A 144,179-nucleotide genomic window follows, 5' to 3' on the forward strand; every position below is an offset into this window, starting at 1 on the left:
ATTTTTTTTTTTTATTATTATTTCTTACCGTACGCGTACGGTAAGCGTAATCGGCGAAATTTTCGAAAAAATTAAAATTGCCTTTTTTCACTTGGGGGATCGTTGGGGACTCCCTCGACATGGCTAGGTGCTTGGGAGCTGTGTAAACAGCCCCTTTACATGATTTGCACTTTGTTTTTCAACCCCCTGTCAGAGTGCGAGAGAGAAAATGGCGGCCGCCGCTTCCTGGTTTCGACCGATTCGAATGTTTACTAAGATCTAAGGGCCAATCAGAATCGCGCTCGCGCACGCCACCGTACGCGTACGGTAAGCGCACCGTAAGCGCACCGTAAGCTGGCTCAGATATATATATTGATTTAAAGGCTATTTTCTCAGAATCTACTGAACAGATTTACACCAAACCTACAAAAGGCACTTCCTTGACCTGAGGACTACCTCTCTGCCAAATTTCAAGTAATTCTGTTCAGCCGTTCGGGCTGTAGCTGTGTCTAAAGGTCCTATGGAAAAATGCATGGGAAAAACGCGTTTTGGGACCCCCCTTTTATCTCAGCCCCCGCTTGACGAATCCCCCCGAGACTTTCAGGGTAGGAGCGGAGCGTAGCGCCCCACCTATTTTGAAAAATTTGCGAGGATTCGTCAACCGGCGCCAAAGTTATTCAAAATAGAATGTTGCGGATTTCCTATGGAAACGTGGTCCTAACTATAACTACCTACTGGCGACCGCCAGTAGGTAATATATATATATATATATATATATATATATATATATATATATATATATATATATATATATATATATATGCGTAGATTTTTATATAATTTTAAAATTATAAAATAAATTTAAATTAATTGTTTATTAATTGTTTTAAAGTAAATATGTACATATATATAGATATTTATTGTTATGTATGTGTGTTTAATTTATTTTAATTAAGTTTGTTATATTTGTTATAATGTATATTAAATGTACTTTATTTTTTTAATTAATTTTTGTTATTTAATATATTTAATATTTAATATATTTAATATTTCTTATTTTATTATATATGTAAAAATCAATATTTTGTACAATTATATTTTTAATAGATTTTTTTCTCTCGATATTTTTGTACTTAACTATTTAAGTATAGGGAGCCGATATTTTTGCATTCTATATTTATTTTAATTAAGTTTGTTATATTTGTTATAATGTATATTAAATGTACTTTATTTTTTTAATTAATTTTTGTTATTTAATATATTTAATATTTAATATATTTAATATTTCTTATTTTATTATATATGTAAAAATCAATATTTTGTACAACTATATTTTTAATTGATTTTTTTCTCTCGATATTTTTGTACTTAACTGTTTAAGTATAGGGAGCCGATATTTTTGCATTCTATATTTTTTCATTGATATTTTTTACTTAAATCGATATTCTGTCAGTGAACCCTAAAAATTATTCTGGATAAAAAACAACTTTTCTTCTCCGAGAGGCATGGGTCTGATTCAATAGATGGACATTGAAGCACAGTAAAAAGATGTCTGAACCTTTGCCTCAAAGACCGCGGAGGCCGAAGAGGAAGAAAAATGACAGGCCAACAAAATGTCCTTTAGGCCAGCAAAATGTCCTTTAGGCCAGCAATTGAGAGAATGCTGCTATGCAAAAAGAAGCACTAGACATTGCCAGTCAGTGGAACGAGGTGTAGTCCTTGACCTTGGATTTCAAGTCATATTCTAATTCTAAACACCCAGAGTTGGTGGAATAGGAAGCTGAGATGGCCAATTTAGCCATGCCTGCACTGACTCCGATTTCAGCCAACAAGATCATATCCTGAGAACTTTGGTATAAATATATATACATATTACTTACTGGCAGTCACCAGTAGGTAGTTATAGTTAGGACATAATTAACACAGGGAAAGCATTTTTGACTTGCCTATATCTTTGATGCCATTTGATGAATCTTCACAAAATTTTCCAAAAGAGTGCACCGGTGATTCTAGTTGAACATGGAAAGATTCCAGGTGATTCGTCAAGCGGGGCAGAGAAAAAGTGTGGGGGGGGGGGGAAGGGCATTTCTTATGTTAATTCCCATAGGGGTGTTAGACACAACTACAGTCTGAACCGCTGGACAGGATTACACCAAATTTGGCAGAAAGCTAGCTCTTGGTGAAGAAAGAGTACTTTTTGGTATTTGGTGTAATTTCGTTCAGTAGTTTTAAAATTATTTAAAGAAAACCAAATTTGAATATATAGGGATGCGGATCCTCTGTGGACTCATCCGTCCTCGTGCTGAAATTGCCTGCCAACCCCCTCAACCAGGAATAAATAAAAACAAATTAAAAGGGGGAAAGTTAGGAAAACCCTGACCCTGTATCTCTGGTCCTGGGGTCCAACAGTGCAAAAATAATTTTTTTATTACATTCTTAACTGGGGCTAAAATAAAAGCTTGGGTTCCAGTGCTTCTTTGAAGATAGGGAGGGGGCCCTCAAGGGCCACCTTTCCATGACCAAACTTGGCTCTGGGGACTGCCACTTCCCCAGGGCTGGCAAAGTCTTATACAAAATGGAGGAGGGCCGTGCGGCCCGCCTCCTAAGCTCTAAGAGCCCCGAGGACCACCACCTCCTGCATGGACCCTCCTCCATTGCCCATCTGTGCCCTGAGGACCACCACCTCCCCAGGGTCATGTATAAAGTAATAGGAGGGGAGCCATGGAGCCCACTTCCTGGGACCACATACAGCCACGGGGACCTCCCAGGGCGCGACCTGTGCATTGTTAACAAGGGGGGCGATGTGGGCCCCTTTCTGGAGCCATTAATGGCCCTTGGGACTGCCACCCCCTAGGGTCAGCTCCTGCTATTTCCCAGAGTTCCCACTGCCAGGACATAGCAGTTTGCTTTTGCATGGTGGGAGCGAGCGAGAACAAACATAACTCTCCTGCTTGCTGGAAGCAGAGTTTTCATCTATTTTCCTACGCACAGTAATAAAAAAATCAAAAACTTAGAAAGTTACTTAAAAACAAAGGTTACTGAGATGTTACAGTTAGGAAATAACATTAAAAAAGGTAGAAATTAACGGAAAAAAACGAAGGTTACCAGGACGTTATAGGTAGTGGTGAGTGTTTCTCTGGATGATGTCATCAGTAATTTAATCAGTGATGTCATTTGAGATGTAATATGTGAGGTCATAAGCAGTGCATTGTGGGGGCATAAGTTGTAGTTAGCTCAGGCAACTATAACTGCTGAATTTCCCTGGTTTTGTATTAGTGAAATCTGAGCCTAACTATAACATCCATGTAACCTATGGTTTTATCAGTGAAAAAATAAATAAAGAATAAATAAATAAATATATATATATATATATATATATAAATATATTCCAAAATTGCATTGCCAAAAATCCATCAAGGAAAAAACAACGCTACACGGCACCCGATGCTTTTAAGGCAGAGTTTAATTAGGCCACACAAACTCTACGCATTTCGGGAAGCTCGGTCCCTTGATCACGAGTAAACGGACATGGTCAAACCACCACTAAGTAACAATGTGTCACGTGACCTGGTTCGTAATTCAAAAACAGTGAAAGCAGACTGCACCGCAAAGTAAAGACATCACCAGCGGATTCGTGTACACAAAACATCAAAATGCCCCATTGCTAATAAATAGATACATTTATCTCGTAATTGTGAACGAGTTTACATTGTGCAAAATGTGCCCCCATGAATTTCCGTAATTAATCATGCCAATTCAATTTCTCAACTTTGTTTTTTTCTCAACTCGATTTTTTTCTCGATTTTTTCAAATCCAATACGAAAAAACTTTATCAACAGTCAACTAGAACACAGTGGATTTTCACATGCAAGTGCTGAAAAATACAATTCTGTTTGGTTTTATAGCAAAGGCAAAAATTATTCGACTTTGTGTCCTAGTTCTGGACTCAGTTGAGTAAATAAAAAGACAAAAAATACCGCCCAAGTGGGCACAAAATTAACCAGGTTACCCTTTGCTCACTATGTCTGAGCAGAGGCAAGAAAAGGAAAAACAGGTGGGGTAGCCAAATACTCCAAATAAGTAGCCAGCAGTCTGCTTTCACTGTTTTTGAATTACGAACCAGGTCACGTGACACATTGTTACTTAGTGGTGGTTTGACCATGTCCGTTTACTCGTGATCAAGGGACCGAGCTTCCCGAAACGCGTAGAGTTTGTGTGGCCTAATTAAACTCTGCCTTAAAAGCATCGGGTGCCGTGTAGCGTTGTTTTTTCCTTGATGGATTTTTGGCAATGCAATTTTGGAATATTTGGGTCTCGCTAACCCATCACGGCCCGCCATCGTTAAGCGGCTCGAGTTGAAGCGACTACCGAGGTTGGATATATAAATATATATACACAAATAAGCACACACATACACACACACACACACACACACACACACACACACATATAAACATAAATATTTATATTTGTATACAAATTGTTTGTATGTCTCCTGAAGATGGTTGCATACTACTACCACTAGGAGTACCATGTGTTAAAATGTAATTTCATTTATGCCATGGATTCCTGGTTAGATTATTTTGTCAATTTGCATGAGATGTATCCTTCTCTTATCTACAGAAGATATGGATGAAGCCCCAGGGCACTGTAAAGTTCAGCGCATGATATGATACACACGTATGGAGATAATGGCCTAAGCATTTACGAGAAAATGAGAGTCCTGATGATGATCCTTCTATCTGTCTAAAGGATCAAAGCATCATCAACCAGATCTACGGACCCAATCTGATTCTAAATAAGAATAAAATGACTGTGTTGTTCTTACTTAATACACACTTTTGATATACCCACTAGAAAGGGGAAACTCACTGACTCGGTATGAGTGTGGCAGACTTTCTTCAAGGAATCGCACACCATGCACACTACACTGTGCCTGGCCCACGGAAGGGGAGCAATGGAGTGAATGTCGGAGAGAAACTGAGAGAGAGATCGAATCACTGCAACTCCTGCCCCACACCTGCCGCCTGCACTTGGCCAATGGCCAACAGCTTACGGCTTGCAGATCTCAGCTCGATTCATCTTGGTTGCTGAGTCACACAGCTGCTGCGGTCACGGCCCCAGTGTCCCGGAGTTCCCACAACTTTCACCAGGAGGAAGTGGGATCTTCGCTCACCTGCCTCTATCCATTGTTACGGACTTTCAGCACTTTATGTGGAACGTGGATCAAGTCAAGTCAAGTCTAGGGAGCCAAAAGTAGCCTGAGGGTAGTGTGTGTGTGTTTGTGCTAGGTACTGGTGACTCTCTTCTCCAGCAGAAGTAGTGGCATTCATTGTTTACTTTTGATTTTGTTTTGTTATATATAGCACAATCTAGACCAGAGCACTTTACATGAGCACCAGTTTAATTACAGATCGACACAAAGGTTGGTGAGGCTTGCTGTGGTTACTGGTGGCCAGCAATTAGCACAATCCCTCCTCACCTGCACCAAATCATTGTTTCAAGCTAAGTGGCCAGCGCTGAATTTCCAGTCAACGTTTGAGACATGGGGGGCCTGCCAGTGCACAGTGTGCTCGAGCCTCCACATGTTGTGGGGTTGTTCGGCAAGCTCGCTTGACAACTCTGGGAAGAAGGTGGCACCAGCACATGTCAAGGCAGTAGATAAACAGTATACATAAAGCGATACCCAATAGTAATCACTCAGCAAGCAATGAGGGGGACAAAAAAGAGGGGAAAAAAGAGAAAAAAGAGAAACCTAGATGGTTGATTAAAATCCCCAAGCCCTCTAGCACAGTTCTACCATGCGGTAGCTCAGATTCACTGCCGGCTAAATCCAGCAGAGTCTTCCTCATTGGAGCATATATGCAGAAGGACTATATCCAAAATACCACATCTCACATCTAAGAATTTTAGATAATTTATAATTTATATTTGACTGTTTTGATACAACAGGGTGTTATTTTATGTTAAATTATGGTTTTATGAATTTGTGGAGACACTATTATGGTAATAGTGTAATTGGTCTTAAGCAATCATGTTAATGAGCAAAGGCCATTTGATTATCAAATCACCCAGAAGAACTTTAAAAGCGCTATTTGGAGCACTCTCTGGATGTATTAGCATAGGTGTTCATACAACCATGGTCTCAGCGTCCTACATGCACATGACAGTATTGATTCAGATTTTATTGTTGTCCAAATTTTAGTTGTTTTACAAATGTATCTTATTCAATGGTTTTTATTAACTAAGCATATAATAAAATGTACTTACTTACTTACTTATATCCAAAAGTCAAAGCATATCCATAACTGGCTCAATAACAGGCTTAATATCAAAAGATTAACTAAGGTATGATGCAGATTAGTTATCATCAAAGTAGGTGTCGAGTCACGGGTTAGCATAGAAGGCCTCTCTAGGTTCAGGTGCAGTTTGCATGTCACGTGTGAGCTCCCCCAACTTTGATTTGCTTCTACTACTGCAAAAGAACCAAAAATGTAAAAGAAACTTCAAAGAACTGTTTCTGAACCCACAATGAGGTCGGGTCATTCCCGAGGGCTGCTACAAGCACAACCTAAATGGAGGAAAACAAAAATGAATACATCTGCATCAGGCACCGGCATAGCCACCTTTCCATTGGTTAATAAATCCACCTCAAGGGCTATGCAAGGTTCTGCCCTCTCTGAATTCATGGTAGGGTCACTGAACTACAAAAGCGATGTTGTTACTCAACCTACCATTGTGGACTATTTCAAATATCTCCCCAAAATCTAAAGTGGGTGGAAGCTTTTTAAACACTATTATAATAACAGGACTAATGGCTCATCAAACATGTACCAAGCGATGGACCGAACACTCTTGATCTGGCTTCTGCAAGCAGGCTACCATCCGAATGCAGTACACCTGGTTGCTCAAGTAAACACCTGCAGAAAAGGTTGCATCATCTGACCCTGAGTCAGGCTCTCGTACATTGATCGTATAGGCTCAAGTTCATTTCAACAAGGTACTTGCCCTCCTAATCAATCAAGTGTCACACCCTTGTTAGGCTCAGAACACCAAAAGCCACGGAGAGAGATAGTGCAAGAAACGTGTCCGCCAACCAGGATATCATAAATTTGTATCAGGAAATATTAAATCTGCATGGGATTTCAAGTGTGAACAATGCTGTTATCACCTTATCATCCGGCCCAGACTCAACTTTAAGTCAACATGTCCCTTCTTCTACTGGGATGCCTCAGACAACATCACCACTATAGTCGGTACTGAGTGTCAATATTGCTCAGGCGGCGCAAGATGTACCAAGATGTAACAGACTGGAGAACAATCCCAATGCATATCCCTTTAGCCCAGTCTTTATATTTTAAAGCCAAGAGCCCGATCTAAACCCAATGCTTACTCCACAGAAAATAAACTTTGAGGGGCATATTTACTCGGGATTATCTCCACCAGAACAACACGTTTAGTGACATTCAGGTGGCGATATTCCCTTCTCCTTTTTTACAAAGCGGTGTTAAGCAACACTACCTTGTAAATAAGGCCCATTTTCACGCTTTACTTAGTCTGAAAGGGGCGTGCAATGGGTGTTGCAGTGTGCATTCCGCAACAACACCCATTGCGTTTTTACGCTGCCCAAGATTTACAAGGCTGGGGAAGCACCAATAATTAAGACCAGGGAGTACCTGGTCTTAGATTGCAGATACGAGGGGAAACAGCAAATCACCTTTCAAGATTGTTTATATGCAGGATGTTTTACCTTCCTGCACATAAACAATCACAGGTACCCTAGCAACATGGCCAAGGATGCATGTACTGGTACTAGGCAGCTTTATTAGAGCCAGCACTAGGAGAAACACAGGGGTGCACCGTATTTTTGTAAATATGGCACATCCCTGCATTTTAAATTATTGGAGTGCTGCGTTACCTATTTTGGCAAAACACCATGCTCCAATATTTTGTTGTAAATATTCCCCTTAATGTCTTCTGTCAGATCTAGTTCCCTCTGAGGACGAAAATCTACGTTCTATGAATAATTCTTTTAAATCGGCTGACCTCTCTTTTCTGGCAAAATATTCATAAATAATTCTGCATCTGGTACCACCTCCTAGAATCACCTCCAGGCTCACCCAGCTATTTGGGGTAATATGCTTAATACCATGGATGCTATTACCACAGCATTAAACTTCCACTATGACAAATTGAATATACTAGTAGCTGCTCAAACTGACAAATGTAGTAGTAAAGGCTCAATCCAGTAGAGACAATCAATTAATTGTTTGCACTTGTGCCCACCTTATATATAAAGATTAAGATCTCCCAAATATAGTTAGTTCTCTTGTGGATGAAGTTAAAACCATGTCCACATTACAAAGACCTGAGCCTGTTGAGTATGCAACAACAATGGGCCGCAAACAAAGTATATGCCAAGCCAATAATGAGCCAGTTTTGCAATCCACACCGCCAGTCTGGAATGAAAAAACTACCATGTTTGAGAAAGACAACACAAGTAATACACAGGATATTCCGGAGATTGGAAGATCAGATGCAGATGAAGTGACACCACCATTGACTGTACATGAAGCTTAAATCATGCATGTAATAAACTCTACTAATTCCTCAACTTCCACTAAAGCAGATGGGCTAACATAAAGAGCCAGGAAAAGGCTGACAAAGGCATGTTGTAAAGCCAATCACTCAGCTAAGATGGCTAAGACAGACATGCCAAAGGATTGCTATCTTATCTTTTAACTTAATACTTCAGGATAAGCGACAATCAAAACTAAAGAGGTTATGATGGATGAAGCTTCATCCAACCATATCCAGTTAATATTGCCAGTGGACGAAACAGGAGAAATATCACCAATTCCCAGTGATGGTGCCTTGACCAACCATTCTCCATGTAACAGAGAAGAGGCAGCGGCATCGACTGTCGAGAAAGATTTGTTTGTATCTCCTTTGGGCAAAAAGATGTTCAGGCAACAAATAGCACCCTCAGTTCTTCAGCATAGCACAGAAAAAGAGATCATACCAATAACTAATTGTATATCCACACAAGAAAAGTAAAATGATCAACCGTGCAATGTCCTAAGGGTCAGTGGGGTAAAACTAGGTCATATTCAAGTACCTTCTGCAACCAGTGAATCCCCAATGCAACTGGTGACCCAAAGTATGAGATTAAGATCAGACTTCCCCATAATAAAAAACACTAGAATAAACCAGGTTAAATGCCCTTCTAATTTCACTCAGATCCCCTTTCTCCTGTTATATGAATCAAGAGGTCCACATCGTAAATCCAGCGCCCTTGAATCAATCCAATTTAAACAGGACTTGACTATCTCTCTGGGGGAAATTACCTGAACCATGTGGCTAATCAATGATGTTGAAAACACGGTAACTGAAATAAGTCAATATTTCTCGGAATGGGGAATATTGATCAGGAAAAGAAACAATGTAGATTATCCCACACCACTGATCCCTAAAATACCAACAAAGAAAAATGCACAACCATGTAAAATAACATCCAGGATCCCAGATAAAACACCAAAATGCTAAGAGGAGCTATCAGTCCCTTTTTTGATCCAACAATATCTTCAGGTCTGGCAATTACAAGTTCAATTACTGGCCCATGTGTTTGTAAACATATTCCAAAGAGGCAAGGCCTAATGGAAGATAGGGCTTGGCTTCCAACAATCCTCACAGCTGGAAACCCAGAGGAAAAGGACTGAAGGTTGATTGCTTCAGCTAATGGTCTTTGAAGATGGCTGGAAGATTGAGACACAACAGCCTTTCTACAGAAGTTGGAAATATTGATGTTCTGGGAACCTTGGAATGAAGATAATATTGCAATCCTACTCTACCTAGAATTTGCTATCCTAGTTACCCGCTCATCAACATTTGGCCATGTGAAAGGAGGACTCACAATATACATTACTTTGGAATTAGACACTAGGGCACAAGAAATTGATCTACAAATGCCCTGGCTCCAATGCATAAAATTACGCCTCTATATCCCAGCAATCTATTGAACATCTACTTGAGCACAAAGAGATAAATTAAATCAACCCAGTTTGCTATACTCTGGAAAGTCTCTTACTTACTAACATCCTGATGAAAGCTTAATCATCTCGGGTGACTTTTCAACATTGCCAAGAGAAAAGCAAATGAAAGCTTACACAGTGCTATAATTCAGTCTTGTTGTAACCATCTGTATATTTTGGGCCTAACTTTGCTGAGTGATAATTCAGCGAACAATAAAACACTAGTGCCAACTTAAAAAAAATTCCAAGTGCCTCTCTGTAATTGAGCACAGCATTATTTCTTAGGAATTGACATCCAGTATCCTTGGGTATCATGTCGAAGTACGAGTTGAAAATATGAGCCCAATGCTCAGGTAGTTACTTTGGTGCTAAATGCCCATCGGCTGCCATACACCAATTATCTCCATCAAATGCCAGCATCCTACAATTTGAAGAAACGGATATGTCAGTCATCAAAACAGCCTGAACTAATGAGTTTTGTTGAGAAACAAATAAGATCTGTTCATTATGAATCTCACAACTGAATGGAGACTTTGCATCAAATATGCTCTTCTTTACTAGAAAATCTCCTGGTAAGAGCTATATAAAGGGGACTCCCTGTTGTATCAATTTATAATAATTGACACTCACACAAGCTTCACTAACTAATACACACTGTAAATAGAGCAACAAGAGTAGTCTACCATCAAGCATATCAAACATATCAAGCCACAAATGCTGAACAAAAGTGCACATTAAAATCCCTGAGAAGGTAGTACAAACAAGAGATTTGGAAAGCAAAAAGGGTACACGATGAGATGTTATGGGCTAAGCTACGTTATGCCAGTAACACCAACAACATAAAGGGATTTTGGGGAACTATCAATGAATTGGGAAACAGTGGCTGCAGGGCTAATAGTGCTAATAATCCTGAATCTGGTTGGGAAACTGTTGTAATCTTGGTATGCTCTGCCCCCCCCCCTTTCATGCCCGGTTGGTACCTTCCCCTGGTTGGTTATGAACGTTCTATTGCAGCCTCCTGTGAGGACTTGCTGTCAGAGAATAGAGTGGACGAGTTGGTGATGTGTAATAATAAACGTTGTTCTTTACCTGAGCATTTTCTTCATTTTACAACACTGGCGACGAGGATGGGATGGGGCAGTGCATCACCATCCCCAGCTTTAAGCATTTCTCCGTCCATCCGCTCTGTGCCTGCTGCCTTAAGAATTTTTCTCACCACCGATCGAGGACTCCGTCAGAGGCGCCAGTCCGGTACCAGTCAAGTGAGTGCGTCTGGTTTTGAAGCTTATGCTGACAGCGGCTGTATGGCGGAGAACGTGTGCCGACAGTTGTGAGGGAAAGGAGTCAATTTCGACTCCAGGAAACTTGTTCACCTCGGTTGCTTGCCCAGCGGTTGTCAAGTAGTGGGAGTGTGTCAGACTTGCAATTTTAGCCTCCCTGTACTGCTTGTCGTCCCTTCAGACTGCTTGCCACTATACCAAGAGACCAGATCCTATCAAAATAGTAGCTTTGAATGCAATGCAGGAACCAAAAGATGTGGCAGAACTGAGATCTTTTCTTGGAATGGCAAGCTACTGTGCAAGATACATAAAAGATTTCGCAACCTTAAGCTCGCCCCTAAGAGATTTAACAAAGAAAGGAAAAAAATTTCAATGGAATATCGAATGTGAACAAGCTTTTAAAAAAATAACATTGGAAATAACAAACGCAGCAAACTTAAAATATTTTGACCCACACCTGTGTACAGTACTAATAGTGGATGCAAGTCCTGTAGGTTTAGGTGCAATATTAGCGCAGCATAAACCTGGAAGAGAAAGCCCAAGATATGTAATCTCACATGCCAGCAAAAGTTTATCTGAAGTAGAACAAAGATATTCACAGCCTGAAAAGGAAAGTCTAGCTGTTGTTTGGGCATGTGAACATTTTCATGATTTTATCTACGGAAAATCTTTTGTGATCATTACTGACCATCAAGCACTAGTTTCTATTTTTGGAAACCCTAGAACTAAAATGCCTCCAAGAATTGAGAGGTGGGGAATGAGGTTTATGGACTATGACTTTAAAATTATCCATAAGCCAGGAAAAGAACATAATCCTGCGGATTATTTATCAAGGCATCCAGCTGAAACAACAACTAAACACCAATTAGAGGTGGAAGAATATATACATTTCATAGTAAGATCAGCAGTCCCAGGAACTGTGAAAGAAAGCGAACTAATTGAGGAAACAGAAAAAGATAACACTCTTCAAGAGGTAAAAAAAATCCTGCATGAAAATAAATGGAGACTAATAAATATTGGAAGTCAATTCCAAAGAAACATAAGAAGAAATGATATATTAGCATTTAAAAACATAAACTCGGAACTGTCTGTAACCTCGTCTGGAATATTACTTAGAGGAACTAAAATAATAATACCGGAGAGTCTTCAACGTCGTGTAATTGATTTAGCTCACGAGAGTCACCGAGGAGTTTCAGCAACAAAAAATTTTTTAAGAGAAAAACTGTGGTTTCCAGGTTTAGATAGACAGGTAGAAGAAGTCATTCAGTCTTGTCATGTCTGTCAGTGCACTGTAAAGGAAAAAGGAGTTGAAGAATTACACATGTCAGATCTACCTAATGCAGTATGGTCAAACTTAGCAGCAGATTTATATGGCCCATTAGACTCTGGCCATTATTTACTAGCATTAGTAGATGAATACTCTCGTTTTCCAATTGTAAAACTAATATCCTCTACTTCCACCTCAACAGTACTTCCTGTGCTAGATGAAATATTCTCAACTTGGGGAATACCTAATATATTAAAAACAGACAATGGGCCACCATTTAGTGGAGAAGAGTTTGGAAAATTTATGAACTATTTGGGAATAATTCACAGGAAAGTAACTCCAATGTGGCCTACAGCAAACAGAATGGTAGAAAGATTGATGGCAACTATTAAAAAAGCGGTACAAAGAGCAAAACTTTCGCAAATTTCTATAAATCAGGCATTGTGTCAAATTCTAAGAGACTATAGAAATACTCCACATCCATCAACAGGAAAATGCCCTTCAGATCTAATGTTTGGACAGTCAAGAAGAACTCGTTTACCCCAGTTGCCTCTAATTCCTCCGAGGGTACACAATGAGGTAATGGAAAAAGATAAAGAAGCAAAAGAGAAAATGAAATACTATGCAGAAAAAGGAAAAAGATATCAAAATCAAGATTATCAAGTTGGTGATTTGGTATTAGTTCGGCAACAACAACAAAAAAAATCACAAACCAGATTTCATCCTACACCTTTAGAAATTAAAAAAATACAAGGTACAGCAATGACTGCAACGAATGATGATAGAACAATAACAAGAAACAAATCTTTCTTTAGAAAAATTGCATCAAATGTTGAAGCTGCACGCTCTGATAATCAACAAGAAGAATGGAGTCAGAGAAAATCAGAAAGAATTGCTAAAAGACCAGAAAGATTAATTGAACATTGTTAATCTGTTTACCTTGCTTGCGTTATTTTTCTCTTTTCTATCTTTATTTCATTCATTTGTTTTAGGGGGAGGGGGGAGAATGTAGTAATGTGTAAATGACACTATGATGTCATTAGTTCCAAAGAGAATGTTAAGACTGAAGGAATGTTCAAGAGGCATTCAATTGATGCATGGAGATGAATGTGGAGGCTGATTTACAAGCTCCATTAAAGGATATTAATAACTCCATTTATTGTGTTTGGAAGATTCTTTTACATTGGCGACGAGGATGGGATATTACTTAGAGGAACTAAAATAATAATACCGGAGAGTCTTCAACGTCGTGTAATTGATTTAGCTCACGAGACTCTACTCTTTTGTCTGTATGGCAGTTCCCAACGGTCTCCCCAGTGCTGTTTTTAAAGCAAATCCCGAACTGTGGAAATCAGTATTGACTCCATTATATAATGAGATCCTATTGACTTGAATCATCCCAGCATACTACTGGCTAATCGCTCTAACCAACAACGAGGCAGAGGTTTTCGCATCATGTTTACTCAAGCACCTCGAAGAGTGGGCTGCATTGACCAATATAATCCCAATCTAACAATCAGGTTTCCGAAAAGGACAGGAAACTTTTACAAATGTTTTGACTCTCACTTTAATGACAGAGAGAGTAGTTTATAAAAGGAAAACATTATTCATCTGCTTTGTTGATTTGAAAGTCACCTTTGACACCGTTCCACGTAAGATGCTATGGTCCAAACTTCCACCATGGGGGGTGCAGCACAAACTACTTGATCGGATTATCCTCCTATATACCAACACATGGGTCCAGGTGAAGAAAGGAGATGGCAACAATGTGGCTCTGCGATTTGACACCTTTGGTGGCCTGAAGCAAGGTTGTGTGCTAGCACCACAGCTTTTTAATCTTTTTATGGCCAATCTACCTCTCCATCTGCATAAAGTATATGCACACTCACCCAAACTTTTAGGATGTCATATAAAATACTTACAACATGCAGACGAAACCATACTACTCAGCTATACTCCAAACGGCCTCCCACTTAATATATAACAGCAAACCAGTTAAAGATAAACATAAAGAAAACTAAAATAATGTGATTATGGTGAATTAAACCAAAGTCCCAAGTATAGAAAGTAGGAAGAATGGCAATTGAATCAGTCAGGTCATACAAATTGTTTCGTTCAAAGGCCATTTTAAAACCTTAAAAATTGCTTCCATAATGTTCTCCTTCAGAACCTTTAATGACAAGCCATCATGCCCCAGCCACGAACATTTGTTAAAAATCATGAAGTCTAAGCTGACCCCTGAATTAGCTCATGGCTCGGCAATTTTCTGAGGTGTCGCTCCAAATTTATTGGACCAGCTACAAATTAAAGCTTTTAAATCCATCTTCAGGATCCTGAGGAACATTGGCCATGCTGAAATGTATTTGGAGTTTGGCCTACAAAGCCAAATATTAGTGTGACAGTCTGCCTTTTTAAAAAGTTTACATTTCCTGTTTTTACCTGCACCTGGTTCCCTAGGCAAACTGTGATGGCAAGAACTTACAAATCAAGATTCTACAAGTGTTTGGAGATCTTGCTTACCTGAGCACTTCAATACTTTTAATTGCCAGTCATTCGGGCTCCATCAATAAAAAAATCCTTATTTAAGATTATTTTAAATTGAGCTACAAATGTTTTATCTTTAATAAAGGACAGAGAGACAATTAATTAAGAAAACTTGCGGTCCAGCCTTACTTACAAGCAAATCTACCAACACGCACAAGGGACTTGTTTCTCAGGTTAAGACTTGGTAGGTACCCAACCAAGGATGGCACCCCCCGGTGGGTGCAACAATCGCAAACACACTGTTGCCGGCTATGCGGCGATTCAAAGGAATATATACTGCATGCAGTTTGCGTCTGCCCTTGTCTACTACAAGCAAGATAAAATCTGTTGAAACCATTGTTCATTGAACTTGGTGTGAGAACATACTGCCAAGCCCTTATTCTTTGTTTATCTGGAAAATCATGCCCTCTGATTTGTTGTCTTATCAAGTAATTGATTTTGGTGGAAAACATGTTGACCATGAACTAACAATTTCTACTGATTACCATGGTGCTATTTGTCATGAAAAGATAAACTTTCATTTTAGCTTTATCTAGAATGATTTGATGAATTCTTTGGAACTGTTGTACCTTGCTCAAACATGTTTTTGTGTGCAATCTAACAAATAGTGACAGATTGTGTGGTCCACGTAGGGTCAAAGCACACTTTTTAAATATTTTTATTAATCGCAGAATCAGTTTTAAATAGATTAGATTTTGGGTAGAATAAGCAAGGCTAATCTAGTGTACATTGTTTTAATAGGGATATTGTTATTGATACACTTTAGCGATAATTTTGCACTAACCTTTGAACAAGGATATATATCTATTTTGCATGGATCTTGACTGATCAGAGGAACCTTAGTATTTTTTTAAATATCCCTTCTTTGCACAATGATAGATATTGTTCTTTGATATGAATTTGTAATTGAATTGCAAACAATGCATCACAGTGTGTTTTATGTGTTATGTACATTGTAATGTTTTTTATTAATCAGACAATTATTAAAATGTACTTACTTACTTACACTCTTGATTAAGTATTGTCATACTCATTTATCACTTTCATGAGAGCACCGAGCACTTTTCTCACAGCCACCACACGCTCACTATGCCATCACATTGTTTTTAATGTTTTCTAAACACAATTGAATAAATTGATAATTTTCAGTATTTCTACATTGATTTTGGTATCTGTGGTCTCGGGACCACTGTTCTTTATGCATAAGCTTACCAAGGTCCCAGATAACACTTGGGTTCTCTTGTTACCTATCACTTTAAAAAAAATTGCCATTTTCAATATCCAACTTTACCATAAAATAGGATTTTTTATTACAATTGCAAATACACCACAATTTAACTGTTTACCAGTTCCCATTTGGAAGATATCCTTGTTTAATGTAATAAGGTAACTCTAATCTTATCCTATAGGAGAGGCAGGCTTTGCAATGGCAATAAACACATGTATTTCTCACTTTCAAGACATGTAAAACTTAAAACTCAATAACCTACTTTTTAAAAACATTGCAGCCTACTCTGTGGGCTGTTTAGGGCCTACCCTATGGGTGACTTATGTGTACAAAAAATGAAGGTTTAGGCCTGGCAAAGGGTTTCTTTTGTCAGGTCAAAATGACAGTTTAAAACTGCATGGACAGGCTTCAATGAAAGGCCTGAGCTACTCAAGTGGAACCCTGAAGTCTACGAAAATGTTAGAAAGGTGTGGAAACCCACTACAACAGAATTTAATAAAAGCAGAAAAGTGAAACAGAACCAATATCTAAGACCAATAGACCTATCTTTGGGCATATCCCTTTATAGGACGTAATCCCTCACTCACCAATGGTGACATGCTTCATCATTTGGGATTCTCCTCCCAGAAGAAAAATCTAGTTCCTCTGGGGGCTACAACCCCCTCTCTGAGAGGGAGGAGCTCAGGGATGTTTTAAGACGTGATGCTGGATATACTAAATCTACAAATGTAGAGCAAGTAGTGTGAGTAAGGGCATAGCGCAAAAAAAGAATTTTCAGAAAACTGTGAGGGTAAGTGAAGTTAAAACTAGCTCAAGGACATAGAAAAAACTTTATTATAGAACGTTCTTGGCCAGGATTAAAATACCGTGCACCAGCAGTCAAAATTGTAAACCGTGGTGATAGGATAACAATAATTGGTCAACATGTTTCAGCCATATAGCCTGTGAGAAGGCTAAGCCTTCATCAGGACCTGTAATACTGCTGCATAAGTGAAACTGTGTGTTTAACACAAAAAAAGGATACAAGGACACACAATCTTTTGAAGTGTCCATTGATGATGAATATTACCTACAAAAATAAACAACATGAATGTAAAAATACTAGGTATAACAAAAAAACGGTAGTTTTTCACAAAAAGAAAAATAAAGTCAACTCAGCCATGAACACTGGGTAAGTCACCAACCTCTACCTGGCAACCGCTCAGTAAAGGAGCACCGCTCTGGAAAAGACGGTGGTAACCAATTGTTAATAAAACATGTCTTAAATGAATAAAGGGGAATTGTTATACCAATTCTATTAATACCCCTTAATAAGCATGTAGAAAAGAGCCAAAACTAATAAGGGGAAACTGACGTCGAGAAGAAAGAAAACGTAAAGAGCTCCTGTATCCCGGAGTCAAATTATGTAGTTTGTTCAAGAAATGAGCATAATATTGTCTTAGCTAACATTTTGTAACAATGTGGAAATGAATAAAGGCTGTAAAATACTCATAAATCCAATTGTTGTGTTTATTATGTCAATCATTAATACCAGAGAGTCTGCACACCCGGCTTTACAAACAGACCATAATGATGTCTAAACAGAGAGGGGGTTGTAGCCCACAGAGGAACTTGATTTTTCCTCTGGGAGGAGAATCCCAAATAATGAAGCATGTCACAGTTGGTGAGTGAAGGATTACGTCCTATAAAGGGATATGCCCAAAGATAGGTCTATTGGGCTTAGATATTGCTTCTGTTTCACTTTTCTGCTTTGATTAAATTCTGTTGTAGTGGGTTTCCACAGCTATCTAACATTTTCATAGACCTCAGGGTTTCGTACTGTTGTTTATCTTGTTATTGGGGAACAAACCCTGTGCGGTCTTTAAACTCTCCCTAGGACCCTCCGGCATTGAACCGCAATTTGTTATAGTTTCATGAGCAGCTATCACGGCTGCGGGTCCCCTTTCTCTTTCCAACTTGCTACTTGTATATCATTATTTGATATTTGTTTGGCTTTTTGTATTGGAGCTATTAAAATTTCCAAGGGTCGAGACTGTCATTTTGACTTTATTTTTCTCATTTTTTTTACCATGGCTGAACGTCAAGGCCTGGCTTTTGATGACACAATGGCTCAAGCTCTTTTGAGCACACCTAGTATTATTGAAACTTTTCAAGGGGTATCTAACGGTCAAGGTGATGACTGGACGAAACTCTTAGCACTCAAGAAATCACATTCACGTGTGTATATACATGGTGCCATCATGACGGAGTATCTTAGAGGCAACTGTGCTCCCACTGGACTGATTGTCACCAACGCCCCTAGATTATTTTTGGATGACAAGACTTTTCTTAATGATTGGTCTCTGATAGCCTGGCGGTGTACCCGCGATTGGCTGATCCTTATTATCAGTACTGCCAAGCGGGTCGCCGATACCATCATAATAGAAATACAGGCTTTGGAAACCCAAATAAAAGTAACACTAACAGGTGCACTGTTTAAAAAACAGAATGAAGAATGTAACAAACACAACAAGGAGTTTAAAGACTCTGTACTGATGACTAAAATCAACAAATTTAAAAAAGATTTAGCGCGTTTCTCGATGGAGAAAGTGTATCCTTATACAAGCGCTGATTATGTGCATCCCCAATATAATCGACAAGGTTGCAGGTATGGATCTGATTACTCTACTTCAGGAAGTGAGGGATGGTCTAGTGACTCGGACAATTCCAATCAGGGTGACTTAGCTAACAGAGGTAACAACAGAAGAGGTAGAGGCAACAGGAGAGAACAGCGTGGTGGTCCACCAGTACTACTACCTCCACAATGGTGGACACCTGGTCCCTTCAACTACCCTCCTTTCCCGCCATTTGGCCAACGCTCTCCCTATCCATCACAACCCCAAATGTATCCAAACCAGCCTTTTTTAGGGTTTGGCCGCGGCCGGTCCAGAGGCAAAAGGCGACAACATCAAAACCTGGTCCATTGGGCAGACAATCAATCGGCACGTTCAACCCGGGGCCCGATGAAGAACCAAGCAGGACCGAGCTCCAGCACGACCTCATTATAAATTTAAGCAATAAGATCTTGAAACCAGATGAACTGTCTCTTTTGAACAAAGGACTGGGTTTTGTACCTTCATATCGAGGGGACATTTTTTAAATTAGACAGGAACTAGCTCAGTTCTTTTGTAAGATCCGTTTGAATTTTTTCTTTCGTAAAGCTCCTTCCACATCTATTGATGACCAAGATAGGAACACTGGTTTGAGAAACAAATCCACGGTTAATCCTCTTACTAGTCAGGTTCCTCCTCAAGTTCTCACTTTTGAGAAAGCCGTCACCACTCAGGTCACAAACATCTGTACTACCGAGAGCAGACAATACCAGAACTTAAATAAAGAAGAACGACAAGCCTTGACATCACTGACTACAGACGAAACCATAACGATCAAACCCGCAGATAAAGAGGGAGCAATCATGATTATGGATACTGCCACCTATCACACTGAGTGTCTGAGACAGCTCAATGATGTTCGTTCTTATTGTTTAATAAAAGAGGATCCGACTAAGAGATTACAACAAGAGATTAAGATCCTAGTGAATGAAGCGAGCACGAACGGTTGGATCACTGCTAATGAGGCACTCTATTTGGTCAAAACCTTTCCTATTGTGCCTTATTTTTACATACTACCGAAAGTGCACAAGAATCAGCGACCTCCACCTGGTCGCCCAATCATTTCTGGATTAGGATCTTTACTGGAACCTCTGTCCTCCTTTTCTGACCATTTTTTACGGCCTCTGGTCGCCAAAATGCCCACATACTTAAAGGACACCAAAGACATGCTCATATTGGTGAAAGATTTGACTTTTGATTTAGAGACTGACAACCTTGTCTCTTTTGACGTTGAATCACTCTATACGTGTATTCAACAGGATGAGACACTATCTGTCATCGAGACTCTCCTTTTGGATAACCCTCCAGATTCCATCACGCCGGTATCTTTTATTATTGCATGTGTCAAATTGGCCATGAAAGAAAACTTTTTCCAATTTGAGGAACAGTTGTTCCTTCAGGTGTCTGGTACATCTATGGGGAGCATTTTTGCTCCCAGCCTGGCTAATTTGTATGTTCACGTATTCGAGCAAGAACACATCTTCAGTATTAATAATCCATACAAAGCTCACATATGTGTGTGGAAAAGATATATTGATGATGTTTTCGTAGTCTGGCGTGATTCATTGACATCACTTCTGGAGTTCAAAATCTGACTGAACAACTGTAATGCCTTTTTGAACTTTACCTGTGAATACAGCAAGATTCATTTACCCTTCTTGGATATCTTGATCTCACCTTTTGAAGGAGGCCTTACTACTGAATTATATAGAAAACCAATGGCTAAAAATTCTCTCTTGCTGTACGGTAGTTACCATCCACAGTCTTTGCGTGATAATCTGCCTGTCGGCCAGTTTTTACACTTAAAAAGGAATTGTTCATCCATTGAGAAGTACTAGGAACATGCCAGTAACTTGTCAAAACAATTACAAGTTAGACAGTATCCCAGCAAACTAGTGTAAAGATCTTCTAAACGGGCCCTTAACCCCTTTTGTGCCCATGACGAGATAGTCTCGTCATGGAGCGCGGTTGCGCTGTGCCCATGACGAGACTATCTCGTCATGGACCCCGCCCGCTAATACAATGCCCGGCACAGGAGGGGGAAAGGGCGGGGCACTCAAGGGGTTAACAACAATCGGGAGGCTTTACTTGAACTCAAAGTTTTGAAAGAGACGATGAATAGATTGACATATGTTCACACCTTTTGCAATTTCTCCAACCAAATTAAAAAGACCATTTTGTCAAATTGGAGAATTCTAAATATAGGTGAGGAAACATTACCACGACCTCTGTTTGCATTCAAACGGAGCAGTAACATTAGGGACCGTTTGGTACATACCCGTCCCCGGGTCCACAGGAAAGGGACACAGAACACTCTATGGGGTCTTTCGCCAATACTAGGACATTTTCCATGTGGTTCTTGTGCGGCTTGTTCTCACACATCCATAACGAAAGAGATCGACATAGGATCGCACAGACCATGGGTTCTCAAGTGTCATACGAATTGCAATAGCAACAATTTGATTTATATGATCACATGCTCTTGCCCGTTACGGTATGTAGGGATGACCACTCGATGGGTCAAAACCCGCATCCTTGAACACAAAAGCACCATCCGTTGTGGCAGGGCTTCAACTAAGCTGACTAACCACTTCCTTACAGCCAAACAAGGTCCTAGTGACGTAAAGTGGACAGTCTTAGAGAAACCGTTCATCCCACCTCACCTTACTGACTTCACTACCTTTCTGTTCAGGCGTGAACAATGGTGGGTACACAATTTACAGTCAGATACAAATGGTTTGAATGATGATATTCCTTGGCTGCTATTATAGGTACTTGTTCTTATTTCAACTTTAACCTGTCGGTGTATCTGATATATTATTGCAACACAATGATACTATTGATTATTGCAGATGACACCTGATTACCACAGATATCCTCATAACCTTTAGTCCACTCTGTTATCAACATCATACATATCCTGAGCATTGGCAAGGTTGTGCTTCCACATTTACGAGTGCTTTACTCTTTCTTAGGCCTCTGGAACAACTATGTAATGGTGGTATTGGTTTCATACCTTTTTCCACCTATGTTGTGTTTTTATTTGCCCCGTTCCCTTATAACCAATTTACGGGCATACTAGCACTGCTGTTCATAATTTTCGCTGTCCAGGGTTATCTACGTACATGAATGGACATGTTTATTCAATGCGCATGTGTGCACACGCAGTGTTGACAACATTCATTACGCGCATGCTCACAAATTCAGTGGTTTCTGTATTTGACATGCGCTTTCTATCTGTTTTTGTGTGTGTTGTGATTGGTCAGGCTTCCCTGAGGAGTGGCTTTTAAAGGAAGCAGCTTTTATGTCCCGGTACCTCCGGCTTCAGGCTCAACACCACGCCGGCGTTCCGACGGACAGGTAAGCCCTCAGAGGTTGTCTTACTAAAGATCTTTAACAGCGTTTTTTGATTTCATTCCTAGCTTTTAATATAGTGGCTGTATTTAGGCCGGGTAGTTTAATAACGATATTTTTTCAAACGATGCCTTGCGGATACACTGCTACATAGCTATACCGGCTATACAGACATTTGTCTAAATATCGCTCTGGTCTTTTTGCAAAGCAGGTAACGATATCTTTGTTAAAACGATGCCTCTTAGACACACTGCTTTATAACTATATTGGACACACAGACTTTTGTTTAGACATCATTATGGTCTGTTTGTAAAGCCGGGTGTGCAGACTCTCTGGTATTAATGATTGACATAATAAACACATCGATGCGATTTATGAGTATTTTACAGCCTTTGTTCATTCCCACATTGTTACAAAATGTTAGCTAAGACAATATTCTGCTCATTTCTCGGACAAACTACATGATTTGACTCCGGGCTACAGGAGCTCTTTACGTTTTCTTTCTTCTTGACGTCAGTTTCCCCTTATTAGTTTTGGCTCTTTTCTACATGCTTATTAAGGGGTATTAACAGAATTGGTATAACAATTCCCCTTTAATCATTTAAGACATGTTTTATTAACAATTGGTTACCACTGTCTTTTCCAGAGCGGTGCTCCTTTACTGAGCGGTTGCCAGCCTTCTCACAGACTATATGGCTGAAACATGTTGACCAATTATTGTTATTCTATCACCACGGTTTACAGTTTTGACTGCTGGTGCACGGTATTTTAATCCTGGCCAAGAACGTTCTATAATAAAGTTTTTTCTACGTCCTTGAGCTAGTTTTAACTTCACTTACCCTCACAGTTTTCTGAAAATTATTTTTTTGCGCTGCGCCCTTACTCACACTGCTAGCTCTACATTTGTGGATTTAGTATATACAGCATCACGTCTTAAAACATCCCTGAGCTCCTCCCTCTCAGATAGGGGGTTGTAGCCCCCAGAGGAACTAGGTTTTTCCTCTTGGAGGAGAATCCCAAATGATGAACCATGTCACCGTTGGTGAGTGAGGGATTACGTCCTATAAAGGGATTTGCCCAAAGATAGGTCTTTTGGGCTTAGATATTGGTTCTGTTTCACTTTTCTGCTTTGATTAAATTCTGTTGTAGTGGGTTTCCACACCTTTCTAACATGTTCGTAGACTTCAGGGTTTTGTACTGTTGTTCATCTTGTTATTGGGGAACAAACCCTGTGCGGTCTTTAAACTCTCCCTAGAACCCTCTGGCATTGAACCGCAATTTGTTATAGTTACTTAAGTGGAAGGCACAACTAGTGCTGCAGGCCCACTAGTAGCATTTAAAGTACAGGCCCTGGGTACATGTACTACCACTTTACTAGGGACGGATTTAAAAGTATGCTAATTGGTGAATAGGCAATGTTACAAGTTTTTAAGGACTGAGTTAATACAGTTTAGCACTGGCAGCAGTGATAATATGCACAAGATCCTAAGGCCAACAAAATGAGATCAGAAAAATATGGTGGAGTAAGGCAAAAAGTTTGGGCACAAACCACAGTAAGGCTGAGAGGTCTAACACACCACAATGACAAAAATCCAATCAGTAGAACCGGAGCTTAACATTTTTAAAGTTTAAGGTAAAAAATAGCAGCTAAAAGTTCAGAGCACCAACCGCAGACATCAAGTTGTGCGGGGATGGGCCAAAGTGAACAAATATGGCCAAACGTGATGGAGCATGAGCTGGATACAAAAGCGGAATGGGCCCAGTTGGCACTTACCTTTGAACCTAGGAGAAATTTGAAGAAAAATCTTTGACATGGAAGAAGTTTAGTGAGGTAAGGCTGCAGGTGCTGCCTGAGGAGGAGGCATTGTCGTTGGGGAGCCACTGGATACATTTGCGATGAAGATTCCTACGTTTGGACAAAGTCTTTTTTTTTAAAGTCAAAAATCTCCAGTGGGACAAAGATGGAGGGTGTAGCTGATGAGAGTTCCATGATGACGGACACCTCATTGTTAAAGGACTGCTGAACAGTTCAGTGCAGTGAAAACCTTATCTGGAGCTACCCCAATGTCAGGAAGACCAGCAATGAAACTTGGGTGGATTGAGCAGCAAGTTGGTCCCAGTCCCCCTTTATTCCTCAGATCAGATTTTAGCCAAAGTTTTGGATTTTGGCTATCTGGACACCTTTATCACCACTACCAAAGGTCCAGAAGTGGTGGGCACCACTTGCGAGGATTAATTAGGGCTCACTCCAGGAGTGGGTTCACGATGGTTGAAGCATTTTTATGTCCCTGATGCTCTGGTCGAGAAGCCAGCCAACTAGCCCTCTGGTAGGCTTGGATTCAATAAGTGGAGCAGGGCTCAAGCAGCATAGCAGACCTCAGAGGATTCAAGGCAGGATTCAGGCAACAGAGCAGTCCTTCCTGCAATGCTGTTCTCTGAAGTACATAGCAGGCCACAGCAGCAGGCAGCCCTCTGAGAGTCCTTCCACAGGTCCAAAAAGGGAACGGAAGAGTGGGTCAGTGGGTCTTATTTTGATACCTGGTACTTTCTTTGAAGTAGGTGAAGTTTCTAGAGAATTCCCTTTGAAGTGCTTGAAGTTTCCTGCTTTACCTGCCCTGGATCTTCTATGAACAAGGCAGGGGTGACAATTTTGTTGTGTTTAGGAAGAGTACAGCCTATTCAGTAGCAAGTGGATCTGTGCCCAGCTCCACTTTCCATCCTGCCAGTGATGACCCATCCAGGCACACCTAATCCCTCTTTTGTGTGACTGTCTGGGAGGAACTGACAAAATCCACCCGCCAACTACACCCAGTCACGTGACCCAGCAATTGGGTGTAGGCACCAAATAGGTCAACTTTCTAAAAGTGACATTTTCAAAATTGTTACTTAAAATCTGACTTTACCATTAAAGAGGGTTTTTAATTAAGATTTCTCAGACACCAAAAATGACATGTTTAACTGTTCAAATTAGCACTTATTAAAAGTATTAAGGCAACCCAATATTATGCTATGGGAGAGGTAGGCCTCACAGTAGTGTAAACACGAATTTAGGAGTTTTTCACTACCAGGACATGTAAAACTTGAAAGCACATTTACAGCCTTTCAACTACAATGCACCCTACCGTATGGGCTACCTAGGGTGACATATGTAATGAAAGGGGATTTTAAGGCTTGCCAAGGGATTATATGGCCAAGTTGAATTGGCAGTGTAAAATTTTATTTGGGCTGTAATACCATTTAACCATGTTTTACGGAGTGAGCCCAAGCACTTTAGCACTGGTTAGCAGTGGTAAAGGGCACAGAATCTTAAAGTCAACAAAAACGAATTCAGGAAAATAAGTGGGTAAAGGCAAACATTTTGTGGGACACCACCCTAAAGCTGACAGGTCTAACTATTCCCTGCAGTGGTACTCCGTTGTTCATTTTTGATTAGGTAATTGTTTAGCAACATCAGGCTTGGGCCTCATCTGCAAGTCTACGCTGTTGTAGAGTGATCCCTATTACAGTTGTGTAATACCAACAGAAGATATGTGTGAGGAGGTATGTGAGGTGGTGTAATTCTCAGTGATGTCCATGAATAGATTAACATTTATTCCTACTACACTTTTAAAAACCTTTGAAAATTGTGACCTGAAGTCCTCAATCATAAACTACTTTTTTTAATCAACTTTCATTGCTCAGCAGTGTGAATAGTTGACTCCATGTCATCTCCACTACACGTGGTATATTGTATCTTTGCTTGATCCTTTGCAAGCGAGATATTTTGTGGTGCAAATAGTTGATCCCGCATTATTGAGCCCTCCGTCACCAACATGTCCACCTCTTCATCTGTGAATTTTTATCTTGGGCTTTCTTGGAATCTTGGTTCCTCCTGCTCGTTCTGAAATGGTTTGTACAACGCTATATTAACCTTGTCTGACACATAGGTGGCTTATAGTGACATTACAAAACATTGCATCACTATGAGTAATGCCTGTGCATTAAACTGCATTGTTGACGAGTGGCGCATATTAAATTAGGCCCTAGCGGTTTCATGGTAAGCAAATGATTTTCAGGAAATATACCCAGCCAGATGCAATCAGAGATCTTGTCCCGTCAATAGGTGGAGTACATCTGCCGCGGACTGTGAAAAAAGGGGCCATATCCAGAATTGGTCCCAGTTTTGAGTAAAACAATAAAGTGTAACGTGCAATTGCACTTTTGAGTTCTAAATGTGCATCCGAAAATAAGCCATTTAAATTCACACATACGCAAAGTGTATCATGTAAATATGGAACACAGCTACTCGGGTGAATTTATAACTGTTATAGATACACATGACTAGGTTAAGAACGCTCTGTGAATTGCACAGTAGTTGGACAATTACTGCAGACTTTGTTGAACGAAAACTGCAGCACGCATTTAAACTACTTTTGTTTAGTGTAAACATCTCAAAATGAATTGCAGCGCTGCAGCAAAAGGGATGTTTAGTTAAACATACATTTTCATGATAGAAAAATCCTCTTTCACAGCACCGGGAGGGCTTTCACTTTGGAGCACTATGTGCTGAAATTTAAAAACAAAAGTTCAAGTATTTTAACATTCTGTATCTCTTGTGAGTCTTTTGCAAAAGTGTAGGTCCTTATATAGCTGTTCTGACTTTATGTGTTCCACAGCATGAAGAATCCTTAAACTTCTCAGCACTTTGCTGATTTATATTTTTACCACGGTTGGAAACTGAAGAAATTCGAGATGAACCACTTTAGAAGATCAGAAAATGTTACGTTATGTTTGTCCGAGGGTAACTGTTGAAAGCACCAATTTCGGCTACTGTGGGGAAAATTGGGCATTTAAAGCGTGTTAGCTGAAAGGAGAGCAGCATTTATCATCCAAGGGAAGGGCGAAGAAAAATCAGCTTCACATTGCAAGTCATGCAGGTGCTTCTCATCTCATCTTATTCCATACGAAGCTGCTGCTACATTTCCCGACCAAGTCTTCATATATGATCGATTGCTACCAGAGCCTGAGCCGCATTATATATTAATCGAGAGAGAGAAAGTAGGAAATAATGATTTATTACATGAAGAGAAGCAAATTCCAATCTATGAAATCATGCCTGAGTTAATTAGGCCCAACAACGCCGAAGCTGTAACTTGCTTCGAAATCATAATGTGGTCCGAGAAAATGTATTTGTAGACACATTTTTGGAACCTCACTGAGCTTTATTTTGTTAGGCCTAGCGTTTTCAAGTACTCTCCCAAAAAGAAACATGCTTTTGAAAATGGAATATCCGCAATACATAGGATGATTTGCAGGCAAGAGTCTCTAGGCAGAGAAGGGTGCAGCACAGAAAACTGACCACTTGCTGTGTGAAAAAGGCAACTTTTTCAAACAGATGCACATCACAAAAATGTCCAGGCCAACTGCCTTACAAAACTAAAACTACGCAAAACATCAAGGGCCCGATTACGAGTTTGGCGGTCCTTTAGCGGTCCCCCATGCCACTGCCCACTCCAGGACCATCAAACAGGGCTGCAGCCCGCCAGCCAAATTATTTATATAGAGTTTCTTGTGGTTTGGCGGGTTGGTGGTGTGGCCGTCCTGTGATGGTGACTTTCAACGGCACCTATGTATGCCTTAGAAATGCACTGCAGCAGGACCGCCACAGCGTGTTCCAGCACTGCATGAACTGTGAAGTCAACATGTGCCCCGTGCATGCACCCCTATGCATGGGACACGAGAGGGCCCTGTAGAGCCCCATTTGTTTCATGACTGTCAGTAGTTTCATGGCGGAAGAACCTCCATGACACTGCTGGTGGTCCTGAAACTCGTAATATGCATGCTGGTGCCACAGCAGCACCACCAGTATATTGTGAGCCCCTGGCTGCCATAGGACCACCAGGGAACACGGTTCTCTGGCAGTTGCGGCAGTGCAATGGTGGTCCGACTGGCAAAGTTGTAATACGGCGGTCAGACCGCCGGTGAGGCGTTGGCTGGACCGCCGTACCCCCGGGAGTCTGGCAGACTCGTAATCAGGCCCAAGTGAACTAACCCCTATCCCCAGCTCCACCTCTAAGGTCCCCCAACACCCTCCCCGCAACGTACTCATTTAAATGCTGTGCACTTAAACATTTTTAATGCTCTATTCCCCTTACATTCTACGACTGTATGTATGAACCTGTAAGTCACCAAATGTCCTATAGTGAACCTTGAACTTCCTGTTTATCCTCCCCTTGAGCTTTGTTCACCAGCGGCAGATGCCAACCAAACTTATGCTAACCAAACTTCTGCCAACTCCTGGCAAAACTTCCAGGATCCCGTAAAGCACCTGTTCCAAGCGACAGCATACACCACTATTCTCCTGCGCACCTGTCTCAACAGCGGAGACCCAATAATTAATAACGTCTTCCTGACATCCCAGGGAACACTAGCTAAAGGGTCGGGCTGGCGGCACAAAAAATCACCAAAATTACTCCCTGCCATTACCCACCTGGTCACCTGAACCTAAAATGGTGTACAAATGAATCCCTTATATATGTTTGGGCTATAATTGGCCTACACATGTAGCCCAAATCAAAATAGTAGTTCTAGGACTGCATCACCGTCCCAATCTACCTGGGGGGGCAGTTTCCCTGGTGGTCAGCTGCCCCCCAAACCCACCTTGGGAAAGATGGGTGCAGCATAGAAAACTGATCATATGCTGTGTGAAAAAGGCTGCTTAATTGAAATAGGTGCACATCACAAAAATGTCCTGGCCTGCTGCCTTGCAAAACTAAAACCTTGCTAAACATTATGGGGTATATTCACAAGAACGTGTGATAAACATCACCAAAAAATGCTAACGCAACTTTACACATCGCAGCCTATTGTGGGAAAATAACCCGGTGTCAACGTTGAATTCACAACACGGTGGTACCATGCGATAGTCCGCCGAAAATGCGGCCAATAGCTGCGATACAACCACCGTGATGGAGATAAAAACACAAACCCCAATGTGTAAAAAGACTCAATGTGCCCAAACGTGATAAGAAAACAGTGACAACCAGCGAGAGGCCAACAATACCCATGCGTAATGCGTGAAAAAGCACAAGAACAGCATACAGAAAATGCCACTAAAAAACGACATCAACTGCAGAGTACCACGGATGCACCCTGACCGACTGCAGAGGACAACATGAACCCCACAATCCCCACAGAGGAACACCCAGCAATACAGGCCCCATGGAAGGGCAATGAGAAGAGAAAGAGGAAGACGGGGTACAGTCACCAGGAAAACCCGACATTGGTGAACATTCCCGGGTGGTCCACTATTGCCTGCACATTGATGGAATGCGTGTGCTTTCTGTTGCGGTAGTGGTGTGCAGTATCCGCAGGGGGCACAAGTGGGACATGTGTACAGTCTATACCCCCAACACTGCCGGGAATCCCGTTATGACATAGAAGCCTTGCTTGGTCTCCTGCTGTTCCTGCACAGTGTGGGGGAAGTGAAGGTACTGGGGTATGAAGTTGATGATGGCATGGCATCCAGGACAGGTGTGATGAACTTTGATAGGGCCGGCTGTGAGACCCTTCCGACTTTGGCAGTTGTTGGTTGGAAGGTACCAGAGGCCAACAGGTGCAGTACAGCCAGCAGCTTTGTCTGCGGAGGGATGTTGGTTCTCCACTGTGTTGGGGCAGTCAACCTGTGGGCGATGTGAGTCATGATGCGGATGATGGTTGACCTTTTGAGCCTGTAGTGGGCAATGACTTCCTCGGGTGTTAGGTCTGTGAGAGTGGTGCGTTTTCAGTAGGTCCGCTGTCTTATTCTGCACTGCCTCTGTGGTGGTCCGGGGAGGCAGGTCCGGGTCCTGGGGTTGGTGGCAGTCCTAGGGGTGGTGGCGGTGGGTGTTGTGGCCCTGTTGGGGCTCTGAGCTGCATGATGAGTAGCTCCATGGCATCACTTGTTCTTCAGGTGTGGCTGTGTACGGGGCTCCGTTGCCTACTGCAGGTAGTCGTCCAGCTTCATTCCTGCAGGAGGCAGGTGTTAAATACCTGCTTCTACCACGGCTTATTGCGTGGTTTTGACTCGCATCGCGGATCTGGCAGTTCATTTTGAAAGTGGTGTTGTGGTTTTTTCGTGTGTTTTTGCACGGGAATGCCTACTCTGCATCTCATTAGGGTTAGTTGGTGGTGTCCACCACGGAGATACATTTTGGGGCAGTTATCGCGGGAATACTGGTGTTGTCTGCAGTGTGCATCAGCTTGTGAATGGGGTGTTAAATCTATCTCCACTTTTGATTCGTTAAGGAGGAGATAACTCAACACACTCTGTGGGGTCTACCCCCGGTTGTGGGCCACTACCCATGTGGTTCCTGTGCGGCATGCAGCCACACTTCTGTGACTAAAGAGATCGACATTGGCACAGGCAGACCGTGGACTCTTAGAAGCCACAGTAACTGTAACAGCTCAAATTTGATCTACCTTATAACATGTCCTTGCGGGTTACGATATGTTGGAATGACCACCCGTCGGATAAAAACCCGTATTTTGGAACACAAAAGTACCATACGGTGTGGTTGTTCTTCTACTAAACTTACCAACCACTTTCTAGCGGTCAATCATGTTCCCAATGACCTGCACTGGACAGTCCTTGACAAACCTTTCATACCTCCCCATCTGACAGATTGCTCTTCTTTTCTCTTTAAACGTGAGCAAAGGTGGGTGTATAAGCTTAACACGCACGTTAAAGGACTAAATGACGATATTCCATGGCTGTCCCTATGAATTTCGCATAACAAGTCTATTTTTTGGTCCCATACTTCTTTTACATTCTGCATTTGGGAATAGTCCTTAGGGTACACTGCATGACTCGTTGCTGCTTCTCTTATTCTGCGGCTTCCTTGTTGGGCCACCTAGCATTCGCCCTTATGTCTTACTTACTTAAACTGCCAGTCAACATTGAATTTTTCCATCCTCCCTCGACAGTCTACTGCTGTCTCGCTTTCCCAAGACATCCGTAGTTTATGGCATCAGAGCACGCTTTGTTTTCCTTTCTATTACACCCACTCTCTAGTTTAACTATTGCAAGTTTCCCCACGGAGCTAGTGTTGTTTTAACTAGGTTTTCTCCGTGTTGTATTTAAATAAATCGGTGTTCAAGCTCAATAGTATGAGCTTACATTTATTCTTTGATGTGGGCATTTTTTCACGGAGCGAGTTTCCTTATGGAGCTAGTGTTGCTTTAACTAGGTCTCCGCCGTGTTGTATTTAAACAAATCGAAGCTTAAGCCCAATAGTATGAGCTTACGTTTATTTTTCGATTTGGGTATTTTTTTACAGAGCGAGTGGTACGCATTTAGCATCCCTCACTCCATATTACAGTTTTCACACAACGGAAATGAGCGCATTTATTCATTCATTTAATTACTCGTGGCGCGCATTTCTATATTTTTTGACAGCTCAAACCTAATCTTCGGCTGCATAGCCGTCACCGTGACAACCAACACACAGGCGGTAGAGCACCATTGATTGGTTCTTCCCACTTGGTGCCTTTGAAACGGGTCCTCCTATTGGCCTAATCATGATGACACAATCTTTCTTTATGAGACGCTGTCCAGTCCCGCGGGACCTCCGGCTGCAGGCTCATTCCGGCCCGGTTCCCCGACGGAGAGGTAGGCGTCTCGATAAGCTCTAATGCTGTGTGTACACCGCCTTTTCCTTTTTCAGTTCATATTATGTTTTCTCAAAGGCGGCAGTTTTACAATTTATTATTGGTACGTCTGGCCACTCGTTACGATTATTATGTACACGAGGGCCAGGTACTTCGAGCTCTTTCGCTCTTTGTTTAAAAGTATAGACTCACCATACTGAGTCTTACATGACATGTGGGTGTCTTGCTTTGGTTTTTTCACAATAAGAACATGTTGAAGAACCGGGTTCTTCTATTAACTAGCACTTTGTGCATTCAGTGTTTTTGTCAGTTTCCCTCGCTTTTAGATGTTTAGTTCACATGTTTACCACATTCGCTCATGAGATGTAAGTACCCCATTCCTCAGTAGTCTTACATCTTCTTTCAGAGCGGTGTTCCTTCCTGAGCGGTTGCCAGGTCGAGGTCAATTTCCCACCCAGTTTTTACGGGTGAGTGGCCAATGCTTTAAGTTATTACATTCCTATATCTTCATTACTCAGCATTTGGAACCAACTTGTTCTTACACTGATTTTCTTTTGTCTAGGTGATGTTTGAATTGTAAAGGTGACGTACACCCTACAAGCAATCCTGGGGTGTTCACGGTATCCTTTGTTGTGTAGTTCTCACACAATTCTTTCCTTCTTGCAGTAGCTATCAAGGTCCTGATGAAAGCCGAGCCTATTTAGGCGCTTTGGCTGAAACATGTCGACCGTTGTCTTTTGCATAGCACCATTGGTTACATTGAACAAGTGGTGTTCACATTTTTAATCTAGCATCGGTACGGTGGTGTCAAGAGAATCCTCCTTGCCGTCCCGTGACTGGTTTTAACATACTCTCACTGCACTATCATTTCATTAGCACTGCACCCCTCACTCACACCTAGCTCTTCATATGTGGATTTAGTCTATCCTTTAGTGCAAAATCAAAACATCCCTGAGCTCCTCCCTCTCATAGAGGGGGTTGTAGCCCCCAGAGAAACTAGGATTTTTCTCTGGGAGGAGAATCCCATATGATGAAGCATGTCACCCAGGGTGAGTGAGGGATTACGTCCTTAAAGGGATTGCCCTTTCACTAGGTGAATTGGGCTTTTGTTTCTCATTCACACACCACCTTTTCACTTTTCTTCTTTCCCCTTTTTTGCAATTTCAGACCTCAGGGTTCTTAGTGTTTATAGTTGGTTGGAAGGTACCAGAGGCCAACAGGTGCAGTACAGCCAGCAGCTTTGTCTGCGGAGGGATGTTGGTTCTCCACTGTGTTGGGGCAGTCAACCTGTGGGCGATGTGAGTCATGATGCGGATGATGGTTGACCTTTTGAGCCTGTAGTGGGCAATGACTTCCTCGGGTGTTAGGTCTGTGAGAGTGGTGCGTTTTCAGTAGGTCCGCTGTCTTATTCTGCACTGCCTCTGTGGTGGTCCGGGGAGGCAGGTCCGGGTCCTGGGGTTGGTGGCAGTCCTAGGGGTGGTGGCGGTGGGTGTTGTGGCCCTGTTGGGGCTCTGAGCTGCATGATGAGTAGCTCCATGGCGTCACTTGTTCTTCAGGTGTGGCTGTGTACGGGGCTCCGTTGCCTACTGCAGGTAGTCGTCCAGCTTCATTCCTGCAGGAGGCAGGTGTTAAATACCTGCTTCTACCGCGGCTTATTGCGTGGTTTTGACTCGCATCGCGGATCTGGCAGTTCATTTTGAAAGTGGTGTTGTGGTTTTTTCGTGTGTTTTTGCACGGGAATGCCTACTCTGCATCTCATTAGGGTTAGTTGGTGGTGTCCACCAAGGAGATACATTTTGGGGCAGTTATCGCGGGAATACTGGTGTTGTCTGCAGTGTGCATCAGCTTGTGAATGGGGTGTTAAATCTATCTCCACTTTTGATTCGTTAAGGAGGAGATAAATCGGAGATAAGTCCTTGTGAATATCCCCCTAAGTGGACTAACCCCTATCCCCATCTCCACAATTCCCCCAGCATACCCACCTGCAGCCAACTCATTTACATGCAGTGCATTTCAACATTTCCAACTTTCTATTGCTCTACATCCTATGACTGAATTTTATGTCCGAATGGCACATCTGCCCAAAACAGATCCCCCTACAAAAGCGTGACATCTCGCTATTCAGTTCCTCCTCACCCTATCGCGCAGGCTTGCTGTGTGCAATATGACACTCTTTCCCTTTGCTCTTTGATTGGTTTTGAAGTGTGTGAAAATGTGGCTTTTGACTAGGTAGTTAAAGAGTCTGAACTCATTAATTTCTTTTCACCATTGCTTTTATTATTCCTTCGTTACACTTCTATATGATGCCAGAATGAATGATCTTGCCTCTCTTGTCTTTTCTTTTCAGCTCTTCAGGTTCTCCTTAATAGGACCGGCTTCCTGATGGTGCCCCTCGAAAGAAGATGGGAATATGGTAAGTATATCACCTACTTTTCTTGTGTTTTCATTCCGTGGCTATTAGGGTCTTTGAGTGAGAGGAGTTGAGCAGTGTCCACACCCAACCGCCACCGGTGCTCACAGAAATTGCTCAAAGTGAGAAAATAAAAAGAAACAAAATCCTTCTTAATAGTTCTCTCTCCCTGCCAATCTCCCGCCTCCCCCCAGACTCCTTTTAATTGGCCTTTAATTCAAGTAAGACCGTAACTGGCCAAGCACCTCTGATAGCCACGGCCCTCCTGGGGCGTTGCGGGTTGCTTCTCTCTCTTGTGTCCTCGTCTCGTCAGCTTGTAGCTCCGGGGCTTGCTGCAGTGGGTGATCTCCCGCCTCCCCCCCAGACTCCTTTTAATTGACCTTTAATTCAAGTAAGACCATAACTGGCCACGCACCTCTGATAGCCACGTCCCTCCTGGGGCGTTGCGGGTTGCTTCTCTCTCTTGTGTCCTCTTCTCGTCAGCTTGTAGCTCCGGGGCTCGCTGCAGCGGGTGATCTCCCTGAAAGAAATGTCATAATGCAAGCAGTCCAACACAAACATCCGCAGCAGTTTCACTACCTGCGCCTCATTGGCAGACTGTCGGTTCACTACCTCCATCACTGACATATTGTCTTCTTGAAAAATCACCTTCCTGTGTCTTACCTCTGTGCCCCACAGTGTAACTGCTACCACTAAAGAAAACAATTTCCAGAAGGCTATGCTCCTGCCTGATTGCTCCATGGCTCAGACCAGGGCTCTGCACACCATCCGCCCTGCCAATACAGTCAGAAACCCAGCCCCCCAGCAGCATCTGAGAAAATCTGGACATCCCAGACAAAATCCTCCATCTTGCTAAAGGAATACCATTGAAGGACTGCAAAAAGAAGCACCACATTCTAAGATCCTCCATGACCCCTGCTGAAAGTCTGACATGGTGGTGAGGCAGTGAAAAACGCCAGATAGCGCACATCCCAGCCTTCTGCAACAACCGCCAAACTAAACGGCCGCTTCGTGGTAACCTGTAACACACTTGACACTTGATAAGTGGACACCCCAACCCACTCTGGCTCCTCAACAGGCACTTCGCCTTCTTGCACTTTGCCTTCTTCCAGGCTATCCTCCTAGTAGTCTAACACTGTGACCCCTATTAGGTCCTCCATGTTGCTTCGCCCCTAATTTAGCAATCATCTATATGGACGATTTTGAACAGAATTATGTTTTGAATGACTATAATCCATATATTGAATTTGTAGAATTGTGGCGTTGCTACATAGACGATGTGCTGATTGTATGGAAACGGAACGAGGAACAATTTAAGTCCTTTCATATCAGGCTTAATACATGCTCGAATGACATCCAGCTCACACTGGAATTTGACAGATCTTCAATTCTCTTTCTAGACATCACCATAAAAGCGGAAACAGACACACTATACACAGTCTTTACAAAAAGAGCAGCAAACGTAACACACTTTTGCGCTACTCAAGTCACCACCCCCGCAACCTTAGGGATAACCTACCATTTGGGCAATTCCTGAGGTTGCGTCGCAATTGCTCTAGGAAAGAGGACTATTTTGAGGAATCCGCGGGCCTAATGTCACGATTAATTGAGAGAGGATATCCCATCAGACTCCTCAAAAAAGCACGCAAACGTGCATGGCACAATCACAGAGAATTCCTCCTTGCACCTAGACAGAGAAACAATGAGAATGAGGAATGTATAGTATGTGCCACTACTTTCTCTACCAAAAGTAATGCCGTGAAAAAGATCATTAACCAGCATTGGCATTTGATCTCAGACGAATTGGGCAATATGCCACCACCCCTGCATGCTTTAAAAAAAGGCAAGAATATGAGGGACCATGTCGTGAAATCTCTGCTATCGATGTCGGGCACCACCTGCCAGACTGTACTGTGGGGTATCCCCCCAGTGAAAGGTTACCTGAAATGTGGCCAATGCAAAGCTTGCCCCATGGTACAAGAAATCAAAAAATTACCCATAACAATCACACTCATGTACTGCAGGATCACATTACTTGCCATTACTTGCCCTTGCGATTTCATGTACATAGGCCAGACCATTCAAAAAGTAAAGTGTTGCATCCTACAACACTGCAGCCGCATACGATGCAAAACACAGGGTGCACCGTTAGTGGATCACTTCACCTCATTTGGGCATAAATCAGAAAGTCTCAAATGGTGAGTCATAGAAAAAGTAAAACCAAATCCTAGAGGAGGAGACTTCATCAATGTCCTAAGCACCCGTGAGTGTAGGTTTATACATCTATTCGACACCGTAGCACGGGGCCTCAATGAATACGAGGAAATTAGCAAACAAGTGTCAGTACTGAATAATGGCTAAAGCACAATCATTAATGACCATCTACTGATGCCCGTGACATGCCTTTTGACTTCCGTCAACAGACATCTTTATTCAAAATGTAAATCAATATCATCCTATGATTATGAATATGTCATTGATGTTTTAACCCCACTGCTAGTTGTGCAAATTCACTAACTCACTTTTGTAATGGTGATAATTTGTTTATTTCTGTCATTGTATTGTCAACATCCCGCTTGTAAATAATGTAAACATGCCTTGTTGAGCCGCCACCCTGGAGACATACGCTTATATTAACCAGGGGGCAGCTAATGTCTTTCATTATTATAAATATCAATATTGTTGCCACTTCGAATTGTGTCACCACAAGTTTCAGAATGTCAGCATACATTGTAACTATGTAAATAGTGTCTTTTCCAACACAGTGTTCCCCATATGATTACATTACCGGCAGTAGTCTTTTTTCCATCTTGAGCCACCGCTCAACCAGCGTGATACTCACGCTAGCGGGACGTCTTAAATAACGTCCTTGTTGCGGGCCCGTTAGCTTTCAGTATATCGTGTGGACAGTGGACGCCGGTTATCTGACTAATAAGGTAAGAAAACAAGGGTCAATCCGCTGACTTGCCCTTTTTAATCTTCCCATTGAACCAGGCTATATCCTTAACCCCATTTTAATAACTTTTATCCACAGTACCAGCATTGAATGCTTTTAGAATTCAAGCAAGTGTGCTACCCTTCACTAATGAGTAAGTGCAGCCTTCTTGCGATCGCTTGTATGTTGAGATAAGAGGTTTGCGATTAGACACGCACTAACAAGCCCCTCTAATTACAGATGAGAATGCTTTTTACATAAATTAGACGGGAGGATTCCTGGCCCCCGCAAGATCTTGCGGGTAAGCCAACTCTTTACTGGTAAACTTAGAACCTATTGCAGTATTATTGTGCACAACCCTGACCCCCCCTCCGTTTACCCCGTAGGTGTGTGACTCAGATACCACACCTGCACTCAGGTTGCCCCACACTGTCCTGAGGAAGACCCGCAGGCCGAGGCCCCCAATTACCCTGCGAGCCTCAAGACGGGTCGAAACGTTGACGCCCATACATGCTTAACCTGGATCACGAGTCCCCACTGCTACGTGCTAAGGATTGATTTGTGTATTTTAACCTCTTCCATGCTCATGACGTCTCCCGGCCGTCATGAGTCACAATGGGCGTGTGCGGACGACGGCCGGGAGATGTCATGACCACGCCCACGAATGGAATGTCCAGCACTGCGGCAGCACTGCGGCGGAATTTACGCCGCAGCGAGGATGTTAAATCAAATGTAAATGGATTTTGAATGACTAAAATGTGGCCAGGTTGAAAAAAGAATGAGATTTCATTATCAGTCCAATTAATGAATAATTGTAACTATTTCCTTTTATCACACTATCTGAATATTCTTTTCACCTCTCCAACACTAGAGCACTCTCTCGTTCTGGACGTTCCCCTGGAGCAACCTCTCCTTTCCTACCTTGTCATTTGTCCCTTGCAGTAAGGAATCTACTGTTGCATGAATTATGATGGAATATAAACCCTTGTTATTTTGGACAAAAGTTTGGTTGTTGCACTTCAGCATACTGATTGTATTAATTACCGTGAGCTAACAGTGTATAGGCTCAGGAAATAATTTAGTAAAATATTATTGTAGGTTTTGATTTGTATCATCAACAATATAAGGTCTAGTACCATTGCCTATTGTACCTGACATAGTGGTGAGGCAGTGAAAAACGCCAGATAGCGCACACCCCAGCCTTCTGCAACGACCGCCAACCTAAATGGCCGCTTTGTGGTAACCTGTAACACACTTGACACTTGATTAGTGGACACCCCAACCCACTCTGGCTCCCCAACAGGCACTCCGCCTTCTTGCACTTCGCATTCTTCCAGGCTATCCTCCTAATAGTCTAACACTGTGACCCCTATTGGGTCCTCCATGTTGCCCCAACTGTGGCCCGCACCCATATCACGCTTAGGTACCAACTTAGAAGTCACAACTGTAGTGCAACTTGCGGTGCACTGGGGGCTGAATTAACACTACCCAGCTGCCCATCACCGAGCATACGCCAGAGGTGGTCCTAGACCTAAAAGCTAGGGGGGCTAACAAGGTTGTCCTGGACCTTTGTATGTTGGCCACCTGGGGATCCACAACTGATGTCAGGCGAACCGCACTGGACCCAGCCCTCTCTTCCCCTCGATGTTGACGAGCCACCCCCACCTCTACCAAGTCTGAAAATCTGTGCTGCTCCTCTACCTATAAAAAAGACAACAGGACTGGTGTGCTGGTACCCTGCACTTGCCCTGACATCTCCCTCACACCCCCTTGCTCTGCTCTACCTTCTAGAGGCCCCTCTTCTTCCCCATAAAATCAGCGTGTCCCCCTCACCCTTATGCCCCTATGGCTCCTGCATATGAGCCTTGATGAAATCCTCATCATCCAATAGCTCCTTGTGCCCGTCCTCCCCTCTCCATTCCAACATAGCCACCACCAAAGCCCCTCCTTATCCCACTGCAGGGACTAACCTTTTACTAAATACGTATCCAACTGCACAATCCTGTCCCCCCTCACCTTCTTTTCCCAGTGGTCAAAAATATCGAATCCCGCCAGTCTGCTATATCCCTCTCAGGGTTACGAAGACCTCACTACTTCCCTTTCACCCTGGCCCCTCCCTTCTTCTATCAGCTTAGTAGGGGCCTGTCTCCCTCCGCCTACTGACCAAGAACGTGGTTTCCTTCAGGCTGCCCCTCAGCTCCCAGCCCACTGACCCACCCTTCCTCCCCTTTCAACTCATCTTCTTCCTCAAGTTGGATTGCTTGTATGTAGCCCAATACAAAATGGCAGTTCTAGGACTGCACCACCCTCCTAACCTGCCCAAGGGCAGAATTACCGATGGTGGGCTGCCCTCCCAAACCCCACTTCCCTCTGTGCCTGGTACCAGCAACATACATGCAGACATGTGGTGGGTCTCCAGGCCCCTCAAATCTTATTCCTGAGAGAAGCAGGTGTTGGTAATTCTTCACCTTGAAGGTATCATAAACATTAAAGGCAGAGTGAAAGTACTTTGTAAAACGTCTTGTGATTTGGTGGGCTTTAGCTTCCTCTGATCACCTATTTTTCAAAAACTCAAAATTAAATTTAAAGCAACCGACTGACCCACATATGTGGACTCATATGAGGCACAGTCCTAATCGATTGTTTTAAAGTTTGGCATATGGAGTAAAGGCAAATAGGGTGAAGGGGGGTCTTTATGTCTGCCACCCTGCCTTTACTCTGTCTGCCAAATTTAGAGATGACCACCAGCCTGAGATATCTATACATTGGCAGAAACTGCTGTTATGATGAATCCAGTCAATGTTGGAAAAGTTTCAAGGACAGACGGAGTTTGATTTTGAAAAATTAAAAACTAATAGTATCGCAGCATGGACATTTTTGCCCAAGTGGGGAGGGGCGTACTTTTTTTTTTTTTACACTACTCACCTCCAGGTTTTACCTGGCGGAGATAGATGGCAGAGAACAGTCAACAAACATCCACTCTAAACTGGATGAACAATTGGATGACTTAACTACAATGGAGGAGTGTGGCTCAATGATTAGAGCGGCAGACCCTGAAGCAGAGTTCTGGCCAGGGACCAGGGTTCGATTCCCGCCTCGGCGGGGCTCGGGCTCAATTTCCTCAGACCTGTCTATTCTCGCCTCGGTGCCTATTCTAATCACGGTCCCCACGCTGCCACTCTAGGCAATAGCTTGCTTAGTCTCCACACCGGCCCCAACAGCGCTAAGGATGCCTGCCTTAACCCTGGGGGTGCCCAGGAGTGGACACTTCACAGGGAAAGCCAGGAGGGGTTCCACAGCGGTATGAGTATCAGCGCCAGGAAACCGCAAAGGCGACACCGCAAGGTGGCCGTCTGGTGACAGTGCGCTCTATAAGTACCTTGACATTTACATTTACATTTGGCCCATACTCTGTCAGGCCATCAGAGGAGTACACAGCGATGGAGCCTGAATGCTCTGTCATCAACATACGGTTGGTCTACCGAGCCATAAATTGGGGGGAGGATGGAGAGTTAGGTCATTGCAATGGAGTTCCACCTACACTAAACTCTGAATCAGTCCCATAGTATTCCTAGGTTTATGTTTTCTTAGTTCCATTTTCCACTATCCTCACAATATACAAAAATATATGGCATTAGGGTGACCAAATACATTCTTGACATCCTGAATACAGTTCCTTATTTAGACATTAGTACACAGATCACTGTGCCTCAAATATGGCATATGATATTACTCTTTCCAATACAATAATGAAACACTAGCACAATTAACAATTAGTTAAAAAAATAGTCATGTTTTTGATGGGGAAGATTCACCTAACTCAGTTGGTGTAATCCTTAGCCACATGATCTGCTGCAAATGTGACTTTGGTCAATTTTTGTCACAAAGTCTCATATATTAATTACTTAGGATTTAATTAAATAGTGAACATGTTTGGGGTTGGTAGGGAAAGACTCATACCCAATCAGGATTAATTAAAAATACTTCACACGTGCTATATCAACACTCCAAAGGTATCTCGGTTTTTTCAGTGCAACATCTAGCATATTTAAAGTAAGATTGGCTTATTAAAAAGGCTGTGAGTGCCTACATTGAATATGATGGTAGCTCATGAAGCTGCTTTTCTGTTTAAGGTCCTGCTGTGGCAGTGCCTCCTGTGAAACTACCATGGCATGGCAGGCAGGTGTGGATATATAGGTATGGATGCCAGCTTTCCTCATGTATGGTAGATTTAATACATTCAGTTATCAGAGGACCAACGTATCTGCTGCTACACTTAAAATAACACTAAATCATTAAACCACTAGTTATAAAACCATTATCAATTAACTTCTGTTAGTAATAACTTCAATTTTAGTCATAGACAACTGTGGCTGTATTACACTAAGGTGCCGATTCCGATCCGGGTCGGAAAGCACTCCGACCAAGCCAGATCCGGAGGGTTTGCCGACCGAGCCGGAGGCCTGCAGTCCGACCGAGTGAGTATGATGCGGCCTTATGCTGCCGGACTTGGTATCGGTTAGGTTGGACTCCCATAGAAGTCAATGGGAGCCAGTCATACGAAGTGTATATGGGCTCCCATTGACTGAATGGGTACGTCGCGGACAAGTGCACCCCCTACAGTGGGTACGCATCAGTGCCATCCGCACCGTACATGCCTGTGTTGGGGAGACCCATGGGTCTTCCCCTGTGTCTGAGTCGTAGGGCTGCGGGTGTCAGGGGGTATGACGCGGACCCCCAAAGCAACCACCCAGACGTTTTGCGAGCTGGATACTCCGGCCCGCACAGACTGTCCGACCCGTACGGAGCGGTTCTGACACGGAAACGACTCGGTCGGTGAATTTCACGTAGCTCGCATCATACTTGCTCGCTCGTACAGCTGTACGTGTAGGCCGGAAAACACGCGTACGGCTCATAGTTTTTCCAGCTGGATCGCGTTCGGTGCACTTCCGACCCGGATTGGAATCGGCCCCTCAGTGCCCCGAGGGCACTTCCTGAGGCACTTTGATATTACAAAAGGGGTTGCAGATGCTTGTGCTGCCCTTTCTGTTAAACCGATAGCACTGGTGCACATAAAGTTCCAGCACAATCTTCAGGGCCTTACCCTCATTTGCATGGGGGTGTTCCTCATGCAAATGAGGTAATCCCATTGCATCTGCGCACACACTGTATTACAGACGCAGGTACAGAGGCAAAGAAGCTCTCAGGAGGTGCACTGACAGTGCGCCACCTATAAGGTGGCGCACTGTCAATGCACCTCCTGAGAGCAGCCCTCTGGAGGTGGGGAAGGGGCCTATGGACTCCGCAGACATCACCCTGCAGGCAGATGCAGTCACTGACTGCTCCCATCTGCAAGGGGATCTATTACCCCCCTTCAAAGTGCAGACGGGTTGCCGCCTGCACTGTGAACACACGGAGCGGCTGCTTTAAAGCAGCCGCTCCATTTTTCACATGAATGCTCTGCTCCCAGGGCAGCGCGAATCCGCGGCTGTCCCGAGCACAGCACATTCATCATAATATGGTGCATTTTCCTTCATTGAGCTGGCCGCGCCTATTTAAAGGTGCAACCAGCACAATGAAGGAAAATGTGCCACTTGCATACTGCTGCCCTTGGTGTATCGGTCAGTGATACATATATGTGATGAAAAAAAAATATTATGTGAAAATGCACGCAAAGGAAGAGTGAAAGTCCATAATTTTAACAAATGTTTGTCTGAGTCGCTCCACTTGCTGTGGTCTTCGGTAAGAAAAAGATGAAAATTGCTTTCTAAAGTAGGTTTCTCTCTTTCTATTACAGTAAATCTACATTTCATTTTATATAAAAGAAATGAGGTAAGAAGCTACAAATGAATACACTTATTTAGAAGTTTGCCCATTTCTGGAAAAATATAGCTAATGAATTCCTCATGTAAGTTCTCAAAAAATCTTGAATCATTGCTTTCAGTGTTTCTGACCTTTTACGTCTTTTCGTTGATGAACATCTTCATCAGGCTTTATTAATTTATTCATGTATTTATATGTTTGGTACAAGGTTACATTTAATTGTCCAGATAGGGCCAGGCCACTGTAAATCAGGTATGAATTTGCTCATCCCTTTGTCAGTCTTTTCTTAAGGCCATTTTCCCCAACTGTGAGGTAACTGCACGTGATATTCTAGAAAGTGTTTTGGGGAAATTCAACTATGTGCAGCATTTTCACTGTGCATACCGTGTCTTACTAAACAATTCAAGATGCTTCATGTTAACTCAGTTCTCTACTCAGTCAATTCTGCTGTGGATTTTTAGGTATCCTCTTTCAGGAGATTGTCATAGGCCCGGTGCATTGCTAACTAGTTACCCAAACGACCAATGCAGATGACCATCACAGGTTAGACTTTGATAACCACCAGTTGACGCTGATGTATTTCTCGTACTTGTCCCACCTTCCTCAATCGCACAGGATTTTCCCACCGCCCAATTAGGATGGCGGTGGGTAGCGCGGCAGAGGAAATGTCTGTCCGCTGCTTTTCCGCCGGTAGCTATCGTCACGATTGCCCGGTGGAGCGGTCAGCATGTTTACAATGGCGGCGGAGCCTAGCAGGCTCCGCCGGCACAATTATGATGCCGGCGAAAGCCAGCCTTTCCGTCGCGGTTGAACCGCCATTGAAAGGCTGGCAGAGAATGTCTTCCGGGGCCCGTTGTGGGCCCCCCTTGTGTTGGGGGGAGGTGTGGGTGCAACATTTCACTGCACCAAGTGGCAGGCACAGTGCAGTGCCTGACACATAGTGCAGTGAAATGCACAACATGCTCCTTTCAACATCGCGACGGTGCTGCTGTCAGCAGCCACCGCCACAATGTTCAAGGTGCGGAAGCCGACTGCAGCGGTGGCGGTCCCATCATGATTGAATGGGCAGGAACGCCGCACGCATGGCGGTCGGACCCAATCACCGCTACAATGGCGGGCGGATCAAATCCGCCCGCCATCCTAATGAGCCTCCAAGTTGGAAATATTGAGATTCAGAAATATCGACAGCAAGAATATTGTGGTCAAGAATATCAAATTTAAGGTAAGAAATTTTGTTTTAAAAAATATAGAAGTCCTGCAAAAATATAGATGTTTAAAGTATACATTTTTTAATTAGTGTTATGTTTTTTAGTTTATATTTTAAATGTATATGATGTATTTTTTGGTATAAGGATATACATTTTTAGTAGTTATGAATTTTATTTGTAATTAAATTATGCATTTTTTAGTTCCGTAGCGGGTTGTGGATATATAGGGGAATAGGGTGGGAAGTAATTTAATTATAATAAATTAATGATTATTTTTTATTTATTTAATTTAGATTTCATAGCGTATTAATTAGTTCTTAATTAATATTAATTAATTGATAGAAATTGTGTAATACATTTTATGTGTGGGTTGTGGGGTTTATAGGGGTAAAGGATGGGAAGTAATTTATGTTTAATTAATTAATAATTAGTTGTTAATTTATATTAACAAATTAATTGATAATTAATTATGGTAATTGTGTGATTTTCTTTAGGTGTGGGTTGTGGGGTTTATGGGGTAAAGGGTGGGAAGTAATTTATGTTTAATAATTAGTTGTTAATTAATAATAATTAATTGATTGAAAATTAAATATGGAATTTGTGTAATTATTTTGGTGCCGATTAGGATCCTAATTGAATCTGGACTTTTTTTCCGTACAAATGTTAAAAGCGCCGTACAAACTGCCAAGTACGATTCGTATGGGAAAAAGTCCATACAAATCGCATTGGGAAAATTCCCCCACACGTCCTTTGGTCGGGAAAAGTCTCCGACACGTCCCCGGACATTTTTACGTACAAATGGGAAAACTGAAGTCCAAATGCGCAAGTACGATCTGTCCCATCCGTCCGATTGTACAACTGTATGGAAAAAAAGACCGTCCGGAGCGAACTCCCATAGCAACCATGGAGATGTCCAAACAAGTGCCCGGTATGCGCCGTACCCCCCCCGCCCCCCGTATGTTCGCGCCGTACCCCCAGCCCCCCCGCGGATGGGCGCGCCGTACCCCCAGCCCCCCGTATGTACGGAGCGTACCCCCACCCCCGTATGTACGGTGCGGACCCCCAGCGCGTACCCCTGTACCCAGGGGGGTACGGGGGTACGCTCCGTACATACGGGGGGCTGGGGGGTACGCTCCGTACATACGGGGGGCTGGGGGGTACGGGGGTACGCTCCGTACATACGGGGGCTGGGGGGTACGCTCCGTACATACGGGGGGCTGGGGGGTACGGGGGTACGCTCCGTACATACGGGGGGCTGGGGGGTACGCTCCGTACATACGGGGGCTGGGGGGTACGGGGGTACGCTCTGTACATATGGGGGGCTGGGGGGTACGCTCCGTACATACGGGGGGCTGGGGGGTACGGGGGTACGCTCCGTACATACGGGGGTGGGGGTACGCTCCATACATACAGGGGGCTGGGGGGTACGGGGGTACGCTCCATACATACGGGGGCTGGGGGTACGCTCCGTACATACGGGGGGCTGGGGGGTACGGGGGTACGCTCCGTACATACGGGGGGCTGGGGGGTACGGGGGTACGCTCTGTACATACGGGTGGCTGGGGGGTACGCTCCGTACATACGGGGGGCTGGGGGGTACGGGGGTATGCTCCGTACATACGGGGGGCTGGGGGGTACGGAGCGTCCATCCGCGGGGGGGCTGGGGGTACGGCGCGAACATACGGGCGGCGGGGGGGTACGGCGCGTACCGGGCCCCCTAATCAGCTCGCATCGCTGCGTACTTAGCTTTTCCGGCACTTTTTAGGTGCCGTAAAAATATTCCCATCCGGACTGCAGTCGGTGCGAATCGTAATTGCTGGTACGTAAAAACATGCCTAACTCCGTCCGGACGTCACATCCGCGGTGTCCCGGATCACATTTGTATGTATTTTTCTGTCGGTTGGTCTTTTTTCCGATTCGTAATGGTGTTTCCGTACGAATCGTAATTGCATGTTTGTGAAGTTTTACAACCCGGTACGAGTGGGACGGAGAAAACGCTCCGACCCACGGTTTGTACTGGGTTTTTCCAGGATCGTAATCGGCCCCAAAGGGTTGTGGGGTTTATATGAGTTAAGGGTGTGAAGTAATTTTTGTTTAATTAATAAAAAAATAGTTGATTATTAATATTTATTAATTAATTTATATTTAATTAGGGTATTTGTTTATATTTTTTGTGTGTGGGTTTTATTGGTATAGGGGTAGAGTTTGAGTAGTAAATTAGTTTTACTTAATTTATAATTAGTTGTTAAATACTATTGGTTTTTTAATGGCAAATAAGTTTTAATAGTGTAAATCTTTTTTTATAGTTTAATTTTAACTGTAGGTTGTGGGGATTATAGAATTCAAGTGTGGGAAGTTAAAACATTTTTATGATTTTTTTAAAATTAATAATAGTTTTTTAATCGGTAACTAATTATGTTAGTTGAGGAAGTACATTTTTTAATCTTTTAGATGTTTGTTGTGAATTGTGTGGTGTTATAGGGTTGGATATAAAAAAGTAAAGGTAAGTAATAATTAATGTTTTGTTTCTAAATAATTTTTAATAAAAAATATTTATTTGGAAATGTTTTCTTTATTTCATTTAATATAATGTCTGTATGTATTTGTTATATGTATTTAACATTATAATATTTTTTTTAATTTTGTTTAATATTAAATATATTTGTATTTGAAGTTTTTAACAAATTTATATGTTTTATCATTTATTTTGTTTTCTAAATAGTTTTATTGTTAAAATTTAGTTTGTTTTTAATTTTGAACTGACTGGAGTGAGAATAATAACTGTTACTGCTCTGAAATCCAATATTTTCCCTACTGTTGTACTCACTGGAGTGGGAATAGTAATGTTTACCCCTCCGCTATCCAACACTTTCTCTACTTTTACAAATATTGGAGTAGGAATAGTAATTTTTACCCCTCCGCTATCCAACACTTTGCCTACTGTTGCACTCACCGGAGTGGGAATAGTAATTTTTACCCCTCCGCTATCCAACACTTTCCCTACTGTTGCACTCACTGGAGTTGGAATAGTAATTTTTACCCCTCCACTATCAAACACTTTCCCTACTGTTGCACTCACTTTAGTTGGAATAGTAATTTTTACCCCTCTGCTATCCAACACTTACCTTACTGTTGCAATCACTGGAGTGGGAATAGTAATTTTTACCCCTCCGCTATACAACACTTTTGCTACTGTTGCACTGACTGGAGTGGGCACGGAACGAACTGCATTAAGTGGGCGTGCACGCCACGAATGGCGTAAAGTAAAGTAACTTAGCATTTAAAAAACCGTACAAATTCACTGAAAAAAACATAGGTTTCACACACGTTATAGTTAGGAATTAGCATTTAAAAAACCTTGCAAATTCACTGAAAAAACCATAGGTTTCAGACATGTTATAGTTAGCGGAAATTTTACTGATAAAAAACCAATGAAATTCCCCCGTTATAGTTAGTGCAGGCAACTATAACTCACGCGACCGCAATCTTCTGCTGATGACATATGTGTCTTTATGAAAAAAAATATTTGTAATATATGTATAGCTAAAAATTTATGGAAGAAGACATGGGCAAATAAGTGTCTAAATACAGTATTAGCATCAGCAGAAGATTGCGGTCGCGTGAGTTATAGTTGCCTGCACTAACTATAACGGGGGAATTTCATTGGTTTTTTATCAGTAAAATTTCCGCTAACTATAACATGTCTGAAACCTATGGTTTTTTCAGTGAATATATATATATACATATATATATTCAATGAAAAAACCATAGGTTTCACACACGTTATAGTTAGGAATTAGCATTTAAAAAACCTTGCAAATTCACTTAAAAAACCATAGGTTTCACACATGTTATAGTTAGCTGGACATTTCCATCGTAAAAAACCAATGAAATTCCCCCGTTATAGTTAGTAAAGGGAACTATAACTCACGCGACCGCAATCCACTGCTGATGACATCAGATATTACATCACTGTATTTATTCACTTATTTACCCATTTTTCTGTCCTTTAACCTTTAGCTATACATATTTAATAAATATTTATTTTACAGAAAGACACATATGTCATCAGTGATGTAATATCTGACGTCATCAGCAGTGGATTGCTGTCGCGTGAGTTATAGTTCCCTTTACTAACTATAACGGGGGAATTTTATTGTTTTTTTACGAGGGAAATGTCCAGCTAACTATAACATGTGTGAAACCTATGGTTTTTTAAGTGAATATATATATATATATATATATATATATATATATATATATATATATATATATACTTCAAACAAGGTTGCCCCCTGGTGAATTGCACTCATCGTCGGTCTCCTTTATCAAGAAAGCGATCCAATGGGTTCTTTAATATAGCCATTTCATGCCTAACGCGTTTCGGGCCTCCGCCCTCATCAGAGGCATCCTGTGGTATAGTTGGCAAATGCACTAACGGACACATGTCCCTCTTTTATTTCAATAATCCTCAAATGAGTATTACAGCCAACGCCATGAATTATGGGATCCGTAGTGCAACATTTAACACCCAAATGGGCTGTCAACAATCACAGCGAACCAAATTTTCTTTGCTGAAGAATTCCATCAAGAATACCTTCATATATTCACTTAAAAAACTATAGGTTTCTCACACGTTATAGTTAGGAATTAGCATTTAAAAAACCTTGCAAATTCACTTAAAAAACCATGGGTTTCACACGTTATAGTTAGCTGGACATTTCACTCGTAAAAAACCATTGAAATTCCCCCGTTATAGTTAGTTCAGATAACTACAACTCGCACGACCGCAATCCACTGCTGATGACGTCACAAATTACATCACTCATGACATGGTCAGTGACATCACTCATGACATCACTGATGACATCTTAAATGACATCACTGATGACATCACTGATGACATCATCCTTGTGATAGAGTGGCGGTCGCACCCCGCGATGTAAAAAAAAAAAAAATGTTTTTTTCACCCTTCAGGGACCCTCTGACAAAGGCTAGGGGGTCAGGAACTCTCTACCCTGCCCCCTTTTCATGTTCTCCACCTTTCTTTTTCACTGTCACACACAAAATGGCGTCCGACACTTCCTGATTTCGACCGATTCCAATGTTGACTGGCATCTAACCACCAATCAGAATTACGCTTGCGGACATTTGGTGCGAGCACCATGCGCGCACGGTGTGCGCACCTCGCGGTTTAAAAAAATAAATAAAATGTTTTTCTCACCTTTCGGGGTCCTTCAGGGACCCCCTGACAAAGGCTAGGGGGTCAGGAACTCTCTAACCTGCCCCCTTTTCACGTTCTCCACCCTTCTTTTTCACTGTCACACACAAAATGGCGTCCGACACTTCCTGATTTCGACCGATTCGAATGTTGACTGACATTTAACCACCAATCAGTATTACGTTCGCGGACGTTATGGTGCGCGCACAGTCCACACATATAGATATTTATGTACTTTTAACTGCAATTTTCTCAGGAACTACTGAACGGATTGACACCATATATGCAAAAGGCACATGCCTGACCTGAGGACTACCTCTTTGCCAAATTTCAAGTAATTCTGTTCAGCCGTTCAGGCTGTACCTTCGACTGAAGGTCCTATGGGAAAATGCATGGGGAAAACGCATTTTGGGACCCCCCTTTTTTCTCAGCCCCCGCTTGACGAATCACCCCGAGACTTTCAGGATAGGAGCTGAGCGGAGCGCCCCATTAGTTTTGAAAATTTCATGAAGATAAGTCAACCGGCGCCAAAGTTATTCAAAATAAAATTTTCAGATTTCCTATGGGAACTCGGTCCTAACTATAACTATCTACTGGCGACCGCCAGTAGATAATATATATATATATATACATATATTACCTACTGGCGGTCGCCAGTAGGTAGTTATAGTTAGGACCTATTTTCCATAGGAAATCCGCAACATTCTATTCCCAATAAGTCTGGCGCCGGTTGATGAATCTTCGCAAAATTTTCCAAACTTTTGGCCAGCTCCGGTCCGCTCCTATCCTGAAAGTTTTGTGGTGATTCGTCAAGCGGGGGCTGAGAAAAATGGGGGTTCCCAAAACGTGTTTTCCCCATGCAATTTCCCATAGGACCTGTTGATGCAGCTACAGCCCGAACTGCTGAACGGAATTACACCAAATCTGGCAAAGACTCGTGCCTTTTGCATAAATGGTGTAAATCCGTTTCTGAGAAAATGAGAGTATAAAAGATAGATACATTTATGGCCTCGCAGGGTCCGCACACCCTATGCGCACCCTAAGTGCACCCTCTGCGAACCAAGCGCGCACCCTCCCGATCACACGCTGAATGCTAATTGGCTGTCAAGTGTCTGTCTACATTCGAAACCAGGAACTGTTGGCAGCCATTTTGTGCCTCGGTAGAAGTGAGGCTGATTAAGTAAGGGAAATAAGTGTGTGAAAGATGTAAAGGGGGCAGGGTAGAAATACTCTGACCCTCTAGTGTTGCTTAGGGGGTCCCAGAAGGACCCCCTGGGCCCCCCTTTTTTTAGAAAAAAAAAACGGCAAAATGCATGCAGGATGTGCGGATCCGAAACGGGGGCTTTTGCGCTTTGTTAATAATTAGCCCTTGGGGGGGGGGGCATATCCCGGGGGCAAAATCTTTAAAAATGAATGGGGGAGGGGGGCTGCGTGGCCCCCCTCCTGGAGCCCTTGAGGGCCCTGGGGACCGCAACCCCCCAGGGCCGGCTTCTGCAGTGTCCTGGGGTGCCCATCCCCAGGACACTGTTGTTTGCTATGAAAGGGCGGGAGTCTCCCGCCCTCCCATAGCAAACTTCGTATGGATTTTGAAAGAGAGAGCAGGGAAACCTGCTCTCTCTTTCAAAATCCAAATGATATTGCTTTTCCACACGGGGAGCTGCATGTTAGCAGCTCCCCATGTGGAAAAGCAATGCCGGCTCCCGAAGGACGCGGGAAGCCGGCTGGGACAGTGGGGGCGAACGTTTTTTAATAAACCCCGGGGGATGGGGTCCCCGGGGATAATAAAAATTAGTGATCGGGGCTATTTTTTTTTATGGTAAAATTAGGAGTCGCACATCTAACGCGTTGGGTGCACGGTTTCTCTCGCGTTGGGTGCGCAGTTCCTAACGCGTTGGGTGCGCGGATCCAAGGAAAAAAACCTGAACTTTTTGGGAGATAAACATCAAGCTTAAGTGTTTCATTCTTGAGTGGCTCTAAAAAGAGCCGTTGTGTTCATTGAGAGTTTTTGGTACTTATAAGTAAGTACCTATACAGAGTCTAAAGTTGTTGAGGAAGACTCTGTTTCCTTCATCAGTAAAGTGTACTCCATCTCTCCTATACATCTCTTGCATATGAAAGCGCAGATTGTCATTGTAAATGGACCCCATTCTATAGTCTCGGAGAAAAGCAAAAACAGATGTATTCACATGTTTCCTAGCTTTCTCAATCTGTGGACAAAAATGATTGGACCAGTTCCATTTCTGCCTTTGGCATATGTTAGAATACACAAAGGCAGTTTTGGGAAAAAGTGAAATCAATTCTGCAAAGGTGTCCGTCATAAGCATTTCCAGACCTACCCCAGTCAAAGTGCCTAGGTCATTGCTACCGCAGTGCACTATTATGAGGTCAGGGTGTTGGATATGCATAAAGGATTTTACAAATGGCATCAATTGGGGCCACTTTAACCCTCTCTGTCCAATCCATTTAATATCTACATTTAGCAAACCTAGGTCTTTGTGAATGCCTTTGTTTTCTGCACACCTTTGGCTCCAGAAAATATAGCTTTGTCCCACAATCCACACTCTAAGCATCTTGAAGGGAGGTCTGGATGCACTCAGATGGTCTCTGTAAATGAAATGGCAGTTTGAAAATTAAGATTTTTCTAAAATGATGGCTAAGATGCAGTTTTGAAAAAAGACAAGAAATCATTGGTTGTTTGACAACCTTCTACACTGAAAGGTAGGGTGCATGTGTCTGTTTTTTAAACGCATGATTCTTATTGGTTAACAAACACTGATTGAATGGAACATTATATATGATACGCTGATATGTTGAAAAGTCAAGCACACTTGCTGTTTTGATTAGCAACATTGTGTGCTGAACTTGTGACCTGTGTGCTCAGTTCAGTGTTCCATGACCTGTTTCTATGGTAACAGGCAGAAGGCAGATTGGGGGTAGGGTTAAAATTGATGTCATTTGGAAAGGGTTGAAATGTTTAACCAATAGAAATGTGTGTTATCTTTTGAATTAATGTGGGAAGGAATGTGATTTGATGTTTACATGTATATGTGTGCAAAATGAGAGGGGAAACTTTGCCATTCTTTGGTTTTGCTGACAGGTGCACAGTGCAGAGATTCTGTATAAGAACATCTGGTGTGTGACTGATATACTTCTTAATCTACAAAACAACTTGAAAGGTGAGTTATTTAATTGTGAGGGGATGTATGTGGTCTATTGTGTTTCTCCTGCTAAAGTGCAGGGAGTACTTTTTTTTGTCTACAATCTTATTGACAGTGTGTGTGCATGTAGAAACCATTATGTGATAAGCATTTGTGTTTTTCATGTGTTTGCAGACAGATAACTGTGCTGTTTTTATATTTTGGTACAATTAGAAACCGGTCATTGTTTATGAATTTGCAAAATGAGTCATGTTTCTACACTAAAATGTAGTACTCGTAGACTAAGAAATGTGTTTTGGTATAGTGCAAGGGATAGTGTTGTTTGTCTAGAATCACACAGTGAGTCTGTGTGCATTTAGGTATCATTTTGAGAGAAACATTTTGGTACTAATGTGTAGTAGAACATTTTCTGTAATGTGTGCAGTCACCTTAGATCTTGTAGACTAGTAAATGTATGTTGTACAACAAGGGATAGTTGGCTGTCTACAATCACACAGTGAGTCTGTGTGTATTTGGGTAAGCATTGTTAGAGAAGCATTTGGTAATATCATGTATTTGCTTGCAGATAATTGTTTTAAAACCTGTCATGTTGTAAAGTTTTAGTAGCATTCATAGGCCAGTCTTTGCTTATGCATTGATAACATGAGTCAGGCTTTGACACTAAAGTGCAGTACTGAAATATGTAGATTGTGTGCAGTACCCTTACCCCTTCCAGAGTAGTGAATGGGTTTTGGTAAACTCCTATGGATAGTGTTGCTTGTCTAGAATCACACTGTGAGTTTGTGTGCATTTGGGTAACCATTCTGGGAGAAGCATTTGGTAACATCGTGTATTTGCTGACAGATAACTGTTTTAAAACCTGTCATATTGTCAAGTTTTAGCAGCATTAGAAGCCAGTCATTGCTTATGTATTGATAAACTGAGTCAGGCTTTGACACTAAAGTGCAGTACTGAAATATGTAGATTGTGTGCAGTCCCCTTACCCCTTCCACAGTAGTGAATTAGTTTTGGTAAACCCCTAGGGATAGTGTTGCTTGTCTAGAATCACACTGTGAGTCTGTGTGCATTTGGGAACCACTGTGAGAGAAGCATTTGGGTACTTCATATCTTTGCACACACATAACTGCTTAAAATCCTTTCCTGTTGTCAAGTTTTAGGAGAATTAGAAGGCAGTCATTGCTTATGTATTCACCCAGGAACTGTCCTTGCAATACTGTAAATATTCAGTTAATATCCAAGTAGTAACGGAGTGAGGCAGGCCTTAGCACATGCATTGATTCAAATGCTTATCCACTATGCATGCAGTACTCTAACCATCTATACAGTTCTCCTTCACACCTTTAATTCCACAGTCACTATCCATACACTTCCAGCAAACACCCTGTCACTCCCCTTGTACTCCTCTAGTGACCCATTCAGCACCATGTACTAATCCATTCACTGCGCCAGAACCCAAACACTTATAAATTCACCCAGGCACTCTCCTTGCAGTACTCTAATCATTCAGTCAGTATCCAAGTACTCATGCAGCGAGCCAGGCCTTAGCACATGGACTGCTTCAAACCCCTATCCACTATGCATGTAGTCCTATAACCATCTACACACTTGCCTTTCACACCTTCAATTCCCTAGTCAGTATCCATACACTCCAGCAAACACCCTGTCACTCCCCTTGCACTCCTCCAGTAACCAATTCAACACCATGTACTAATCCATTCACTGCACCAAAAGCCAAACACTTATAAATTCATCCAGGCACTTTCCTTGCAGTGCTCAAATCATTCAGTCAGTACCCAAGTACTCATACAGTGAGCCAGGCCTTAGCACATGGACTGCTTCAAATGCCTATCCACTATTCATGTAGTCCTCTAACCACCTACACACTTGTCTTTCACACCTTCAATCCCCCAGTCAATATACATACACTTCCAGGAAACACCCTGACACTGCCTTTGTACTACTTTACTGATCCATTCAGCACCCTGTACTAATCCTTTCAGTGCGCCAAAACCCAAACTCTTATAAATTCACCTAGGCAGTGTCTTTGCAGTACTCTACTCATTCAGTCAGTACCCAAGTGCTCATTCAGTGATCAAGCCTTAGCACATGGACTGCTTCAAACCCCTATCCACTGTGCACATAGTCCTCTAACCATTTACACACTTGTCTTTCATACCTGCAATTCACCAGTCATTATCCATACACTTCCAGCAAACATCCTGTCACTCTCCTTGCACTCCTCTATTGACTCATTCAGCACCATGTACTAATCCATTGACTGCACCAAAACGCAACCATTTATAAATTCACCGAGGCACTCTCCTTGTAGTACTCTAATGATTCAGTTAGTACCCAGGTACTTATGTAGTGAACCCGGACTTAGCACATGGACTACTTCAAACGTCTATCCACTATGCATGCTTGCCTCAAATCACCTATACAATTGTCTTTCACACCTTCAATTGCCCAGTCAGTATCTATATACTTAATAAACATCCTGTCACTCCCCTTGCACACCTCCAGTGATTCATCCAGCACCATGTACTAATCTATTCACTGCGCCAAAACCCAAAAACTTAAAAGATTCATGCAGGCACTCTCCTTGCAGTACTGTAATGATTCAGTCAGTACTCAGGTACTCATGCAGTGACCCAGGCCTTAGATAATGGACTGCTTCAAATGTCTGTCTAGTATGCATGCAGGTCTCTAACCACCTACACACTTGTCTTTCACACCTTCAATATCCCAGTCAGTATTCATACCGTTTCCGCAAACACCCTGTCACTCCCCTTACACTTCTCCAGTGACCCATTCAGCACCATGTACTAATCCATTTACTGCGCCAAAAGCCAAACACTTATAAATTCACTGAGGCACTTTGCTTGTACTTCTCTAATGATTCAATCAGTACCCAGGTACTTATGTAGTGAACCCGGTTTTAGCACATGGGATTACTTCAAATGCATGCAGGCCTCTAACCACCTACACAATTGTCTTTCACACCTTCATTTGCCCAGTCAGTATCTATATACTCCAATAAACACCCTGTCACTCGCCTTGCACACCTCCAGTGACTCATTCAGCAGCATGTACTAATCTATCCACTGCGCCAAAACCCAAAAACTTAAAATATTTATCCAGGCACTCTCCTTGCAGTACTCTAATGATTCAGTCAGTACACAGGTACTCATGCAGTGACCCACGCCTTAGCCCATGGAGTGCTTCAAACGTCTGTCCAGTATACATGCACGCCTCTAGTCACCTACACACTTGTCTTTCACTTGTTCAATTAAATAGTCAGTATCTATAAAGTCCTATAAACACTCTTTCAGTCCACTTGCACACCTCTACTGACTCATCTGGCACTATGTAGTAATCTATTCACTGCACCAAAACACAAAAACTTAAAAAGATTAACCCAGGCACTCTCCTTGCAGTGGTGTAATGATTCAGTCAGTACCGAAGTACGAAGTAATCCTGCAGTGTCTGAGGTTTTAGCTCATGGACTGTTTAAACGTCTATCCAGTATGCATGCAGGCCTCAAGTCACCTACACACTTGTCTTTCACTTCTTTAATTAACTAGTCAGTATCTATATACTTCAATAAACACCCTGTCACTCATCTTGCACTCATTCAGTGACTGATCCAGTACCATGTATTAATCTATTCACTGCGCCAAAACTGAAAAACTTAAAGGTTTTACCCAGGCACTCTCCTAGCAGTAGTCTAATGATTCAGTCAGTTCCCAGGTAATCGTGTAGTGAACCATGCATTACCACATGGACTGCTTCAAATGTCTATGCAGTATGCATGCAGTCTTCTAACATACTATACACTTGTCTTTAACAGCTTGAATTCCCCAGTCAGTATCCATGTACTTCCAGCAAACACCCTGTCACTCCCCTTGCACTGTTCCAGTGACTTATTCAGTACCATGTAGTAATGCATTAACTGCGCTACAACTGAAACACTTATAAATTCACCCAGGCACTCTTCTTGCAATAGTCTAATCATTCAGTCAGCACCCAAGTACTAATGGAGTGAGGCAGGCCTTAACACATGGATTGATTTAAACGCGTTTCCACTATGCATGGAGGCCTCTAACTACCAACACAATTGTCTTTCAGACCTTCAATTTCCCAGTCAGTATCTATAAACTCCAAAAAACACCCTGTCACTCCAATTGCACACCTCCACTGACTCATTTGGCACTATGTACTAATCTATTCACTGCGTCAAAATTTAAAAACTTTAAAAGATTCACCCAGGCACTCTCCTTGCAGTACTCTAATGATTCAGTCAGTATCCAAGTACTAATGGAGTGAGGCAGGCCTTAGCACATAGACTGCTACAAACCCCTATCCACTATGCATGCAGTCCTCTAACCACCTACACATTTGTCTTTCACACCATCAATATCCCAGTCGGTATCCATACACTTCTAGCAAACACCCTGTCACTCACCCAGTGTCTCTCCTTATAGTACTGTAATCATTCAGTCACTTAGCATGTAGTCTTTTAGTGAGGCAGGCTTTATGGCATGAACTACAACAAAGTAGTATGCACTATGCATGTAGTGTTTTAACCATCGTCACACTTGTGCTTCAGGACTATAGTGTCTTAGTCAGTATTTATATAAAATGTGTTTATACAGTAATAGAATAGTATACATTTGAAAGTTATTAATATACATTTATTTGTGATTCTTTTTCACAGATACTGTTGTTCACCGTTAAAATAGAGAAATCATGCCAGAAAAAAAAAGAAAAAGAAAAGAACAGAGACATGAGAATTACTTGAAGAAACATCAACCACAAGTATTGAATGAACAAGATAATGTGGCTAAAAAGAAAACGTCTTCTGGTAAGATCACAAAGCAGTTTATTGAAAATGTTTGTAGGACCAAACAGAATGTACAGAATGCTGAAACCTCTGAGAATGCTTCAACTAGAAAAAAAAATCAAAATAAGAGGAAAAGCAAAAAAGCAAATGGACAGTCAAAGGAGACAAAGTATGGTAAAAGAAGGCAAAATCAGTATAAGGAATTACGCAAAAAAATATTTTACAAGAGAGTAGTACATAATTTGCTGAAAGATGGGAAGAAATATAAAAAGAGAGTTCTATTTTATAAAAAGAAGAAGCATATTGAAACCATTGTTGAAAAGGCTTTTGAAGTAAAAAGGAAACTATTCATTTTAGTATTAAACAGAATTCGATCACTAGATAAACCAATCCAGTTAATGAAGGCCAAAAGTAGGAGGAAAAGAGTAATTAATAGAAAAAAAATTGTGATTTTTTTTTGGGAGAATGGAAACACAGTTCCATTTCAGAGCCTTTCTTTAATGAAGAGAGTTATTTACAGAGCAATAAATTATTGTATGCAGTTGACACCAGTGGTCGAGGTTATGAGGTTTGAGATGGTTGTCCAATTGACAAAGAGAAAATGGTTGAAAGAAATGCAGAAGGAGTGATAGCTGATGAAGTTCTAGGGAGACGTCCTAAACACCCTGTGTACACTTGGGATTGCAGTAGTATTTGTAGGGTACAACAAGAATCTATTGATAAATTATGTCGTCTTTTACGAGCATATAGTAAAAAAAGTGTTAAACAAAAGATTAGGGTGTTGCAAGGACTAGACCCTTGCAGAGTGAGAAAAAATACTGGTTTGCAAGGTCATTCTCTGGCTTGTCTTTCTAGGAAAGTTTGTCAAAGTGTTTTTCACCATTTCAGGATGTTGGCAGTACTTCATACTCAAATGCGGAAGTTAGTGAGAAGATTGTGTTATGCAAAAAGCCCAGCACTAAAGTTAAATGAGTCGAACAGTGCTCTTTTGCGTGGGTCAGTATCAGATGTGGAGAAGGTTTGTGATGATATTGAGTTTTGTTACTTTGGTCCTCAGCAAGAGAGTGCAGAAACTGACACATTAGTAAAACAAAATGTTGAAGACAATGTAGAACCCGTTATTACAAACCATTTTGAGGATGAAATCACAAAGTTTAAGGTAATTTCAGGTGAAAGACCAAATGTTTCTTGTACTTGTTGTCGGCGAAGTCACTATAAAAATCAGACTAGGGGTGTCAATCTGTAATTAAAAAGTGAAATAGAAGATAATGATAAGTGGAAGGAATTTGCAACTTATTTGTTGGTAGAAGATTGTTATGATTTGGCATCTGAGCAGCGTATTTGCAAATATTGTTATAACAAATTAGATGAGAATAAAATGTCTGCCAGAGCTGTTCATAATAATATAGAGTTGGTTGCTATTCCTCCAGAGCTGATAGATGTAAATACGTATTAGTCTATTCTCATTCAATGTGTGCACCCGTTTCAGGCTTTTGTTCGTATGGAGCCTAAAACAGGTAAATTACCTCCATAAGAGTTATAAAGAGGATTGATGGGGAATACAATTGAGTTGTTCCAAATGAAAAAAGGAAGAGGAAGTCCATGAGTGTATGGGAAGAGAGCTTGGAAGCTCGTTGTTTCCCGCAGTTGTTTCCAACAGGAAAATGTGGACGATATGATGAACGTCCTGTGCAGATTCCTGCATCTGAATATCGGACAACAAGATTATATGCAGAAGATCCGAGATTTCAACAATGTATCCCTTATATGTTTCATCTACTGTTTGAAAGTGACTTGTCTGGACTTTCATATGCAGTAAATCACATTATAAAAACTGGAATGCATCTGCAAAATGCAACTGCAAAGGATTTTATGGATAAAGTGCATCAGAGAGATGATCAATTAGAATCTCAGTTGATTAATCTGATGGCATGCCAGCGTGGGACTAATGAATATTGGTACCGTCGTCCTGGAGAACTGAAATGTATGCTACGGAACTTGGGAACTCCTACATTGTTTGTTAAACTAAGCTGTGCTGAGTATGCTTGGGATGATTTACTTGAATTTCTTCGAGAGGCAAATTCCAATATAAAAAATATTGAATACAAGACACCTGGAGAATTGTGCTCTTTGGATCCTGTTAATGTTTGCAGATATTTGAATCATAGATTTGAAGCTATGATGTCTTTCTTCTGCAATAAAAAGAATCCTCCTCTTGGAGAAGTTGTGGATTTCTTTTGGAGAAAGCAGTATCAAGCAAGAGGTGCTCCTCATATACATATGTTGTTATGGATCAAGGATGCCCCCAAATTTGGAACAGATTCAAATGAAACTGTTTTGTCTTTCATTGAAGATTATGCCACATGTGCTGTACCCAATAGCACAGAAGATAAAAACTTAAAACAAGAAGCCTTACGATTCCAAAGCCATAGGTGTGGAAAATACTGTAGACAAAAGTACAAGTCAAAGGATAAGTTCCATACCAAATGTCGCTTTCGATTTCCACTTCCAGTATTATCCAAAGGAAGAGCGAACAGTTTTATGTCAGCTATGCGACATACCATCACAAGAAAGTCTCCAAAAAATACCTACAACTTAAGAAGAAGCGAAGAATCAAAATACATAAATAACTACAATCCAGTTATTATATCCATGTGGAAGGCTAACATGGATATTCAGTATGTTGCGGACAATTCCATTGCTGTTGCTCGATATGTAACGTCCTACATTACTAAATCAAAAAAGACGGAATTGAAAGAAATGTGGGAAGAGACTTCTCACGACAAGACTATAAGTAAGAAATTATACAGTTTCAGTTTGAAGATGTTATCGCATCATGAAATTGGAGCATATGAATGTTCAGATCGGTCATCATCTGCAAGTCTATATTCCAAAAGTAGAAGAATCATTTGGGTGAGTCTAGGTCTTGCAAGAATGCGAAATCGGGTACTGAAATCTGTTCAAGAAATTGAATATTTAGCAGAAAAAGAACCAGAAAGTACAGATATTTTGAAAATGAATATGTTGGACACACATTACCCAAACAGAAGTCATCATCTTGAGAACATGTGTCTCTATGAAGTGCTGCAAAACTACACTTTTAAACGGAATACAACAGAGAACATCAATGATGGAAAATATGCAGTGATTGGTTCCAAAGGATGTCTGGTGAAACAAAGGAAAGGAAATTTAATTAATCACAGGAAACTGAGTTGCGACACTGCTGACAAAAGGGAACTTTACTATTTAGCCCTTTTGCAAATGTTCAAACTGTGGCATTCAGAACTGCAATTACTTGGAGATTTTCAGAGCTATGAAGATTCATTTAATGCTTCTAAAGATAGCATACAATGCAGTGCTTTTGCAAATTATGTGAAAATGTTGAATGATGAAATTGATCAAGAAGCTACAATTGCAGCTGAGATTGCTAAAGACAGTTCTCAAGACAGTCAAAGTTCTGCTGCACTGAGTCAAGATCCACTAGGACAACCAATTGTTAAAAATAAAGCAGCGACTGCCATGAATGAAGTGGAAACAGCAATGTATCAAGCTCAAGAAGATGTAATACAGTTAGGAAACTTGGAAGAACAACTAAAAGTTGAACAGAAACAAATATATCAACAAGTGAAAGAGCAGATTGACCATGGATTACTTCATGAAAAGAAAGGGTTCTCATGTACATCATTTCAACCTATCCGAATGTATGTGAGTGGTCAAGCTGGAACAGGAAAAAGTTTCTTAATTAAAGTAAATACAAGTTATCTGCAGAAAACAACTGAGTCGCATTTGTCTTGTGTTGTCACTGCTCCAACTGGGTTGGCAGCACATAACATTAAAGGAATTACTTTACATCATTTACTAATGCTACCAGTAGAGCATGAGAACAAATTGGAATACCTCAAGCTATCCAGAGAAGCTTGTTGTGAAGTTTCAAGAGTCCTGAAGAAAATGAAACTTCCCATTATTGATGAGGTAAGCATGGTCTCAAACTTGATGCTTGCCTTTGTGCATTTAAGAATGCAGCAAATTCTCAAAACAGAGTATGACGTGTTATTTGGAGGAAAACACATCATCGTTTTTGGAGATCTACTGCAACTGACTCCGGTAAAAGGACAACCGGTATTTAAAACACTTGCACATGAAGATACCAGAAAGTCTCTTGGTAGTGTTGGTAACATGAACATTTTGACTTATTTTGAATACAAAGAACTGACAACAAATATGCGACAGGCAAATGATGCTGAATATGGAAGTATTCTTCAAGATATAAGAATCGGAATTCTGACAGAAGATGGCAAACAAGCTTTGGAGAGTCGATTACTTTGCAATTTGTTTCCAAATGAAAATGTAGTTCCTGAGAAAGTGTACATGAAAATTGCAGAAAATAAATCAGTGATCTGCTTAATGCCAACACTGCGCGAGTGTTCCATATTCAACGAAGAACTATTGAAACTGGAAAATGAAGAAATTATAAAAATGGAAGCCATCGATAAAATAGAGCATAAAGGAATCACTATTATTTTGACGGGAAAGTTGAAAACAAAACTGGATTCTTTCGAAAAAAAAATATCTAAAACAGCTGGTTTAGAAAAGACACTATATGCATGCGTAAACTGTCAGGTAATTTTAAGGTGTAATTTGGATGTAGTAAAAGGTTTAGTTAATGGAGCAATGGGTAAAGTGGTGGATTTTGTTAACTATCAGAAAAAAGAAGGAATTGAATGTTTAAAAATTAAATTTGATCAGATTGAAGAAGTTAAAGAAATTGTTTTTTGTTCAGTTCATTTTTTGCTTGTTAAAGATTTATATGTCCGTAGGAAACAATTTCCATTTTCTCTGGCATATGCAGTGACTATTCATAAATCTCAAGGGTTAAGTGTAGACAGTGCATTGGTGAACATTGGATCTACCGTATTTAAAGAGGGTATGGCATATGTTGCTTTGTCGCGAGTCAGAACATTATCTGGTTTGTTTTTGATTGATTTTGATGAGACAAAGGTTACTGCAGATGCAAACTGTGTAAAAGAGTATCATAGGTTAAGAAGGGTGTATGCTCCAAATTTAGGTCAATATCCTGTATTTGAAAAGCGTGTGGTTTGTCGAAAAAGAAGGTTTGGGTGTAGAGAAGGGAAAAGAACAAGATAATGTTGTGATTGCAAGTAAAAAGAAAAAGGACACTATTGAAGAGATTGTTGGTTATCAGTTTGAAAATAGTTCAGGTGTCAACTGCTATGCTAATGTAGTGGTCAATGTTGTTTTTTATCTTGAAGGTTTGCAAGAACAAATTATGCAGAATCGGCAAAAAAGATTTTGTTCACTGTTGCATTCTGTTTATGAAAAATTGACAACAGATACAAGTAAAATACAATCTGTTTCAGATGTTCGTAATCTTTTGGATGTGTGTTCTGGTTCTACACAATTTACACAAAATATCCAACAAGATGCTCAGGAATTTTTAATGTATATGCTTTCCATTTTTGAAAATGAAGGTGTAGAAATAGAAAATATTTTTGGCCTTTCTTACAAATGGGAACATCATTGTGAAAATTGCATGTATACATGTACCACTAATGTAGACACTGAAAGATTTCTGTATTTAACATTACCAGACTGTAAATCAGTGTATTTCAATAAATTAGTTAAAGGTGCAAATCAAAACATGGAGTGTAGCCAATATAAATCAGAAATGTTATCCACATTATTTTTAACAAAATATGGACAATACATAATTTTAAGGATGCAACATTGTACAGCTGATGGAAGAAAATTGGATACTTTAATAAAGCAATTTGTAGCAACACAACTATCAATATCAGGAAGGACTTTTGTAGCAATTGCAATAATTTTCCATGATGGTCCTTCCACAACATCTGGACATTACACTGCCTATCTAAAATGTAACAAAGGCTGGACTTTTTGTAATGATTCCCAGTTGGTTTGCCTAGGGAATTACCAAATTCCTACCTAATATTTTTAAAGTCAACGTTTTAGGAAGATAATTCACTCTCTGAGGAATTTATTATTATGATTTAATAGGATTACCATTGGACAATTTACATAAAAAGGAGTGTAAAAATACCATTTGGCCTCAAGCAAAGGTATATGTTTGAATTATGGACTTTTTCGTGCTCATTGACTCGGGGATTATATTTAAAAGCGACAACATTTACAGTTTTTATAAGTTAAAGTATAAAATGTTGTTAGCCATAAGCATTTCATATATGTGTGATTTGTATTTTCTGGTATTTTACTGAGAATAGCATGTTGGGTTTTTTTAAACAATCTTTTTTTTTTTTTTTTTTTGCCCGCTGTTAAGTGATGAGTACGATTGAAATCGCTATTTCTAGTGAAATTCAATATATTCTGAGAACAGCAAAAAAGGCAAACAAATGACTTTGTTGAAATTATGCTGTGTTGTAAAAAATGTATTATTACATGTTATAACTATTTTTCTTTTCTTTCACAGATCCTAATTCTAAAATAAGCGATTTACCTCAATTTACATTACAAGAAAAATCTGAAAAAAATGTGTACCATTTTTAAGTTTCTATTACTGTGAAGGTAAGTTTAACTCAGTATTAATATGCAGAATGGGCAGATCTGCAAGTAGCTACAAAGTTTGAACACGTTTTTAAAAACACTCTGTTTATACCTATGTAGTTTTGAAATCTCTCTGTTATCGGATATCATGTGACCTCCAAAAAAATAGATTTGAGTGGTTCATAATATTTCCCATTGTACCTATTGAAGGACCGCAATCATTTCAATCATTCTTTGCATCTTTGCAGACAAAACTATGTGCTTACCTTCTATCATTCGCAAGCAATTTTAAAAACAGAAATATGTCACTTTTTGTAACATAGTTATTGCGCAAGACACTCTTTCATATTTACAGAGAGGTAAAGGCACTCTGTGTACTTTTTCTACTCCATGTAAATACAACCTCATCATACACACCACTTTGCGTTGAAAGGGTGCTCTATAAGTGTTGTTGTGCGTGATTGCACTGAATACTCATAGAACAAGACACATCTCCAGATTTATCAGAAATCATGAATCTCGATATGTGTGTGAATGCTGCACCATTCTCCAATTGGTGTAGGAAAGCACAACAAGGAGAATTGTTTTCATTTCTCCTCATTTTTAAATCTTCAATGCATGCTAAAATGTTCAGCATACATTGAAGGAGAAAAATGCGTTTTCTGATTGTTTTTGTGCAGGAAGGTGTGTCTTCCTGCACAAAAAGAAACAGCACATGACACAGATATCCTTGCACCATGGTGCAAGGGTGCCTGTGTCACCACATGGTTGCAGTTTAAGCAGCCGTGCAGAGAGAAGCATAGATTTGCAACATATTGATGTACATATGTTGCATCCCTGTGCTTCGGAAGTACTACAGCACACTGCAGTTAAAGAGGTTACTGTGTGATGCTGTAGCACTTCCTCATAGTTCTGCACTTATACATTCATCATACGTTACTAATGCATTCATTCAGTCAATAACACACTATACATACATTCATCTAAACTTTCGCACACTAACATACAAATATAGCTCTTTTTTAAACAGAGAAGTTAGTTCTGACAAGAACTGTTTTTTCTTCTTTTTTCTTTTATATTTGTTTTGTGCTTGTTTCAACGATTTTGTGGTTTTGTCTTTTTTTTTTAAACAAAAAAAGGGAACATGATGAACAAAATAGTGAACTTTAGGGGAAAAAAAAAAATAACACTGATGGTTTCTCTGCGCCCTGCAGATAAGCTCAATGGACTGCTCACCGTAACACAGCAGTTTGTTGCATTTAATGCAACTAATTTTAAGTTGTCCAAATTCGGGACGTATGTCCGGGTGAACAACAGTTGGCGGTGCTGTAGATGTATTTGCCACTGCTGGCAGAGGTTTGTGACGCATTCTTCTGCATTCTTCCCTTGCCAGGTTGATGGGGTGGAGAGTCCTGAGGTATTTCATCATACTTGCGGTCCCGCAAGAGTATTTTTTAGTTGGATCTCCTCTTGATAGAACTCTCTGGCAAATTTTGCACGTCACCTTAGTTGCAGTTATCTTTGTTTCTCCATCACTAAAGGTAAAGAATTTCCATACCACTGAAGTATATCGTTGAGGGTGTGGAGCTTCTGGAAGAAACCCATCATCTGAAGAATGTTCTCAATCAGATGGTGCTTGCTGTTCAGAAGCCATTTTCTTTAGAATGAAAAGAATGGCAGCTGTCGAAATCTCCCCAAAAAAGTACTTCTCTGCAGAGATATGCTCCTCCAAAGAAGGTCAAAGAAGAATGATTGAAATGGGTGGGGTCTTACAATAGTTAGAATAGGAAGTGTAGTGAACCAATCAAATCTCTTTTTTTCAGGTCACATGGGATCCGCGCACCGTGCGCATAGGCAGCACGCACCGAGCTGAATCTGCGAAATTGAATTTAAAAGAAATATAGGATTAGAAGTAAAAATATATTACTTTTATGAGTAGTTTAGAGTTTGTCTTCAATTAATATTCACATGAATTACATATATATATGTTTTTTTAAATGTAAAATATTTTGTGGGATTCGCACACCCACCGCGTCATACACGCACATGACGTATCGCGGAAGCACGCAAGCGTCACGTAACGTGCGTCGTACGTGTCGTGTATGCGCTTGAAGTCATGTACCGGTCACATTGCAATTGCGCACCAAACACGTACCCAACGCATACTGTACGCGGATGCTTTCACGCAGGGATCGAGAACGGTGCGCATAGGGTGCGCGAATCCCCAAAAAGTGGAAAAAATAAAATAATAAAGTATTGAAAATATAGTTTAAAAAATCTTTTAAAAAATATAAAAAAATCTTTTTAAAAAATGTACAATTTTTAAAAAAAAAACATTAAAAACAAAATAAGTTTAAAGAATTATTTGAAAAAATAAGTTACAAAATGGTGATAAAAAGTATTTAAAAAAAAACATAATTAAAGGAATTGACACACTGAAATAGAAAAATTTAGAAATCCAATGAAAATCATTAAACATCATAGCTTTAGAGATAAGTTATAGATAGGAATTATCATTTAAAAAACCTTTGAAATTCACTGAAAAAACCATAGGTTTCATGCACGTTATAGTTAGGAATTGGCATTTAAAAAACGTTAGAAATTCACTGAAAAAAACATAGGTTTCAGGGGCGGTATAGTAGTTAGCTGGTCATTTCCCTCGTACAAAACCCTAGAAATTCCCCCATTATAGTTAGTTCAGCTAACTATAACTCGCGCCCCCACAATGCACTGCTGATGACGTCACATATTACATCACTCATGACATTGTCAGTGATATCACTGATGACATCAATGATGACATCTCAAATGACATCACTGATGACATCATCCAGTGAGTGTGTGTTTCTGTAAAGTTTAAATATTTGAAAGGGTGCTCTATAAGTGTTGTTGTGCGTAATTGCACTGAATACTCATAGAACAAGACACATCTCCAGATTTATCAGAAATCATAAATCTCGATATGTGTGTGAATGCTGCACTCATGACATGGTCAGTGACATCACTCATGACATCACTTATGACATCTCAAATGACATCACTGATGACTTCACCCTGTGAATGTGTGTTTTCAGAAAATTACGTATGTGTATAACTGACTGATTAAGTGTATCTTAGTGAATACATGGGTTAGTGAGTAATGTTTAAATATGTAAATATCTGTATCAGTGTCTCACTTTGTGTATAAGTGGCTGCACGGGTTGGTGAGTAGCTACATAAGGGTCTATATGGGTTATTAGTTGTTTTTTTCAGTATCAGTATGAGTGTCTGAGTGTCTGCATGGCTCGGTGGGGGGTATTAGCGCATAGATGCATGAATGAGTGACTCGCTGTTTGTATGTGTTGAAGACAGCATGTGTGCAGGACTGTATAGGTGGATGAGTGTGTGTATGGGTGTGTTAGTGAGTGAATTACTGTCTCAATAGTGGCTTTATGAGTAACTACATATGTTTTAAACTACACATCACTCATGACATGGTCAGTGACATCACTGATGACATCTCAAATGACATCACTGATGACATCACTGATGACATCATCCATGTGATAAATTAGTGCATCTTCTCACACCCTAATATAACCTTTGATACACCCACTCAAAATTTCAGACGGCCATTCTCAAAACCATTGATACTCCAATACCAAGAACTACATACCCACTCATTGACTCTTAGGTCTACACACACATCCACTCAATCACCTGTACAGTCACCGATACTTACAGTCACTCAGTACAGGACTATCATATGCATTTATACACCTATATAGACACTCACACACCGCCAATCATCCATAGAGGTACTCACACTCCTAGTCAGTCATGCAAATAATAAATCACACTCCCATTTACTCACCTATACAGTTATACACACACAAGTTCACTTACTCATAAAAATACTACCACATTCTTGCGCTCTTATACAATTACTGATACAAGCACACACTCATCCATACAGTCACTCTCACAATCACATAATCTCACATATAGCCAGTTATGTACTCTTACACACATATATACTGCCTTTCACATATGTAGTTACTCACACATGTACCACTGAGATATGCATTCAATCACTAACACACCCATACATACACTCACCCAGCCATACAGTTCATCACAGATGCACTCTTAAAACCATGCACCCATAGAATCACCCACTCACACATCTATGCACAGTCACACACACCCCACCCACACAAACACTCAGGCACCCATACAGATACTCAGACAACCAATCAATAACCCATATAGACACTCATATAGCTATTCACAAAACCATGCAGCCACTTATACACCAACAGACAGACAGATACAGACATTCACACATTTTAGTCACTAGTCTGCAGTAAGATACGTTTAATGACTCACTTATAGAGTCAGTCACGCACCTACTAAATCATCCATTTACACACTTATACACCCACTCATTCTTCCATAGGCCTTTCCCTATATATATTAAACATATTTAAACTTTACAGAAACACACACTCACTGGATGATGTCATCAGTGATGTCATCAGTGATGTCACTGACCATATCATGAGTGATGTAATATGTGACGTCATCAGCAGTGCATTGCGGGGGTGCGAGTTATAGTTAGCTGAACTAACTATAACAGGGGAATTTCTAAGGTTTTGTACGAGGGAAATGTCCAGCTACCTATAACGCCCCTGAAACCTATGGTTGTTTCAGTGAATATATATATATACATATATGTATATATCAAAGAAAGCAAAGATTCTGCAATTCAAAGGAGCCCCCAACCCTGCAGGGTGGCCTTAGTACAATGGGCACGGAGCAGACCATCAGTCACAAACACAGCAGAACAGCTGAGGCCCAGTTCAGGTATTTATTCCAACACACAGTAGCACATTATGTTTTCCTATCCTTACACATTTCAGCGTCCATTACAGCCTTGATCACAGGTGAAAACAGTTCAAAATGCAAAGTGCGATTTTGCGTGCTTTAGAACCATTCAGTCACATTACTCAATAAAAAATACAATTCCCATAGTGCATTACAAATTCATTTTGGATGTAATACATGAAATCCTTGTTGGTATAGTTTTTCTCATTTCATTCTTTTTGAATTCACTGATGTTGATGTGAAATTCTTTCTGTAGCAGTCATTTGAAATAGCATGTTTGCGTAGTGCTATAATACTACGAGTCTCCTGGAAAACACCGGTAAACTGGAAAGATTGGAGAAGGAGGTTGTCCTCTCCAAATTTCTTACTCACAAAAGAATAATATGCTGAAAACTATGCCAACAAGGATTTCATGTATTACATCCAAAATGTTTTGTAATGCACTATGGGAATTGTATTTTTATTGGTCATCAATAATAAAGAATCACAGCAGAAAAATGATATATGAATGGATTGGCAAATGAGGTCCCATTGGAAGGCAGCAAAAATCAAATTACACACCCTCAAATTAGAATATCTGTGAAAACAATGACACACTGATGGATCTAGAAGAATAGGCAAATTAAAATAATGTATGGCCAGATGTATGCAGGAGAGTGTTTGCGATTAGCAAATAGCTAATTTTTGCAATTTGCTTTTTGGTAATTGCAAACAGCTACGTACAAATGCGTGTTTAACACATTTCGCGATTCCAAGTGGTTTGAAAATAGACCTACCTCAATAAGATTCATGAGGTAGGCCTTGTGTGCAACCCATTGAGAATCGCAAAAATCACAGGGATAGTAGCCTACTGGGGTCAGCAGACCACCATGTCTGAGATTGCTTTTCAATAAGCAATTTTTTCTTTTTTTAAATGGACCGTAGGACCACTGCCTGCTCTTAAAAAAAGTTTTTACAAACATTCACAAAGGGGAAGGGGTCCCTTGGGGACCCCTTTCCCATTTGCGAATTGGTTACCATCTACTTGTATTAGGTGGTAAAATGTGAATGTTTTGCAACCAAATATTCACGTTTTCCTTTGGTAGAAGACCTATCTTTGACAACCCATGACAAATTCATAGAATGGCTTGATTACATCTTTGTAATGTGGAGCATCTCTGAAAATCTCAAATCTGATAATATGCTCGTGGGTGGCTGTGGTTATCTTTTCTGCCCTGATTTCTATGACCAGTTCAGTGGCCTACTGCATAACATCAGCACATGTAAATAAAGCAAATGTACACATTCATACGCCATTGAGGCGATAATCAGATTCTTAAAGTCAAACTTCAGGGAATGTATCATACTGGTGGAATGTTTTTATAATACATGAAATTGTACAATCCCTGTCTAGGACCTTGTGTCTAATTCCTATATAATTGATTATAAATAAATGTCATCAGTAATAGCTTCTAATAGTTGAGTTCTGACATCAAACTGCCTGCTGCAAGAGTCAGCAGGAGAGGGTAAAGGCAGGTCATGTCACGGAGCATGATTAAAGCAGTTTAGAGAACGAAAATGAAACATTGCTTTTCTTCATTCTCTATTTTTCTAGCTGTACAGTGCCAAGCAGAAAGTAGATATGCATGACAATACGTTTCTATTTTGACTCCTTGGGTAATTATAGAAAAATTAGAATATTTCTACGTTTCTACCGCTGTTTTCTTTTCCTAAAAAAATGACTTGTCTTAAACATCTTCTAATTTTTTTTGCAAACTATCTAACAGATTTTTAGATGTGCTTATATTTGCACTAGAGACTCTTTTTATTCTTCATCTTTGCAAACATACTCTCTCATATGAAAGAGCTACACACATGAACTTACATGCTTTGTGTAAATGTACTCTTTTTCAGTATTCGCAAAACTGCAACTTAGTTGTAAGTTTACGACTGTGAAGACTTGGTAGTTGGACCGGAGAACTCCATACATAAAAATATATGACAGGGCTATTTTGTAATGTGCAGCGTCTTCTCAGTCAAAAACGTAAAATTAAGTTGCAGTTTTCTGAACACTGAAAAAGAGCAAACTTAGACAAAATGGGTAAGTTTACCTTTGTGAATCAGGCCACAAGGATTTGAGCAGTTATTGGCAAAGGTATTAGTGTGACCATGTTTTATGATGAATAAAGTACCTCCTGCTGTGTTTGATAAGGGTATTGCAAGTCACCTTGGAGTTTCATAACCTTATAAAGAAACTCGGCCTTCTGCCTTGTTCTTCGATATTGTCATGGAACTCCTTGCGGCTTGCAATATCCTTATAATGTTCGACACAGGGTCCTTTATCCCATATATAATGCTTAGCAGTTGTTTTTGGCACTATATTGTAGTGCACACACCCATACATTTTGACCTTACACGTCTGCTCCAGTACTCACACCCTTTTCTGCTATTTTGCAGAGGTAAATGGAACAGGGATAGAGGTAATGAACTTTTTGGAGGCCTCTTTTTTCACTTCCGTTATCTTCTTGTGAGCTCCGACTAAAACATGTGGAAATTCTGTATCAGCGATGAGAAATGCTAACTGCACAAAAGAGTTATTTAAAACACTGAGGGCCTCATGTAGGTAAATAAATTTTACCGGTTCTTAAATACCGAGCCGTACGAATCGTTAAATTAGAATCGTTAAGTTATATGTAGGTAAAAATTCGGTAACAGTTACCGATTCGGTAACATTCGGTAATCACGAATCGGAATTCACCGAATCGGTAAATACCGAGGTGGTATTTACCGAATCGGAAAATACCGAGGTGGTATTTAGCGATTCGGAAAATACCGAGGATACTACCACCTTCCCTTAACTAAGTAGCTAATATCATAATTATGCTATAATAGAAGGTCTCTTAGGCTTGAATAGGGGACCCCATACCTCAAAAATCAGCTTAGTGAAATCACATCACAGGAGCATCAGGAGCCTTCTCGCAGGAAGGCTCGTCTTCGGTCTGAATAAGAAACATGATGTCTGTGATATGAAAAGCACCAACTTTCAGGTATTTGCAGCTGCGCGTGTGTCATGGCTAAATAGTGGGTCGATCAACCTAGAGTGGAAAACATGCATTGTGTAAAATTCCAGACTGTGTGTCACAGCATGTACAGACCAAGGTCGCTGCGCAGAGCTTGGGATGGTAACAACAGATTGCACTCGTCTGAAGGAAGTCTCGAGTCAGCAGTTTATTCAAGAAAGAACATGTAAACGCAGTGTCGTGTGCAAAGACAAAAAGATGGCTACATAACATTCAACGTGGTTATGCTAACTGAACAATGTATGTACGTATTCAGGGAGAACTCACTACACGCCCCCTTGAGCGAAGCAATATTTAATAGGCAAGAAAAGAGAGAACGCAGAGTTCAGTTTCGTCAGAGCAGAACAAGGCGTAACCAATGCAGCGCCAAAGTCCTAAAGTCCAATTAATTGCAGCATAATATTCCAAAAAACACAATGCAAGTATAGTAAAAAAACTCAAGCCGACCATCAGGAAGAGAAAAAAGAGAAATAAAAGAAATGAATGTTGCGCCAGGGTGCTGTCCAGTAGCACAGGCGCAATGGACGACAATCCAGTTAATCCATGAATGTATAGGCAGCATATGTGGCCACGGCTTCCAACAAAAAATCGTTTGCAGGGCCACTGAAAGTCTCAGCCATCCAATTCAGTAAAGAAAAGGAACATACGTGTTCTCCAACCAACGGAGCCTCTAGCACAATCAGAGGGCACCCGGAATGTTCCTCCAAATAGCTCATAGACAAGAAGTCGTAGGCTGCCACTGAGATGTCCCAATTACCCAGGATACTATGCGCCGCACCACACGCCATGATCCGGACACCAGAACAGGCAAACTCGTGAGACACTAAGGGCCTCATCAGTCGATCGAAATCCGGCACCGGAGACACCATGTTGGTCAAGCACAAATCCAGAGGCCATTCAAAGGGACAATCCAGGCAGTGAAATACAGGTTGTACGCAGGTGAAGTAGGAATACCTGAAGGATAATCCATAAGCCAGGCTCAAAGTCGCCAATGGCAAAGTACCATAGAAGTCAAGCATCCTATCACGAAGAAGATGCAGACGGGACAGGTGCTCGTGTGGCACAGAAGGAGCAGCCATTCCGGAGTATGAAGAGAAAAAGCAGCACACCTGCCACTAGCGCCAGGAGCAGCGGGACACCTCCAAAGATGCTCGAGAAAAGTGAATGAACAAATGCCGGAATTACACCAAAAAATAGTTTGGAAAGAGGTCACGAGACCCGAGGCCACATGTTTCACAAAATGAGCCAGGCCGGTCGTGGACGAGGCATTGAAAATAGTTTGGATCAAAGAGCCGAAATGCAGGGGGAGGTCAGTATTCAGAGGCGCCTGTACCTCAGTGCGCGTATTAGCAACGTGAAGGACAAATGTTTCACGAGAGGAAGTCAAAGGCACCTCTTTGTGGGACAATAGCGCTCTATTCTGCTCAACTTGTTGAACTCTGCTTTCAAGGTTGGAATCGAAGGCCAGATGGAAACATCCAGCCGCACATGCGGGGGTGGAAAAAGAACAGTATTGCAGCAGACAACTTTATGCGAGACAGTTATGTACGGGATTCCCACTCACATCCCGCAGCAAGCTTCATTATTCAAAATTAAATAAATACCGTTTGCAAGCAGATTGAAAGAAGGTGTAATCACAGGCACTGGGATACCTCGTAGGACGCACGCAAAATTCGGGGCTTGTACATTGCATGCGCCGTGTACTTGCATGTGCCTATTGTCTCATGTATGAATCCTAGAAGAGAGAGTGCTAAAGCTATTATCTATAACGGCTAAGGCCTTCTCCATGTTTGCTTGGTCAATAGCTCTCAATCTGGAAGCCGCCTCACTGTGCGACAACTTGCAGACTTCGTTGTAAATAGCATACGTCCACCTTTTGGTTCTGCCACCCACAGGACCATTCACAAAATCATTCAATTCGGTATGCACATTGATGGAGTGGGTGGACTTCCTGATCCTGTAGATGTGCTCTGTGTCAGCTGGTGGACAGAGTGGGATGTGTGTACCATCAATGCAGCCAATGAAATGGGGGAACTGTGCCATGTGAGAAATGTCTGATTTTGTTTTCTGCAGTGCAGCCTGTGTGTTGTGGAAGCTGATGTAGTGGTGCATTCTCTGCATCATGGCATCCAGGAAATTCCTGAAGGAACGGGACAGGCAACTCTGGGATACACCACCCACCGCAGCTGTCACCACCTGATAACTGCCGGATGCCAACAGATGTGGGCTGCAGAGCACCTGCACATGTGGGGGTATGGCGTGCGCCCTTCTTATTGGCTGGTCCAGGAGTGGGTGCAGGTCCCTGATTGAGTCCATGATGGTTTCGGGGTGTAGCCTGTACCTCTCATGTATCTCTGCATCAGTCAGCTGGAATAGTGTGATGCGCTGTCTGTGGATGCGTTCCTCCCGTCGCCAAACCCTCAGTCCTGCTGCCTGGAGACGTAGGCGCCTTGCAATGACGTACATAGCGGCCATGTTGTCCACGCTGTTGCATTTTGGGATTGCTTATCTGCACTGTTGATGGTTACCACCTGCTTTCAATCCGTGTTATTTACCGACTCTTATTTACCGATTTTCTTGGATTTCTTCATTACCGAGTGCTCCTACATGTCATTTTAATTTTTACCACTTCATATTTACCACTTCATATTTACCGATTCGTTAATTATGTATTCGGTAAATCTGAATCGGTATTTTGGAATTCGGTAAATATGAATCGGTATTTACCGCCTCATATTTACCGAAAAGTGGTTTTTGGACTCCTACATCTCACTTGTCTGAATACCGGTCGGTAACGGCATATTTACCGAATATCGGCCGTTACCGACCGGTATTTGGCTACCTACATGAGGCCCTGAAGGCGGTAACTACAGCCTAGGTGATTTTAAAGGACCACCGAACTCCACAAAGAGCAGTATCTTTAGATGTCCTGACTTTGTTTGTGAAGAATAGCCAACTAATGCAGGAAATGGTTATTCTGGAGAATGTTTTTTCTCGGGGAGTTTTCAGGGAATTCAAAAATGATTTTTGGAAATTATACTACATTTCTAGAAGAGATCATAGTACATACATTTTGGTTTTAGGCCTTGGTTTCGTGGCCAAGGTTTTCGAAAAGTGCTAATAAAGTGTTTTTGAATAAATGCATGCCAGTGGGCAGAATGTTTCCATGAATAAATTATGATCTGATCGAAGCTTATGATACTTAGAACACTTCACACTTTCAGTGTTTTATAGATCATAAAGTTACTGGAAACGAACAGGGCTCCAGTAATGCAAAATCCTGGTTTAGCCCATCTGATTCATAGGGCACCATTTTGGAATACGTGACTTATGGTTGCCACATACTGCTGGGTAACACAACCTTTCTTAACAAGTTAACGCATTGTCCACTAGATTTGAATATTTGGATCATATCAATCAGAGTCTTCAAATTTTTAAATCATTTTCGATCTTCATTTCAATAGAAAAAAACATGGTTCATTGGTAAAGTCAGACGTTTTGCATTTGGTAGTTTGTGCGAGTACATTTATTTATTTGGCAAATCTACGACCAAAGCTGTTATGCAATAGAGTTGTAAATTGTGGTGTGGCCAAATCTTTTTTTGACCATCAAATAAACGATAGAAGGCGACAGCGTCAACATTTGAAACCAGTGTTCCAACCTATATGAGTAGAACATGGAAACAGTAATTTAACTTTGCTTGAGCTGTCATTTTGTCTAAGTGCATTCCTCACAAAAGTGACGTAATAGGGGGTTGGCAAGTATCTAAGAGGTGCCTGGCCTGTTTCAACATTTGCTTAAAACTGCTATATAATGATGGGAAAAAGCCAGGCATATGCAATATTCAGGTTGCTGAAAACAGAGGGATGAAAACATGATGGATTAGTGATAAGCATCAATGTTATGATTTGAGTCTTCTGTGAATCCAGGGTTTAACATGAGAAGGAACCAGGCTGAGCAGTGCTTTCCTCTGAGGATGCCAATTCTTGCATATTTGATGTCAAGACCCTTCTTTATCCAGATGATTAGCATGAGATAATGAGTAAGGTAGCACAATCCTGCTTTGTTCCTCACTGGATGAGAAAAGGATATGACAGAGATCTATTGCATATATTTTACACTCTTGGTTGATAATAGAGTTTGCACAGGTTTGAAATGTTGTGAACTTTAATTCCAAATTCAGAAAGTAGAATCAAAAGATACTCTGGGCCGGATTCACAAAGTTAAAATCACACATTGGGTTAATGTAATATTCTTTTGGTATTCACAAACTACAAGTTTAATTTTACTAATAGTCATTTTACAACTGCAGAGACTCTGCACTCATGGTGGAGACTTTGCACATAAACAGATAGTCCTGCCCTATCGTTTTATGCGCGGGGCTCTCCGCTCCGACTGAAAAGTCTCCACAGGTGTAACATTATCACTGGTATAATTAAATTCATAGTTTGTGAATGCCCAAAAAAATTGTACATTTACACAAAAGTGTAAGTTTACTTTTGAGAATCAGGCCCTCTGAGTCTAACCGGCCAAACACCTTCTCTTTACCAAGGCATATTATTAACAAAGGGATGTTCAGGTCAGAGGTAGATCAAAAGCAAAGGCTGTCGGGAATGAATATTTAGGGGCCGATTCCGATACCAGGTCGGACAGCTGTCCGTAGCCTTACCGTGCGACCGACACATCCCCGGAGCCGGTCCATCCTGTAGAGTAAGTACGATGCGCATAACTGCCAAAAACATGACCAACACGTAGGCTGTGATTGAAGCTCCATTCCCCGTCCGAGCCGTAACTCCTAACGCTGAACCGAGTCGCCCGGAAGCAGTATCCACAGCAGTCTCCTGCATGACAAGTACGATACGTACTTCCTACGTGCCGGACGGGTCGCCACGTACGGGACGTCACAGCATACGGAAAACAAACATATCAGCTACGATTCGCGTCACAACTCAATACACGGCTACGAGATGGACTAGCTTGCAGCGGGTACAAGACGGAGCAACAAACAGCGTGTACGACACAAACACATCATGAATCCCATTGCGCAGGTCATACCAGTACTCTACATCTATGACCGGCTCAGGAACCGACGCCGAAGGCGCAGGCGGTAAGTCAGACACCTACCACATAAACAAACAACACGTACCCACAAAATGGCACACACACACAGGGGATCCACATCCTGGCCACTAACAACAGCCCACCATAGGGGTTGCATGGCCAGCACCACTAGTACCCCCAGCCATAGGGCGCATGTTGCCCATCACTACTGCCACCCCCACCCATAGGGACTATGTTGTCCATCACTACTGCCACCCCCACCCATAGGGACTATGTTGCCCATCACCCCTGCCACCCCCAGCCATAGGGCTTATGTTGCCCATCACTACTGCCACCCCCAGCCATAGGGCTTATGTTGCCCATCACTACTGCCACCCCCAGCCATAGGGCTTATGTTGCCCATCACCCCTGCCAACCCCAGCCATAGGGACTATGTTGCCCATCACTACTGCCACCCCCAGCCATAGGGCTTATGTTGCCCATTATTACTGCCACCCCCACCCATAGGGGACCTGTTGCCCATTGCTACTGCCACCCACACCCATGGGGGATCTGTTGCCCATCAATACTGCCACCCACACCCATAGGGGACCTGTTTCCCAGCACTACTGCCAGCCCCACCCATAGGGCATATGTTGCCCAGCACTACTGCCAACCCCACTCATAGGGTACCTGTTGCCCATCACTGCTGCCACCCCCACCCATAGGGGACCTGTTGCCCATCACTACTGCCACCCCCACCCATAGGGACTATGTTGCCCATCACTACTGCCACCCACACCCATAGGGCCTATGTTGCCCATCACCCCTGCCACCCACACCCATATGGGACCTGTTGCCCATCACTACTGCCACCCACACCCATAGGGCTTATGTTGCCTATCACTACTGCCACCCCCAGCCATAGGGCTTATGGTGCCCATCACCCCTGCCACTCCTACCCATAGGGGACCTGTTGCCCATCACTACTGCCACCCACACCCATAGGGGACCTGTTGCCCATCATTACTGCCAGCCCCACCCATAGGGCATATGTTGCCCAGCACTACTGCCACCCCCACTCATAGGGGACCTGTTGCCCCTCACTACTGCCACCCCCACCCATAGGGGACCTGTTGCCCATCACTACTGCCACCCCCACCCATAGGGACTGTATTGCCCATCACCCCTGCCACCCACACCCATAGGGGACCTGTTGCTCATCACTACTGCCACCCCCAGCCATAGGATTGGTGAAGAGCAACGCATCCAGCATACTCCAACATCAGGTATGTCAGCAAAAAACATCCCCCTAACATCATGACAACAGTGTGTAATCTGTGACAAATGCCCACAACAGTGATTATGACTTTGAACATACAATGTAACTAACAGCACATGTGTGACCAACACATGTAAATTGTAAATGTAAATTGATACTTGTATAGCGCACTACTCACCCGCAAGGGTCTCAAGGCGCTTGTACGAATACCGCTGTGGAACCCATCCTGGCTTTCCCTGTGAGGCGTCCACTCCTGGGCCCCCCCCCAAGGTGGAGGCCAGGCATCCTTAGCGTTGTGGGGGCCGTTGTGGAGATTAAGCAAGCTATTGCCCAGAGTTGCAGAGTGGGACTCCATGATTGGAATGGCACCGAGGCGAGAATTATCAGGTCCGTGGAATTTTTTTAGCTCAAGACCCGCCGAGGCACGGAATTGAACCCTGGTCCCGGGCTAGACCTCTGCATCAGGGTCTGCCGCTCTAATCATTGAGCCACACTTCTCCACATGAGTGTGACATACACAAGGCAAGCATCACTATAGCACTGGGGCAATGTAAAAAGAACACCCCCTCACTCTGTAGAACAGAAGTTGAGTGTGGGCTTCCAAAATGCAGCAGATGTTGAGCATTGTGGTGATGTGAACTGAACCCCCCTCATCACAGTGACCAAAAGGTCAGTGTCATCATGGTCAACGCTGCAAATAACAAACAGCATGTATAATCCCTGCTCCCAACACATTAAACACTTCTGGGGCAAACTAGTGGTTGTGTTCCATTCCCACAGAGATGTGGTGAGGCTAACAGTGTTGCGAAAACATAACACACTCTCGGCCATGTGCAGACACGCACCACACATGGGGGCTGATAATGCATACAGTGTACAATGACACAAGAGCAGAAGTGATCATCACAAAGCATGCACACATCTTGAAAATAGACACACTAATCAAAACAACATGTGTAGACTGTAGGTGTCAGCTCACAAACACACATTCCATGCCAGCAATGTCACCTAACAACCCGGATGAATGTGCACAATTATGTGATATGACTCACAGAGACAGCAGGCAAAATCAAAGAAACAGCATCCAGACAAAGGCCCACAACAGCAATACCAATGCACTGGTGCAGATGCACAAACACAAACAGGTAACCTCACACTGCACATCTGACACAGCATGTGTGTGTGTGTCACAGTATCCCCAGGCAACTACACAACACATGAGGAGGGCTGAACCACAGTTACACAGATGTGGACACAGTGCCACACAAAAGTAAACCATCATTGGGACACCCTCAGTGGGCAATCAGGCATTGGGAGATGAGAGGGAGCACAACAGACACATGTGCCACAAGCTGGAATTAATACAAACTTACACAGCAAGAGACCGACACACAACACCACTACCCCCAGGGACCAGACATTGGGGTGACACAAGCATGCATGATACCTCCACTGTGATGACAAAGGCAGATGTCGTACAAACGTGGAAACCCAGACATGTGTCCTGTGCCACAAACGTACATCACACATATACAAACACAAATCGCTCAGCATGGCCCCTCATCCATGGACAAACGGGAGCTAGGTGACCATCCATGCAAACATTTACATCAGTCCACCCTCAACACCAAACACCCTGAACTGCAACAATGTGTATCTGTGAAGCCCACATGGACAGGTGACATTGCACATGCACCTATGACAAACACAGGAATGTTGGGAGGAACTAAGGTGCACAGACACATCACACAAGGACCGTTTACAACCCCGGGGACTGACAGACATACTGCACAGTATACGGTACATGGCCATGACCTCAAAGCTCAAGTAACCTCCAGAATCCCTGCCACAGACCCAGGACAAGGCAGAAGCCAAGGAGAACCCCAAGGCACACATGCTGACACCTGCCAGCATCGCAGCCATGAACCCGATAAGTGGGAGCAGTCACACACACATACAAATGTCTCAATCACTGAAAGGTACCACCTAGGGACAACTACATGATTTAGCAAATAAACAGGTGCCTTGGGGAACACTGACTGTGTCCCATCTGTGTCTGACAACATCATCACCACTCAGAACTGACAAATCCCAATGATGATACACCAATTAACAGTAGTGTGTCATGCACCTACACATCTGGTAGCACACTGGAAAAGTAGTGGGATGAACCCAGTACCACTCAGCAAGCATCAACAACAGGAACATATCAAGGGAACACTGTCTGTGTGTGAACAGGGATGTGGACACACACACATGCTCATGCAACACACACCATGGGCCCAGGCCATGTCACTGGACAGCACACTTACTTGAGGAGACCCAACTCCTGTGGAAGCCCAGCTGTGCCAAACATATTCCCCGTACGTCTCATTCATGTCTGCAGAACACTTGGCCAGTCAGCCTTCAGTTACCACATAATGAAGTCTCTGGTCACAACAGCCTGGGTTCGGGAGTCTCCCCAAAGTCATCTGCACATGCCCAAAACATATGTCTAGCAAGTTGCACAGAGGACCCAGTTGCTCCCCTACCAATGATGCCCACACCTGTAGGTCCAGTGGTGAGGAGCACAAAGTCTGTTGAAGTGACAAATTGGACAATGGGAAGCACATCATATGTGCAGGGGTGCAAGCCAGAGATGTGACCATGCAAATGAAATGTTCACAGAGATGTCCACAAATAGTTGATCCAGACACACCCAGGTAGCTGCAAAGGATGACATGGATACCCACCAGAATAGGATACATATCTCATGGACCACAGGGAGTACCTCACAGCAACACATCAGTATTCAACATTGGAAACCAAGCATCACAGGTGCAAGGGCATGTTAAACATCATCAACATAATGTACAGCTAAATCAAGTTCACAGGGATAAATAAAAAGCTGTATTCAACATATTAAAAGTTAAACGTCTGTTCAAACAAAAGGCCAATGGCCTGTCCATGTCCAAATGCCAAGGAGTGAAGTAGAGTGACAACTGTCACACCTTGCTTGCCTGCACTGCTAAGGACCGGGTCATCCCCTCAGAGGGGCATACATGGGGGCAGGCCAGGCACTGCAGGGGCAGGATCAGGGTGCAGCAGAAGGAGGCAGTGAAGGGGTGGTGCATGCAGGCGAGACACTTGCAACTGCAGTGGAGCTGACTGAAGTGGTGGGTGCTGTCACAACTGTGGGGCACAATTCAGATGGGGTGGGTGCTGGCACACCTCCAGTGGGCAGGTCAGATGGAGTGGATTGGGTCACCACTGCAGTGCGCAAGTCAGACGGGGTGGTCGTGGACTGCAATGCAGTGCCTACATCCATGGGAGTGGAATGGGGAGCAGATAAGGTTGGCAGGGCAGGGGGGGACATGGTCCCCACATCAGTGGCACTAACCGTCTGACCAGGTGTGGAGGAGCAAGTGCCAGGGGGGGAGGGCCTTAGAATTTTGGGGATGGTGTATCTGTGGGTGGGGGAACCCAAGGCAGGGAGTGGCAGGGGAACCTCTGGAGTGGTGGCCTGGGGGATGGAGGACGGAGACTTTGCCTTGGAGCTGCGTGGTGGCGGAGGAGTTATTGCTCGTCTTGCGACGGGGGGGACTTGCGGGTGGGGGTCTCTGTCTGACTGCGCCTGGGGGAGGGTGTCCGGGTGTGAGGGGCACTCCCCTCTCTGTGTGGGGACTTCCTCTTCCCCTTGTAATCAGGATCTGCTGGGTCGGTGGGGAAGAGGCCAAGGTCACAGAGGAAGAGCTTCTGGGGAGATGGGGTTGCAGGTGATGCAAGAGAAGGGGGCTGGGAGGGAGAGGTCTCGGAGGACTGCGGAGTGGTTGTGGATGACTGTGTGTATGTCTGCAAACCAGCCCCTGTGAGTGTGTCTTCAGTCCCCTGCGCTTGCTAGTGTGCACGTCTAGACCTTGGTTTGGGTGTTTGTGTGCTTGGGACAGGTAGGCTGCTAGCAATCATGGGTGGGGCAGGGGTAGGAGGGGTGTAGGACTGTTGGAGGAGGGACACTGCTGCCATCAGGGAGGAGGCCACGGACTGATTGGTCCTCTGTAGGGCAGAGATACCCGAGGAAATGCCCTTTATAAATGACACCAGTTGTGTCAACAGACCTGTGTGTGCATGGAGGACCTTCAGCATTGAAACCTGCCCTACATGGATCTGTTGAAGTAAGTCCACAGACTCCTCACTCAGGGCAGCAGGGGACACAGGGGCAGGGGGTGCAGTGCCGGGCACGAAGGAGACATGCTCACGAATGCGGGAGCCCACAGGGACCTCTGGGATGGGAGCTGATGGGAGGGTGGTTGTGGGGGTGTTGGTGGCGGTGGTGGGGACAGCCTCACTAGCTGGGGTATGGTAGCTGCTGACACCCGCCTCCACAAGGGAGTCATCCTCAGAGCTGCTGTGGCCCTCAGCTGGGGGGGATGGTGCTGACGACTTCTCTCTGTGGCTCCACTCGCCATCCGTGCCACTGGGTCCACCTGACTCCTCTCCTTCTGTCCCTGTAAGTCTCTGTGGCTCCTCCTGGTCCATGGAGCTGTCCCCTCCTGTGGCCGTGGATGTATCTGGATAGGAATAGAAAGTAAGAGAACAACATCAGTCACCTGCACCGACTGCACACTCCACAGTGAGTACATCACATCACAGGGAAAGCCCTGGCATCATCAACTGAACACAGCTCAAAGTGCAAACACTGTTTAGGATAAGACAATTGTCATTCTCAACATCAACCATGGCACACATATCCCTTCTTGACTTTCACACATATGTCTGTTGCATGTTGGATGCTAACACCCCAATGTGCCAACATGCACCACCCACACATTAGTTGTACATGCAAGTGAACATGTAGGAGTATGTCACTATACACAGAGCACATCTCTTGCTACTGAATCAGTACAGGTGTCCGGATGAAGGGATGGGCAGAGACTCATTTCACATGCTTGTGATGCATGCCAGCAACACACACTATGATGTTCTCATGTCCTGATGGGCAATGCCACAATGGTGTTCATGGTGCACACTTGAACACAATGCAGGATCACCCATAGCAAGTTAAATGCCATGGCACTGGGATGCCCTGAAAGTCAGTCAACACTGTCTCCTGTCACAGGGGCAGGGCATCCAGACAACAACAATATGCACTGACTCACAATCCTAGCTCAGTGGTAAAGCTAACTCTACAGATGACCGGCACACTTGCCTATCCCATGCAAACAACAAATCCAGGAGCCAGAAGACCCCACATCATGCAAATCAGACATCTGAGTCTCTGCAAACACAAATCCCTGTACATTAACACGCCACAGTCTGCCATGCATGTAACCCATCTGCCTGAAGGACACAGTTGCATACACTATTGTGCGTTGTCAGATGACCACACACCTATATGTCACACAGTTCATGTCTCTCACAGTCACATCTCAGCTGTCATGCTGACCCTCTGAATCATGGACACCCCAGTTGTACGCAACAACAAGCCACACCCTAATGACACAGAGGCAGACACCTGAGTGCACATGTCACTAAGCACTACCTGCAATTACATACACAGGAGTGGGATTAAAGAGTGTTTCGAAATGCCCTTGAGGAGGCATGACTGGCAAGGTCTACGTGAAACAGTGTTTGGCCCTGGACAGTAGTCAGGTGGCTAAGTAAGTGTGACATACTCGATATACATGCTTCTGAAGCCCAAAAATTGGAGTCCCCTGCTGCATGGGTTTGTTTGGAATACCCCAGCCACATTTTGCGAGTCAGCCCAGCAATTGGAACACATCTCAAGGGCACACACATATCACATGTCAGATCTCAGGCATTGTGTAAACAATTGACCCACCCATGAAACACACAACAGAGTCACGGGAACAGATGCTGACCGGTAGCTGAAGCATAGCTGACTGCAGGGACACAGTGCCCCAGTGACACAAGCAACACACTGTAGGGGCCACACCTGTGGAACAGATGAGGAAGGTGCATCACACAATTGAGGGACATGAGTATTGGACTACAAGACCTACGTAATGTGGAAGTGTGACCAGGCCAAAAGACTGCTATTAGCATGTCAGACATAGTACACAGATCAGGCATGGACTTAACCCCTTTCTGCTGCTGTCTGGCCTTCAGCTGCCTATCCAGGTCCGGGAAGACCACTGCCAGTAGCGGTAGCATGTGGGGAGTCAGGGTCCGGTGTCCGCCCCTCCTGCGTGGAGGTGACAGCTTCAGCTGGACTCTAGTGATCCTCCGGGTCCAGCCCCGAAGGTCCTGCCACCTCTTCTGGCAGTTGCGGATCCGGCGCTTGTAGACCCCCACCGAATGAACAGCCCGGGCGATGGTCAGCCAGATCTCCTGCTTCTGGTGGGCATCAACCTGTGAGGATGACAAAGTGAAAAGTCCATTAACACACATGCTCCAGATTTGTGCAGCACACATTTGGATATACATGTCATCATCACAAAGGGAAATGAATTACACAGCTAGTACAACCATGGGGAAGGACAAATCACCTGCCTGTCTGACATGTTAACAATGCCTGGATAGTTTAAGCTTGCACTAATGCACTTTAGCAGCAGGACACCTATTCAGTAGATGTACCTACACACTTTGGGGAGTGAAAGGAGTCAGTGAGAATGCTTGCCACTGGTGTACACACTGCTAGTCCTGCTAGTCAGACAACATGCATAATTAGGAAGGCAGTGGACTGCACACTCACCTGCTCCCCTGGTTTCCCATAGAGCTTGCTGTACTGTGGAAGGAACCCATCCAGCAGGGCCTGGTCCTCCTCCTCAGTGAAGGCTGAGGCCCTCTCCAGAATACATAGCAGGAGCCAGAGGGTGCAGAGACAACAGCAGTGATAGCAGGGATGTGGTCCAGTAGCATGTAGTGCAGGCAAATGAGCTCTGTGGGGGCCAGCCAGCCTTATATCTGTGCTGCAGAGGCAGACTCTGTGCCATGTGTCCCAAGTGATAGGTCCAACACGGTTGCATTCTATGAATCTGGCCAATCCATTTAAATGTACGACTCGTACATGCCTTCCGCATCGTTCAAATCTTCACCTTCATGGAACACTTGAAATTGCAACATTGTTGTAGGCACCCAACTGAATTTCCAGTGCACAACTCGTACAAGTTTTGAATCCGCATCCTTCTCCATGACAGTCCGGAGCCAATGGGTGCGCCCGGCTCATTCAACTGACTGTACAACGCGTATTTTGAATATACACATGCACCCGTCTCCATACGATTCAATGACAAAGCATACGCACGGCTCGGACATGACCCGTGCAATGCGTACGCATTGTCACCCGCATCGGTCCTCATTGCATTCAATGACAAAGCGTACGCATGGCTCGGTCATGACCCGTGCAATGCGTACGCATTGTCACCCGCGTCGGACCTCATTGCATTCAATGACAAAGCGTACGCACGGCTCGGTCATGACCCGCGTCAGACATCATTGGTGTGACTATTATACGGATGCAACACACATTTACTGGCCAGGGACACCTGTGCACACTTACCACACTACAGCATTGGCCACACAGTGTACCATGGCATGTAAGGCTGCATTCCCTGGGTGTTTGTGGGGGGCCACATCTGTTTTTTTGGCTGGCACTTTGTGCAGCCACTCCCAGGCTGTGCACGTGTACATGGGGGCAGAATCCTTTGTGTGTTGTGCACATTACCACTGTGATGTCCAATTGTACAGTAATGGGCATGAGTCACAGACACAGTGTCAGGTTGGATATGTTTAGGACATGTCACATACACCCTGAGTCCTGGGGGTGATGGCATGTACGTCACAGTGAGACCTGTAGCCACAATACTGATGTGCACCCACAGTCTGTGTGCATGTTGTGTCTCAGATGTGTCTGATCAAATGTGCCCAATGGGTGACAGTCTCCACATCCATGTGGTATATGCATCACCCTTGATGGGGCGTGTGTCTAAGAGACGTATATGTAGGGCCGGCATGAACAACAGTGGCCACTTCCTGTGGGACGTACGCTTGCTCTGTGGTGTGTACGTGATACGCCATGTCCATTGCTGTGTCAATGTGGCAATACAGGGACCCTGGGTTTCTGCATGGCAAAGATCTGTGATGCATTGGAGACATGAGGCCTCACTTGTCACTGTGGTGTGTGTTTGGAACGTTGCAGCAGCACATAGGTTAGGTGACACAGCCAGATGATTGGCCATTGCACTACATGGGACTCATGTGGACATGTGGAATTGAGATGTGAGGTGGTGGGCATGTAGGTGACATATGTGTCCATGCCCAACAGCACACACCTCAGTACATTGTGTAATGTCATGATCCAGCATGTGATATTGATCGTGGCCATGGCCACATGGGTGGATGAACTGACAATCTTCCTTTGTGCATCTCTGTACTGCAGGTCACCAGCTGTCCATCGGCCGTTCCCAGACCTTACAACCATGCAGGAACGCGACTGCATCAGATGGTACCGCTTCACCAGGCCACTGATTGCGGAGTTGGCGGAGCAGTTGGCGCCACATCTGCTACCTGGCCAGACATACCCTACAGCACTGACCCCAGAGGTGAAGGTGATGGCAGCCCTGCACTTCTTTGCTACCGGTACCTTCCAGTACACTGTGGCTACTGCTGGTGGGATGTCACAAATTATGTTTAGTTGGGTGCTACGCGATGTCTTGGAGGGGATGTTGCATTTCCTAGACCTATATATCAAGTTCCGGAGCCCAGCTGAACTCCCTGAAATAAAGGATGCCTTTTATACACTGGGGAGGATGCCGAACGTCATTGGATCTATTGATGGGACACATGTTGCCCTGATACCCCCACAGGCACATGAGCAGGCATACCGTAACAGGAAGCACTACCATTCGATCAATGCTCTGGTGGTTTGTCTTGCTGACATGTCGATCACACATGTGTGTGCACGGTTCCCTGATTCTGTGCACGATGCCTACATTATGAGGAGTAGTCACATTGCAATGCTGATGTCACAGATGCCAGCTCAGCATGCCTGGCTTGTCGGTGTGTACTGACTGTTTCTCATTGTGTGTGTTTGTCAATGTTGTATTGCGCACTCCTACAAAACTCAGCTACTTGTTCATTTTTGTGTGTGCAGATGACTCCGGATACCCCAGCATGCGGTGGTTGCTGACACCCCTCAGGAACCCTGTGACTCCAGCCGAGCTGCGCTACAATGAGGCACATGGTCGGAGCAGGAGGGTGATTGAGCGGACATTCGACCTCCTGAAAAGCCGCTTTCGCTGCCTGGACAAGACTGGAGGGGCCCTCCCATATGAGCCTGCAAAGGTGTGCAAAATAATCCTTGTCTGCTGCATGCTACACAACATGGCAGTGCAGAAGGAGGTGCCTCTCTCATCCAGGATGACGATGACGATGACCAACCTCCGGCACCTGTGGAGGATCCCGGCCTGGGCCAAGATGCCAGTAATGATGAGGATGAGGATGACGTCCGCTCACAGCTCATCAACAACTTCTTCACCTGAATGTGAGTTTCCAGGGTTGTTATGTGAATGCATGGAGTTAGCCTGGAAAGTGTTGTGCCAGCTCTGTTGCTGTCTGAGTGTGTCTGTGTGCCACTTGACTGGATGCGTGCTGTGATGTGTCCATTCAGGTGGTGTGTACTCCACAATAGGGTAGTACTGCTAACTAATGTTTGTGTAGGTGTCTTGCAACATGTTTTGTGCATGTGTATTGCATTTCTCTCTGCTTTTGACTTTGTCTTGTGTCTGTCCTTCCCAGGGTACTTTGCCTGTTGTGTGGTCAACACTGACCCCCAACACACAGAAGCCAACACCAGTGTGGAAGTTGAGAATTCCCATCAACTGATGTACCACACATCCCTGGACTTTCATTCGCCAACACATTGAGAGCGTGTGTCCACTGTTACGTAGAATTACCATGCAACTATTGTGGAATAAACGTGTTGCTGATGTGTAATGAACTTGTGCTACGCTTTCTCATGTGCGTTGTCTGTCTTCCCACATCTGAGTGACATCTGCTTACCTCACCTGTGGACTTGTTACCACTGACTGGGGTTGGTGTTGTGTCTGTGCATGCCAATGTGTTTCAGGTCAGCATCATTGTGTGTGATGAGTAACATGGCCATGGTGAGTATGTTTTGTGTTGCCATAGTGGTGTGTCTCCCTCACATGTGTCACATCACCATGACTCACAATACATTGGTCACACTGTTGCAGTATTTGGCATGCACTGTGTTGTGTAGCAGATCGACATCTCCTTGAACATGACAAGTTGGATTCACAACAGAGGCAAGTATGGTGTACTGGTGAGTTTATTTACAAACATGTGTGAGGGAAGTGCACAGGATGGTGGGTTCTGTACATTGGTTTGGGAATCCAAAGTTCACATTGGAGTTGGAAGTGCTGGTAGATGAAATGTCCAGAGTAAAGTCCACAGTCATCTGCTACATTGGCCCAACATGAACCCTCCATGTCATGTGGGCGAGTTGTGTGTGATTGAACAAGGTGAACGGGTTGCGCATAAAGGACATTGTCCAGAACAGGTTTAGAGGCCCTGGGGGATGTGCTAGTTCATCTGCCTCTCACATGTCCTTCTTCAGACGACCCCTCTTCTTCCGGGGGGGGGATCCTCATGTGCAGGCCTCTGCAGTGCAGGGGACTCTCCACCAGAGACCTCCTCCCTGTGGCGCTGGCAGATGGTGTTGCGACAGATGTTGTGGCCACACAGGGGGGTGCGGACAGGTTGGTGTTGATCTGGCGGAGGCATTGGAGTATGTCCCGATGCACCGCAGTAATGTCATTCCACTTGGCCTCTATGCGGGCATGGTGGGCGACCTGCTCATGTTGCATGTCCTTGAGGATCCCCACTACCTGGCCAAATCCTCCTGTGCTATCCTGGTACGCATCTAAGATGCGTGCCAGTTGGGGGTCATCATGCAGTCCAGACCCCTCTGCAAGGCATGCCCTGTGCCTCCCACCCCTCCCAGCACCCCTCTTCACACGGGCAGGACCGGCGGTGGGACACACAGTTGACCCTGGGACCCCTTGGGTGCTGTTACTGGTGGTGTTTGCTCTAGCTTCCGGGGGGTCCTGTGTCCCTGTGCTGTGGGTGTTGATTGGCCTTGGTCTGTCCGTGTTGGCGGGGGTGCCCTGGCGGTGTCCAGATGCTGGAGGCGTGGGTACAGGGGGTGCATATGTTGATGCTGCTGCATGATGGCTCACACCGGAGGGGCCAGGTTGGTCGTCGTCATCCGAAGAGGACAGAGAGAGAGTCAGACCAGAGAGCTCAGTGTCCGCCAGAGTCTGGGACTGGGTATTTTCATCATTTGGTACTGGGTACCCAGCACCACCTGTGTTTGGAAGAGGCACACAATGTGAGTTGTGTTTCTACATGCATCGATGGTTCACAAACATGACATTTTCTACTTTTAGAACAGGTGCCTGCATGTACACTGCTTTTTCCCTGCTTGTCATGGACAGAGTTTGATATTGTTGTTGGCCATTTCCCAGTATGGCCTTGTGCTCCCCTCGACAGAGCCCAGTGTCATACATCTTGTCAGTCCCTTCCCACTCCCTGTGAGGCAATTATGGTTCAGTGTGAGCTTGCTGGGCCATGTGGGTAGGTGTAGATTGTCTGTCACTGCGACTCCCATCATACTCTTGGCTACACTCCTGTACTGCTCGATTTTCCCGGCCCTATTGTGTTGACGGGTGATTAGGGTGACTTCAGTCTCTTACCATTCAAGCCTAAGGGTTAGAGTAGTGAATGAAGCCTATTTACTAGGCACTTCGACATGATCCTGTGTTCTTCCCCATAGATTAGGGCTTGCACACATATCCTAGGGGATAGATTCGTTAGTATTAGGGATAACCTGCCCTGTAGTGAGGGTATTTCATGGAGCCGTGCTGAATTCAGGCCTGGTAGGCCTCAAACGGGAGAGACTCCATCTTTCTTTCTGCTCCGGCAGCTTGAGATGCTTCTAGGTTAAAGGGGATGTTTTAGTTATGAGGTGTTATTCGCTTGGAGAGAACCGGTTCAGACCGGCCCTTATCGAAGGATTGTATTTTTCTTCATGCCGAAGACACTACATCAGGCCGGCCGGCTGGGAAAGTGTCCTTGGTACGGGGAGGTACAAGAATTTGGTGGGCGGCAGGTTACGGGCCGGAATTTTCCATGAGGAAATGCACCTCTATATTAGTGAAAGTCTGAGGCAGTTACGGGGCACTTACTTCAGTCCGTAGGCGGCATCTAGCCGTTAGCAGTAAAGCTACTACTTATTCCAGGGAAGACAGATGACAAACTTGAAGGCGGAGAAAAACCGAGAGACAGATACTCTTCTAGCAGAATTGCCAGAGAGGAGAGAGTAGCCGATGAGGAAGAGGTCCCAGTGGCTCGGAGAAGGGAAAAGTGAACAGATCCGTGACTGCGGAGTTGTGACTTCCAGGCGAGCCGAGGCACAGACGAGAAGGGAACCTAGATGACCATTGAGTGCAGGCTACACACGACTAAGGTGATGTAGACCCCTTTCTTATTAGAGTGTACAACCTAATCTTTCACTTTTCTTTGCAGGTTATGTGTTACACAGTAATGTTATGTGATTGCGTATATAATGAATAATAAAGTATCCAGTTTGTAGTGAATCAACATGTGCTGCGTGTTCTTGTATAAGAGGGTAGCCTATTCTTCTAGTAAGCTGTGACTTGACATGAACGGATGTTAACCCTGATCAGGTAAGTGGTAACTGAATAAGGGAGAGAGGAGCCCCTCGAACCAGAGAACAGGTTGTGCTCAAACTGGCAGTTCTTGTGTGATCTGATAAATAGTAAAACTGATTCCCTTGTTGTATGTTATGGTAATCATAGGATGAACTTGTACTGAGGCTGCCGTCTGGGTAGGAAGTCCTGGGTCCGGCTGGGACCGCGAGGCTAAGGCTGCCGTCTGGGTAGGAAGTCCTGGGTCCGTCTGGGACCGCGAGGCTGAGGCTGCCGTCTGGGTAGGAAGTCCTGGGTCCGTCTGGGACCGCGAGGCTGAGGCTGCCGTCTGGGTAGGAAGTCCTGGGTCCGTCTGGGACCGCGAGGCTGAGGCTGCCGTCTGGGTAGGAAGTCCTGGGTCCGTCTGGGACCGCGAGGCTGAGGCTGCCGTCTGGGTAGGAAGTCCTGGGTCCGTCTGGGACCGCGAGGCTGAGGCTGCCGTCTGGGTAGGAAGTCCTGGGTCCGTCTGGGACCGCGAGGCTGAGGCTGCCGTCTGGGTAGGAAGTCCTGGGTCCGTCTGGGACCGCGAGGCTGAGACTGCCGTCTGGGTAGGAAGTCCTGGGTCCGTCTGGGACCGCGAGGCTGAGGCTGCCGTCTGGGTAGGAAGTCCTGGGTCCGTCTGGGATCGCGAGGCCGCCACTTGTATTATAAGAGGTCTAGATATATATATATATATATATATATATATATATATATATATATATATATATAGTAGGAATTCCCTGTCCTTAGGTGGTATATATCGGTGGTTACTTGTTGTGAATAGGCCCTAGGGAGAGGGTAACGTTCTGGCTGGGTTAGAGAGGCTCTGATGAGCGGGTTCTATCTGATCCGAAAACCAAAGCAGAACAACTCCCTTCCCAGCATGCCCATACTTCTTCCCTCCGGCTTCCCTGTGAGGGGATGTGACAGCAGTGGCAAGATGGCTGACTGTGAAATCCTGGTGTTTGTTTGGCTACAAGTCCAAAGTGAGCCCCTGTGCTTCACACAGCAGCACCCAGTACGGGGTATCTTTTGCTGATATTTCAATGAGGTGTGTATCAATGCATTGTACCCATGAGTTGTGTGGAGTTTGTGTTGGGGGGGTGTCTCCACATGCTGGTAAGTATGGTCAGGGATGTCAGTCCTCCTTCCCATCATGAAACGTGCTTCCATTGTAGGGCGTGCAAGTTGTCTTTCAGAATGTCAGTCAGTGGTGTCCTGCTTCTGATTTGCACACAACCCCTAGCAGGGCCTTGGGCTCCCCACAGCAGGAGCCAGTGTCAGCCACCTTGTCATTAATTATCCACTCCCTGTGATGTGGGCATGTTTCAGAGAGGTCTTGATGGTCCAATCAGGAGGGGGAGCATTATCTGTGACTACAGGCCCCATCATGCTTTTGGTTACACTCACTTCACCTGCATCCCCACTATTCCTTTCTGTCAGTCAGCTGCACTGTGAGGTGGTGTGTTTGTGGTGGCAAACTGTCTGGCAAGGTCTATTTGGCTTTGTGCCACTGGCTTGCTCTATTTGTTTGTAGGCTGGTGCATGTTATGACACAGTTCTAAGTTACTATGAGTAGGCAGGTATTGTGTTTGTCTGACTGACATACACTTCATGGTATGATTATCTATTGGTTAGTGTAGCTTTGCTTGCGGTGCATGGTTTCACTGTCCCCTTGCCACACAATCTGTACTCACCAGGCTCTGGGATGTCTGTTAGGCCATGGACGCTCTCTGGTGGTAGGAAGTCTCGCACCTTCTCTTCCCAGGTCCTGAAGTAGACTGGTTTGGCAGGAGGGCCACCGCCGGTGCACTGACTCAGGGCGTGATCTTTTTCGATGAGTTTCTTGACCCTCCTCCGCACGTCATACCACCTGTTCTGGATATCTTCCTTTGTGAGCCTTGCTGGTGCTTGAGCGTTCACCTTCTCCACAATCCTCACCCACATCTTGGTTTTCTATGAGATGGGGGTCCTTTGGACCAATGTACCAAACAAATGTGGCTCTACTCTGATGATCTCATCTACCAGCACTTCCAACTCACTATCTGTGAACTTTGGATTCTTCTTTGGGGGCATGGTGATGGGTGGTGGTGGTGAGGGATGTGTGTGTGAGGGTGAAAGTGAGGGTGGTTTGGTGCTGGTTTTGCTGGGTGTATGTGTGTGTTCTTTGTATGAGGTGCTGATGGTGTGTGAGTTGTGTGATGGGTGAGTTGTGAGTGTGTCTGTGGTTGCTGTGTACTGGTGTTTGCTGCTATCTGTGTCTCCTGTTTGCAAGGGATGAAGGTAGTGAGTGTAGTCCTTTATATAGTTGGGGTTGTGGGTGTGTCTTTGTCCCATGTTTTTTTCTTTGGTATTTATTGGCTTTGTCATTGCTTGTTTGGTCCTTTTTTTGTCGTTTTTCCTTTGGGTTTTGTAGGCATGAAGGAGACGCTCATGTGACGGAAACAGACGCTGCTGTTGTTTCGTTCGGGCTTCTCTGCCTCGTTCACGCTGCCTATCTTCTGTGTTTGGTACGCGTCTGTCACGGCGGTCTCTATTGCTTGTGTGCCAGGTTGTCTGTGCTTGTCGGTCGTGCGGCTTGGTCTCCGTGCGAGTCAGTCTGGTTTTACACGCATTGCATCTTACTGCGTTAATCGTACATCGCGGGTACGGGTAGGTCGGGTTCATTCCGGGTTCGTGTCGGTCGGTGAAAATCGCGTCGGTTTTCCGTCCGGATCACTATTTTCCCTGCGGCTCGGACGCACGGCTTGTATTCCGTACGTGTTGGTTGTAATTCACTCGTGTTGCATCGTACTGCACGGGTCGTACGGCGCTGGTCTGTGTCGGTCGGTATTCGGTCCGGGTCCGTGTCGGTCGGTTCGTTTTGCGGCCGGAATCGGACCGGCCCCATAGTGATATTCCAGAAACAGACTGCTATTGAGGTGTACAACGTAATTTTTGTTTTAAATCTGGATTAAATTAAACAAAAACGTTTCTGCACTGCTTAATTGGTAAAATAAGTATATTGGGTAGTTAATGTAGTGGTAGTTAAAGTTCTATATCTTTTTTCTTTGTCACTATATAAAGATGTTAGCCTTCTGTCATGATAAGGGTGAATAAGCTTCAATAGAGAAAGCCAAAATCAAAGGGGAGAAACATGGTAATTCATTACACAACATTGTTTGTAGAATTCAGTTGGTATGCTGTGTTACTGACAACGTGTGCTGTTTACAATTTTATTTCATCTATTAGCTTTTCTGCTGGAATATGAGAGGCTAAATGAAGTGTTTGCACAGGAGATAATTATGACAGATTGAAATGACTTGACCGACTTAACTAAAAACACATCCATCTGGTGAGAGGAAAGCACACACCTGTTACACCACCCACATCAGAGAGCCATACGTGCATATTCCCATAGCAAAGTTGGCCATGGATCCTTTACTCCCTTGCCAGAAAATATGATGGCTTGAATAGAGGGCTGCTATGTTGGTGTGGGAGAGAAGCACCCAATGTTCAGAGTACATGGAAGTTGCACAAGTGTATTGTTGACCAATCAATGAATCGTGCACAAGTGTATTGGTGGGCAATCGATGAAGTGCAGCACCCTTTGTGTTGACATTCATATTTTTCTGAGCACTTTCTTACAATTCATAGCAACTGAAGACACAAACATGGGATCGAGGTCCATTGGGTGGGAATGCAGTTGCGTGTCTGTATTTGCTGATTCGGCCAAAAGTATGTTGACAAATATTCCTTGTGGTTCCCAGGACTTTTCCTTCTAGTCAGCGAGTGAGAACAGCACCCTCTGTTAAATGGTAGCGGCAGTTTCAGTCGATAACCTTTCAAGTATTTGCCCGGCGGTAATCGCCTCTCATACCACTCGATAATTTACCAATAAAGAGGCAGGCGCCGGAGACTGGAAGGCAGGAAACAAAGTTTTATTCCGTCGGAGCAGAACACATCAGATCAGACAGCAAGGTATCGTCACGAGGTGCTCTAACCGCATCTCTGAGACCTGGTCTCTTATACACCGGTTTATTGCTTTATTGCATATAGTACATTCTTGAGATTCTCTTGATACCTGAAAGAACATCCCCTGAAGCCCCGGCTCAGATCCGATCCCACACATGGTTACAGTAGAGGTTCCCACCCTACCCGCAGTGGGAGATGGCTATCACGCAGCAGGGAATTCCGCTAATTCCCGGGGGTGTGTGCAACCGGCCGGGTCTCAGGGGGTAGGGGCTTTGATCTACTGTAATCCCTTTGATGCGGGGTGTTTCCCTTACAGTAGGGGCAATAAACTGCATCCGCAGGGCTAGGTGATGGCCTGGGATCAGTTCGGACAATGGGGCGCAGAGGAAGGGGGTTATCAAAGGAGAGGCATGACCATGTATGGGTTGTCGGTCGGAAGTGGTCCCGTAGCAGGGTCGCGCAGAAGGAGAGGGTTTATGGCCTGTATGAGAGAGCGGGGGTGGCCGGCGCGCGGGGGATGCTCGCAGCGCTGGGGGAAAGCGCTGGCGATCGAGAGTGGGCGGGGAGAGAGAGTGGGGTGCCTAAAATGGCGATCTTGCATTTGCTATGCGTGGCGCTGGGGAGAGGCAAGATGGCGCAGATAATGTTCAGTTTGCAAGCTAAATTTCCACAGTCCTCCCTTTTAACATATCTCGCCAGCTTGTCCGGCCAATATTCACCTTTGTTAGCCTTTCAGTTACAGTATCGTCAATGTTCGTCATACATTTAAAGATACAGAGTCTTTAGGGTAGGCAGGAGTAATCTGACACATTTGTACATTGTCTCATACAGTTTGATAAAGTAGGTGAGGAGGGAGTACATTCAAAGTTGCAGTATAGTCGTGTACATGGCTGGTGTTGTATGAATGTTACTATACAAAGTTACATTTTCTTAACTTCTCAGTGTACAGTCGGAAGTGATTGATGCAACATCATGAAGAAGATAGTTAATATAATAAGGTGGTTGGGAGAGGATTTTCAACTTTGACTTGGGTCCTTCTTTCCAGTGTCCTTGTTTTATAAAGAGCTATCACTGGTAAGCTCTCATTGTTGTTCTTCTTTCGTTGGCACTGTTGAGCACCGGAGGTGGAGCTAAGGTCCAGCTCAAATCCGATTTCTCACGTGGCAGGGTGTGACCACTCACTGTTCTTTGATCACAGTCCTGTTCCTTAACACAGTTCACCACAGGTACTTTGAGACAGGGTGCCGGCCTTTTGTTCCTCGGTAGTAGGTCAAAGTCATAGTCCAAATGAAAGAGGAAGAGAGAATGGGGTGGCGTGGGATCGGATCAAAAATGCGGACCAAGAAGAGCAGAATCTTTCAGCACTGGGCCCATCAATCGGGCCCGACGGGTTGAGACTTCAGGCACGCTGGTCAGTGGGCAGGGGCCTCGATGTAGCCCTTCGCGCTTATCGTTCTGATAATGGTGTCTCGTCTCACACCCTTTTTGCTTCGTCGCTTCCCCCTTGGTCGATGTCATAGATGCTTTATGATCCGCGGCCAGACTGTGCGTCACGTCCGACCCCTCTCTTCCGATGGCTGCAGGTTATCCTTGAATAGGTTATAAGAAACGAAAGTCTTAGGGATTTTGGCAGGGAAGACATTTACATACTTCATTCTTTCTCCCAACCACTGAGTAGTTGCGGAAATGCTCTTATCTGTTACTATATTATTGGTGTCTATTAACTCTGGTGTTAAGGTGCGTGTTACTAATCTATTAATTACTGCTGTGGTGCAGGGTTCTGTGGGTGTCCCTGTCCATCGTCTGGCCTTCTAGGTGTCAGTTTCTGCGCCCTATAATACAAGGTTTGGTAATACCCGTAAGTGTGAGGTGCTACGGTCATGCGTTCACGAGTATCCTTTTCATACAGTAGGTGACCCTTTATCAGTTTAAAACAGGGCCATCAGCTGTTTCGTTCGGGATACTCTGAGACGGCTAGCATAGGGCTGGAGTTATCTTTGGGAGAACAGGGTGCTTTAGACATTCTATTTCGGGCTAATTGGTCAGGGGTAATTCTGGGCGGTGGAGATGGTGTCCCTTAAGAACAAAAACCACTGACATATAGTCCCCGTGTTGAGGGTCAGATTGGGAGACATCAGTCGTCTTACCTGTCCTTTCCTTCTCAGCCGATTAGGCTTAACGTTTGTAAAAAGGAGAGGTAGTAACGTGGTAAAGTATGGTCGTTTTTGTTTCTGTCAATTAGTTCGAACACCACTGTGTTCAGGCCAATTATACACTTACCAAAGAGGTGTATGTCGTTAATTTATTCAAGAAGAAAAGAGGGCAAGAAAGAGCCTTTTGCGAGGGAGGGGGAGAGAGAGTGAGAGAGAGAGAGAGAGAGAGAGAGAGAGAGAGAGAGAGAGAGAGAGAGAGAGAGAGAGAGAGAGAGAGAGAGAGAGAGAGAGAGAGAGAGAGAGAGAGAGAGAGAGAGACGTGTGCATCAAGTAGGCTATTTTGGCATACATACGACACAAAACGAGAGAGAGAGAGGGATGGGTAAGATAATAGGCCACTTGGTGCACACACAACATGGAGTAGCATGGGTCTGTTCCATGTAAGAAAACACAAGCGGGGAAAAGACATAAATTCGGTGATCACGTACACACAAATGCCAGCTAGGGTTTGACAGTACATGCATCAAGACGGAGACTCAGGGCTGCGTCGAGCACGGGGACCTCTCCTTTCCTGTCCTCTATTCCTATGCATGCCGCGTACCTTTAGTATTTTGTAGTTTATCTTATGGGTTGTCTGACCCTTTATTCTCCTCCCTTTGATCGGTGGACGCGCACTTCAATCATACAATGACGCTCTCTTCAAGTGACCCGAACATGAAATGCATACACATTCATATCGTATAATCGTAGTACACACGCACAATCATATCATACAGTTTTTCATGTTCCCAATGGTGGTCTGTAATTTTACGCACTATCTCACAACGTTTGTCTATGTTTTCCCTGATATTGAACTTGGTGCGGTCCATGTCCACTCCACTCTTCAGTCGGAACTTCGTCGTGACCTATAGAGGGGAAAATAAGAGGGGAGGGGAGGTGCAGTATTCAAAAATACCCCAGCGCGCGCAGACACGAAAAGTTCTACCTACCATGTACCAGGCTAGCCGCAGGGGTGGGTAATACCACGGACCTATTATTCTTTAGTTCGAGGCAAAGATGCTCTAGTTCATTCTTCTCCTAAATTCGGGTTCCCTGGTCGTGCATGTATTTCTCAATTGGTCGTGTATTATGGTGCAGGATACCATACCTTGCGTGCGACATATACCTTAAGTTATAGTTCATTATTGATTTGACAATTCTTGGAAAAAGGGGGGCAGCCGTGATGGGTACAAATGCCGTTAAACAAAAATATTTTAGGCAAATTGAGTCCGTATTATCTGTATGCTTTCGCTTAGGAGTGACAATCTTTTATTTAAAAGAGAAACCTTCAACAACCCAGATGATTAGTCATGACACTGATTCCGTAATTCCTTTTTAAGAAGCCCTTTATTTAAAACAATGTCAGTGTAGAAATACGGGCCTACAGCCGCTATAGGCCGGCCACGGTGCGAGAGGCGTCGAGCAACATGAGCAACACTAGATTAACATAAAAATCGGTCCCCCCCCCCTCTCCCCCACCATCATGTGTGAAAGCATCGCATACATATATTTATATATCTCTTTTTAACACAAATGTCACATGGCTGGAACGCCACAAGGAGTTGTAGGCCACTCCTACATCAGCGCAATCTTGGGGCGGGGTCGGGCCAGTGCACAGTCTAAGTCTTTCCATGAATTAGCTGTTGAACCAGAATTCCTTTCGGTAGTTCGAGAACTTTCGTTAGCGTCAACTTTGCGTCAGTATGGCGTCACTGCAACCTTGTAGCAATGCCACGGTTTGTTCTTAGGGCGGGGCAGCAGGCGGGTTCTTCCGCCGACGCTCTACTGTCTCACTGCACCAAGCGGAGGCAAGGTGGCTGCCGCCCGGGGGCAAAAAGAGCAATGGTGGTAGTTTTGTTCTTACCGGAAGTCCGCAGGAGTCGAATGTCAAATGACTCCAACCAATTCTGCAAGGCTGAGGGGAGCGTTCTGTCAAGGGTGGGGCCCATGCCCTAGCAAACAAGCTTTCGAGTCCAGAATAGTCTCACGGTGGGCCAGGCCTGGAACCGGAGGGGTCAACCGCCGGAGTTCAAGGGCAGCAGTAGCAGCAGCTCTTCGGTACAGTCACCGGAGAGGAGCCAGCAGCAGTAACAGCGGCAGTTCGGATGGTACTGCCACCGGGGTGATTCCAGTAGCAGTGACGACAGCAGTTTGGATGGTATCACCACCGGGGTGGGTCCCCGATTACCTTGCTGCGGGGGCCCACTCCTCACGTCGGGTGCTAGCGGCAGTCCTGGTGAACCCGGTGCTTGGGTGGTTGCCTGGCGGCCGCGTGCAGGGGTGCCGGCTCAGCCGAACAGCGAATGAAGTGGCAGGGCGCAACTCAGCTGGCTGACGAGTGAAGGATGCGGTTGGGGTGCCCTCATCTGCTGGCGAGCCTCCACCTGGGGAGGTGGGGGAGGCCCGTCCGCGTCGCCTCCCCCCGCCAGGGCACCCTCCGTTATTGAAGGAAGAAGTGACTGGGAAGATCCGCACAGCGTGCCAGGGTGAAATTCAGCAGGCCGATGAAAAAGATGGCTGGGTGCAGCTTAGCTGGCCGGCGAATTAAAGACGGTTGGGTGCAGCTTAGCTGGCCGGTGAGTCAAAGACGGTTGGGTGCAGCTTAGCTGGCCGGTGAGTCAAAGACGGTTGGGTGCAGCTTAGCTGGCCGGTGAGTCAAAGACGGTTGGGGTGCCCGGCGAGCCTCCACCTGGGGAGGTGGGGGAGGCCCGTCCGCGTCGCCTCCCCCCTCCAGGGCACCAGCCCTCATTAAAGAAAGAAGAAGAGAAAGCGGAAAGGCATGCACAGCGTGGCGGGCTCCGCCTTGGTGTTGCCAGAACTTCGGCGCTTCGTATAGCCTCCGGCCTATTCGCACAATCGCCCGCCACTGATGTCAAGGGATTTTTGCATGGCTTTTATAGCCCAAAGTCAACTAAGAGGGACCGCCCAAAACAGGCCAATGTTGCAATTTCGAGGAAGGAGAGGCGAGGACGGTGTCACGTGGACGTTAAGGCTTTGGGATGGAGGTTGCAGCAGACTGTCATGTAAATAGTTGTTTTAAAACGTGTTTTAACCTGTTTACCCTGTTGGTGTGTTTGTTATATCCTATAAGTTATTAAAATGTTATAACTACATTACTTCGTTGGAGTGTTTGTACATATTTGTAGTCTGATGACGATCACAAGGAGGTTACGGTGCAATCGGAAAAATAACATAGCCCAATTGTGCGCGATCTAGCCCTAGTTTGGTGACGTCAATGGTGGGTGTCAGCAGGCTTCCGTTTGTGCGGGATTTTGTCATGCTTATTGGGCGGGGTGGGCAGTAGGGCAGACATGTTTAGTTAGCGAGAGTAATGGAGTCGGGCTACCTCGCGGTCGTCTCGACCGTGAGCTTGACTCCTTCCCTTGGTTTCATATGTCCCACAAAGGGCTAACTCCTAGCGTTATTTTAGTTTTTGTAAGGTCAAAAAGGATCCTACCAGTGCCTTTACTATCTTGTCGATTCCTGTTCGTTCATCCTTAGTTAATCGATTCATTCTGGTGGACTCTTTCTTTCCTATCTCATGGTCGTCTAGCGTTGTAGTCGACGTTGGGTTCGGCACAAGAGGCTCAGCCGGCGCGGAGGCCGTGAGGGCCGAGGCCCCTGTACTGCTTTCGCTCGTGTTCGGGGGTTGTGGGTGTTGCGCTATCGATTGGGAGGGTGCATACGGAGGGGGCATGTAAATGATCGGGGGACCTAACAGTAACTCGTCATTCGTTCGCTGCTTGGAGGACAACTCAGGGTAGAGCAAAGAAGGGGTCCTAACAGCGTACTGGCCTGAGGTTTCGGGCTCCTGTCTCAGTTTAGTTTCCCTTCTCTCCTTTATGTCTTCTTCTAACTTTTCTAGCGGCAAGGTGAGCTGCCTTTCGTAATTCCTTTTCTGCTTTTACTTCTTCCCTCTTTTTCCGTTGCGTCGCTTCTTTGCGCCACATGCCGATACTGTCAAGCATAGTAGGCGTCGTCTTATTGCTACGCAGAGCTATTTCTAGCGCCTCTATCTTATGGTCGTCGAAGGATCCCATCAGTGGCCACTGACTCTCGGGGTCTTTCTTTGTATATTTATGCCATAGCTTGGTATAAGCTACGGCGACTAGTCCATATTTAGTGAACATGTCCTTATTAGGGGTGCCCTCCAGTGGAGCCGGATGGTTCACCTCTAATAAGCGGTCCGGGCAGAACCAACTACCAATCAGTGGGGAGAAGATAGGCATGACGGGTTTCAACGGGGACAAAAGTCAGCACTACCTATCTTTTCACTGCTTGCAAAGACTAGACAGAAATTCTCTATTCTTCGTTATTTGCAAGCAGAGAATACCTCCAAAGAACCAATATCGAACAACTAGTGTTCGGACAATCAATCAATCAATCAATCAATGGGAGATAAAGATAGGCATGACGGGTTTCAACGGGGACAAAAGTCAGCATTACCTACCCTTCACTATTTGCAAAGACTAGACAGAATATTCCTATTCTACGTTATTTGCAAACAGAGAATATCTCAAAAAGCACTATTCTCCAAAACAATCAATGTTCGGACAATCAATCAATGGGGAGATAAAGATAGGCACGACGGGTTTCAACGGGGACAAAAGTCTGCGTTACCTACCCTTCACTATCTGCAAAGGGAGAGAGAGAGAGTATTTCTACTCCTCCCCGTTTGTAGACAGCGAATATCTCAAAGAGAACAATCAATGAGCACAATCAATGAGCAATACTAGTATTTCCAAAGCATCAAACAATCAATTATTTCTCAATTTGTCGTGTATCACGACCTTACCCGGGCCGCGTGGACAGTTTCTCGTCTTCCGCCTTCAGCGCCCGATCGTCCTCTACTCTCCGTATTTGCCGCGGCACTCCTGATGGTTCCCAGTCAGGACCGTAGATCACTCGAGAGAGGTCTGCTCGGAACCAGTGAAGTTCGGATGATCGGCTGCCAGACGAGGGTCTATTGGGCAGGAGCTCTCCCGATCGTTGCAGTCGTTCACGCTGTCGTCGGGACCTCTCCCACTGGATCCACGTGTCGCTGATGGGCCCCACGTTTGGGACGCCAATTGTTAAATGGTAGCGGCAGTTTCAGTCGATAACCTTTCAAGTATTTGCCCGGCGGTAATCGCCTCTCATACCACTCGATAATTTACCAATAAAGAGGCAGGCGCCGGAGACTGGAAGGCAGGAAACAAAGTTTTATTCCGTCGGAGCAGAACACATCAGATCAGACAGCAAGGTATCGTCACGAGGTGCTCTAACCGCATCTCTGAGACCTGGTCTCTTATACACCGGTTTATTGCTTTATTGCATATAGTACATTCTTGAGATTCTCTTGATACCTGAAAGAACATCCCCTGAAGCCCTGGCTCAGATCCGATCCCACACATGGTTACAGTAGAGGTTCCCACCCTACCCGCAGTGGGAGATGGCTATCACGCAGCAGGGAATTCCGCTAATTCCCGGGGGTGTGTGCAACCGGCCGGGTCTCAGGGGGTAGGGGCTTTGATCTACTGTAATCCCTTTGATGCGGGGTGTTTCCCTTACAGTAGGGGCAATAAACTGCATCCGCAGGGCTAGGTGATGGCCTGGGATCAGTTCGGACAATGGGGCGCAGAGGAAGGGGGTTATCAAAGGAGAGGCATGACCATGTATGGGTTGTCGGTCGGAAGTGGTCCCGTAGCAGGGTCGCGCAGAAGGAGAGGGTTTATGGCCTGTATGAGAGAGCGGGGGTGGCCGGCGCGCGGGGGATGCTCGCAGCACCGGGGGAAAGCGCTGGCGATCGAGAGTGAGCGGGGAGAGAGAGTGGGGTGCCTAAAATGGCGACCGTGCATTTGCTATGCGTGGCGCTGGGGAGAGGCAAGATGGCGCAGATAATGTTCAGTTTGCAAGCTAAATTTCCACACCTCTACTGCCCAGACTGGATTGACTTTCACTTATTGTCTGGTCTTCTTGGGCATCCTGTGGACCTGCAGCAAATCAATTCTTGGTTTAATCTTAAACACGATCTGATCATTTCTTATTGATCTTTGACTGATTATGTAATTTGCATCACTTGCAATGTCTGTAAAATATCATCCTGCATCACTGTCTATGTTAGAAACATAATTATACGATTAATAATGATAATAATGAAAATAGGCTCCAGTGGAATTTTCCAAACAGTCCTCCATGCCCAGATTTATTTCCCATGTTCAGAATAACTAAAACTCTGTTGCGTGTGATTCCATAGTTCTGACAATATTTGATTGCATTTGGTTTAAAGCCCATGTCTGTGTGACTTGTATATAACAAATACTTTATTTTAGCAAGGTTTGGCAGGTCAAATTTCCAAGCCTGTTACTAAAATACATTGCATGTTTGCATTGCTCTGATTGTGTATAAGTGCTTATTTAGGTGCTCAGGATGTAAATGCATGACACCTGAGACTCTACTCCTCACTCATTGGTGTGTCTTCTCTATGTGAATATAACTGCAAATTCAGTTCTTCAAAGCAGTGAATTACATCTATGGGCTCACACCCAAACTCGGCTTGGTTGCCCACTCTGGCGGGCATATATATATATAAATATATATATTTCACCACAATTCCTCAGTTTGAAGAAAAACGGGACGCACTCCTGCAGTCTTCACAGCATACGTTATTTAATTATCACCATATTTTCATTTAACAGGTCAAAAGCGCTATGATCTACGCGTTTCGGTATCCCTGATATCTTGCTCACGATCAAATGACCGCTCACTAACACAACGTTTAAAAGCATTACAAACATGCAATTACGTCATTTTCTGTCAAGTGGTTTGAGCATCACAGTGCATTATGGGTGCTGTAGTTTTGTGTTAAAATCAACTGAAACTTTCTGTGACTTAATAAAACGCAAATAATAAAGTGATTCATAATAATCTCTAAAGGAAGCATCTTCTCATTAATAGGGTTAACACCATACGGCAAAAAGTCCCATAGTTCTTTATTCTTTTCCATTTCTTAAATCCATTCCTTCCCCACCAGTGGGGCTTTGTGTTTATATATTACTATTTTTCTTCCATACCTTCATTTTTTAGTTTTCCCCTCTAGTGGGTCATAATGGTAAACGCTGTCCATACTTATGGGTGTCTGTGCCGTCTTTGGTTAATGTCTCGTTATGCTTCCCATTATTTTTTTTATAAAATTTATTTTTCTGCGTTCTTTTTTTTCCCTTATTGTCTCTTTATGTTTGCTTCTTCCTCTTTTTTCTACCTCAAGAAGCTCTTTCTGTTTCATTTTATAAGTGAATATATAACTCCTCTGACTGATTTAAGCCATATGGACTTAAGGTTCGAAGTTATAATATGTGTCGAGATTCTTTCTGCCGTAAACGTTTCTCCCTGTCCCCACCACGATCTTTCTTTGGGACTGTCTCAATACCGTAGAACTTCAAATGTTTCCAATCGCTCTCATGATGTTGTTCCATATGCTTAGCAATCTCATTTGATCTATCCTTGTGAATCGTTGCTCTCACGTGCTCCATTATTCGTTTTTTCAGCTCACAAATAGTGCTTCCTACATACAATAATGGGAACGGACATTCCACCACATATACCGTGTATTGCGTCTTGCAGGTAATTAGTTGACATATCGCCCACATTTTATTGTTAGCCATTTTGACTTCTTTTGTCTGTTTAGAAATTTGACACACTTTACATGCATGACATTTTAGAAATCCTTTCGTTTTCAGCCATGTTTCCTCCTTTTTCTTTGTTTTGAAATGGCTGTGAATTAAATGGTCTTCTAGATTTTTAGTTCTCCGATAGGTTATTGTTGGATGTTTACCTACTATTTTACTCACAGTTTCGTCCAAATGCAAGATTTTCCATTTTTTTCTTAGAATTTGGGCAATTTCTTTACTTTCCTGCGAGTAATCTGTTATTAGCCTTATCGGTTCAGGGTCATTACTTCTCTCTTTATTTTGTCGAATTAGACATTCCTCTCGGGATTATTCATTCGTTTTTGTCCAACATTTTTCAACATTGCCTCTGTTGTATTTTCTTTTCTTAAATCTTGTCATTGTTGCCACACTATGCTCATGCCATTCTGTTTCTTCGCTGCAAATTCTTCGGATACGAAGAAATTCCCCATATGGGATGCTGGAGATGAGCGTACTTTGGTGGAAGCTGGCTGCTTCTAGGATGGCATTCGTTGCAGTACTCTTCCAATGCAATGCAGTTTGGATTTGATTTTCCTTAATGTAGATCTCTGTATCCAAGAAAATAACTTGTTGGTTACTTATTTCATAAGTAATTTTCAATCCTGATGTGCTGTTGTTGAGGATTTCAAAGTATTCTTGGAATTTCAGAGTTGACCCATCCCAGATGCTGAGTAGGTCAATGATAAAACGTATCCAACTAATGATTTTTTCTGTCATTTGGTCATTTCCTGTGCTCCATGCCACTTCCTTCTCCCACCATCCCATTGCCAAACAGGCGTAACTGGGACTAAAAGAGAATCCCATAGCGGTCCATTGTTTTGGCGATACACCTCCTCACCAAATAGGAAGATGTTCTTCGTCAGACACATTGAGATCATGTCTAATAACATTTGATCGTGATTTTTATATTGTATGTTTCGATCTTGTAGAAAGAAGTTATATGCCTGTAGGCCCATGTCATTCCCTATGTTAGTATATAAGGATATGACATCCATTGTAATCAATTGATAGGTTTTTTGCCAAGGTGTATTTTGGAGTCATCGCAGCAGATCACTGGTGTCCTGTATATAGGAGCTTAGTTGTAGGGAATGACATGGGCCTACAGGCATGTAACTTATTTCTACAAGATCGAAACATACAATATAAAAATTCCCCGCTATAGTTAGTTCAGCTAACTATAACTCGTGCCCCCGCAATGCACTGCTGATGACGTCACATATTACATCACTCATGACATGGTCAGTGACATCACTGATGACATCACTGATGACATCTCAAATGACATCACTGATGACATCACTAATGACATCATCCAGTGACTGTGTGTTTCTGTAAAGTTTAAATATGTTTAATATATATAGGGAAAGGCGTATTGAATAATGAGTGGGTGTATAAGTGTCTGAATGGATGATTTAGTAGGTGTGTGACTGACTCTATAAGTGAGTGAATTAACTTATCTTACTGAATGCATGGGTTAGTAAGTGAACTGTGTGAATATCTGTATCCGTCTGTCTGTTGGTGTGTAAGTGGCTGCATAGGTTTGCGAATAACTACATGAGTGTTTATATGGGTCATTGATTGGTTGTCTGCGTATCTGTATGGGTGCCTGAGTGTTTGTGTGGGTGGGGTATATGTGACTCTGTACATAGATGCGTGAGTGGGTGATTCGCTGTGTGCATGGTTTCAAGAGTGCATCTGTGATGGACTGTATGGGTGGGTGAGTGTGTGTGTATAGGTGTGTTAGTGAGTGAATGTATATCTCATTTGTATATGTGTTAGTAACTACATATGTGAAAAGCAGTATATATGTGTGTTGGAATATATAAATGGCTGTAAGTAAGAGTGTGCTATTGTGAGAGTGGCTGTATGGATGAGTCAGTGTTGTATCAGTGATTGTATAGGAGCATAAGTATGTGCTAGTATTTGGATGAGTAAGTGAGCTGGTGTGTGTATAACTGTATAAGTGAGTAAATGGCAGTGTGATTAATTATTTGCATGACTGACTAGGTGTGTGAGTACCTCTATGGATGAGTGGTGGTGTGTGAGTTTCTATATAGGTGTATGAGTGCATTTGATAGTCCTGTACTGAGTGACCATAAGTATGAGTGACTGTACAGGTGAGTGAGTGGATGTGTGTGGATGTGTGTGTAAAGCTAATAATCAGTGTGTGGGTATGTAGTTATTGGTGTTAGAGTGTCTATGGTTTTGAGAACGGCCGTCTGTAATTTAGAGTGGATGTATCAAAGGTTATATTAAGGTGTCATCAGTGATGTAATTTGAGATGTCATCAGTGATGTCACTGACCATGTCATGAGTGATGTAATATGTGACGTCATCAGGAGTGCATTGCGGGGGCGTGAGTTAGAGTTAGTTGAACTAACTATAACGGGGGAATTTCTTTGGTTTTGTACGAGTGAAATGTCCAACTAACTATAAGTTTCCCTAATACCTATGGTTTTTTCAGTGAATTTCTAAGGTTTTTTAAATGCAAATTTCTAACTATAACGTGCCTGAAACCTATGGTTTTTTCAGTGAATTTCAAAGGTTTTTTAAATGCTAATTTCTAACTATAACGTGCCTGAAACCTGTGGTTTTTTCACTGAATTTCAAAGGTTTTTTTAAATGCTAATTTCTAACTATGACGTGCCTGAAACCTATGGTTTTTTCAGTGAATTTCTAAGGTTTTTTAAATGCTAGTTTCTAACTATGCCTACAGAGGTAGGACATGTGACGAAAGAAGAAAAAACGCACAGAAAGAAGCAAAAGAAATGCATAAAGATGCAACAGAAGTCCTCAAAGATGAAGAAAAGTACAGGAAAAAGCAAGACATGTGCAGAAAGAACCAACAGAGGAGCAGAAAGAGGCCTTCTTACAAAATCATCCTGTGCCCACAACTTTTTCAGACAGGTACTGGTGTTAACTGACTGACTAACCAGGCCTAGAGTCAGTTGTATGCTAAAAGACACTTAGAATACAGTGAAAACACCTACATACACAAGATGGCGGCCGCAGTGTGGGCTGTGTGAGCAGCTCAGCCCCTCGCTCCGGGTTTGGAAAGAGAAGCTGCATCGGCTGTTTCCCTCATGTATTGGTGGAACTGCTGCGGAACAGCGCTGCAATATTTATGTTATGATGCCGGTTTTAAACTGCTGTAAACCAACTCAGATTTAGCATTTGGGACATTATTTTCTGTTCTATACTGCTTGTTGGAGCCTGCAGAGTCCGCTGAGTCTGGGGAAGAGCTTTCTCATCTGTGCTCGACGTTGTAGCTCTTAATGGTCAGATGGTGTTTGGACTTTTGCGATTTCGCTTGACTAAAGCCCCGACTTGGGCTCAGAGCAAGCAAAGGAGCAAGGAGAAGAAATCCAGCACAACTTCAATCCAGAGAGGTGCATTTTGGGAGTTGAGGTTTTCGAATGCCCTCTGTCGGAAAGGCCAACTGGCAGTTTGGATAATCTTGTATCGGAGCTAGATTCGTTGGGTTTAAACAAGGGGATGCTATCACAGGACCTGTCAGGATCTCAGGAAATTGCCGACAACTTTTATTCTTTATCAGATCACTCGTGAGATGAAAGTGAAAGTGCTAACTTACGCAAGGATTGGACCGATTATAATGAAGAGGGTATCAGCACGGATGACGGAGTTAGATCAAATACGATCTCCCCAAGCTTAGCAGTAACTACCGTTAAAAAAGCGAAAATAGGAGGAAGCCGACATACAAACTGTGATAAACAACCATCAGGTGTCGGTGTGTTTTGTGGTACGGTACCCCCAGAGAGTATAACGGCGGGACTTGATTCAGAAGATATCTCTAGGCTAGATGCAGAAATAGAACCTGTGGAACAAATACCGGCTCAGGAGATAACTCTTTCTACGATCTATAATACTATGATGGAACATAGCGCAGAAATAAAGTTAGAAAACACTCGTATGCAAGCAACTTGTCGCAAAATGCAGAACTCTGTTCGGTGAGTAATTAAAATATGTTCTGACATGGCTCTCAGAGTGACCGAAGCAGAATCCAGGATTTCTACATTAGAGGATGATTTGGCCGCACAGAAACTGGAGATAAATTCTATTAGAGCTCATCGGGATGATACTAATTTTAAATTGGTAGAGTTGGAAAATCAAGCACGAAGAAAGAATTTGCGTATTTTAGGTATTCCAGAAAAAAAGGAAGATTTGGACGTCCGGAAATTTATTTGTGAACTTTTCGCTGAGGCTTTTCCAGAACTGACCAATGGAGATACACAGAGCTCACAGGTTTCCCTTTACTGTGAGAAGAGCGAGGCAAGGAGAGGAAGACAGACCAAGAGCCATTCTTGTGCGATTTAATAATTTTCTGGCGAGAGAGGCCGTTTTTGGATTAGCAAGGCCGGACAAAAAGAGAGTGGCGAAAGGCTGTAACTTTTTCGTTAGACCTGATTTTTGTCAGACAACAGTATCAAAACGTTGGCATTTACATCAACTTATACCAGGATTCCAAGAAAAAGGAGCAATGGTCTATCTTCAAAATCCGGCCAAGCTTAAGATTCTAATTAAGGGCCAGACTAGGTTCTTTTATTTCAGAGATTGAGGCCAAAGAATTTTTACAGTCATTATAATGTATGATTTAATCATTTAAGGATTTTCTGTAAAAGCAATTGCTTAGGGGAATCTAATATAGACGTGTGGGAAAATAAAAAAAATTATTCTCTTTCCTACCCAGTCAAAGGGGGGAGGGCGGCACTCCATACTCTTAGGGACTGGTAGTCCTTATGCCTCATATGGTGGGTTGGGAGGGGAGGGTGGAGGATATGGGACGGGGTGAGGGGAAGGGAGGGGTGAAGGTGGAGGGATGGGGGTCTAGGAAGGGTGAAAAGCCAGCAGCAGCCCCGGCGTGTATGCAGGTTGGTTCTCTATGTAGAAAGCATTATGTAAGGATTGTTCAGATACAAAAGCTATGTGCTATACTATTTACTTTATTTTTAGTCGAGAGATATTCTTTAAGTTTTCTGAAGTATGGCTAGAAAATTAAGAACCGTACTCTTAATATTTGCGGGCTTAATGACTTTAAAAAAAGAGATGCATTAGCTAAAATTGTTCAGCTCACACGTATCGATATATTATGTTTACAAGAAACCCATATTGCATGGGATAAAAGGGGATGTTTGAAAAAGTTAGGGTTAGACTTGGCTGTCTGCTCTAAACAAACAGGGGTGAAGAGAGGGGTAGCCATTCTTATGAAACTGGGTCTAGGTATATGTATTAAGTCTTTGGAAGATAAATGGGGTCGATGGGCAATTAGCGTATTTAAGATTGGTCAGGATAGATTTACGTTGTGTACTGTATATGGTCCGAATTTGGATGATGCTGAACTTATGAAATTCCTAAATACAGAATTAGCCCAATGGCCTCAACCATTGGTTATGTGTGGTGACATGAATATCCATCTGGAAGCTAATTTGGACATAAGAGAGACCCCATTATATACTGGCAGAAAGTCGCAGACATTTACAGCCCTACGGGAGTTAATCCTAGATCATGGGTTGTATGATGTTTGGAATGCAATATATGCAGACGACCCAGGTTATACTTTTTTTTCGGCCCCACATAGTACATTTGTTTGATTAGAGTATTTTTTTATTTCATTGCAATATACAGGAAAGACCAATTTAGAGATTTTGCCCAAACTCATCTCCGATCATAATCCCCTAATACTTGATCTTACGTTGGGTTCGCAGATGGGAGAGGGAATTCACCCATGGTCTTTTGAAAGAAATCTACTATTGGATGAAGATTATTGTCAATTTATGGTTAAGGTGATACAGGAGTTTTTTAAATTTAATAAAGGAACTGCGCCAAATAAGATAGTCTGGGACGCCTTTAAAGCTACAGTTAGGGGGGAAACCCTAAGTTTCTCGAACTCACGACGTAAAAAAATGATGGTCAAACATAGGAACGATTTTATGATGGTTATATCAGCGGAGCGTAAATTAGCTGATGGGATTAGATTGGGTCAGGATGTAGCTTTGGCTCAGAGAGATCTTACCCTGTGATGCGTTTTAAGTTGGGGAAATAATTCCCCTTCAATCCTGAGGGCCCATGGGGCCCAACTAGTCCACCAGGTGCTTCCAGTAAGCGCCACTGCACTGCGTTGCAGAGAGGTGGTCCAGACCGTGCCCACTTTTACACCTCTCTGCAACACAGCTCTGTGGCGCTAACTGTAGATACCTGGTGGGCTAGTTGTACCCAAGGAACACTCAGGATTCAGGGGGACTTTATCCACCAAATTAAAACGGTCACAGGGCGTGTTTGCACACGTCAGCTCAGCATCCACTCCCTTCACCAATGTGTAAACGCGCCCTGTGGCGCGTTTTAAGAGGTAGTTTTAATCCCCCTGCCCTATTATATACTGGGGAGCTTACAGAGGAGGTCATGCTAATGACAGGGGTACCCCAATGCATAGTGTTCCCTAGTGTATGTAGGTGTTTTAACTGTCTTCTAAGTATCTTTTAGCATAGCACTGGCTCTAGGACTGGTTAGTCAGAGTCAGTTACCACCAGTACCCATCTGAAAAATTTGAGGGTACAGGATGATTTTGCAACAAGGCCTCTTTCTGCTCCTCTGTTTGTTCTTTCTGCTTGTCTTCCTTCTTCCTGCACTTTTCTTCATCTTTGAGGACTTCTGTTGCTTCTTTCTGCATTTCTTTTTCTTCTTTCTGTGTGTTTTTTCTTCTTTCTTCACATGTCCTACCTCTGTAAGCATAGTTAGAAACTAGCATTTAAAACACCTTAGAAATTAACTGAAAAAAACATAGGTTTCAGGCACGTTATAGTTACAAATTAGCATTTAAAAAACCATTGAAATTCACTGAAAAAGCCATAGGTTTCAGGCACGTCATAGTTAGGAATTTGCATTTAAAAAACCTTAGAAATTCACTGAAAAAACCATAGGTTTCAGGGGCGTTATAGTTCGTTGGACATTTCACTCGTACAAAACCATAGAAATTCCCCCGTTATAGTTAGTTCAGCTAACTATATCTTGCGCGCCCGCAATGCACTGCTGATGACGTCACATATTACATCACTCATGACATGGTCAATTACATCACTCATGACATCACTGATGACATCTGAAATGACATCACTCATGACATCACTGATGACATCATCCTTGTGATAGAGTGGCAGACCTCCTCTCACCCTAATATAACCTTTGATACACATACTCAAAAATAGAAACTAACATTTTCAAAACAATAGACATACCAATACCACTTACAACACACCTATTTAGTAATTCCAAGATCTACACATACATCCACTCATTCACCAACAGTCCCTATACTGTCATTCATACATGTACTCACTCATCATATGTACTCATATACCTGTTACACACCGCCACTCATCCATAGAGTTACTCACACACATAGTCACACATGCAAACAAAGTATCAAACATAAGCCTGGGCAAAGCACTACGCTACGCTCGCGTAGTTTGCGAAGTTTGCGCTACTTCGTACTACGCGAATTGCATGTAGCACAGTGCAAACACGCGTAGCGTAGCGTAGTGCAGCGGTCATTTCTTGCTTGCTCGCGGTCCTCAACGTCAAGTTGGCGACTGCGAGCAAGCAAAATGACATCCTGGCGAGACTTTCTACTCTTTCGCGATCAGCAACATCAAGTTGCCGATCGCGAGCGTGGAAAATAAACCTCCCGGCGAGCTTCTCAACGCGGGGAGGTCAGGTTTCTCATTGCGAGTGGTCGCGTATGCTCGCGACCACTCGCGATGAGAAACTATCAGTCCGCATTGAGAAAGCTGCCACTCGAATAGAAATCTACTCGAGCAGCAGAAAATGACCGCTTGCACTGTGCAAGATGCAATTTGCACTGATTGCACAGTGCGGACAAGCATCCGGCACTGTGCAATCCATGCGAACAGCATCTTGCACAGTGCACTACGCAGTTTGCGAAACTACGCGTAGCTTGCGTAGTGCGAAGTGCACTTCGTGTAGCTACGCATAGCACTACTTCGCAAACTACGCCCAGGGTTAATCAAACCTCCATTTACTTGCATATACAGTTATACACACACTACCACACTTACTTCTACAGGAACTTACACATACTTACTCTCTTAAACAATCACTTATAGAAACACCTAGGGCCATATGCATGAACACATTTTCCCATGGACACAGAATGGGCAAAACCCTTTGATGCATCTGACCCCTACTTATTTGTACAGGAACTCTTCCAATCTCTCACTCTCACATATACTCACTTATATACACCAATACTCACATACGCTAGTTTAAAACATATGTAGTTACTCATAAAGACACTATTGAGACAGTAATTCACTGACTCACTAACACACCCATACACACACACTCATCCACCTATGCAGTCCTGCACACATGCTGTCTTCAACACATACAAACAGTGAGTCACTCATTTATGCATCTATGCACTAATACCCCCCACCGAACCATGCAGACACTCAGACACTCATACTGATACTCAAAAAACCAACTAATAACCCATATAGACACTCATGTAGCTACTCACCAACCCATGCAGCCACTTATACACAAAGTGAGACACTGATACAGATATTTACATATTTAAACATTACTCACTAACCCATGTATTCACTAAGATACATTTAATCAGTCAGTTATGCAATCAATTTTACAAAACAAATCATCCATTTAGACACTTATATACCCATTTATTCTTCCATCGACCTTGAGATATACATATATAACACATATTTAATTTTCAGAAAACACACATTCACAGGATGATGTCATAAGTCATGTCATGAGTGATGTCGCTGACCATGTCATGAGTGATGTAATATATGACGTCATCAGCAGTGCATTGCGGGCGCGTGAGTTATAGTTAGCTGAACTAACTATAACGGGGGAATTTCTATGGTTTTGTACGAGTGAAATGTCCAACTAACTATAACGCACCTGAAACCTATGGTTTTTCAGTGAATATATATATATATATATCCTGCGCGTACAAGGACAGCTGAACCCTTCTATGATGCTCTCTATATTGATGTCGTGAGATATGTCTTGTTATGCTACAAACTAAACTACAAACTATTTTGACATTAGAAATAGAGTGCTATATTCTGCTGATTCAATTATTGTGTGCCCTCTGAGAATCATTCAAACATGCATTAGCTCCAGAAAAGAAGAATGGACACAACTCTATACAGATCAGTTCAATCCTGTCCAAAACAAAAAGGACTGGCAAAGACAAATGGTCTTTAAGATGTATTGACACTGCAAATGCTTTTTCTAATACTGTTCTAAAAAATCCATTGGTCACACTAGAACAATAACATAAAACATCAAAATGGCCGATGGTGCATCACGATGCATGTACATGCATATCCGGGATGAACTGCCATGGTAGAGTGGTTTAAATCCAAGGTGGCACCGTGAGCCCATATGAGACATTTTGCACACATCTGAATGCATGCATTCTGACTCATGAACACAACACATGCATCTTGATACCCCACAGATATCTTGCTTTTTTATTTAACTGTTCCAACATAAATAACTGTCATGCTAGGACAGTAAAAAAATGAAACAATGTGTACAGGAGCACAAAAAAGAAAGCGAGCAATTCAATAGTATTTAACGGCTGTCGGGTCGACCAAAAGAGAACAAATAAAATACATCATATTAAAAAAGAGTGGGACACAGGAGGAAGAACAGGGGAAGAAATAAGGAGAAAGATAAAAAGTGGAGTGGGGTAGAGGTAGGGTTAAGCAAAAAGACATCTCGGAGAGAACTTTTGCATTAAAAAAAAAATAGGAATTCATATCAATGAGTGTATTAACTAATACAAATTTTTAAGTAGTTTAAATCCACAAGATGCAACGGGGTGCTACCAATGCTGATGGGCAAACACTGACACCAATGCCAAAAGACAGCTGAACCACCATAACCAATTGCTGTAAGGGGCTGTACCAAATCCCAATGTTATCTGTATGTGTATGTTGTGCTCTGTGTGTGATCATATGCGCTCTTGCGCTTAACCGTTGTCTTTACCTACTCCCCCGATATAGTGGATTACCACAAGAGGGGATTTAACAGATATGTGCTTTTTAAACTTCAATTAGTATATCACACCTCTGCTATATCTGTTTATTAGGTCTCAAAAGAACCCTTTACTGGCAATATGGATAGTGTTGGACACTGAAACCTGCAGTGATCGAAAGGTCATGAAATCTAACATAGGCAAGGCAAGCACAATCTTCCTTCCAAGGGTAGTAATTTGAGCTCTATTAAATGTGATACTTGTATTATTGGCTAACGTGCTTCAAAATGACAGAAGTGTGGTACAAAGCGTTATTATAAAGTAGATCTTATAAAAACAAATAGCACAAATGGAAAATAGGATAAAGCAACACTAGAAACACATTTCACAGTGTAACTGTATTACTCCTGACTGGATGGCTGTCCTAAGGCACCGTTTAGTTAATAGTGGAGTCTTGTAAAAAAATAGTAGCCATAAGAGGGTTCTCTTTGGGTGGCTGTCTCAGTAGTGTGAAGGTTTGAGTCCTTGTATGAAGTATTTTGGCTGAAGAATGTGGCCACTTTGATACTGGTACAAAGGCCCAACTGGCACGGTGAAGTATTGGCCTTTTCAGAGTCAGGCGTCATACCTTGTGCCATCACTGTGGCACACCCCCAGCTTCTAGTATATCCTTAATTCACTGCCCTGATAAAATAATCATGGGCCAGAGGTACTAAGCATTGTAACTGTTGCACATGCTCCAATTTAGTATTTGCACCAGCTAAAAAGTATATTTTCTTATATTCGGCAGAACCCCTTCTCCTTGGTGAATGCAACAAAAAAAAAGTTTGTTTAAGAGGAAGCAGTAGTTCCTTCCGTTAAGGAAAACGGTATGCACTGAAAAAAAGTTTACTTAATTAAAAATCAATCACAGACATAGTGGTCAGCTGACCCAGCAGGCCACCATCCTTGTGATGGTGTCCAATCAAAGTGAGACGGAATGTGCGGCCTACCTCAATAATGTTTATGTGATAGGTCAGATTCTGACCCTTTACGATTCGGGATTTTAATTACTGACCTATTAGTATATAGTCCGGTTCTTAATATTATTTGTTAGTTGCAAAAATGCTGGTCGCAAATTGCAACCAGTATTTTGCATTCAGTAAATAGGGCACATTGTCATACATTCTCTAGACTACGGGGCAGATTTACAAGCCCCTTGCGCCTCATTTATGCCGCCGTTGCGTCACTTTTGTGGCGCAGCGACGGCACAAATGCTGCGCCATGGTGCGGGGTACTTACAACGTGACGCATCTGGGAGATGCTTCATGTTGTAAAGCCCTGCGCCAGAAGTAGGCGTTCCTGCGCAGGGGGGGGGGGCGTTCCGTCGCAGGAACGCCTCCTAAAAGTGGCTGAGTGAAATCTACAAGATTTCACTCAGTCACTTTTAGGCCCATGCTGCGTCAAAACCCTGCGCCTGCCTGAAGCAGGCGTAAGGATTGACACAGCATTCACAAGATAGGGCCCCCCAGAACATTGCTGGAGCTGCGTCTCGCTTGCGACGCAACTCCAGCAATGCGCCACTTTTACGGCACAGATGGTGGTGGAGCTGTGGCGCACAATAACTGGCGCATCCCTGCTGATATGCAGGGATGCGCCAGTTATTGTAAATATGCCCCTTAGTCTTCCAGATCATCGCGCTGCTGGACCTCTGCTCTGTCCGTGCAGGTGCAGTGGAAGTGGTAGCCAGCTTAACCTCAGTAGCCAGTGACTGAAATGGGATGTCCAAGAGGTCGTTTCACTGCCTCTTTGAATGTGTTTGTGTCCTCTGTGTGTTTGCTTTGTGTTGTGGGATGAGGTGAGACCTGGAAAATGGCAAGGCCAGCTCCAGCCGGTATGAGATAAGGAGTAACAAGGCATACTATTTCTGTGATCTATGTCCCATACATGTCTTCTTGCTCCTTGATGGAGTGCCTCATTGCGTCCATACATTTATGGGCAGATTTACAAGAAAGTGACGCATCTGTACAGATGCATCACTTTCCCTGCGCCACCCTTAGAAACCCTTGCGCCACCATAGATGCGGCGTATTTACAATACGGCGCACTATGGCGCAAGGATTGACAGATGCGTCAGAAATTCTGACGCATCTGTTGGCGGAAAAGTCACGCATTGCTGGAGTCGTGTCGCAAGCATGGCGCAACTCCAGCAATGCGTGTTGAGGCCTATTCCCACTACCCTATGTCACTACTTACGCCTGCTTGTAGCAGGCGTAAGGTTTTTACGCAGTTGCGTCCTAAATGTGGCGCAGTGAAATCTTGTAGATTTCACTGCGTCACTTTTATGAGGCTTTCCTGCGTGGGAACGCCCACCCTGCATACATTATACCTGACGCAGGTATAATGTGACGCAGGGCTTTACAACGTAACGCACCTCACTAGATGCGTCACCTTGTAAATAGGCCGCATTGATTGTGCCGCTGTTGCGTAAAAAAAGTGACGCAACTGCTGCGCAAAAGTCACGCAAGGGGCTTGTAAATCTGCCCCTTAGAGTATATACTTTCCTTGATGTTGTGCTTCAACTTCTCTGTACCCGGAGCAATATGTTTGTTTTCCTTCACAGTGTTCCAGAGAGGAGGGTTGTATTGATCCTTGATCAATGTGATGACTGTTTCCTCAAACCTTGGAAGCATTGCTTGTTCAGAATGGAGGTCCCCCCACTTATCCTTCCTAAAAACTATTTTTGATACAATTATTGTATTTCTGACTGTGCCTTCTCCTCATTCGCTTATCATCGTTTCCCAATTTGAACCAAGGTTTCATCCTCAAAGCTTCAATGATTAAAGGAAGCAATAAGGGGGGGGGGAGGGGTTGCGAAGGACTGGGAGCACCTCCTCCTTCAGGCCTGCCCCTCCTTCTCGCCTTTGCTACTGCCAGATAAAGTGGAACCATGGGCGGGAGGCTAAGTGCTGGTGCCTCACAGAAGGGAAGATGCTTCTTAAGAAAGAATATTATTTTTTAATAATGGCAGCAAACTCAAGGAATCGATTCCCTTCTAGCGCAAAGTACTATCTCAGTTCCAATGAGTGGGGAGAAACTTAATAAAATGAATTCCTTGTTAAATCCGCAAATGCTGCATTCTTCTCAGTCTTCCACTTCTATGTGTGTATTCATAGAGAAAATTCAAAACCGCAAAGCGATATTTGCGGGTTTGCATTCAGAGAACCTGTGCTAGAGAAAGGATCATTCTGGTCAGGTGTGGGGAATATTTAGAAGATGGCTTGATTGAGAAAGTGGCACGGAGAAAGGCCCGCAGTGTTTGAAAGGAAGATTTTAGGCGTGGCACCGACTCAAGTAAGCAGCTGTGTGTCAGACAACAGTGCGCAAATTATGCGTATCTCACAATAATCGTGATTCCAAATTGTGCGGTAGGAATTTTCTACACATCAGGCGCATTTTTGAAGAACAGTTTCAGATTCTTTTGAAAAAAATGACAGAACACAAAAAGAGGATTGTGGATAGCTGAGCAATGCTCGAAGTAAAGTAAAGGAGTACACGCAAAGAGACATATAATTGGCAGTAGAGCAGATTGTGTCATCTTTTGTCAGATCACCCGAATTCACAGATGGAGAAGACCATCTGCGACCCAGTCACTCATCCCAGTGTATTTTATTAATGAGCCAATCGTATTCGAACTGACATGCACAACTTTCAGCAACATACAAAAGATTCTGCTGGTGAGGGGCTCTCGGTAGTTAGCAGTAACCGTAGGTTTTATCGAGGGTACCTGGAAATGCCAGTTGTGCTATTTTTCAATGTATTTTTATTCTGCGCATAACGAAGCGAAATGAAAGCAAGGTTTTTAGATTGTTTTGAATAATCAGAGACAATTAGCATCATTCTGAAGAGGTTGCTTACTAATTATTCTTGAACAAATCATACTGTGGCTCATGAATCACAGAGGATGAAGGACAGTGCGTGGTGGTGGCTTGCAGCAGGATTGTCGAGCGGTGGGGGTGAGATCTAATAGCTGAGGAAGAGAAGACGAGGGGTGTACAATCTCGGGTGAGAGAGCGAAAGAAGACACTGGAGATATGTACAGGGCCTGACTGGGAACTCAAATTACCCCAGGCAATTCAGCTGGACCAGCCCAGGTGTGGGGGTGAGAGGGGGGGAGCTAGTCAGAAGCACTGCAGCCTGCCACCTTAGCTCTGCTGCTGCTTTTGTTAGTGGGGGACAACACTGCAGCACTGCCACAAAACAGACCCCCATGAAAACTCCTGGTGCCTGTTACGGCCAGGCCTGGGTATGTAGCCCACCATGGGGGACCATTGAGAAACCATGTGGGGGTGGAAGGGTTGTGAGGTGGAACCCCACCCCCAATAAAGTTTCATTCAGGACAGGTGACACATCCCAGTTTTGGTCAGAACTTTTATTGACTTGATAGAGGATGAGTGTTATTTTTCACCACGGTGCTGTGGTGCTGGAACAATTTTCAGAGTGGTGGTTTCTGCCATCAACGTTACAGCACTAAAGTCATAGGGACTGTGAAAAATCCAAGCGTCACACAAAGATCAAGTGTAGCATATGTGCCACGCCCATTCAGCAGGAGAGTTGTATGGGTGTGGTATGAAGCGAGAGGTGCATTTTGGACACACTGGCACCAATATATTACTAAAGCATGGTGTGGTAGTGCACTCTCCTTTACAGGCAGCACAGTTTCCATTGAAATGACCACTAAGGTTGCACAGCTTTGTTGAAAAAATATACAGCACACAAATAATTATCATTTGCACATCACTAAGTAAAGTGTCTTGATTCTATTACAAATCTTCGTTTCCATCACACTTCAGAATAACAAAAAAATACTGTCAAAATACATAGCCTGATACTTGGCCTCTGTCTTTGAACGCACTACTCTGCATGCAGCCCTGCTTTTGAATGCTCCAGGGCCCATGGCATCACACCTCCCTCGCACCACACCCTCTCATTGGCCCAAGGTTCTCAATCATGTGCTGCCTGTGATGGTGTCACATTTGAGTCAAGTCGGAAGGAACAGCTGGGGCTGCACTCCATTCCCAAGTGCCTGTGTCTGAAGTACCTGATGTCTCTCACTAAGTCCGCTGACTGCAGCTATCTATCTCGTTCCCCCATTCTTTCACTCCCTCTCCACTTCTTTGTCACGCTGTCCATCTCTCTCTCTCTTTCTCTATCTCTAATTAGACAAATGAGAATTCCATACGACCCAGCCCTTTTCCCTAGAAACATGGACTACTCTGAGCACACCATGAAAAACCCTGCCATGTTCACTTGTATCCACCTCCACCATGACTCAGTGCACTTTCCAGTATACCTATCCCAGTCAGGATCATGGTACTGCGAGGGTTACCATCTCACATGGGGGCAAATTCTGGACAGGACTGTAAACAAATCAGGAAAAAGTGTCACAATTCAGGACAAACACTTAGGACAAAAGTTCATTTTTACAGAGACATCCAATGAAAGGCCATACCCCTCTACTTTATCAGGACATTTATTTACTATTTTCTGCATAGCACTTTTTATTCAGTAAGGCCATTATGTGATTGCCTCTAGGTATGCTACATTCTTGTGGCACATGATGTCCTTGTTCAATAGTAAATGAATGCCTTAGAGCCTGGTTTCAAGGGCATCGCCCTGGATTTACCCAAACATTCTTGGAGAGAAAGCAACAGCAACATTTTGATTTTTTTTCTAAATATTTTAAACCTATGGCAAACAGTTTGGGAAACATTAAGGTAAGTTACTGTATATTATTTAGACAAATTGAACAAAAACATCTGGGTCACCTGAACCTCCAGTCAATGTTAAACCTAAAAAAAAAAATAATGAGGCAGAGCAGATGGTGTGAGAGACAGTCTCACATCTAATGTCCGGGTGTGAGGAGCCCACAGCTTGCCTGCTGTCTCTCAGCACTAGAGTGTGCATCCAGGACTCTACATTTAGCTCGCAACTGGGAGCCCAGAATACCAGAGAAATATAATTAAAGAGCAGGATGAAATAGAGATCAAATGGGAGATCCACAGCAACTGATTCAAAAGGTTGTTGCCAAGAACCGGACAGATAAGGAAGAGAAAAACAAGATGGGACAATTCCTAAATTCAGATAAGATGGGCCCTTCGAGAGTATTAGAAAGTATTGTGTACCTGGGGATTTGTCTCAGCAGGGAGGAGAGAAACAGAAGAGGCACTATCAAGCGGCTGAACCAGCAGCACCACCCACCCTGGCAATCTCTTCTGATACAATAGTCCACTAATCGTGCTTGTGAAGGGTGAACGGGGGCCTGGACCCTTGTAAGGTTGGCTGGGCAATTGTCCACTCTGTCCATCTCTTGAAAATGGTTCTACAGTCAAGTCAAGGCCGAACCAGTAATCTGGCTTTTACTTAAGTGCCAAATTACTTGCAGAATCTTCAGAATAATTAGGATGTAAATTACACACGAAAAATGTACAAACATGATAAAGATTTTACAATGTAAGAACTATTTATTTAACAATATGGTAGTGTTTTCCCTTTATATACAATTGGATCCCAGATTGAACTGGAAGTCAGTTACCTTTCGATACTAAGGGATTAATATCTATCATCACTCCAGTGATTTGTAGGATGGAAATCTGGGCAGAGCAACACAGTCCCTAAGATCCCAGTTTGCTTTTTGTTCTTCTCTTCCACTTTCAGTAATGGCCCACGTAGCAGTAGTAGAGATGGTGGGGTTACAAAACTTATTGTATTGTTTTGACAACCTTCACCTGCTCATCCCTTGTGCCTTCTTTGGACAGCTCAACATGTCCCACATCTGATTTGAGGGCTAGGGTGCCACTGGGTAGCTCTTTTCACTCTAAAGTCACCCATTACTGTGAGTGGATTAGTCCATCTGGACTTAGAACACCATCATTTAGCTGCACAGCTCCAATGGGTGTTTCTCTGGCTGTCTGGCTGTCCAAGGCGTTAGAAGGGGTTTACCCGCATAGACTTTAAATACTTTGTTTGTTGATGGCGAGCTACTGGATTTCCAAAACCTTAAGGCAGACTATAGTCTTCACCTGGGTCAATTACTTTCTCATGAACACCGTAAACAATCATTAAATGCCCTAGTTCATGTCTGCCACCTGTCACTAATCACAAATGAAGTGCCCAGATGCTGTAAAACATAGGGCTGGTGGCAAAGTGATACGAAGGGTGTACAGAGCATTCTTGCAACATGGGGACCACAAGTAAGCTTCTTTTCCTGCTAACTGGGTGACTGACATGGCAAATCTCTGCATGATGCAGACTTGGCTAAAATATTGAAATATCCCTACAAAGTATCCCACGACTTCTGTTTCAAGTACATTCAATTTAATATTCAATTTATACTCAATTTAATATTCTGAGCTGATTCTACCTGACACCTGTCCGAATTAACAAACTATACCATGTCCTTGCTGTATGCAATTAGATGCAGATTTATTCCATATGCTTTGGTCTTGCTCGACATTCTTTCCATACTAGCAAGAGTTCTCGAGGTACTGTCGACCACGATGGTCTGTGTACTAACGAATTCCCCAGAAGTGGACTTATTGGATGTGTTCCCCTGCCCTGTATTTGAGAAACCCTCCAAGTTCCTCAACCTGACTCTTCTAGAATAACGCAAATTTACACTGCATAGGAAGGATTCCCTTCTTCTGGTTATCAGAAGTTGGACCAATGTCTTACTCTCTTAGTTTCGATCTGTGAGCAACCTGTTACACAGGGAGGAATGAGCCAGTCTGTTAAAATATTTTATTGCACATGCATGGGATATTTTGGTGGAGGGCTTTAAAGACTCTTTCAAGGATAATACACTCCCCCATAATCCACCCCAGCACATATACTCTTGGTTTCTATACAGTAGTTGTTCTTGCCACATTTAGGCAACAACTCAATGCAATGGTTTAAGGGGGCCCATCATCGACACACTGTCATAATTTCCCCTCTAGAATACGTTCTTATAAGCACTGTAGGGTTGATTGTACTGCTTCCCTACACTGATAGTTAAAGCAATGGCAACTGGGAAGAGGGGGGGGGGCATTTATTATGGGCCAGTTTGTTACACGGAAAAGTTTTACAATTGTATGCTAGCTCTTCATAAATAGCCCTGCACTGTTCTTCTGTTCTTGTACAATAGAATCTATTGCTACATACATGGCTACTGCCAAACTATGTAACCTATTTTGACATACAACAATTAAATCTTTCAAAAAATCATATAGTAGTGGTTCAGTTTAGAGCAGAGGTCTTCAATCTGTGGGTTGCAACTCCAAGGGGAGCATTGGAGGCATGGGAAGAGGGTCGCGGTCTTCATTTGCTAAAAGAAAAGGTCCCAAGTCAAAAATTCCAGGAGTTAAAATGCTTTCTCTGGAGTGTTATTCAGGGACTCTCCTGAGCTGGGGAACCGGAACCAAGCAGACAGCTAAACAATTCTTTCTACCAGTATATTGCTGGCTTGAAAAGAAATGCAAATGTGCACAATGAGTTAATCTGCAAATGTCAAGGATTTGCAGATTAACTCATTGTGCACATTTGCATTTCTTTCAGGCCAGCAGCACACTGGCAGAAAGGTGTGTTTAACTGTCTACCTGGGTTTGATTTCTCAGGACAGGAGGGTGCTGTTGCAGTTAATTGATCAAATCACTTGAAGCTTTTTGAGTGGTAGGGCACAAAGTTAACTGAGTTGTGAAGTGCTTGCTTTTAATTGTCATTGTACTTACAGAGCGCTTACTATCCCTGAGAATGTGTCGAAGGGACACATATGTAAAAAAATTGCATCACATAGGGTTTGGATATTACTAAAATCTATGGGTGTCATTTAAAATGAAATGGTGTAAGGCTGCGCCGCAAATATTTTTGCTGCGCTGCCCTATGCCAATTCAAAAGGGCAGCAATAAACTGTATTTATAATATACAGTGCACTCCTGTCCTTTCTGTTGGCGCCCAATTTGGTGCCTAGCGCCAACGCAGGCACCCTTGCACCATGGTGCAAGGGCGTCTGCATTGTTGGCAGGATTGTTTTTGTGCCAGAAGGCACACCTTCCTGTACAAAAACAACCAATGGAGGCTTTTTCCTCTTTCTATGTGTGCTACACATAGAAAGAGGAAACAATTGAGGAGAAATAAAGATATTTCTCCTCGTTATGCATACCCTGGGGCAGCGTACAGTTTTTACGCATCCTCAGGTTTACAGATCCTTGTAAATCTAAAAATGTGTCAAAACCCAATGGAAAACCCACCGCAACGCCCATGGAATGCCCCCTGACTTGCGCTGCATTGCCTTACACCATATCTAGGAGGCCATTAAAAGCCACGCAAAGGGACTTTGCGTGGCCTCGTAGATATGGGTCTGCACTCTGCGCAACCAGTGGCCCATAAAATATTTCGCACCGGCAGCGCAAGGGGCTTATGAGTAAGCCACTATATTTTGGAAGCACCATTTTATAGTAAAACATTTTGCGCATTTTGTAGCGGTCTACCTCATACTATGTGTAATGCAAGTATAAAATAAAGACTTACATATTCACAGTGCTTTAATTTCATGGGCTGTGACCTCATCACACCAAAAATGCACAAGTCACTATTCTGCACTGCACCAACCACGATTTTATTCTGTGGCTCTCCGGTTTCACACAGACTTTTTCAGTGCATTAACTAATTGAGGTTTCATAATTTATAACAGTGGATTTCTCACAGAGTAACAACTTTTTAAAATGTATTTATTATTCATTGAAGCTGCACGTTATTTTATATGTAGCTGCCTGACAGTAAAAGACCTAAAACACGTATGTACGTTTTGTTTATGATGAACGATGTTCAGCTACCTACAGTTACATGCAGCTGTAAATGCCAAGCCGTCAGCATCCCATGAAATATAGTATGGTTTTCCTCTAATGCTGTGCAATAAAGTTGCATCCCATGCATTGCAGCTATTATACCGAGGGCCACTGGAATTATGTGATTGTACGACCGCAGCAATTTTAGCATAATTATAGATTTGCCCCATTTGCCACATAATCCATCATCTGCCGCATAACCTGCTGATATTAACAAAAAGAATGTGTTTACTGAAAATATTCAAAAGTTACTAAAAAGCAGCAACATATTTTGCCGCTCTGTAGAAGGCCTTTTGTAAAGCTGTACTGGTCAGCTTTTTGTTGCTTATTGCTATATTTGGGTGTTAAACTGGTGCTAATGAGGTCCAACCACAGATTGACCATTTCTCTTGAGAACATTTATGATTGTCAATTATAAGAAGTACCAGGTTCTAGAAATGTGTGTCGGGAGGAGGTCCTTACGCCTAAAAATATTTGATGGGGGGGGGTCTCGGCATCAACAAGTTTGAAGACCACTGGTTTAGAGCATTAGATCACAACATTGCATTGACATTTACTTGAAGTGAAAGTTTCTAAATAGAAACTTTGAAACATTCATTAATCCTCCCTCTTAAAAACACCAGAAGTGAACAAAGTGAACCAATTATCTAGTGTTCCTTACCTCATGGCCAATATTATTATTATAAATAGTGGAACCTTCCAGGATAATAAAGTGTACAAGTGACTTCTTAGTGAACAGTCTATCTTAAACTGAATTACTTAAAAGTGCTGTCAAATGTCACTATCAAGTAAATTAGACACATGAAGTAAATTGATTAGACAAATATCACACAATTTAGCCATGCAGGAAATCTGGCATTTGAACCCAGGCTTCACAGTCACACATATTGCACTTATACCACTGACTAGATTAATTTATGTTTCTCAATCCCCTTCAAAACCAGAAGACAGTGTTTTTGTACAACCCTGTAAGATTAATTGTATACTGTGATAAATACAGATAGCAGACTTTTCTGACACAATATAAAAAAAAAGCTCCATAATGATGATAAGGGAAGGCAGGACATCCTGAGCTAAAATCTCTGACTTTTTAGACATTATAGAGGTATTCTAGAGGTAAGCGAGCTGCTGAAAGCATGAGTGAGGCTTGAGCCTGAAGCCTGTCTTTGACACAGCCCGAGGTCCTTTTGGAACTTTCATCCTACAACAAGCAGAGCTTTCATGTAGATTCTGCCTCCTTCACTCAACCCAGGATACAATGTTAGGGACAGGGCTGCTGACTTTGGAACTGGGGTACTAGGTTCGAGTCTCGGTAACAGCTCAACATCCTGTGATTCTGGCCCAACCACTTAATCTTCCCATGCCTATAAACAATGAATGTGACCTTGTGTAATGTAAGTGGTGCTCATGTAAAGTGCTCCAATACCTTTGGTTTGAATTCACTCTATATAAAAACGGCAGAAAAATGCACAAAGAAGTAAAAACACAGCCCTAAACATAAGGAAAGACAAATACCTATTTCCTGGCTGATCTGTGCAAAGCTACATTAGTAAACAGGGATACATTGCGACTTCCCTGCTTAAACTGTGTGCTCTTAGGGAAATGCTTTACTTCACCAAAACTTTTTTTCTTCACGAATGCATATGAAAGCACTTTCAAAATGTCTTGTACTTGATTTAATAAACTTTGATGTGATGTACTAACGGCAATGCCTCAAATACACTTCTCTTGAATTATATCAAAGCAAAATATCTTTATTCGGCCAGTACATACGACCATGAAAGCACTAAACAATATTCTGAATTTGTTAATTCTGCAACAAGACAAAAGTTATTAAAATAAATAAATTATATCAACATTTCTTTAAAAATATACAAACATACCATATATCATTCCATTCAGATTAAAAATCCATAAGATCTTTAAAGGGACTAGGTTAATTAACAAGGGTTATTCTCAAATGGATAGTGTTTACCTACTCAGAGGTTAAAGTGCATAGTTTCTTCTTAATTTGATTGTAGTGACAATGTAATTAAGGACAGCGGCATTCATTTCAACCTAAAATAGATTTTGAAAATAAAGTAACCCCTCTCTTTGAGATACAAAGTGCTTTTTTAAAGAGAATTGGACGTAAAAGACGTATTCTAAGAAATTCATACAAATTGCAAAATAGCATAAAGTGCACAGTAGATTGGTCAGTGACCGCATCATATGGACAACATGGGACAGGAGCATACCAGGTGCATTCCATAGGAAAGGCCACAAGAAAGTGAACTGTGTTTAGTCTCAGCCTAGTAAGGAAAATTCTGTGCTCAGGTTTAGTTATCCAGCTAACGTTGGGCTTCTGGCTTGTAGATACAGACATTTCCATGTATTTAATAACAGATGGCATATCCAGCAGTTTCGCAAGTCTTCTTTTCTCTCTAAGTGATCCGATTGTCCCTATAACTATTTCTTTAGATCTACGGCCAGCGTTTCCAGGGCAGTCAAAGAGGATGCTAAGGCTCAGGTTGCAAAAGGTGCTTTTATACAATCGGCTATCACCTATACCTATAAAAATTGCGCATTATGGGAAATCCATATCTTTAGCCATAAAAGAAGCGGACCATGTTAACTTGCTCTTCAGTAAAACCCAAACCCAATTCTATGAATGCCATGAGGTTCACACTGGATTTTGGGACAGCTAGTAGTCTGAACAAAAAGTTGTTTTCGGTGACCTGAAGTTTTCCGCGGAAAACATCCCCAGACACCAGCCCCATAGATGCCCACTGACAGACATTTGCTCCCATATAGCTGAAGCATCTTCTGAATTGGCTTTTGAATGAGCCTTTTGGAAAATCTAAATATTTTATCACCATTTGCCCCCCTTTTCTGCGCTCTTTGGATAGTTAGCTTGCTCCAGCTCCAATTGTCTTCCAATACCTAGATAATTAAAAGTAAGTCGTTTTTCGATGGGTCTCCCTTCTATAAAATATGTTTTGGATTTTATTTTTTTAGGTCCACATGGCATGATAAAAGACTTTTGCTGATTCACCTTAAGTCTGAAACTGGGCATAAAATTGTTAAAACCAGGTAAACTTTTCTGGAGACCATTAGTTGTCCAGGCTAGAAGAACTGCATTGTCTGTGTATAGCAATGCAGAGACTACCTGAGAAATGATTCTAGGGACATCTTTACTGGACGGTTTCAATGCTGGATCCAAAGAACGTATATATGAGGAAAAGGAAGGGGCTAAAATACAGCCTTGACTAACCCCTCTTACAACCTTTACAATATTTTACATGAAGTTTGTTATAGGATTTACATAGCAAACATATCAGGGCTTTGCTCGTGCACGGGCTCTAAGATCTGAGCCAGACCCTTGGCTAGCTCTCCTTGTTCATTTGTTGGCTCGCCCACCTCAAAGCTATTCAATGCTGCTGTTGAAGTTCATTAAAAAAAAGTATGGATACTGCCTTGAGTACAGGATCAGTAAGACATAGGCATAACCAATGGCGTAGCTAAAAAGAACAAAATATTCGTTAACTATTTTGCTGATCTTTCACCGTCAGGTGACTACATATGAAGAAAAGCACTGAAAAATGAATACAAGTTAAGCTAATCAGTGGGAAATGCACTATTTAATGTTTTTAAACCTCTATTGGTTAATGCAATCACTACAGATGTATGTGTGTAACCAGAAGCCCACAGAATTGAATCCTGTTTGGTGCAGCAGGGAAAACAACTTGTGAATTTCAGTGCTAAGAGGGCCCTGAAAGCACTGTGAATGTTTAAGTCATTATTTTTAAATGTGAATTATACACAGAATAATAATAAATTTATATTGCAGATATGAAGTGCTTTAAAGTATAGATTTAATTAATATGCAGACCTCGAGCAAACTTTTTTCATAACTGTCCTCTAAAAGACCGCACTCTACAGCTCAGCTTGGAACAGCTTTACAGTACCTTGCAAAAAGAAAATATCTTTTCATCAGGAATCTTCAAGTGATTCCAACAATTAATGCATCCCAAGCAGCCTTTACATTTGCATTTTTTGGGTAACAGACACCCTGACAAGAAGGCTTATTTCTTTTTAGCCGTCTGCCCCTCCCTCCTCGCAGGAGACTCCTTCACTTGCACTTCATCTCGGGAATCAAAATTGTGTAAATGAACTTTTGTTCTTTAGCTGAGAGGCTGAAATTATGAGCAAATTTCATTGTTTAAGGCATTTATCCGAGACAATGGGATTTAGGGCTAATTTACAGACAGTCCATGAAAGTTATGGGCAGTTGGTCACGCTAGGTGCTGCCTGCTCCAAGCACAGTCCTGTAAGAGAATATGTGCTGTTAATATTCATCCATATAGTAATTCTAATCACTAGATACAGTCATGAAGGTTCAAACACACCGCCTTGAATAAAGGGCATATTTATCATACTTTCATGCAGTGCAACACAGCTAGACACCTTGCTGCGCTGCGTGAAAGGGCAGGAATGCGCTGTATTTAACATCATGTGGTGCATTTCTGTCCTTTCCTTGCACTGGTGCATTTTTGGCTGCCAAGAGTGCTTATAGTTACAAGGCATGTCAGATTTATCAAGACATGCAAGGTCACCTTGCAACTATAAGCAGGGACATTATATAATATGTTTTATAATCCCTGGTGAGGAAGAATCTGCAAATGCAGTTTTTCACATTGTAGATAATGAGCTCCAGAGGCTAACATTAGAATACTTTATTTACTTATAAATATTGATAGGAGCGAGATAAAATGTCATTGAAGGTACCAAAATGCTCGTTATGATAAATCCAACAACTTGCCACTAGATTTCTAATAACTAACACAGAAAATAAGTTATTAAACTTTTTTCCTGTGAGCCAAAATCCAGCTTTGCAGCTGCTCTCTCCTGTTTGGATAGCCTCTGCCAGGCGGAGCCAAGCTGTCTTAAAAAGGTGTGAATTTGACAATGGGTTTCCTGTGGGTGGAGAACTGTGGCTGCAGAAGTATACAGCAGGATGATGGGGAGGTAGCAAAACTGGTCTTCAAAGGGTGAATTATACTTTAGGATAGCACAGGCTCACCCCCGCATCCTGCAACCTCAGCCACACAGGAGCCCCTGTAATTAGATTAGTGAAGGGGATGGAAAGAAAGTGTGAGCGAATCTTAGCCACACCAGTGGGTTGGCTTAGCCTGATCTAACCTTCAAGGAGAGAAATTCTCCATGTTGGATTTTGAAAGAATGGTGCTTTCTGGGACAATAATATGCCACACTTTGGGGGATGTGGTCATACACCTCAGTGGCAACCTGCATCCAATTGGTCAGGAGTGCGCCCCTGCCTGACATTCAGAAATATGGACAAGCAAATCAGATCTGCTGCTTGAAACTGCAAGGAGAAGAAGGCCTGCCCTGCTGGAAACCTGATCTGCACTCCAAAGGTCTGCACTCTGAAGAACTGCACCTGCTGCACATTCTGGGAATACAGCCCTAAGCATTTTGCCTTGCTTCAGAAGGATTAAGAAGGACAGGTTAACAGAGCCTACCTGCATCATCTACACCAAGAAGTCCCCATCCTGGAGTGTATCCAGTGGACGTTTAAGGATTTGCCCAGGTGCATTGTGGGAATTGCAGTCCCAAACTTTGGAGGAGCGTCTCAGAGCTTCTAGACCCTTGGATTTATGTTGTGGACACTTTGAATCCTCAAGGAGACCTTCTGGAAGAAGATCCAGAAGTTTGGAAAAGTTTGGTAAACTTTTTATAAAAAGCTCCATAAGGTGACCGAATCGATGTTTAGATTCAAACCAGCTACCTTTAACCACAACCCAGCCTGGATTTTAGGTTCGTCACAATGAAAGCTCTAGACCTCCATACTTACAGGATTTGACCGGGGTCTCTCAGAAAATCAAGCGGATGATGTTGATGCGAATCCGGCCTGAAGAGGAGCTCTGCTCGATGTTGAGAGAAAAATCTTTAGAAAAACAACTAATTGTGAAGGTAAAATTTTTACCAGGGCCTCCTGCTAAGTGTATCCAACAAGGGCTCCATCGTGGTGGGACAGACAATTTGACTTTGTCCCAGTCAAGCACGACCAGATGTCTCAATTTGGCCATATAGGATTTTAAGCACTAGAGAAAGTGCTTATTCTTTAAAAAATTCATATATATGATTGATTTTTGTTGTTTCAGTGTGCATTTCTTCATAAAAATATATTATTGTGTTGCATCTTACTTATTTAAAGGATTGGTGTTTTTAAAACCTTCACGCACCTGTCTTCTATGTTACACCTGCCTGCTTGTTGCGAGCTACCAAGGGTTGTGCAAGAGAATATTTATTGAGACCTTGACTAACCATTTTTATTGTACTTGTCATCTTATTAGTATTGGTAGGTCGCTACTTATTACTGCTAATAATCAACTTTCCAACACCTACTATCTTTTAGGTCTACATAAGCTGCAATCCTCCAAACCTGGAAAATAAACCCCTCCACCAAGTCCTCCTTTTCCCAGAGATCTGCTAGTGAACCTCTTCGTAGCAATTGGAAAAGGCACCTTTACAAATGGACACATCTCTTCTCCTTGAAAGTTGTAACTTTAAAGTAAGCAAATTCTAGGATCTTTGCCACTCAGCTTGAATTTAGATATTAAACACTGCCTCTTCCTCATTATTAACCTTGATTGTTTTTCAGAGTCCTTGCCAGAGACACATGCATAACCTGGAAATAAAACCCAGGTTTAGTCGGTCAGTCATGTAGAAAGCCCTTCTGATGGGATCCAAAAAGTTCTGTATCTACCTGGAATCAATTGATTTTCATCCTGTTCCTCTGTAGCTTTTGGCCATTCAGAAGAGCCTGGTGCTGTTCATTTCCCGTTTGTCTTCTGCAGAAACTAGTGGCAAAGACAGTTGTAATGTTCAAGGTGGCTTATAATCCTATTGGATTTCCAGAAACACAAAGGAAAACCAAAAAGAAATGCTCTCTATGCTTTAAATGAAGTTCTTGAATGTGAAAAATAGATTTCCTGCTGTGACATTAAATCTAAGCAATCAAAAACTGCTCTCACAATAAAGCATAGGTAATACAGCAGCAGAGTCTTAAATATAATGTCAGTAAGCACCCAGGCTCACCGGAGTAGTACAAAAAGATAAATATATCCTGAGCTTATTTCACAATCATTCAAAGTCCTTAATGAGTCAACATCGAGAAGGTCTTCTTAATCTTCTTTTATTTCAAATCAACTTCTCCAACAACAGTCCTAGCCACCAACACGTGTTTAGTCTTTTGTGGTGTGGGCCACAGACTTCATCAGGGCTAATACTATAAAGTGTTCCAAATGACCATCAAAGGTCAAACAAGTAACAACTATGTCAAATTCCAAAGATTTATTAAGATCCTGTGCCAAGAGACAAAATGTATAGCCTCTCCACTTTTCTTATATTTCCATGAGTAACAGCGTCGCGTATAACAGTGTATAGAAAGTGGCCCACACCACAAAAGACGAAACACGTGTTGGCTGCTAGGACTGTTGTTGGAGAAGTTGATTTGAAATAAAAGAAGATTAGGAAGACCGTCTCGATGTTGACTCATTAGGGACTTTGAATGATTGTGAAATAAGCTCAGGATATATATATCTTTTTGTGTTTAAATGGTGTAGAATCTCTATACCATCTGGTATATGGTGGATGGCCATTGCCATATCCTTTGAGCTATTTAAAATTTGAATTGCTTGATTATCTCACAACTCTGCGCAATTGTTACCCAGCCATCCATTCTGGGCAGTATTGTCACCGGAGTAGTACATTGGAAAAGCCTCTAAAGTCCCATTCAAACCCTTAGTCAATGATGCAATAAAAGTCACTAAAGTACAAAGCAGCTCAAACATTGGCAAAGTACAGCATTTGAGAGTTGTTAAGAAAGGCCAATTTCTACTCTTATGTCTGTGTTATATCTTCACATTATATGAACTTTGCATCCCTTATATTGTAATGAAAGATGAGCAAAAACATAGCGGCATATTTATCATACTGTTGCTTCGCCCTTACGTCAAATAAGGGAGTGCAAGGGCAACACAACACTTAAGTCAGATTTATCAAGACATGCAAGGCCATCTTGTGTGGCACTCTATGGCTTGATAAATCTGGAGTAACGCAAGTCATCGCAAGGCTTATAGTTACAAGGCACCAAGTGAAGACCTTAGGGGTGACTTATATGTAAAAATAAGGTAGCTTACTACTTCGGAAGTACCTTTAATTCCAAAGTTGGATTTGCATATAGTTTAATTTTAAAGATAGTCTACAAAGCAGGGCTGTCTTTAAAATGACAGCAGGCAACACAACAGTGCCCGCTCCAGTGCAGGAAATCTACTGGGCCTCTAAACCTCCCTGCCCTATTATATACTAGGGACTTATAGGTAGTTTTGAATCCCCCTTGCCTTATTATGTACTAGCGGCGTATAGGGGGGGAACAACCTTTACAACGCAACTTTTACAACGCACTACCATTACAACGCATTTTTTACAACGCATAATCCATTACAACGCATGATATTACAACGCAGGACACTACAACGCATTTTTAAAAACTACCTTTACAACGCATTCCATTACAACGCATACTACCATTACAACGCATACCATTACAACGCATAATATTACACTATACTATCCAACACTTACCCTACTGATGCACCCCCTGGAGTTAGAATAGTAATTTTTACCCCTATACTATCCAACACTTACCCTACTGATGCACCCCCTGGAGTTAGAATAGTAATTTTTACCCCTATACTATCCAACACTTACCCTACTGATGCACCCCCTGGAGTTAGAATAGTAATTTTTACCCCTATACTATCCAACACTTACCCTACTGATGCACCCCCTGGAGTTAGAATAGTAATTTTTACCCCTATACTATCCAACACTTACCCTACTGATGCACCCCCTGGAGTTAGAATAGTAATTTTTACCCCTATACTATCCAACACTTACCCTACTGATGCACCCCCTGGAGTTAGAATAGTAATTTTTACCCCTATACTATCCAACACTTTCCCTACTGTTGCACCCCCTGGAGTTAGAATAGTAATTTTTACCCCTACACTATCCAACACTTACCCTACTGATGCACCCCCTGGAGTTAGAATAGTAATTTTTACCCCTATACTATCCAACACTTACCCTACTGATGCACCCCCTGGAGTTAGAATAGTAATTTTTACCCCTATACTATCCAACACTTTCCCTACTGTTGCACCCCCTGGAGTTAGAATAGTAATTTTTACCCCTACACTATCCAACACTTACCCTACTGTTGCACCCCCTGGAGTTAGAATAGTAATTTTTACCCCTACACTATCCAACACTTACCCTACTGTTGCACCCCCTGGAGTTAGAATAGTAATTTTTACCCCTATACTACTAATACTTACCTTAAATGTAATTTAATATTATGCGTTGTAATGGTATGCGTTGTAAAGGTAGTATGCGTTGTAATGGTAGTGCGTTGTAAAGGTATTTTTTAAAAATGCGTTGTAGTGTCATGCGTTGTAATGTCATGCGTTGTAATGGATTATGCGTTGTAAAAAATGCGTTGTAAGTGCATGCGTTGTAATAGTGTGCGTTGTAACGTCATACATCCCGTATAGGGATCTGTCATTGCAAATTGTAATTATACCTAACCACCACATACCTTTACAGCAGAGCACTGGCTCTGGGTCTGGAAAGCAGAGCCCAGAGCATAGTCAGAGTCAGTTAACACCAGTACCAAGCAAAACATGGGGGTGATCAGGGCCTAAAGGATGAGTTTCTCACAGTGGGAAATCAACAGAGGGGTATATTTCCTAGAGTTGAAGGGATAGTTTAGAAGGGGTAAAGTTACTTTTGAAGATTTGCTGATCTGCCTCAGATGTAGCAGGAAACAATGTTGGGGGATATTAGTGTTGAGGATGAAGGTTCTTAGCTCAAATGGAGCAGAGATATAAGATGTACTCATAGGCAGTGCTTCTGTTTATGTTTAGAGAACAATGGCTTAGACAGAGTAAGTTCAGAACGTTATCTCAGAGTAATTCCTCTTCCTGGTTTGCAGAACTCAGTGGAGTTGGTTTGGAAACGTGCTTGCTAGCAGCAATAGCCCTCCCAGGAGCTTGTCAATGATCTTTGGAAGATCTCCCCGACCATATAGGGATTGCTATTCCAGGGAAAGACATTTTACAGTTAAGGCCAATTGTGAAAATGCTCACTAATCTTGTTCCACCAGTAGGCCAGCTTTCACTAAATAACTAGCTGTCATGAAGGCCACAGCCAGACAATTCCAGATCCACTAATCCTCCTTTTACTTTACAGCTCAGAATTTTTGATGGACACTCATTATCCCACTGGTCCAAAAAAGAGGTACCTTAAGTGTTTGACATGATATCGACCATAATTTGTAAAACGGCTAACTCAAGCCATCTTTGATTTCTACCTTTTGAGCAACAAGTACCATGGTAAGCGACCATTGCTTTAAATAATTATGGACAACTCGACCAGTTCCCAATTAATTTATTCTAGGATATGATGTGACAAGCAATAACCTATGATTCATTCAAAGTAATTGATAAATCTGCATATAAATGTGCGGTTAAAAACCCAAACCTCCTCCAGCCCTTTTTAGTTGGACTGTTCTTGTTGGGACATCTCAGACTCATGTCCCCTTAACATTATTGACTAAGATACACCACTATGTATACAATGGACATTGGCATACTGAGGATGGCAAAGCAATCGGTTTATGACAATTTCATTTTTTGAGCGGTTGTATTACTATTTTGACGCTGTCATCTATGTAAAAATGATACCAGTTACTTGCTTGATATAATATGCACTGTAGAAGGAAATATTTACACTAGTATACTGGAGTCATTTCCGTTCCTATGAGCTTGTCCCTCATCCACACAGGCCTCTTTTACGATTGCCTCAGCAAATTCTGGCTCCCTTTGTCGAAATTATTTGTTTGTTGAATTTTATTGGAGGAATAATGCCCAGAAAATACTGGGACATGCGTATTTTTGGTGCAGAATGCACACAAATTGAATGCTATTCTCCATTTTCTTCATGAAACTGGTAATTTGTGATATGTTTCTCATCCTTTAAATAATGATCCTCAAGGCATCATTATTTATCGAGTGCGACAAATATCACGCCAATAATGTACCAATCTCACTCTAGATGTTAGACTTTTTTTCGTTCATTTGGTGCTGGTCTTTCAGCTCTCTTTGAGTTGATTGAGCCTTGTGCTATATGCATCACGGTGTTTGCGAGGGTATTTGTACTTGTGAACTTCCTTCTCCGCGACATGCTCTCTCAAGAAAGAAGCACAGAGTGCATGTAGTATCACATGCAATGGATATGGTGTAATATGATCCTATATTTACATCTCAGGGTTCTGATAACAATTAGAAACAACTTGTCCTGTAGCCTCCTGCTTCCAGAAGTTACCAGAACCTTTTCATGTTGGAAGCAGTTTGTGGTGGTATGGTAATTAAGGTTGAGGACCGGTTGTGTGATAGCAAGAGTGAACATATTATTTGGGCGTTTCATGTAAGTTTTAGGTCTTGTGTTATAAAAAAAAGTAACACCCCTGACAGCTTCCCTTTCCCTTCAGTTTTAGTTTTTTTAAGGGAGCTTCATTGTTGTTCTTATATATACAGCTTTCATAATTACACAGCAGCTGATATCTTCGCCAACTGTCTTTTTGCTATTACAAGGAGTGTACCAGGCTACCAATAAGTTATCCTGGTCCTTTTTCACATGCATTAGTTGGAGAATGAAGATGGCATGGGCAGCTGACAACTGGAGTGATGCTCCTAACTCTTAAGATTACACCACAACTAAAATTGTGACATTTTTGGTGTCATTACGTATCATTACATATCACCTTAACATTGACATTATGAATGTCATCAGTATTGTACACAATTGTACAGTGTTCCCTTGTACACAGCTCTGGATGTGAGTGGCTTTCAGCCAGGACGTATACAAAACTCAAATGAACACACTCAGGCTTCACATGGTCTTAGGCAGAGGGACACGGTGCCGGACTTGCCGTAGTAGGCATTGGACGTTTTCCTGGGGGCTGGAAGTGTGGGGGGCCTGTTTTGCAGCAGTGGGGTCTTTTTTCCTTTTATTTTTTTACTGGGGCCTGTTTTGCAGCAGTGCCACAAAATTGGCCCCCAGTAACAAAAACAGCACTGCTTCACACTTGCAGCCCCCTTCTGCCCCCCCCCGCTGGTCCTACATAAGAGCCAGGACTGTTTTGGGTTCCTGTTCCGGCCCTGGTGGAACACAATCCTCAACCTCCCAGGCAGCCACTCACTGTCTTGTGTAAGGGGCATGCGTGTGAATGGCCATTCCTAGTGGACTCTTGGGGTGTCCTTGGCATGCTCTGGGCACAGGGTCCGGCATGTAGCCAGGTCCTGTGCCAGTGTGTGTGTGTGTGTCTGTGTGTATGTGGGTGGGACTGCGGGTGTGTGTGTTTCTCCTCTGTAGGTAAATCTGAAAAACCGCTCTCTTGGTTCAAAGTCTCGCCCCTCCCACTTACAGTGGCAAACCAGAATCAGAGTAATGGTTGAAAAAAACACACAGTCGTGATAAAACACGTTCTCCAATGTTTGTGAACATTAAAGCAAATAAATTAAGAAAGTTGGCTTGGCTGAGATTAACTCGCTGGCGGTTCAAAATACACATTACATTGGTTTTGAAAAATAATCATACCACAATCTTCACAAATATTAAGTGAAACACATCACACTTCATATTTATTTATATAACCAAACATATTCTGGCAGTTTCAAACTTGAAACAAAACATACACATTAGTATTAGCGGTCTGTTTGACACAAGTACCTCAGCCAGACTTTAGTGAACGCCAATCTCAACACATAGCATTATTTTGATGGAATATGCTACGCAAAGTTCACAAACCTTAAATATACAAAAAATTATTTGAAACTATCTAGTTGAGCATATACAAGTAATCATAACAATGATGCCTCTATCAACAGCTATTAGAGCACGATGTCTTTGAAAACCAATGACATTTCTTGATAAAAATAAAGTTAAAGATGAAGCAAGGTTGGGGGCGTGGTTTCGGCGCCAAAGGAAATGGCCGCTGCTCCGGAGAGCTCCGTAGGAACGTAGCCGCGACGGGAATCCTTCAAGTGCTCCTAGCGGTTATCGGTGCCTCAAAACCGCATAAATCAACTGCGGAATGCCTGCTGCTTCTACTGACGTCTTCATGCTTCATTGGGGTGAGCGAAATAGAACTTTTTTCGCCTTTGCATTTTCGGCAGATCGCGCTTGAGGTGCGGCCGCCATTTTGTGCTCTCTGCCACCCCCAGTGAACGCTGCATATTCTTCACTCTTTTTCACGATGTCATAGAATTTGAAAAGCGCTTTTAAGCTGGAATATTTGCCTATATTGATGTTTTCAAGTAATGGAAGCTTCTCTTCTGACTGACTTTTCTTTATTTTCAATCGCAAGTTCAACTAACCGCCATTTTTGATGTGGGAATCTCCTCACTAGCTTGCACCTTATTATTTTCTTACGCTACAAGGTAAAAATAGATTTCTTCGGACTACAAATTCCTGCAAGTCGATTTCTACAAACTACTTGAGGGGAAAAGTCGTTTCTACAGTGAACTCCTCCCTGCTCAAGTATTTTTAACCCAATCTTGCAGAAGCGGCAGAAAAGGTAATATTGCATCCTGTTTTACCAAGTCGCTCTCCCTTTGTGGTATTCTTTTTCGTGGGTTGTTGTTTTGGACCGGTGACTCCTGCGAAATATTTATTACAGCATTCGCAATTCATGTTTGTCAAAGTTTTCAACTTACTTGTTGAATTTTTATTTCATCTTCACATATAAACCTCATTTTCTCAATGGCAATGCCACGCTGTAATCGAAATTCATCTCAGCAAATTAATGCTGCCAACGTGTCTTTGGAAGATGTTAACCCTTTTAGTGTATTGCAAGAGAATTTGGAAGATACACCCAATGACTCTACTACCGCAAAATGCTCCTCTCCTCATATTTCGTGTCCAAGCTCAAAAAGTTCATCTAAATTACCTTCTTCTTCTGCTTCTACATCTGGGAAACGAGCAAAAACTAATCCCCCCTCTCCTACAAATACAACCTCCTCCATCTCTATGGAGCTTTTATTAGAGGAAATTCGTTCACTCAAACCCTACATGGCAGAAACAAATGCCCGTTTTCAAAGTCTCGAAGACAACTGGTCGCATACTGAACAAAAGGTTGAACATCTTGAGAAGACAATCGCTTCAGTTCAAGTTTTCACTGACCAAGTTCCTAGTATGCACAGAGAAATTCAAAATCTCAAGCAACAAGTTGAAAATTTACAAAATCGAAACAGGCGTAATAATTTACGCATTTACGGTCTTGCAGAAGGTCTTGAAGGATCAAACTCCATATCCTTTATCCAAACGTTTTTACCTACGCTGCTTGGTCTCCCAAGCTCTCCAGCTTTGAATATTCAACGTGCACATCGCCTGGGTCCAATTTCTTGTTCATCTAGTGCTTCTTCTTCCTCTGTAACAAAACCCAGGGGTGTTATTCTGTATTTTTTAGAATATACAGATTTACTTAAAGTTCTTCAGGCTGCCAAGCAGAAAGGGAAAATTACTTGGAATGGCTCTAACCTTTTCTTTGCACAGGACTACGCCAAAATGACTGCAGATCGCCGCAAGAAGTTTCTGGAGATGAGACCTGCTCTTCGTTCTTTGAATGCTCGTTATGGTCTGTTTCACCCATGCCTGTTTAAAGTGACTTATAACAAAAAGACGACGAATTATGAAGACCCGGTTGTGCTTCAACACTTCTTGGACTCTTGTACAAATGAACTGATGGATATCCCTTGAGGATATCTATCGTGCATAAAATACTTTTTATATATTGTAATGATACTCCGTCCTGATTTCGTTTCTGTATTACTCCCCTTTTGTATTTTGTATTCTGTACTTGGTCTTTTGTAGTATATATTTTGTGCTTTATATTTTCTTGTATTCTGTTGTGATTTTAGTTGATAGTATTATCTCTTTTTGAATTCTTTTAGACGCGGTTTTGTGACCCCTGACTTACGTGTTCTTCATGTTCACTTGGAGGTCGTTCTCCCCTTGCGCATTCCTGTGGAATCTTCAGTTCGGTGTGCTGATGTCCTCATGTGGTTCCACCATCCCAAGTTGTTTTCTTGTGGTATGTCTTTTTGTCGTCTTTTTTCTTTGTCAATTGTTAATATTTAATCACCTCTTTGATCGTTGTTCTCTTCTCTCTCAGATGTTTTCTCTCTTTTCCTTTTCCTTCTTTCTCCCCTTTTTCTTTTACGGTATCTTCATCTCTACATTAAACTATATTCCTTTTGTCATCTCCCCTTTTATACACATCCTGTTCTTCTCCCTCATCCTGAGTCTATTTCGCAATCTTTTCTTCCCTGTTTTCTGTCTCTTAGGTAATAAGAATCTGAATTCTTATACTGTTTGCATATTGATTGCTCATATTCTCTTTGCTAGATATTTTTCAACTGTTTTCATTACACTTCTGCATGTTCTTTTTAATGGTGTGCCTTTAGAGTTGTAACCTGGAACGTTAAAGGAGTTAATAATCCTATCAAAAGACAACGCGTGTTAACCCATTTATCTAGATTGAATACGGATATTGCTCTAATTCAAGAAACTCACCTATCAGATGCTGAAGCAGCTAAGCTGAAAAGATGTTGAGTGGGTCATGTTTTTTCTTCCCTGGCTCTAGGAAAGAAGAATGGTTCATCGATTTTATGTCATAAGAAACATCAGTTTTCAATTGAATATCAGGAAAATGATCCTGATGGCCGTTGGGCAATTGTTAAATTACTTATTGATCAAATACCCTTAGTATTGTTTAATGTTTATGCACCTGTTAATATGGATAATACGTTTTGGTCTCAGATTTCCGACAAACTTCTTCTGTTAGATGATGATTATGTTATCTTTGGAGGTGACTGTAATCAGGTTATAGACCCCATACTAGACAGACGCTCATCTGTAAAATTTTCTAATACCAAGATGCACTCACAATTCATTTCATTTCTGTTTATGCCCCGTTCCCTGTCTGATCACACCCCTTGCATGCTGAAATTGCTGATCCCTGGGGGTCCGTTCCCGGCATATTCGTGGAGGCTCCCGCCTCACGCCATACTGGATGATGCCTTTAAGGAGGAGATTAGAACGGATATCACTAACTACTTCGAGCTCAATGCGGGATCAGTGGCCACTGAGGCTTCTCTGTGGGAAGCTTTTAAGGTCGTTATTAGGGGCAACTGTATAGCCAGACAGGCAGGGGTGCTGAAGGCAATACGGGGCACCATGGCGGCGCTGGAAACAGACATAAAACAGCTAGAACACACCTTCTTTGCTACCGGTGGGCCGGAGGGGGCGGGCTGTTGAAAACTAAGCTATTGGCATACGAAGAGGAGGAGATGAGGGAGGTGAAGTTCCTAGTGAAATATGCAGAGGCTAGGCGATATGGTGAGGGTGGGAGACCAGGGAAGGCCTTGGCCAGCATGATAAGACCGCCGCGTCCCGTGACTTACATTCATGAAATGCGCACGAAGGCTGGCGAGCTGATTCATGACAGAGGAGAAATTGTGGAGGCATTCTCTGGGTTTTACTCCAACTTATATACCAACACCCAGGATAAGTGTCCGGAGGGGCTAGAATTCTTTTTGGATTCAATTGCACTGGTGTGGTTTAATAATCGCCATAGGGAGTATATGGACCTTCCGATAGATGCTAGTGACGTGGCGCAGGTCATTAAGAGTCTGCCGTCCGACAAGGCGCCGGGGCCTGATGGTCTGACCACGGCATTCTATAAGGCGTACGTGGAGGAGCTGTCGCCCCGGTTATTGGCGGTATATGAGGAAGCCTTAGAAACGGGGGTATTGCCTGCGTCCATGCGAGAGGCACTAATTATCACACTGCTGAAGCCAGACAAGCCGGCTGATGACCTGGATTCCTATCGGCCCCTATCCCTGATTAATGTTGATGTAAAGATACTGGCTAAATTGCTCGCTAACCGGGTGCAGCCCCTGCTGCCAGTGATAGCACTCCCCGACCAATCGGGATTCATACCGGGTAGATCGACCTCACACAATCTGCGGACGATCTTCTCCGCTTTGCACTACCTGCACCCCGATGTCAGGGCTGCGGTGGTGTTTTTGGACGCCACCAAAGCCTTTGATACTCTCGAGTGGCCCTACTTATTTACTATACTGGAGAGGATGGGCTTCAGCGCACTGCTTCTCAGGAAAATCCGTTTGCTCTACACTTTACCCAAAGCCAGGGTGCGAGTGAATGGCCTGGTGTCTGAACCGTTTTCCATCTCGCGGGGCACACGGCAGGGTTGTCCTCTTTCCCCGCTGCTGTTCGCTATAACTATGGAACCACTGGCGGCCAGAATCTGCCAACATCATACAGCGAGGGGGATAGGCTTCAGTTCTAGGAATCTCCTTATATCAATGTACGCAGATGATGTGACTCTGTACCTTATCAATCCCGCGGAAAACTTGGATCCCATATTGCGAGAGTTTGTCCGCTTTGAAGGTCTTGCGGGCATCTCCGTCAATTGGTCTAAGTCGGTGATATTCCCCCTGACAGATGGTACCACAGCGGTGGCCTCCGAATATCCCCTGCACTGGGAGGCTGATGAGGTCAAATACTTTGGGATTTGGATTAGTCGAGGCCTCCAGGAACTCTGGAATCTTAATTTTGGCAGAGCGATGGTGTGGCTGGGTGAGAAAGTGAGGCTCTGGACTTCCCTGCCCCTGTCCCTCACGGGGCGGATTGCGCTGACTAAGATGATTATATTACCCAAATTCCTCTATCTATTTGTCAATATACCCATTCCACTTACGTCGCATTTCCTTGCCACTCTGAGATCCAACCTGGTGTCGCTGGTGTGGGCGGGCGGACAGGCTAGAGTGGCTTGGGATGTACTGACGCTGCCATTGAGACAGGGCGGCCTGGGAGCCCCAGGCATGAGGCTATATGCCCTGTGTGCTCAGGCTCAATTCCTACATTTTTGGACCCATCCTACTCCCTTTCAGCCTCATGTAGCGGTGGAGCGTGACGCTGTGGTGCCCCTCCCCTTGAATGTGGCAATATGCGCCGCGGCAAAACACCCTAGAGTTGATGTGGACACGGCTGGGGCATTACAATGGGCATGGGAGGGGTTGCATAAAAGGGCAGGGGTTCCATTGATGTATGCCCCCTCGATCCCACTGTCGCATAACCCGATGCTGCCATGCTTGGCAGATGAAGTGGACGGGCACCTTGTCGAGAAGCTACGTCTTCGTACTTTTGCAGACCTCTTCCCTAAAGGCAAGTTCATGTCCATCCCGGTACCTGCGGAGGGCGAAACGGTGCCCTTCTCCAAACTCTTTTTGTATTATAAGTTGAGAGCAGCCTGCCGAGCATTGAGTGGGGACTTCCCTGATGCACCGCCGACCTTTACAGCTTTGGAAGTGGTGGTGAGCTCCCCGTCCCCCTGTAAGCTGGTCACTCGTATATATCGACAAATGCAAAACATGGCGCCGGTGGTGACGCCTAAGTCCCTACAGTATTGGAACGAAGAGCTCCAACCTGCGATCTCTGAAGAGCAGTGGGAATTCTGCTGTGGGCAGCTTACTGAGCTTTCGCCCAACTATAAGTTACGTCTAATACACTTTAAATACCTGCATAGGTTCTATAGAACCCCCATCAGTCTGAGAAAAATGGGGCTTCGTGAGACGGATGAGTGTTGGAGGTGTGGGCATACATCGGCTTCTTTTCTACACATAGCGTGGTCCTGCCCGGAGTTGGAGAGATATTGGTCTCAAGTGTTTAATTTGACAAACCAGATCGTGGGTCGCTCGAACGTCCCGTCCCCTATGCTTGGGATACTGGGATATGTAAGAGATACCCCGCCGAAATCGCGAAAGCTGCATGCGTTGCTTCTATTGTTTGCTAAACAACAAGTAGCGATACATTGGGGTAGACACAGGGTGCCCACAGTGAAAGGCTGGCTGGCTGATGTAACATATGGTTATACGCAGCTCAACACGTTCTGGGAGTTGATGCCTCCTGCATCGCGTCCTCGTGATATCTGGGATCCATTTGTGAATTGGGCTCGGGAACGACAAAGCTTGGAGTCAGAAGGGGAGGTCTTAACTGGCTGATCTACCTGGGAGGGGTTGGGCTGTGGGAGCGGCATATAGAGCGAGTAGATCCGTTATTTCCTCCCATGTGCTTGTGTAGCACTTCTACCACTATAATAGATCTGTGTATTGCCTGTGCGGTCCTGTATAATTGCTCTTTGCAGGCGCGGGTGCTTCGTGTGG

Source organism: Triturus cristatus, chromosome 5_1, assembly GCF_964204655.1.
Source record: "Triturus cristatus chromosome 5_1, aTriCri1.1, whole genome shotgun sequence".
Taxonomy (NCBI): Eukaryota; Metazoa; Chordata; class Amphibia; order Caudata; family Salamandridae; genus Triturus; species Triturus cristatus.